This window comes from Medicago sativa, chromosome 1, assembly GCF_051527215.1.
Source record: "Medicago sativa cultivar Bolivia chromosome 1, Bolivia_mono, whole genome shotgun sequence".
NCBI lineage: Eukaryota > Viridiplantae > Streptophyta > Magnoliopsida > Fabales > Fabaceae > Medicago > Medicago sativa.
Genome location: NC_140749.1, coordinates 75,282,824 through 75,396,061, shown reverse-complemented (window position 1 = coordinate 75,396,061; position 113,238 = coordinate 75,282,824). Strand labels below are relative to the sequence as shown.

General features: G+C 32.2%; 8 protein-coding genes, 4 long non-coding RNA genes and 2 pseudogenes across 16 annotated transcripts; 6 read left to right on the top strand and 8 right to left on the bottom strand.

The window, feature by feature from the left end:
• Window positions 1-1,283: 1,283 nt before the first annotated feature.
• Window positions 1,284-6,051, top strand: LOC146957423 (mannan endo-1,4-beta-mannosidase 4-like). Its single transcript, XM_085736494.1, has 5 exons — window positions 1,284-1,616; window positions 1,831-2,025; window positions 2,119-2,241; window positions 2,536-2,741; window positions 5,609-6,051. The coding sequence occupies exons 1-5, from the start codon at window positions 1,284-1,286 to the stop codon at window positions 5,961-5,963; spliced, it is 1,212 nt and encodes a 403-aa protein (XP_085592620.1). The 3' UTR covers window positions 5,964-6,051.
• A 2,094-nt stretch (window positions 6,052-8,145) lies between these two features.
• Window positions 8,146-10,324, bottom strand: LOC146957422 (uncharacterized). The gene is made up of 3 exons (XR_015023137.1): window positions 10,173-10,324; window positions 9,097-9,757; window positions 8,146-8,534 (listed from the first exon to the last, which is right to left on the bottom strand). It is a non-coding gene; the product is annotated as an uncharacterized LOC146957422 (long non-coding RNA).
• A 1,212-nt stretch (window positions 10,325-11,536) lies between these two features.
• LOC146957421 (mannan endo-1,4-beta-mannosidase 4-like) lies at window positions 11,537-14,672 on the top strand. Its single transcript, XM_085736488.1, has 5 exons — window positions 11,537-11,902; window positions 12,177-12,371; window positions 12,466-12,588; window positions 13,572-13,777; window positions 14,208-14,672. Exons 1-5 carry the CDS (start codon window positions 11,570-11,572, stop codon window positions 14,560-14,562), a joined length of 1,212 nt encoding a protein of 403 aa, XP_085592614.1. The 5' UTR covers window positions 11,537-11,569; the 3' UTR covers window positions 14,563-14,672.
• Window positions 14,673-15,639: 967 nt separating this feature from the next.
• On the bottom strand, window positions 15,640-19,535 carry LOC146957420 (elongation factor 1-alpha-like; annotated as a pseudogene). The gene is made up of 5 exons (XR_015030192.1): window positions 19,437-19,535; window positions 18,690-19,012; window positions 17,748-18,596; window positions 15,894-15,954; window positions 15,640-15,793 (listed from the first exon to the last, which is right to left on the bottom strand). The product of XR_015030192.1 is annotated as an elongation factor 1-alpha-like (transcript).
• A 1,379-nt stretch (window positions 19,536-20,914) lies between these two features.
• Window positions 20,915-23,683, bottom strand: LOC146957419 (uncharacterized). The gene is made up of 4 exons (XR_015023151.1): window positions 23,481-23,683; window positions 22,719-22,819; window positions 21,934-22,024; window positions 20,915-21,339 (listed from the first exon to the last, which is right to left on the bottom strand). It is a non-coding gene; the product is annotated as an uncharacterized LOC146957419 (long non-coding RNA).
• Window positions 23,684-27,466: 3,783 nt separating this feature from the next.
• On the bottom strand, window positions 27,467-28,677 carry LOC146957418 (putative expansin-A17 pseudogene; annotated as a pseudogene). The gene is made up of 3 exons (XR_015030188.1): window positions 28,665-28,677; window positions 28,327-28,549; window positions 27,467-28,003 (listed from the first exon to the last, which is right to left on the bottom strand). The product of XR_015030188.1 is annotated as a putative expansin-A17 pseudogene (transcript).
• A 715-nt stretch (window positions 28,678-29,392) lies between these two features.
• LOC146957417 (uncharacterized) lies at window positions 29,393-31,680 on the bottom strand. Its single transcript, XM_085736507.1, has 5 exons — window positions 31,457-31,680; window positions 30,355-30,423; window positions 30,110-30,253; window positions 29,937-30,010; window positions 29,393-29,817 (listed from the first exon to the last, which is right to left on the bottom strand). Exons 2-5 carry the CDS (start codon window positions 30,412-30,414, stop codon window positions 29,685-29,687), a joined length of 411 nt encoding a protein of 136 aa, XP_085592633.1. The 5' UTR covers window positions 30,415-30,423; window positions 31,457-31,680; the 3' UTR covers window positions 29,393-29,684.
• An 886-nt stretch (window positions 31,681-32,566) lies between these two features.
• On the top strand, window positions 32,567-61,700 carry LOC146957415 (mannan endo-1,4-beta-mannosidase 4-like). The gene is made up of 5 exons (XM_085736478.1): window positions 32,567-33,342; window positions 57,461-57,655; window positions 58,059-58,178; window positions 58,957-59,159; window positions 61,153-61,700. The coding sequence occupies exons 1-5, from the start codon at window positions 33,001-33,003 to the stop codon at window positions 61,505-61,507; spliced, it is 1,215 nt and encodes a 404-aa protein (XP_085592604.1). The 5' UTR covers window positions 32,567-33,000; the 3' UTR covers window positions 61,508-61,700.
• Window positions 41,418-43,848, bottom strand: LOC146957416 (uncharacterized). 2 transcript variants are annotated; one of them, XR_015023146.1, is made up of 4 exons: window positions 43,596-43,848; window positions 43,379-43,444; window positions 42,812-42,958; window positions 41,418-41,587 (listed from the first exon to the last, which is right to left on the bottom strand). It is a non-coding gene; the product is annotated as an uncharacterized LOC146957416 (long non-coding RNA). The 2 variants fall into 2 exon arrangements; XR_015023145.1 differs by lacking the exon at window positions 41,418-41,587 and having other exon boundaries at window positions 42,909-42,958; window positions 43,379-43,497; window positions 43,596-43,759.
• A 3,796-nt stretch (window positions 61,701-65,496) lies between the features above and the next one.
• LOC146957414 (mannan endo-1,4-beta-mannosidase 4-like) lies at window positions 65,497-69,264 on the top strand. Its single transcript, XM_085736467.1, has 5 exons — window positions 65,497-66,154; window positions 67,323-67,517; window positions 67,774-67,893; window positions 68,228-68,433; window positions 68,777-69,264. The coding sequence occupies exons 1-5, from the start codon at window positions 65,810-65,812 to the stop codon at window positions 69,132-69,134; spliced, it is 1,224 nt and encodes a 407-aa protein (XP_085592593.1). The 5' UTR covers window positions 65,497-65,809; the 3' UTR covers window positions 69,135-69,264.
• A 952-nt stretch (window positions 69,265-70,216) lies between these two features.
• LOC146957413 (uncharacterized) lies at window positions 70,217-73,556 on the top strand. Its single transcript, XR_015023143.1, has 5 exons — window positions 70,217-70,481; window positions 70,591-70,705; window positions 70,798-70,866; window positions 71,085-71,255; window positions 73,176-73,556. It is a non-coding gene; the product is annotated as an uncharacterized LOC146957413 (long non-coding RNA).
• A 1,776-nt stretch (window positions 73,557-75,332) lies between these two features.
• On the bottom strand, window positions 75,333-87,262 carry LOC146957412 (uncharacterized). Of its 2 annotated transcripts, XM_085736456.1 has the most exons (19): window positions 86,952-87,262; window positions 86,722-86,856; window positions 85,994-86,065; window positions 85,687-85,757; window positions 85,506-85,605; window positions 85,317-85,415; window positions 84,840-84,966; window positions 83,831-83,964; window positions 83,695-83,754; window positions 83,211-83,449; window positions 81,325-81,754; window positions 80,276-80,599; window positions 79,544-80,140; window positions 79,279-79,452; window positions 78,236-78,466; window positions 77,874-78,157; window positions 77,222-77,506; window positions 76,689-76,811; window positions 75,333-76,028 (listed from the first exon to the last, which is right to left on the bottom strand). In XM_085736456.1, exons 1-19 carry the CDS (start codon window positions 87,099-87,101, stop codon window positions 75,896-75,898), a joined length of 3,768 nt encoding a protein of 1,255 aa, XP_085592582.1. In that variant the 5' UTR covers window positions 87,102-87,262; the 3' UTR covers window positions 75,333-75,895. The 2 variants fall into 2 exon arrangements, with proteins under 2 accessions (XP_085592582.1, XP_085592588.1); XM_085736462.1 differs by lacking the exons at window positions 85,687-85,757; window positions 85,994-86,065; window positions 86,722-86,856; window positions 86,952-87,262 and having other exon boundaries at window positions 84,840-84,932; window positions 85,506-85,568.
• A 2,627-nt stretch (window positions 87,263-89,889) lies between these two features.
• On the top strand, window positions 89,890-91,100 carry LOC146957411 (uncharacterized). The gene has a single exon (XM_085736452.1). It carries the CDS (start codon window positions 89,952-89,954, stop codon window positions 90,777-90,779), a length of 828 nt encoding a protein of 275 aa, XP_085592578.1. The 5' UTR covers window positions 89,890-89,951; the 3' UTR covers window positions 90,780-91,100.
• A 58-nt stretch (window positions 91,101-91,158) lies between these two features.
• On the bottom strand, window positions 91,159-95,531 carry LOC146957410 (DEAD-box ATP-dependent RNA helicase 3, chloroplastic-like). Its single transcript, XM_085736448.1, has 7 exons — window positions 95,125-95,531; window positions 94,906-95,036; window positions 94,376-94,790; window positions 93,699-93,797; window positions 93,068-93,292; window positions 91,801-92,369; window positions 91,159-91,693 (listed from the first exon to the last, which is right to left on the bottom strand). Exons 1-7 carry the CDS (start codon window positions 95,476-95,478, stop codon window positions 91,624-91,626), a joined length of 1,863 nt encoding a protein of 620 aa, XP_085592574.1. The 5' UTR covers window positions 95,479-95,531; the 3' UTR covers window positions 91,159-91,623.
• Window positions 95,532-113,238: the final 17,707 nt, after the last annotated feature.

Here is a 113,238-nt window from a genome sequence, read left to right as displayed (position 1 = left end):
TCCATCTTGGTTCATATTATTTAACTTTTCTTCTTCTTCATAGGTTTCTCTACTTGAGGTAGTTTTGTTTAAAATGCGTAGGATATGAGAATCTAACCTTTCTACTAGATCTAACCATTTTTTTTGTTTGTGAAATAAAAAGAGTGGGAGAGGTGAAACACAACACAAGGACTTTTTATGAGGTCATCTATCCTAGTACTTCTATCGTCCAAGCACACTTAACGCTAGATCTAACCATTGTTGTTTACTATATATATTTAACATTTCTGTTATAAGAAAACAAATACTCTAGTTATACATTTTTATAAACCCTTACATTTGATTCCCTCCTTAAAAAAATGCATTAATTCTTTTTTAAATAGACGAAATAACAATGAATATTGGAAACTCATATACACAAGTAGAATAGTCGGAGTTTAAAACCCGATCACAACATCCGATCTAACAATTTCAACATTTTAATCGGTTGAATAACTTGAGTCACGTCTCAAAAATGGCCTTGCACTCTAAAGAAAAAATATATTTATCAAAGACGAAAACATTTATTGATTTTGTTTAAGAAAAATACTAACAAATGTCATTTAGGCATTTTTTTTTTGACAAAGTCATTTAGGCATTTCTTTAAAAGGTTAAAATGAAAATTTTATCTTGATAATTGTGTATTCAACATATTAAAACATTAAAAAAACAACACTTTGTACATAAAATCTATCAATTATTTTCTTTTTAACTAATAAGTGTTTAATAACTAAATCTTTAATAACTAATAAGTGTTTTAAGGACATTTGTTAATCTGACTTTTTGTTTAAAAAATTAAATGCCCGTTTGACGTGTTTTAAAATCCTGATTTAAATAAATTGGCATATACTAAAAAGTAACTCATATCCCTTAAAAAAAAAGTAACTTCTATTAATCACATCCATTGAGTTAATAAAGTATGCCTCTTTATAGGAAAAACAAAAAAACAACTTACTTTTTTTTTTGTTTGCAAAAAGAATGTTTTAAAAAAATGTCAATGAGACTTTTTGTGAAGACCAATATACTTTTGTGTTTTAGTTAATTGGTAGTATTTTTGTTTTTCTTCCTAATTCTAATGTGAACTACGATTTAATAAAAATAATTACTACATAAATATTGCGTATGGTCAGAGAGTTTAATCAGTTGCTTAGTTTGTACGTATTGACACTTTCTACATTTTTCTTGAAAGATTTATAAATTGGACTACACTGAGTGTGAGCTACATACATTTTGATTACTGTGATATTGTGATTGAGAACCAAGTCATGGGGTTCCAAATTTTACTATTGACGTATTTCATAGTGTCGTTGGTTATTTTTCAACATGGCAACAGCCAAAGAGTTAACGTTGGTGCCGATTTCGTTCAAAGAAAAGGCACTCATTTTATTTTAAATGGGAGGCCATATTACTTGAATGGATTCAATTCCTATTGGTTGATGACAATGGCATCTGACCCATCTACAAGGGCCAAGGTCACGTCCACTTTTCAACAAGCTTCTCAACATGGTTTAAATGTAGGAAGAACATGGGCTTTCAACGATGGAGATTATAAACCTCTTCAGATATCTCCTGGTTCTTATGATGAAAATGTCTTCAAGGTAATGTTTCTTGATTAGTAACTAGCTTAATTATGTAAAAAGCTCTCTAAATATAATATATATTTGATGGGTATTTTTTTGACGTTGCATGAAAATGTGTCTCTCCCCTTATAAAAGTAGTATATAAAAAATGTGTTATTTCTCACTCCACTATATTTTTATATTATTTTCTATTTTACTTGCTGGATTGTTGAATATTTGCATGTGTATGTAGGGATTGGATTTTGTGATATCAGAAGCAAGCAAATATGGAGTGAAACTTATACTAAGCTTGGTGAATAATTGGAATGATTTTGGAGGTAAAAAGAAATATGTGCAGTGGGCAAGAGAACGTGGTCAAAATGTCAAAATTGAAGATGACTTCTTTATTAACCCTGTTGTTGAACAATACTACAAAAACAATGTTAAGGTATCATACATAATTTTATATGGATTGTTAATGATTTTATATATAACTCAAAAGTTTGGTAACATAGTATTTTGGATGGATTGATGATTGCAGGTTGTGCTGACAAGAAAGAACACCATAAATGGATTATTGTATAAGGATGACCCAACCATTTTTGCATGGGAGCTTATGAATGAACCTCGTTGTATAAATAATGACTCTGGAAAATCAATTCAGGTCCTTTTTTTTTAGTGCATATACACTTTTAATGTTATTTTTTTAAATTGTCAATCATTCACGGCCGTCATATATAAAATCATTAACAATCCAAATAAAAAAGAGACAAAAAAAAAAATAATATTTTTACTAAAATATCATTATAAGTTACTATTTGTATAATTCTTAATTTGTGCCTTAAACGCATGTTAGCATAACCCATATATTTATATCTACCATCATTCATTAATAATGTCATTGAAATCAAGTTACTACGATTTTTTGACACATAATTTATATTAATGATTATTGTAGAATTGGGTTGGTGAGATGGCAGCCTATGTCAAATCCATTGATAGCAATCATATGTTGGAAATAGGGCTTGAAGGGTTCTACGGCGAAACGATGCCACAAAAGAAGCTATTCAATCCCAATTCTCTTCCAGTTGGAACTGATTTTATCTCGAACAATCAAATTTCTCAAATCGATTTTGCAACCATTCATTTATACCCTGATACATGGTAATCCTATATAATATCATCTAATATTTTTTAGGCTTAAATATGGTATTGGTCCCTGCAAAATAGGCCAGTTTTGGTTTTAGTCCCTGCAAAAATTTTTTATAGTTTTTGGTCCCTGCAAAAATAGGCCAGTTTTAATTTTAGTCCCTGCAAAATTTTTGTTTTTGGAAATAGTCCCTGACCCCAGTTATGTAATAAAAAAAGGGGAATTAGTCACTTTAGTCCCTGAATGGGGAACGATTCGTCAATTTAGTCCCTAAATGCAGATAAATTGCAAAATAGTCCCTGAATGTAGACTTTGTTAGTCAATTTAGTCCCTGAATGCAGACTCTGTTAGTCAATTTAGTCCCTGAATGTAGACTTCGTTAGTCACTTTAGTCCCTTAAATTGACCATGCAGGGACTGTTTTGCATATTATCTGCATTCAGGGACTAAATTGACGAATCGTTCCCCATTCAAGGACTAAAGTGACTAATAGGGGAATTAGTCACTTTAGTCCCTGAATGGGGAACGATTCGTCAATTTAGTCCCTGAATGCAGATAATATGCAAAACAGTCCCTGCATTGTCAATTTCAGGGACTAAAGTGACTAACGAAGTCCACATTCAGGGACTAAATTGACTAACGGAGTCTGCATTCAGGGACTAAATTGACTAACAAAGTCTACATTCAGGGACTATTTTGCAATTTATCTGCATTCAGGGACTAAATTGACGAATCGTTCCCCTTTCAGGGACTAAAGTGACTAATTCCCCCAAAATTAAAAAAATATTAAAAAATTCTGGAAAAATGAAAAATTAATAAAAAAATTGAAAAAAATATTAAAAAATTCTGGAAAAATGAAAAATTAATAAAAAAATTAAAAAATTCTGGAAAAATGAAAAATTAATAAAAAATTAAAAAATTCTGGAAAAATTAAAAATTAATAAAAATTTGAAAAAAATATTAAAAAATTCTGGAAAATTGAAAAATTAATAAAAAATTAAAAAAATTCTGGAAAATAAAAAATTAATTAAAAAATATTAAAAATTCTGGAAAATTGAAAAAATGAAAAAACTTAAAAAAAATAAGGAAAAAATTTAAAAATTCTGGAAAAATTAATAAAAATAAAAAATGATTAAAAAAATAAAATAATCTAATAAAATGAAAAATAATGATAAATTCTGAAAAAAATAAAAAAGATTAAAAAATTCTGAAAAAATAAAATTTCGAAATTTTCTGAAAAAAATTAAAATTCTGGAAAAATGAAATTTTAATTAAAATTTTCGAAATTTTAATAAAAATTATGGAAAATTTCATTAGTATATATGTCGAGCTTAAGTTTTTTCAGTGTATTTATTTCCAAAAAAATTTCCGGGAATTTTGCGTATTTATAAACCAAGAATAAGGGAAAAAATATGTGTATTTATAAACCGAGCTTAGGTTTTTTGTGTATTTTTCGAAATTTCGAAATTTTCATTAGTATTTTTTCCAGGAATTTTTGTGTATTTATAAACCGGGAACTTTTGTGTATTTATAAATCGAGAATAAGGGAAATTTCTAATATATACTAATCAAAATTTCGAAAAATACTAATGAAAATTTCAAAAATTTCATTTTTTTAAAAATGATTAATCTTTTTAATTTTTTTCGAAAATTTCGAAATCTTTTAGATATTTTCCAGAATTTTTATTTTTCATTAAAATTTTATTTAGAATTTTTATTAAAATTTTGAAAATTTTAATTAAAATTTTTCATTAAAATTTCAAAAATTTAATTTTTCCAGAATTTTAATTTTTTTTAGAAAATTTCAAAATTTAATTTTTTCAGAATTTTTTAATCTTTTTCAGAATTTAGCATTATTTTTCATTTTATTAGATTATTTTATTTTTTTAATCGTTTTTTATTTTTATTAATTTTTCCAGAATTTTTAATTTTTTTCCTTATTTTTTTAATTTTTTTTCATTTTTATTAATTTTTCCAGAATTTTTTAATATTTTTTTCCAATTTTTTTATTAATTTTTCATTTTTCCAGAATTTTTTTATTAATTTTTCAATTTTCCAGAATTTTTTTATATTTTTTTCAATTTTTTTATTCATTTTTCATTTTTCCAGAATTTTTTAATTTTTTATTAATTTTTAATTTTTTTTCAATTTTTTTATTAATTTTTCATTTTTCCACAATTTTTTAATTCTTTTATTAATTTTTCATTTTTCTAGAATTTTTGCATGGACTAAAACCAAAACTGACCTATTTTTGCAGGGATCAAAAACTATAAAAAAAATTTGCAGGGACTAAAACCAAAACTGGCCTATTTTTGCAGGGACCAAAAACTATAAAAAAAATTTGCAGGGACTAAAACCAAAACTGGCCTATTTTGCAGGGACCAATACCATATTTAAGCCTATTTTTTATTAAACTTAATTTTTTAAATTTTTGGCCAAATTGTTTTTTTTCCAAGTAATTCAGTGACTATAAATTCATCTCATCATATAAATAAGTAGAAAAAAGTTTCAAACACTGACTCCAACATATAAAAATGTTTCTACCAACTTAGACATATTTACATAGATTTTTTAGTCAAATAGTTAACTCTTATAAATGTGAACAGAAAACGAACTTAAATTATTAATTTGGTTAGTATTGAGTTGAAGAAAGATAAGTTATGTTTAAATATTTTATCACTCTATAAATAGAATTTTGGAGATAAAATCATTTTTGAATGGAATATTTTTATAAAATTACACATTTGGAGTAAAGTATATGTAGTTATTAAATTTTCCAGTAAGTATCCAAACATAATATCAACTCGTCTTCGACTGATGCACCGTATTTTATCAACCTAATTTTTTCACATACCAATATGGATTATATATGAATGATGTAGGTTACAAGGCTCAAACGAGACAGCCAAAAGTGCATTTGTTGACAAATGGATAGAAGCTCATTTTCAAGACTCAAATACAATTTTAGGAAAGCCCATTATTGTACAGGAGTTTGGAAAGTCTTCAAAGTCACCTGGATTTAGCATAGCTATAAGGGATAATTACTTTAAGAAAGTATACAATGCCATATCTAAAAGTGCTATGAGTGGAGGCTCTTGTGCAGGTGGAATTTTTTGGCAACTTCTGTCTCAAGGAATGGATTCCTATGGAGATGGCAATGAAGTCATTTTTGAGAACAATCCTTCAACTGCCGAGGTCATCAAACAACAATCTATGACAATGTCAAAAATCAAATAGTAGAATTGAAGAAAGTATCCATTTTTCTTTTTACAGAACCAATCCATTTTCCTTGTCCATCAAAATAAGAGTATAATATAGCTTCAATATAAATCAATGTTTATCAACCAAAAAAATTCAATATAAATTAACTAATATAACTTTCATATGGTAATGGAGTAGCTTGAAGAATTATATATGAAGTCATTTGTTGAAGCTTTTATAGGATGACTTTGAAAAACATGTCTTGGAAAAACAAAAAATAAAAATAACAAATCATGGAAGCGATTGATATTGAAATATTATATAAACCTAAAAGTATATGTAAAAATATCTTTAAAAAAAAGTATATGTACAAATAAAAAATAAAAATTAGTAGTGATGTTTACCAAACATGGAGAATGATAAAGGTTAGATTTAGAGATGGGTCTCTCTATGTTCTTAAATTTGTGATCAGGCGATTAGTAAAAAAACCTATTATTTATAGTTTTTTTTTTTAAGCAAACCTTTTATTTATAGTTGAAGTTTGAATCGAATACATTCATAAAAGATAAAGTAATAACTAATTGAAGCCTTTATAAAAATTAGGATTTAAAGATAAGATTTTATACGAGTTGTATGTTGAGATATTTATGCTATGTAAAATATTAACAATTAGATTAAATTACACTCCCCTCACCTCAAAGATGCTTGAATCACACTCCCCTCCCCTCTTATGTTAAAATATACACTTCCCTCCCCCTCTTATTCAAAACATATTAGAAAATATTTCACTCCACTCCCTTAAGAGAGAGAAGCTTGAATTACATTCCCCTCCCCTCTTATGTTAAAATCTACGTTTTACTCCCTCAATAATTTTTTATTTTATTTCTAATAATCTAGCAAAAAAAAAAAAAAAAAATCTAACACACTATGAAGAAAAATAGTATTATAGGTTCATTTTAATATAATCAAAATTTGAATACATATTTTTCGCTATTTTTTACTCACAATTTCATTAACATGTAGTTTCAAACCCTATTATAAAATATGAAACAACCCAAAATAAAATTAAATATGTTAAAAATTACTAAAGTCAATTAAGTAATGCTTATTTAAATGTGAATTTTATACTCCAAATTATAAAATTAATACCAAAATATTTAAATTTAATTATAATTGACATTTAAATTATAAAAAATGAATTTATGTTTTTTTAAACCGGGATTCAAAATTAGTATATATTATAAAAATATTTATTTATGTTAAAATAGATTAAAGTGTAGTGTATATTTAATTATCAACGGAGCGGGTTGAAATTCAAGCATCTCATAAGGAATGGGAGTATCAATTTTACTTTTCAAGGGAGTGGAGTGTATATTTTAACATAAGAGAGGAGGGGAGGGAAGCATAATTCAAGCATCTTTGAGGGGAGGGGAGTGTAATTTACTCTAAAAACTAGACTTTTCACCCGTGCTATCGCACGGGTCTGATATAGATGAAGATTATTTTTGAACAAATGATTTTTAAATTGCTAGTTGCGACTAACATGTATGGCATGAAACAAAATAAATTTATCACAACTTTACACTAATATAAGATTTTATCTTACAAAAGTAGTCTAAGTTATAAGTTTTTGCTGGATGGGGTAATAGGAATGTGATCACTACTTGATATTTTTTAGACAACTTGATCACAACTTAATCATATTAATGTCCTCCACATGTTTGATTGTTTCCTCTGTGATCCAATTCAGTTCACTCTCTATACATCCAATAGCTTATTTTGCTGTTTCAAAAAAAAAAAAAAAACCAATAGCTTGTCGCAAAAGTGTGTCTAAGAAGCTTATTAATGCATTGTTCAATATCAGTGATTTATGATTTTTAAGATTGAATTAGTAATGTGACATAAACACACTTCAGTGGAATACAATTGTATTTTACTCTTTATTCTCTTTCAATTTTACTAAAAGTGTGCCAATTGATTAGGAACATACCTAATATGCAAAACCTGTAGTTTTTGAAAACTTGGAAATAAATTGATAATTCACTTGCTGTTAAAAAATAAATAATTTGATACATCAGACAACAATAGAACCCTTATAAGAGTGTGAAAGCCGCTGATCCAAGATGACATCACTTCACTATAAAAAATCACGTGGGAGTGCTCTTGGCTTAAAACAATATGACTTTTTTAGGAGAATTGATGGTTGTTCTTAATATAGTTAGTAAAATTAATGTATTAGAATATTTCAGCATAACTATAACTATAGTTTACATAAGTATTCAACACCAATAAGTTGGTCACGGACTTACACCATTACAATGTGGGAAAAAGAGTGTTATAACACCAAAGCCACTAAAAAATTCATCAAGACACATTATTTGCCTCAATTGAAAGAAACTTGATCACTTATACTCAGCAAACTATACAGAGGCAACTTCTGCCACAGAGAAGCATGAGTTGCACAGTTATAAGGCACCTCTCACAAAATACAATAGTCTAAATGAATTCGGCAAGCTGAAAAACAGTGATATGGATAATCTGCTAGCTACGTCTCTCTTGATTGATACATCAACTCCCCACTGAAGATACAATACAGCAACCAAAATCCTGAAACAGTATGCATATATCAACACTGCAAAAACTACAACACACTACTCAGACAGAGCAACTCCAACTCGAAGACAGGCTAAATCAAAGGCAAAATGACCAAACTATCATGACTTGACTTCCCCTTTTTTGTATAAGAAAACATGTCAAAAACAATAAGATTAAAGAAAACATGTAAAGCATCTCATCAAATATAGCTTTAGTTGACCACATTATGCCAGGTTTTGGTTGTGATATGTCAGGGTAAAAACAACATACTCTATTATCATATATTTTTTCTCTATCGAGACATGAAAAACTCAGGGCATGTGAAAAAGTAAAATACATCAAAACAACTTCCAAAATTCCTACAAGAACCAAAAAACATGATAAGTAATAAGCCTCCAAATTATTCATCAATGTATATCTAAAGACTAAAGAAAGCAAAATATAATCAAGCATCATTCTCATATTACGACAATGACTTCAACATAAAGAGATGCAAAACTGGAGTAGCAAAGCTAAAAAAAATACATAATTGTGCCATAACATCTGAAACCAACTTGAAGAAAACAAAACCGACCTTAACAATTCTGCGAACCTGCTAATGGGCAACCACAAAACTCCAAGCAGAAAAATCACTAAGGCCACAAAACCAGTTGCTTGTCCCACTTAATATCAAGAGTAGAGTTTTATATTCTTAGGTTACCTCTAGAAGACAGTAGTGAAGTTTACAATCTTTCATGTCACAATGAAGCCTGCTTAATCAAAGGTTTATCCCAACATACCGGGTGAAATGGAAATTGTGTAGGAGTTTATTCAATGGATAGAAACATAATAACATAAGACCAACTAAAGCTTCATTCCAATGAGATAGAAAAAATAAATAAAAAATTAACATAATTACATAAACAATAAAACTTATATACAACTGCATTATGTAGAATAACTTCCTTTTTTATAACTATGCACGAAATCTTATGATAAGATCCACCGCAGGTATTGACACAAAAACTAATCCAATTGAATTTAGTAATAGTTGATAGCAATCATACCAAATATCAAATCCGTTGAATCATCATAGTGTTTTAGGAGCTTGGAGCACTAAACATATGTACAATTAAATAAGAGTAATTTCAATGGAAAGAACTTCAGTACCTGGTTCCCTACAGTACTCACCTACCGGTTGTTGTAGCACTGCCACAATGTTCCCATCTCCCAAATACATATCCGTTGCCAAGAATCTAAAAAAATCACTACATAATTAGGGTCCAATTCTTTACAACTAATTCAATAACTAAGAAGCATCTTAAAAAAAAATCAAGAAATAAGAAGAAAATTAATGAAACTAAATATGACTTAGTCATGGACATAGCAAATTAACATCAAATTAATTTCATATCATAGTAAATTCACATTATATTTTTTATCAGTACAAAATATGTGAAGGAAGAGACTTCTAGTCTAAGTGGTGTAGTCGCATAAATAGAGAACAAAAGAGAGATAATTTAGAACAAAAGAAAAAATGAAAACAGCCAAACTTGTTGTGGGATAAAGAAAATCAAAGGATCCCCAATTTAAAGAGTTGGAATTGAAAAATTGAAGAAACATTATGCTAAAAGAAATCCATGTAAAATCAATAGCAGTGGCCAAACCTACCTTCTCTACTGAGACGGAAAGGAATTTCAGTTCCACCATTAATCTCAACAAAAACAACCAGCTGCGATACAATGAAAAATAACGTCAACCAAAAATTAAAAAAGATGTGATTTCAGATCTACCAAAAAAACATATACACCGCATTTCATTAAAGGGAAAAAAGTGGGAAATCATAAGCCAATTGGGTTGGCTATGGTGAGGGCAACATATCGTGTAGAGAGAGATATAGAAAAAGAACTGACCGTGGTGGTAGCAACTGATGTTATGAGTTTGCTGTGATGATCTGAAGCCATAGACAGTGGCGATGGAGTTGACGGCAAGGGTGGTGCCGGAACCGAGAGCATTGGCGAAGGGAAGTGATGAGAGGAGAAAGACAACAATGAAAGTGGAAAAGACACAGATGTGGTAAAGGAGCGATTTAACTTTGCATGAGAATAGGTAGGAAACGATTTTGATATCTGTTTATCTGTTTAGGAAAATCAGGAGCGATTGGTATGAGAGAAGGTAGGAAAATAGGAGATTTTGTTAAGCAAAGGAGCGATTTTGCTATGCATAAGAATAGGTAGGAAACAATTTTTATATCTGTTTATCTGTTTACGAAAATTAGGAGCGATTTGTTATTTCTTTATTTTATTTTATTTTATGTTTATCTGTTTAGTAGGAGATTAGGTGTGATCTGGCCGATTTGTTTCAACAAAAAAAATAGGGTTAATAGGGTTAAACAAATTGGAATTAAGCATTAGGGTTAAAACAGTAAATTTAAGCATTAGGATTTAGGTTAAAATTAGGGCTAAAATAAGCTTTCGGATTAACTTTTATAGATAAATAGATTAACGATTTAGTTAGGGTAAAACAGTAATTGTAGCCATTAGGGTTTTGGAAAAATTAGGGCTTCAAAATTGGCTTGGGACAACTTTTATATATAGATAGATTAATTAAAAGTGTAAATAAAATATATTTTTGGATAAGATCAAAGTAATATATGTAGTTTGTTGAGATAATTATGCGAAATAGATAGTTCTGTTTTTAAAAAAATAGAAAAAAATAAAAAGTATTAAGAATAAACGTGGAAGTGACACGTGGTACCAAAAACCTAACTTTATATTTTTTACAAGGTATTATTTTATATATATTAAACCTTAATTTATATATATATATGGTAGTATTTTGTTTTTCTTCCTAATTCTAATGTGAACCTATTTAATAAAAATAACTATTACATATATATTATGTATGGTCAGAGAGTTTAATTAGTTGCTTAGTTTGTGCGTATTGATTGGTGAAAATAAACTTTCTACATTTTTCTTCAAAGATTTATAAATTGGACTACGTACACTGAGTGTGTGCTTTACACATTTTGATTATTGACATATTTCATTGTGATTCAGAACCAAGTCATGGGGTTCCGAATTTCACTATTGACATATTTCATAGTGTTGTTGATTATTGTTCAACATGGGAATTGCCAGAGAAATAACGTTGGTGCCGGTTTCGTTCAAAGAAAAGGCACTCATTTTATTTTAAATGGGAAGCCATATTACTTGAATGGATTCAATTCCTATTGGTTGATGACAATGGCATCTGACCCATCTACAAGGTCTAAGGTCACATCCACTTTTCAACAAGCTTCTCAACATGGTTTAAATGTAGGAAGAACATTGGCTTTCAACGATGGAGATTATAAACCTCTTCAGATCTCTCCTGGTTCTTATGATGAAAATGTCTTCAAGGTAATATTTCTTGATTAGCAACTAGCTTAATTATATAAAAAGCTCTCTAAATATAATATATATTTAATGGGTAAATGCTTGATATGTACAAATTTAAAACCTATTGTGTGGTATTTTTTTGACGTTGCATGAAATGTCTCTCCCCTTATAAAAACAGTATATAAAAAAATGTGTTCCTACAAAAAAAAAAAGTGTTATTACTCCACTATACTTTTACATCATTTTCAATTTTACTTGATGGATTTTTTGGTTGAATATTTGCATGTGTACGTAGGGATTGGATTTTGTGATATCAGAGGCAAGCAAATATGGAGTGAAACTTATACTTAGCTTGGTGAATAATTGGAATGATTTTGGAGGCAAAAAGAAATATGTGCAGTGGGCAAGAGAACGTGGTCAAAATGTCAAAATTGAAGATGACTTCTTTATTAACCCTATTGTTAAACAATACTACAAAAATAATGTTAAGGTATCATCATACATAATTCTGTATGGATTGTTAATGATTTTATATATAACTCAAGTGTGGTAACATAGTATTTTGGATGGATTGATGATTGCAGGCTGTGCTGACAAGAAAGAACACCATAAATGGAGTATTGTATAAGGATGACCCAACCATTTTTGCATGGGAGCTTATGAATGAACCTCGTTGCGTAAATAATGACTCCGGAAAATCAATTCAGGTCCTTTTTTTATTTAGTTCATATACACTTTTAATGTTATTTTTTTAAATTGTCAATCATTCGCAACCGTCATATAATTAGAAACGTTTGATTTTTATTATACTCATATTTTCATTTTGTTGTGCCATATTAATGCTATAAAAAAAAAAAATCATGCCGAGAGTGCATGCAAATTTGAAATTCGATGGTGTATCATGTATGTGTGTAAATTTGACCAAAAAGTAGTTGACGTTTGAGTTGTATTTATATAATGGTGTATGTGTGTAAATTTGGATGGTTATTATTTTTGTTTCAAAAGTTTAATTAGTTGTTTTAGAAAATCAAGAAATAATTGAAGTATTTTTTTATTTAATTATACCCTTAAAAAGTAAGAGTATACATTAATTGTACTCTATTTTTATTTTGACTAGGTATTTGTAGTATACTTGCATTATAAATACTCAATCTAATATATGTAAGGTCCAAGGTTCAAACCCCGGCCACCAAAAAAAAATTACTTAATCTAATACGGTCTTTTGGAAAATTGTCTAAAGGTGGGATCTTACCATTTTTAGTAAGAAATGAAATAGGCCACCAAAAAAAAATTACTTAATCTAATACGGTCTTTTGGAAAATTGTCTAAAGGTGGGATCTTACCATTTTTAGTAAGAAATGAAATAATAATAATAAAATTAGGGAATAATTGATTTTTTTTAAATTTATTAAAAATAGTAATATGTCTGCCTTTGAACATGTAATGGTTGCATGATTAGTTAAAACTTAAAAGCACACCATGGCATTTGCAAAAATTAGTGATGGAAAAAGTAATAATCTCTGTTTCAAAATATATAAATTACTATTAGGAGAATTCTTAACTTGTGACTTAAACACATGTTAGGACAACCCATATATTTCTATTTATGGTCATTCATTAAAAATGTCATTGAAATCAAGTTACTATGAATTTTTGACACATAATTTCTATTATTAATTATTTATTGTAGAATTGGGTTGGTGAGATGGCGGCCTATGTCAAATCCATTGATAGCAATCATTTGTTGGAAATAGGACTTGAAGGGTTCTATGGTGAAACAATGCCACAAAAGAAGCTATTCAACCCCAATTCTCTTCCGGTTGGAACTGATTTTATCTCCAACAATCAAATTCCTCAAATCGATTTTGCAACTATTCATTTATACCCCGATACATGGTAATCCTATAGAAATTCATCTAATCTTTTTTTTATTAAACTTAACTTTTTTGCAACATATAACAATGTCTCTGTGAACCGAGTCATATTTACATAGATTTTTTAGTCAAATAGTTAACTCTTATAAATAGGAACAGATACGAGCTTAAATTATTAAATTACTAATTTGGTTATGGTTAGTATTGAGTTTGAAGAAAGATAAGTTATGTTTAAATATTTTATCACTCTATAAATAGAATTTTGGAGAGAAACCCAATTTTGTATGGATTATTTTTATAAAATCACACATTTAGAGTAATATGTCATTATTAAATTTTCCAATAAGTATCCAAACATAATATCAACTCATCTTGTACTGATGCATCATCTTATCAACCTAATTTTTCGCATAAAAAAGAATACCAATCTGAATTATCTATGAATGATGTAGGTTACAAGGCTCAAACGAGACAGCCAAAAGTGCATTTGTTGACAAATGGATAGAAGCTCATTTTCAAGACTCAAATACAATTTTAGGAAAGCCCATTATTGTACAGGAGTTTGGAAAGTCTTCAAAGACACCTGGATTTAGCATAGCTATAAGGGATAATTACTTTAAGAAAGTATACAATGCCATATCTAAAAGTGCTATGAGTGGAGGCTCATGTGCAGGTGGAATTTTCTGGCTACTTCTGTCTCAAGGAATGGATACCTATGGAGATGGTTATGAAGTCATTTTTGAGAACAATCCTTCAACTGCCGAGGTCATCAAACAACAATCTGTGACAATGTCAAAAATCAAATAGTAGAATTGCAGAAAGCATCCATTTTTCTTTTTACAGAACCAGTCTGTTTTCCTTAAGAAATAATGTTTCAAGGATGATTCATGATACTAATTAATGGAGTATTATATTCATGTTGTCTTTTTTAACAAAGAGTAGCACCATATATTTCTAATGATAAAAAAAATTGAAAAATAAGACGGTTAATACAAGTATAATGTACTTTCTGTAGAAGATTGGAACAATATCCCAGCCTTATTATAACATACATTCTATCAAGCTGCTGATTGTTTGACTTGACCTGCATCACAGAGAGTATAACTTTATATACTTTGCTGAGGCATCACTTCCACCATGGAAAGTTGCATGAGCCTTCTGCCAAGCTGCTGATGCTACTCTTACTTCTGAGGTGAACAACCCCACAAGCACTACTACTGCACCAATGAAAATTACCTTTTCCATTGTCAAACTTTCTTAATTTTGTGGTTAAGATGATACCACTCAAGTGGGTACGTATTTATAACTCTAGTTGAGGATGTTGAACAAAATTCCTTAACATTTAACTATATACATAATTAATTCAATGTTCATTTAATCAGTATATGTTGGAAAACCTGCTACTAAAATCTCATTTTCAATAGTAACCCTTAAAAAAATGTTTGGGGGATGATGAGAGTCTATTACATGTACGTAGACATCAGCCAAGTACCTTGACTAATCAATACGATTGAGCTGAAGGTAGAGTCGAGCATTTTGCAGAAGAGCATTGGATTCCTCATCTGAGGCATCTCAAGTGCACACAATTCTTTGATTTCTTCCTTCCATTTTTCGACTGCAGTTAAGAGAATCACACCACAAAAAGTCAAAATCCAACAATATTAAAAGTGAAAGATAGTTTCAGCTTTGAATGTTCAATGGCAACTTCATATCTCACATAATCAGTTTCTCTTCAAATTAATTGCATTGCTCCTTAAGCATTGTTTTCCCTAATTCTAGGAGCTCAGATACCTACAAGCAATCCACAATTAAACATTTCAAAAAGTTATCATTCATCTAGAGTATGATTTTCAGCTTCAAACAGTACTGTGTAAGTGTAACTATATAATGCTATTCTCTGAGTAAAATTCTCAATCTTCTCAAGAACAAGAGAAATATTGAGCTCCATTTCTTCAGACCCAACTTGGTTAGTCTCAAATGCTTCCTCCTGTACAAGTACAATCTGCGATTCTGCTTCATCTCCAGTCTTTTCTTGTACCTGTTTATTGTGAAAAGAAAAGCAAATTAAACATCAAAGAATGCTAGAAATGCTGTAAATTCATTACAGGAAAAAGGTTGAAAGGCGAAACAACAATTACCCCAGGTTTCATACGTTTCCTTGAAGCTCCACTGTCCCTTTTGAGCTGACATTGGTTAAGTCTACACATATAAAACAAGTTTGAATTATAATTTCTAGGTTACATAAATTTCTCCACTAAATTTGCAGCTTACAGCTCAAGTACTTATCATGATAATAACTTATGTATAAGCTATTTCTATAGCAAATAAAGTTAAATTGATTTCGTATAGGCTATAAACTGATTTCATAACCTATCTTAGAAAACTTGGGAAAATAAGCTAAAAATAGCTTATGAACAATGTTATAAGCTGTTTCCATAAGTTCTCTCAAACAGTCACACAAAACTTATCGAAAAGTTCTTACAGGTTTTTTTTTAATTTTTTTTTTTATGTTAAGATGCTAAAACTTATTTGAAACTTATACCGAAAGTTTATCTTCAAACAACATGTAATCTTCTACAAAATTCTTTTAATATTTCTTATTAAATGAATCATTGTTGAGAAACTCATCCAAACATACTCCAGTGAATCATTGTTGAGAAACTCATCCAAACATACTCCAAAGTCAAAATCTAAAAATAAATTTACATATGTAATAATAAAGCTCATAAAATTCATCAATGAAACAAAAACCAAAAAAAATAGCAATGTACAAGACTAAATCAGAGTTAAATTGTGCAGAACCCTAGCAATAGCAATAACAGGCAAAATATAAAGACTCAATAATAGAAAGATAACATAAAATCACTCATGAATCATGATACAATGGTAGCAAATAAATTACACAAAATTGAACAGAACGAGTACACAATCTCAACGCAAAAACGAAATCAAAAGGAAACAGTATATTCATATCATATAGATGTTTGATTGAGAAACAACTTCGATTAATCACCAAAACATTAATTAACGGAGAAAAAAATGAAGATCGAGAAATTGAGTATTCCGATGGATTCACGTTATGCATGCAAGAGCAAAGATGATGAGAAAACGGTTGAGATGATTTTATCAGTTCGATTTTCGGACCGCGTTAGGTTTGATTGTTGGAGTCTGAAACTTGTGAGAGAAGAGAATTAGAGAAGGAATGCAGCAGAGTCAAAGAGCAATCTCAAAATCAATCCAACATTTTAATATATATGTGTGCGTGCATACTCTTATTTAATATAAAAGACAAAACTAAGATTTCAAAAATTACTATGTCTAATCCGGACAACGTCGAGTGTATAAACTAGTAATTAAAAATAAAAATATACCAGTAACATGACACCCGTCAGACAGTTATAACTTCAACTGATACCTCCCCCGTGTTTCAAAGTCATGTCCAGTCTAATATAACAACATTGGCATTTGGCAAATATAACTTTTGTAAATGTGGGGTTCCTACAAGGCAAATGTAAATTTTTGACACAAATAACAAATGATAAGATTATGCAGCAAGTGACATTCAAAAACACGCCTGACATTCTCGGCCGACTATATTGCCTAGAAAAATCAGAGACATGACCCAGCAAAAACTTAAAACATCACAACAAGGAATAAACACACAAATAAATAGTTGATATTCAAAAGAAAATCAGCAGGTCCGGAAAGTTGCTGCTTACAAAATCAAGTATTCACACAAGACACAGTAATCATAGCATACAAATGAAATAGAAACGGCCCTGCCACCATCAATCTAGAAGCCAGTTCTGGGAACAAAAGCTGTGAGATGACGGTGCAGACTTGACACTTAACCTGAATCAAGTTTACTAGACTAGAAATAGACATACTACGGATCAAAGACCATTTATTGCAAATAAAATACAACAGACTTCCCTAGACAGATCATCCTGCAAGATTCACTTCTTCAATGCCGACTTAATTAGCGATCTTACCTTCTGCATGAGGATCCTTCTTCTTCACAGCCATGATGACTCCAACAGCAACAGTTTGACGCATGTCTCTGACAGCAAAACGGCCAAGTGGAGGATAAGTAGAAAAAGCCTCTACCACGATGGGCTTGGTGGGAATCATCTTAACAACACCAGCATCACCATTCTGCAAGAATTTGGGCTCCTTCTCGATTTCCAAACCAGAAAACCTGTCAAACTTGGTAACAAGCTTAGCAAACTTGACAGCAACGTGGGAGGTGTGGCAGTCCAGAATAGGTGTATAGCCATTTTGAATCCGGCCAGTTTGATTCGTGATGATAACACGAGATGTAAATTTAGCAGCCTCCGTGGCTGGGTCATGCTTGGAGTCCGAGCAACATAGCCTCGCCGGAGATCCTTAGCAGACCCATGCTGAACATTAAATCCCACAATGTCACCAGGAAGGGCCTCGTTGAGCTTTTCATGGTGCATCTCCATAGAATTCACAAGAGTTTTCAGCCCAGTTGGGGCAAAAGTCACCACCATTCCAGGTCTCAAGACACCAGTCTCGATCCGTCCCACAGGCACAGTTCCAGTTCCTCCAATCTTGTAGACATCCTGAAGTGGTAATCGGAGAGGCTTGTCTAATAGCCTCTTAGGCTCCTTGATTTGGTCAAGAGCTTCAAGAAGGGTGGGACCCTTGTACCAGTCAAGGTTAGTAGAGCGTTCAATGACGTTATCTCCCTCAAAACCAGAGATGGGAACAAATGGAATTTCATCTAGGTTATAGCCAACATCAATCAAAAAGGGTGAAAATTCCTTCACAATTTCTTCATACCTATCCTTGGAGTATTTGGGTGTAGTGGCATCCATCTGTCAATATAGATGACACAAAATTAGTACTTATACGGATGAAATATAAAAAACAATGAAATACAACTTCGAACAGGATGAAAATATAAATACCTTGTTGCAGCAGCAGATCATTTGGCGCACACCAAGAACGAATGCAAGAAGAGCATGTTCAGAGGTCTGACCTTCCTGAGAATAACCAGCTTCAAAACTACCAGTTGTAGAATCAATGATGAGAACAGCACAGTCGGCTTGGGACGTCCCGGTGATCATGTTCCAATGAGAGTGCAGTAGTACTTGGTTGTCTCAAACTTGGACAGAGAAATATCAATCGTGATACCTCTTTCACGCTCGGCCTTGAGCTTGTCGAGCACCCAAGCATACTTGAACGATGGCTTGTTTATCTCAGTAGCTTCTTTCTCAAGTCTCTCAATGACCTAAAATAGAAAGATGAGAGTTAAGAAGGTTAATATGATCCTTGAACTGACTATTCATATTACAAAAATTTGAGTTGATATAGTTTGAATTATATAATCCATACTATTTTTTTTCCCTAAATAAGGGTGTTTAGCGGTGTTCAAATTCTATAATCCGGAAAAAAAAAACAAGGAACACACCCTATTTTTTAGGGTGTTCGGATTAAAAAAATCCAAATGGTGAAAAATTTTTCCACCCCAAAACAAAAGAAAAAATTAATTAGGATTATAAAATCTGAAAATCACAAGGCAATTTCATTTTCATAATAAAAAAAATAATAATAAGGTGCATGGATAATAGGTAGGGTGAGAAAAGTAATAATCTTGCATTATTTAAGAAGTTAAAGGTACGCTCTTCATTTTCCCTCCATCTTTGAGTTCTCACAGTTACTGTTTGAAAAATCCTGATACTTCTTTGCTTCTTTCCTTCTTGATTTTTCCCAAGGTATTGTTCATCCGTATGATCTGTTTGTACAATGTTCATGTGTATGATCTTTTTTCAATCACGTTTCTTTAATATCATTAGATATCTTCTCTGATTCTTCTTTCTTTTAACTGAGTTTTCTTTTTTTGTTACTAGTTGCTGTTATTTGCAAGGATGATGAACAACAATGGTAGAGGTAGAGGGCTTTCAATCTGTGGAGGGCTGAACTTTGACCATCTTCACCGAATGCATATGTAAGTTCTTTAACAATTCCTCCTTGCAATAATGTTTTCATATCTTCTTTGAGAATTTCTTGGACATTAAGGTTTTTGCAATAGTGTTTTCATATCTTCTTTGAGAATTTCTTGGACATTAATGTTTTTGCAATAATGTTTTCATATCTTCTTTCAGAATTTCTTGGACATTCTTGGAGTTGTTTGCCTTGTTCTACGGCGTTGTGAGATATAGGGGCAATATCCGCAGTATCCAGCTTGATCCCCGTCTTGGGTACATCCTGGTTAGACAATCTCTTGAGTCCATGAGAAATAGATTTGAGGAAGAGCTTCGAATATCTCCTGTTTACCGAACCTCATGGGACTACACCAATATGTTCCATGTAATTCAAATACCTCTGGTTCCTGCAGCTCAAGTAGCTCCTCAAGTTCAATTTCCTCTAGGGCTTTCATTAAATTACAGGCATGAGCTACCCATGTACGTATTAGTGATTTTTTTACTGTATGCTTGTTTGATAATTATTATCTAAAACAAATCATAACCATTTTTTTTTTTTAATTATTTGTTCAGGGAAAACTGGACCTACGTGGAATTATATGCTCTATTTTATGGGTACAGAAGATATCATAGGGTTGAAGCTATAATCAATGATCAAGAGCTGGCGCCTTTTTTTAACCAACATCCACTCTGGGAGATGCAATTAAAGATTGATCGTGAAATAGCAAATGCTCACACACATAGCTTGACACTGCCATGGGATGTCATTAACATCATTCATCCCATTCCTCCTGCTCCTCCAGCAGTGGGACCTGATGTGCAGTTTAGCATCGGAGACAACTTCGACATCGTCGATTAGTGTCTAGCGTATGATTTCACAATAATTGACAATTATTCGTTATACATTGGAACCCTGCTATTTTTCCAATTTCTTTTTATGTTTGTGCTAGTTTCAACATCGTCGATTAGTGTCAATTGTATTATTTCACAATAATTGACAATTACATTATATATATTCCATATCCTATCTTGGAACCCTTTTTTTTTTCTTGTTCAATTCATTTTTATGTTTGCGATGTTTGTGATAATTTCGACATCTTTGATTACTGCCTAGTACTCTAGTGTATGAAGTATGATTTCTCAATAATTGACCAAGACATATTGTGTAAACAATGCATAGGGGAAAACAATCCTTTCAGCCCATGTAATCTGAACAAACATTCCTTTCAACACATTCATATCTAACATAGTAGTAACAGTAAACAATACAATAGGATGTTCTTAATATGACCTATCAGTTTTTTAAAAAAAATAACAATTTCCCTTCTAACAAATGAGATGTATCTTATCTTTCCCCTGCAAATAATGCATAATAAATCCAGGATTGGAGACTGGAGCTCGGCCTAATCATACAAAGGTACCTTTGTAAGTAGCATCACTTAAAAGAGGGGTTCGGGGATAATATTAGTACATGTAAAACTATAATGGCACCGGTGCCAAGGTTATGGTGAAATTAAGGGGGCTTACTTATAACTTATAAGCAAAGTTTGTATCTTGCAAGGAATCATCAGAAATCATGTCCAATTAGAAGCAGTTGTAACTTGCTTCAGTTGTAGCAGTTTTCCCTTGCCATCTGCAGTCAATGAGGATAAAATCAGTCCTACGTGATACACCATGCTATGTGTCTCCACTTACAACGATAGTTAACAATGTCCAAAAAAAGGGGAACTCGAATGGGAAAAAAATACATAAGGAATGACTAATGCCAGCTGGACCAGTAATATCAAATCCAAAGTTCAATAAACAGTACAAAGGAATCACATATGAAGAGGCAGCTAACAGAAAAGTTAGATTTGACTTCTCTAGAAGGGTGCCTCACTTTAAAAGGAATAGTAAAGAATGAATTATTTACTTAATTTTCTTAATTTTCAATGAAGGGACCTGGTTTTTCTTCTTAGAATGAATTATTTACTGCATAAATGCCAAATCTAGAAAACATGGCACACAAATTTGATGTCCATTTAGCAAAACAAGTGCAATCTAAATAACTGGTTTGGCATATTTCTGGCAACAGTGTGGTATAATACTACAATATATCAGCACACTAGTAATCCTAGAATCGAGCCACTGGTGATAACTAACCACTAACTCAGATAAAATCATAAAATAGGCATTGGAAACCCAGTGCTGATGTATATAGTTAGTACGTATAATAACAAATACTTGCCTCCTGTGTTGATGTGATTTTTTTTTTAGCATCATTGAGTTGGACTTCCACTGCTTCTTCAACTTGCGATATAAGGTCTTATATGATACTCCTATAATAGATGTGATATATTCAAAACATGGTCACAACCTAGATAATACTTACCAATAATGCAGATGGTAATTTTGTTACCCTTAATGAGAGATTAAATGTAAGAAATCTAACAAATACTAATCTCTTATTGAGTTAAAGCTGAAGTTGTTGCTGATCAAAATATTACGAAGAAAACTGCTTAAATTTTCTTTCCAAAACTTCATAGATGAACTTTAAATCAACCCAGATAAAATGACACTATCTTCAAACAATTAAATTTTTTAAACATGATAATTAACAGAAGTGATACAGAAGATGACATGATCCCTAGACTGTAGATAAATGCGTAGTTTAGTCCTCCTGACTTACTTTTCATCATAATTGAACAGAAAATGTCATATCTGTAAGTTTAATGACCAGAGCGCACATGAACCTAAACCGGAGAAGGTAAATTGGAATTTTCCCGTCAACAAAGTTCACACAAAAAATGGTCACTGTTATTTGAGCATGAAAATTTCTGTTTATGTTTGAAGGAAAGTTGACAGAAAGACTAAAGTGCAGATTTTTATTGTTTGACGACTAAAATGAAGATGGTCCTAATGCTAAGTTGGATGGAGTAAAAAAAAAATACAAGCAGACTACAGATTTAGTGCCAGTAGATAGCAATGCATCTTAGTAAATAGAGGTAAAAAAAAATCAGAAAGAGATAATACCCCTGCTGGAACGGTGTACTGTTCTAGGAGTTCGTGTATTGTTTGACTACCATGCTCCTGAAATGCCTTGATTGCAGGTTAATATTCAGAGACATTTGTATCTGCTTAAAGTTTGAGAAAATGAAACGGAAAAAGGGTACTTTGTTAAATAGTACCAAGCTATCAGATAAGGGCTAAGCTACTCTACCTAAAATGAAGATTTTATTAACAGGTTCATTACAAGTAACATCAGCTGTGTAGAACCAGAACCGAAATAGAGCATATAGATTAGATTAGCTATGCATGTAAGCTGAGCTCAAAGTACTTACATATAAGTACAAAAATAGTCAATTACTAGTTAGTTATTTCAAGCTTGAGCTTCATCATTATTAGCAAATAAAACCTAAGTTTCAGGTGTTTTCTCAATTCAACTCATTCATAAATCAAATCATACTCTTACGTGCACAGTGCACACTACTATTTTGAAAACAAAGCAATCACAAGTCAAAGCTCAGTCCATTCCATTCAATTGAATATCTTCCATCATTAGTTCATTACTTGATTAATTACTTATTGCCCTATACGGAAAACAGTATAAGCACCTACTAGTTATAAGCGCTTAATTAAGCTATTTATCTTATGTTTAAATCCCAAATTCGCAACCAATGAATCCAGCAAGCAAAATAAACAATCAATTGATGAATTAAATCACCATACCAACAATTTTTTCACTAAAAAATAGCAGTTATAAAGAAAAAGTGGGAGAATTGAAGAGAATCTCACTGAACGAATTGACAAGGTCGGGTTGGTGAATGTGAAGAAGGCAGAGAAATTCTGAATTGTCCAATGCAATAGTTGGTTGCTCTTCTCAGCGTTCTGAAGGAGAGGTGAGTAGTGTGGAATTTTGGAGTGAAGAAGAAGAAGAACAATAATTTAATTTTTTTTATCTATGCAATTCTGTGCAAATAAAACAACGTAATTTTTGTCTCTTCGGGAACATCCCATAAAACTACGTAATTTTCTTTTCTTTTTATCGGTGGGTCCCATAAGTTACTTCGTTGTGAGACAAAAAATAGATGAATGATTTCTTCAAAAAAAAATAGATGAATGATTCCTTAAAAAAAAAAAATAGATGAATGATTAAAATAAATTATTTTAATGAAAGAGAATTATTAATTAGGAGAAAGATAGAGAAAAAGTCATCAAACTTAAAATCACGCAATCGAACCTGAACTAAACAATTCAACTCAATGATTAATGAGTTTCATCGATACGAGTTATTAAGAAAATGTGAATTCAATTTTTAGTGGAACAATTTTATATTCCAACGACTCGACTCTGAATTACTAAATTCTTTCTTTTTTGGAATCGAATGGTTAAACCTATAACAAAAAAAAAAGCTTTGGATGCCTCAATCTTACTAAATTTTCAAAACGATATTAATCTCAATACATGAAAACAGAATACTACCATAATTACTTAACTACCCATACCTAATTTTCTTCCAAACTTTTTCCTTTACAACTTTAGGGTTATTTTTGTCATATCCAGTATCAAAACTCACTTTACTAAAACTCACTTTCTCACCTTTCTTTATTTAATAATAAATTTTTCTCCCTCATCTTTCTTTATTTATAATAATAATAATTTTTTCTCTCTCATCTTTATTTATTTAATAATAAATTTTTCTCTCACCTTTATTTTTTAATAATAAAATTTTCTTTCTCAATCTCAATCTCAATCTCCTCTCTTATCTTTTTCTTACCAACTTTTTCCATTTTTCATTTTCTCTCTTCATTTTCAACTCCATTTTATCTACTAATTTTCAATTCGGTTTTACTAACAAGTTTTTTTTAGAGGAAACTAACAGGTGTTGTTGTTATAGCAAAATATGATTTTGTATTTTACGATAACACTATTATATAATACGTTAATTATGTTTTTTCACGGGATGCATATTAATATTTTCACACTCAAACATATTAGTAAATAAAATCTATGATTATTTTTCTTTATTAGCTTTTTTCATATCGTCAATACTAAAACAAGAACAATATTATAATATACTATGATTAATCATACTTCAATTTTTTCTGTTTTTTTTTAAAATGTATCACTAAAAAACCCGTTGGAGTGTACAATTGTAACACGAGACCCATTTTAGTAACTACAATGAGTGATCAGTTTTAATTAGTATTTTTTAATATATCTAATTAAACACCGCGATTGCCTAAGTTTTATTAATATATTAATAAAATATATGTGGGTGTATGAACTATATATTAATAAAAATATATATGAGTATATGTTTGTTTTATGGAAATATATTAATATATTCTTATTTCTGAAATTTAATGGGAACTATATATTGATAAAATACAAATGAGTATATGAACTATATATTAACAAAAATATATCTCACTATATGTTTTTTTTACAGGAATATGTTATTATATATTTATTTATGAAATGTATTTTCATTTATTAGCTTTTTTAATATCGTCAATACTAAAACAAGAACAATATTATAATATACTATGATTAATCATACTTCAATTTTTTTCGTTGTTTTCTTTTTTGGAAAATGTATCACTAAAAAAATCATTGGAGTGTACAATTGTAACACGGGATCCATTTTAGTAACTACAACGAGTGATCAGTTTTAATTAGTATTTTTTTAATATATCTATTTAAACACCGCGACGGCCTAAGTTTTATTAATATATATTCAAAAAAATATATGTGGGTGTATGAACTATGTATTAATAAAAATATGTATGTGAGTATATGTTTGTTTTACGGGAATATATTAGTATATTTTTATTTTTGAAATCTAATGGGAACTATATATTGATAAACATTTATGAGTGTATGGACTATATATTAATAAAAATATATTTCACTATATGTTTTTATACAGGAATATGTTAGTATATGCTTATTTGTGAAATGTATTTTCATTTTTTTTAATATCGTCAATACTAAAACAAACAAAAAAAATTATAATATACTATGATTAATCATACTTCAGTTTTTTCCGTTGTTTTTTTTATAAAAAATGTATCAATAAAAAACCCGTTGGAGTGTACAATTGTAACACGGGACCCATTTTATTAACTATAACGAAAGATCAGTTTTTTTTTTTGAAAGAAACGAGTGATCAGTTTTAATTAGTATTTTTTAATCTTTAAAAAAATTAGTATTTTTTAATATCTCTATTTAAACACCGCGACTGTCTAAGTTTTATTAATATATTAATAAAGTATATGTGGGTGTATGAACTATATATTAATAAACATATATATGAGTATATGTTTGTTTTACGGGAATATATTAGTATATTCTTATTTCTGAAATCTAATGAGAACTATATATATTGATAAAATATATATGAGTGTACGGACTATATATTAACAAAAATATATCTAATTGTATTCTTTTTACGGGAATATGTTAGCATATGTTTATTTATGAAATATATTTTACGATAACAATATTATATAATACATTAATTATGATTTTTCACGAGATGCTTATTAGTATTTTTCACACTAAAACATATTAGTAAATAAAAACTATGATTATTTTTATTTATTAACTTTTTTAATATCGTCAATACTAAAATTTAATATATATTTGTTCATATTAAAATTTAATTATTTTATAATTTTTCATTACTACCGATCAATATATACATTATTATGCTTTAAATACTTTATATATTTTCACCATAGACATAAAAAAATCACTATGTCAAGCGCAGCCGAGACACGACACGCGACGGAGCCGCTGTAGCACGGGTATCTCGACTAGTTATTTTTAAAATTTATACTGCTACAATATTTTACAATAAAAAATGCACTATTAGGATAAAAGAAGACTTCTAAGACCCTCTCCAACGAGGGAACTCAAACTTTTAAGACTTTGTATCTATTAGATTTTCCATTTGAGAGAAAAGTTTTTGAGGTTTTATAAGACTCAACGCACTTGAGACCTGAATTTCCATTGTAAACCTCTTATCAAGTGCCCTTAAGGGCACTTGTTAACATTTCCCTTTTTAATATTAAGAAATTGAAATATAATGATATAAAATTATTGATAGTTGATTAGTTAGTCTTATTTAAAAAATTTGTGTGAGATAAGTGCTTATTAGTGAGTCTCTATTATCATTTTGGGATTTTTTTTTCCTTTCGGTTTTTCATCCTTGCCTGCGAGGGTTTGCCGGTTGTGCGGTAGGGGTATTCAGCTGGGTTTCTTGTCAGCCTGTTGAATACCTCGACATCATGATTTTCGGGTTTATTTTTGTGAGTAGGTATGTCCCCTTTTGTATTCCCTTGTTGGTTCCGCGAGTTGTTGGTGTTTCTTTCACCCTCTTGACGACGAATAATATTTGCTGTTTCAAAAAAAAAAGTGAGTTTCTATTAAAAAATTATAAATAAGTGAAGTTTGTACGACTATAAGGCTAGCTTCATTTAAGTACTCGTAAAACTCATTTAAGTACCAAAAATTATAAATAAGTGAATGTTCTATGGGGCTAGCTTCATTTGATGGCTTACATATTTGCCCAAGTTGGTGTGGTCTTCACAGTTGAATTTGGAAGGCATTGAAATGCCAATTTTTTTTTTTTACGAAGTCACACTTGGTTCTTTAAATTTAAGAATGTAAATCAATCAATTTATTTTTTTTATTACACTTTATTTTTTTTATTTTTCATTTTGAATTTAAAAGCCTAGTGATTGTGATGATGCAACAATAGTCGTAAAAAGATGTTTTAGCAGAGACAATTAATTGATGTTTTAAAATCAAAAGGCAAAAATACATTTTCGTAATTTTGAGGACTAAATTGTCCGATCCTTACACTTAGAAGATCAAATTAGAGATTCACCAATAATCTATCTTTTCCCTTCTAATCAGTAAATTGACATGAATATATATTTATAAAAGGATGTAGTAAAGACTAATCTATACTGAATAATATTTATTAGTATTCTTTCAATCAAAACTGAACCTTGCTGATGAAAGACAGACCAAATCTCCAACAAGAGGGTATCACATTAATAGCTCTGCGAGTCTCTCCATTACTGAGTTGGACTCTGAAGGACAGGCTCTGACCATTTAGATAGCTTAAGCTTTGCCAGTTAGCACCCCAATTCCTTGACATGGATTCCCAGTTTCTCATTTTAGACCCTTTGATCCAAACTATGGAGATATCCCCTGCTCCCCCTACATTTCTTATAAGCACTAGTTCAAAATAGTCTCTCCCATTGATTGTAAATCTTATGCCTCCACTTCTTTTGCACCCAACTCTGCATAGATGCAACACAACGTTTATCAAATATTAGTTAGCTAGCTTAATCACTTTGGCAAGTTTAATTTTTTAAAAGGTTTTCACTTTAAAGATTTCGCACAAAATTGTCCGGAGAAAATTTGATGTAATATTAGAGGTATGAAATTGTACTGCATGTCAAAAAACAAGATTTTTCTTAGAAATGAGATATTATTTTTTAGCTCGAGTGGTTAATGCAGCAAGGTGTGTGAATATTGTAGACTCCGGAGTAGTGAATTTGATTCATGATAAAAAAAATTAAATTGAAAAATAAGACAAAGTAAACACAAGTATATAACATACTTTCTGTAAAGGATTGGAACAATCCCAGCCTTATATTTGGCGATCATTTGAAAAGCAGGTTGGGACATGTCAAAATGTGGTCTAGGATGATTACACCAACCACCATTGTTACTTGGGAGAGCAAAGTTTGGGGGACAAAAATTAGTGGCTTTAATTGTTATGGAAGTTCCTCTAAGGCACCATTGGGGAGCTTGACTTGCATCACAAACAATCTGATTGCAAGCTATAAATGATTAGTAATGAATGCCATGTATTTGTGCCATATCTCATTGAGCTTCCACCCATATGGTACATGGCATCCGCAGCCATGTGCAACCAACCATTGCTTCACAGTTCACACAAGAGGGCCATATTGGTGATTGTTGAATGTGGAATTAATTACAAAGATCCCTTTAATAGAATTTCCAAATAACTTTTTCCCACTTTTAAAGATACTGAATCAGTGAAATAAGTGAACCTTGGTAGAAATTATAAATTACAATACAGTAATAAATTGTAATGAAATGGTACAACAAATTTTAAAGGGCTTAAAAATTCAAGTGGATCTGTTGATTGTGTATATTCATCTCCTTTAGTTATATAATTCTTGCTTTATCATCACTTCAAATTTTTTGAAAAAACTTTATCATCACTTAAATCTACAAACATTGTTGTATATTTTATTAACAGCCTACTCAGAAGTTGGAACATGATATTACCATACAAGAAATTTACTGAACTAATTCAATGGTCACTAACAAAGAACTTATTTTTAACAGTGCACAAATGGGTTCCAGGTAAAGGTTAAGAAGACATATTATAAACCTCATAAATTTTCACTTAATCAGTGGACGTTGGAAAACCTGCTACTAAACATCTCAATATCAACCCTCTAAAAAATGCTAGGCTTTAGCAAAGCTCAAATCATCATCAACAAATTAGTCAAGGCAACTTGAATTCAAACAAAGGCAAGTTAAAAAAAGAATAATATTTAGGGGGAAAAAGGTTGGTATACTACTGCATCTTTTTACCATGCAGCACTTACAGAATTCAAGAAACATTGGTCCTGTTTCTGAAATGCCATCCCTCAAACTAAAATGCTACAGATTTATATGTCATTATTATTACCATACCTCCAACAATTTTAACCAAATGTCATGACTCATGATTACATATTTTCAAGTAAAGTTTAATCTAATGATAAACAGTCAAACACAGCCTACTAGAAATGGATATTAATGATCCAAGACAGCCCAAGTATTCCCAGAGTTAGCACATTCACACCGCTTCTATCTAAGTATACTTTTTACCTGATTATTAATGTTTAGGGGTGAGAGATTATGCGTATACCTAGACATGACAATAGGCAACTACATTGACTAATCATTACGAGTGAGCTGAAGTACATATCGAGCATTTTGCAGAAGAGTATTGGCTTCCTCATTTGAGGCATCGAGTGCACGGAGTTCTTTGATTTCTTCCTGCCATTTTTCAACCTGCTCCTTGTGAATCCTGCTTATTTGAAAGTTAAAAGAATCACAACATAAAAAGTCAAAAACTACCAATATTAAAAGTGAAAGAAAGTTTCAGCTTTGAATGTTCAATGCTAAATTGCTAACTTCATAACTCACATAATCAGTTTCTCTTCAAATTCATTGCATAGCTCCTTAAACATTGTTTTCCCTGATTCCAAGAGCTCAGATACCTACAAGAAATCCACAATTAAACATTTCAAAGAGTTAAATTCATCTGGAGCATGATTTCAAGCTTCAAACAGTGGGTAAGTGTAACTTTATATAGCTACCCTCTGAGTAAAATTCTCGATCTTCTCAAGAACAAGAGAAATACTGAGCTCCATTTCTTCAGACCCAACTTGATTAGTCTCAAATGCTTCCTCCTGTACAAGTACAATCTGCGATTCTGCTTCATCTCCAATCTTTTCTTGTACCTGTTTATTGTGAAAAGAAAAGCAAATGAAACATCAAAGAATGCTAGAAATGCTGTAAATTCATGACAAGAAAAAGGCTGAAAGGCGAAAACGACAATTACCCCAGGTTTCATACGTTTCCTTGAAGCTCCACTGTCCATGCTTCCTTTTTGAGCTGACATTGGTTAAGCCTACAGGTATAAAACATGTTTGACTTATAATTTCTAGGTAACATAAATTTCTCCACTAAAATTTCGTACTTATCATGATAAGCGCTTGTGTATAAGCTTTTACAATAGCAAAAGATAAAATAGTTAAATTGTTTTCGTATAAGCTATAACTTGTTTTCATAAGTTCTCTCAAATAGTCTCACAAAACTTATACTAGTAGATAAGCTCAAATAAGCAATTCCATGTTTTCGTATAAGCTATAACTTGTTTTCATAAGTTCTCTCAAATAGTCTCACAAAACTTATGCTAGTAGATAAGCTCAAATAAGCAATTCCAAATAGGGACTAAGCTGTTTTTGTATAAACTCTAAAGTTGTTTTCATAAGTTATTATGAAAGTAAGCTGGAAACAGCTTATGAACAATGTCATACGCTATTTTCATATTTTCTCCCAAACCGTCTCACAAAAGTTATGTCAGTAGATAAGCTCAAATAAGTCAATCTAAACAGGGACTGAGTTTACTAAAATTCATTTCAAACTGATAATAGAAGTTTATCTTCAAACTAGATAACATTTATTTACAAAATTCTTTTTAGAGAAGTTCATCCAACAATACTCAAAATCTAAAATCAAATTTACACACGTAACCAAAGCATGTGGAAAATTCATCAATTAGTAAAAAATGGGAGGAAAAAAAAACAAATCAAAAGCAAAATCTGAAGATTCGAAACCGTAGCATAGCATCAGCAAGTGAAATCCGAAGATTTCGAAAATAGAAAGATAAGATAAAATTATTCATGAATCATGATGCAAACGTGACAAATAAATTACACAAAACTGAACAGAATGAGAAGAACTAAATCGAAAGGAAACAGTAAGGTCATATGATCATATTGGCGTTTGATTGATTGAGAAATAAGCTTCGATTAATAATCAAAACATTGATTAACGGAGTAAAAAATTGAAAATGGATGAAGTAATCAGATATTGAAATGGATTGGAATTATAAATGCAATAGCGAGGAAGAAGATGAAAAAAGGTTGAGATGAATTTACCGGTTAGGTTTTCTGATTGTTGGAGTTTCCAAGTTGTGAGAGAAGAAAAGGATTGTAGCAGAGTGAAAGAGCGATCTCAAAATTTTCCAAATCTGACTGAATTTTGAATATATTGGCTAAGGCTTTATTTTCCCAATCAAAATTTGAAATGCGCGCGTTTTCGTCTCACAGTGAAACTGCATATTGGCAAATATTCAAGTACATGTTTCATTTTCTCTTTTAAAAAAGGATACACTCACCTCTCTCTCCCGTAAGGTTTCTTTCAATGACAACCCCTCTATTTTGTTATATGACACAAACTTCCCCTCTTGTTTTTTTTTTACAAAACAAACCTCCCCTCCATTAAAAACGTTCAGTTGCCGTCAATTGAAAAATAGAAACGCACGTCTTTCTCATTCCTTTCACTCTAGTTATAATATTGTAGTCTCTCTTCTCATTATTGCTTAAAATTGTTTTAGTTCTTTTCATCATCGATGCTTTTCCTAGCATTGCACAACAATTAAATCATTGGGTATAGTTGTTTCATACTCATCTTTTAGGGACATTATCGAATGTCGATACATTTCAATTTTGTGCACGTGGAAACTCCCTTTTTATATACTTTTGAGGACTATATTTTGAGATAATCTTGTGTGGACCAAGACCAAGAATTTTGGTTTGGTCACACACAAAGAGAGAAGAGAGAGAACATGTAGAAGAGAGAAGAGAAGAGAGAGAAGGAGAAAAACTTGTGTGTGTGACCAAACCAAAATTCTTGGTCATGGTCCACACAAGTGTTTCTCCTATATTTTAGGGACCTAATTAACATTTAGCTCCCTTCTTTCTCAAACTCATTTGAATTCCTAAATTCAACCACTTGAAATATGCTTTGAGAATGACACTGCACTCTTACTAGAAAATAATATTTAAATAAAGACGAATTTTTTTATTGATTTTGTTGAAATACGTACCCATTTGAAGTGTTTTGAAATATTGGTATAAGTAAATTGATATACAAACACATGCACTAAAAGACAACTTCTGCAAAAGAAAAATTTAAGATGATTACGATATGCTAAAATTATTTATATTTTTACTTTTTTTAAATCCAATCAATCATCATAACCTAAAGCCAACAATAGACAGGTTGCGCATTAAATCCTAGCATATTTTGTGCGAGACGATTTTGCTCTTTTTACCCTTATTTCCTTTTCATGGTCTCTTTTATTTTGGCGAGTTGGATCTTCTAAAAGAAAATTTCCAGAAAATGTCAATGAGATACTTTTTGTGAAGACCATGCTTTCGTGTTTTTTCTTTTCTTTGGTAAAGTCCATGCTTTTGTGTTTTCATTGGTAGTATTTTGTTTTTCTTTCTAATGCTAATACCAACTACTTTTTAATAAAAGAAACAAATATAGATATTGCGTATGGTTAAAGAGTTTAATCAGTTACTTATTTTATGCAAATTAATTTTGTATATATTTAATTCTTCTAGGATTTATATATAACTCACGAGACTCTATAGTGAGCTACATATATTTTGCTATTGTAATTTAGAACTGAGGCATGGGGCTCAAAATTTTGGTATTGAGTCTATTGATGTATTTGATATCGGCTTCGGTTATTATTCAACATGGGAACAGCAAAAGAGTTAACGTTGGTGCTGGTTTCGTTCATAGAAAAGGCACTCATTTTATTCTAAATGGGAAGCCACATTATGTGAATGGATTCAATTCATATTGGTTAATGATCATGGCATCTGACCCATCTACAAGGTCTAAGGTCACTTCAAATTTCCAACAAGCTTCTCGACATGGTTTAAATGTAGGAAGAACATGGGCTTGCAACGATGGAGGTTATAAAGCCCTTCAGATCTCTCCTGGCAAGTACGATGAAAATGTCTTCAGGGTAATGTTATTTAATTTTAATTAATTTGATGTGTTCATGTTTGATATGATATTAACAAATTAAAAACCGTTTGTGGTGGTTTTCATAATAACGTTGCATGAATGCTTGTCTTTCGTAATCAAAACAACTAGTATGTATACCCGTGCCAAGCACGGGTTAGAATTCAATCATACTTAAGTCAAAAAATGTTATTGGAATCAAGTGTAAGTTACATTTCAACATTGAATAAAAGAGTGGAGGTTGGACAACATATAAGTTGGAAGACTCATATACTTAATACCTTAAATATTCGCTGAAAATGTAATATCATTCTCACTTGGATGATTGCTCTAGCTCCAATGGATCGATCTACACCACCGTGAGTTCCCCCATAAATTCCAACGGTCGTAACAAAATTCGGTTCGACTTTGTAGCAGGAGCGTGAGTGGGAGAGTTGTTATTGTGTCAAATGTGAGTAAAAGTTTAACATTGAATTCAAGAGTAGATATTGAGCTACATAATATTTCTAATGTCTTAAGATTTAGGGCGAAGATGTGGTGCCAATATCATTTATGTGGTGTTTTTTAGTCTAAAGTGATGATTAAACTAAATGTATGATCCCCCGGTAGTAAGAAAACTATGAACTATTTTTTTTTTAAAGTTTTTAGATGTCATGTATTTCTTTCAAATAATTCTTAATTCATTCTTTCAAACATTAATTTTAAATGAAACATGAATTCAATTTGTATGAATAAAAGCTCTCGCCAATTTGAGATTTTGAATGAGTCGCTTATACACATTACTCATTTATCTTTTAATAATAATACTTAATAAGAATGTAATTTCTTCAACAAATGAGTTCCACAAATAACTATATTGTTATATTCCAACAACACTTATTTATTTTAAAATAATTTATTTAATTAGATCTGTATAAAAGTGAAGAGAGTCGTTTCATAGACATTATTCTCTATTAGGCCCACCACTGTTTATTATGGTGTTAGCCCTATGGCTTTAAAGCTAAAGGGTTCCTAGTAATCTTAAGTTAAGTCGGGAGGTTAGTAAAGTTTGACCATTAACTGTTCCACCTAGAATCAAACTCATGTTCTCCATAATAATTCGTCGTTGATGGAGCTAATTGACCACATGAACAAAATTTCTTGTTTTATTTATTTAATTTTTTTAATTTAACATCGTGGTGATTTTGTTTGAATCTACAACAATTACTAATCAACATTTATTTATCCTCTAAAAAAATTAACATTTATTTATTCAATATTGGTATTAGCATTTTCTTTCTATTTTCATAAACTCCTAAAACATACAACACTCATGACATTCATATTTTAAAATGGTTTTTTATAATATATCGTTTCCATTTATTTATTTATTTTGGAGAGAATATCCTTTCCATTTATATAAATTAGAGCAATTAGAAAAATATACTCATGAGATATTTTGTATTTTTTCTCTCAAGTAATCCAGCGGTTAAATTCACACAATGAGGAGTATAAGTTTGAACATTGACACATGCATATCAATATCAAATGGAGCTTCCAACCGAGTTGCAATTATAGGACTGTAAAATTTATTTGAGCATTAATATGAATTATGAAATTAGAATTATTTGAAATATTTTTACTAAAAAAACATTGATTGTAATGTGATTGAACTCAAGTGGTTAGTGAGTTCCAAATTAATCAGGAAACCTGAGTTTGATTTTTCAGTAGAGTCCTTTAGATCAAACTCCGGTATACAAAGAGTCCTTTACAACAAAAATATTTTTTTTCACAAAGAAAAAAATTCCTATTTTGAGAGGTAAAAAGTTAATTACTTCACAAATGTTTATAATTTAAATTTAATTTCAATTGAATACCGATATTAATCATACTTATGTGGTTAAAGGTCACTGCATGAAATATATTAATAATATAAATATAAATTCCATATTAATAAAAAATGGGAATAAAATCATGGTTTAATTTCAAAGTAACGTTTTAAAAATTAGCAACAAATTTGCTTAATTTTTTTTTTTTGTAGCAATTCTTATGGTCCAAGACAAAAAATTGTAAATTATAATTAGTGATGATGGTGCTATGAATAAGAAACTTCTATAATAAGCTGAAAAAATTTAATGTATATAGTATAATATTTAAGGCTTTAGTAAAAAAATTAAGACATTTTTTTACAAAAGTTTAAGGCATTGTTTTATACTTAGAAATATTTTATCACAAATTAATTTTAGCATATGTGGTCATATCAATGAACAAAGTTCATTTGATTAAATGTCATAAAATTTTCAAATGAAATTCAAGATGATAAAAACAACATTTGGGACAAAGACTATCACTAAAATGAATAGAAAAGACCGTGTTGGCTCTTTTTTTGGATTTGATTTATGTCCCTAATTTTTTATCGGGTTAGATTTACGTCCCCTACTTTTTTTTCTCCATAAATTTTATTTTTATCTTAAAAAAACTTGTTAGTGTAGATCCTTAAAATGTCAATTATTTTCTAATTTTAATTTGCAAAATGTCTTTTTTTTAGGGAATTAGCAAAATGTCTTGAATACTATTTAAAATGAAAGACATAAGATTTTATTGATTATCATAGTTTAAAAGTTATATATTTAATTAAGAAAAAAGATATCCTATAAAACAAATGCTTTTTTAATGTCAAATGTTAGTAATTAGTTGTTAGATTTTTTTTTCCCGAAACAAAATTAATTGTTTTCTTCATCCAATCATCCAATTTTGTACCAAAAACCTAGAACATCATGGAAAAACACATTCAAACCAAACCAATAAATACATTGAATTAGACAATTGATATAACATTAAATTCTTGCATGGTTTTGCATCTTTTGTAGAAAAATAAAAGAAAAAATGTCATGTCAACATGCTATGTTATGGTTGAAAGTTGAGTGGAAAAACATACAATTTGCTTGTTATAAGAATTACATTTGTTGGAAAAAAATTATATTTAGCTTATTGTTAAAAAATATGTGTATGATTGAAACCTTTCATGATTTTGCTAAATCTAATTGGTCAAAAATTAAGACAAAGGGTGGATGAATCCATTTGATTGGTTGAGAAATCAAACAATGATAATAATTTGATGGTTGTCATTGAAACATGTTTTTTTTTAGGGGGCAAAGGGCCATTGAAAGGTATTAATAAGAAATCAAAAATTCATTTAGTTTTGTCATTATAAGACTTTTACAACTTTCCACTTATAAATAAGGTAATTAATAAAAATATTAATGCAGTTTTAAAGCATATGTGATTATTAAATTTAATAATAGAATGAATGATGGATACAAAAATATGACGTTGAATAAAACATAATATTTTTTCACTTAAAAAACGTAATAATTTAATAATCTTTAATTAGGATATTAATTTTAAAAATAGTATAAACTCATTTAAATATTTAATTAGGATGAAGGAAATAAAATATAAATGATTGTATGGTTTACTATTTTTTTGAAAATGCACTTAAAATTTTAGGGTAGCACCTTGCTCCCTTTTAGTTAAAGAAAAAGGAACTTTTTGACTCAAAAATCAAAAATTAAAGGTGCCATAAAATCGATTTTCTATTATGTATTTCTTATCTTTTTCACTCCAAAGTTATCGATTCAATCAATTTTTTGAAAATAGGATGCATTTCTTCTTGTCTATTTACTGGTTTCCATCTCAAGCATAAAGCAGCAAAAAAAAAAAAATCAAAAACCAAAATAACATATAAAAGAGCAAGATATTAAAAGTAAAATAACAACATAAGAAACATAAGAAAAATTAAACAAAAAAGAATAGATAGATAGGGGGATAAAAGTGATTATATTTGAACGTGGTAATAGAAATCCTTCGTATATATTCTAATTTATATGTGATGCATTTCTTCTTTTCTCTTGATTGGCTCCATGTCCAAAATAAAGATCCGAACAAAAACAAAGAACATATAAACACCAAAAGAAAATTGAAAAGAGAATATGAATAAGAAACATCAAGCTAAGAAATCACATAAAAAGGAACATAACAATAAGAAATGTTAAATAAACAATAAAAAATAAAACAAAAAGATAATGAGGTTGAAAGCAGTGATTTTTTATGGGAGGAAGAGGTAGATGAAAATAATAAAAAATCAAATTGTCTATATATAGAGAAAAAATCATATCATGATCAATTTTGATTGGTTGGTGAAAAATAAGTGAGTCATGATTCAATTTTAATTGGCTAATAGAAAATGAATGAGTCAAGATCCATTTTGATTGGTTGATGGAAAAATATTAAATGAAATGGGGAGTATGAAGATGCCACGTGTACTTTTACTCAAAGATGTAAGCTTTTGTATTATATAAAGATTTTTTTTTTGAAGAAGCATATAAATACAAATGTTAGCATGTAAGATGTTGTTTGATTTGTCTCAATGAATATTTTCAAATAGGATTATCAAAGTATGTGTTTATTTTTGAAAAAAGAAAATAGGATTTTTTTTATGCTTATTTAAAGATTATTGACCGTAAAAAAGGATAAATATTAGAATTAATGAATATATATCTTGCACATTAATACATATACAATTCTACAAATGTACTTGTTGGATCCAATTAACCACCCAAATTTGGGAGCTCCGTTGTTGACCGTCTTAGTCTATATTTTGACATCACAATGTTAGGTTTGTTTGAAGTCTAATTCGAAATGTTTTTGAGGCAAAATATCATATGATCCAAATATAAAATCAAACACGGTTAACTTTGACTTGGATGAATCTTTTGAAGAAAAAAAAATTCAATCAAATTTAATGCAATATAATTTGGATCACTATTTACATATCCAAAATAAAGTTTTGGAAAACTCTTTTAATGTTAATAATATAAAGGAACAATAGATTAATACATTTGATACAAAAATAGATTAAACTAATAAGTATTATTAAAAAAATTGGAAACCCTTTTCATTTCATTTTATCACAAGTTGATAAAATTTGACACACACACTCACTCATAAGATAAGAGTAGGATGAAGTATCATAAAAAAAAAATTAAAATTAGTAAATAATAGATTAATGTAATAAATTTGTAAAAGTTTAGTCTGGTGGTAAAAAGACTTATCACCAAATTAAATCAACTTGTGATAAAAAAAAATTGACCGATTTTCCAAAAAAGGTTAATAGAATTATTTTAAAAATGTCTTTAGGTTTAAATTTTTTTTAAAAAGATCAAAGTATTTTTATTCATAAATATTTCATTTTTTATGTAAAAAAAGTTAGTTAACAAATTAATCAATTTATTCATAAAAAATCAAATACATTATACATAACAATTATTATTAAAATTTGTCATTAAGGATAATCTTCTCATTAAAGCTAATTATTATTTGAAATCTTATAATAAAATGACTTATTTGAAGACATCATTATTCATTAAGGAAAATATCCTCATAAAAATATTACAATTCGATGACTTGTTTAGGAAGTTTGTATCGCATTAATATTTTTTTGGTTAAAGAGGGAAATATCACATTAATATATTTTATTAAATAATTTTATTTTTATTATTACTTTATTACTTGTATTTATTTGATTGGTTGTATATAACTTTTTTTAAAAGAAATATTGGTTGTATATAACTATTAATTATTATGTGAGAGTTCACCTTAGAATTTCTTACGTGAAAAGTGATACCGAGGGTGAGAAGTTGTTAAAATAGTTTAAGAAAAAAGGCATGTTAATGGTGTTGATAAAAACTCGTGAAACAAAAATCTAAATTCATACACATGTATTAATATATTTGTATTATTCATGTACATGTGATATACAATAAATTAATAATTATAAATCATGAAGAAAAAGGGGCATTCACGACACGCCGCACTAAAATTTCCAATATAATAAATACAATCTTCAGTTTCTTTGTCATTCTTGTATTTGAAAAAAAAACAATTAAAGAAATAGTGCGCTATTTCTTATACACTAAATTGAAACGCCTCATTATCAATGTCTTTTGCAATGCTCCATCATATGACTCTTCTTCCTCATAAACGACTTTTTGTGTGTCACAATTTCTAATCACTTTGTCTCCCTGTCTAAACTAAAAAACAATAAAAGATATAAAAATAAAAGCTTTATGTAATCTAAATTAAAAATGTAAACGACAATATATGTTAAGGAGAATGAGAGATTAACATTTTTCAATCACATATAAACCAAAGTCTACCAACAGAAACAATGAAAATTGAAATGATTATTCAAATAGGAGTCACAGAAAATAATATGAAAATAAGAAAACAAAGAACAATTCAACAAAAAATTTGAGTTTATAGAAGACTTTCAGAAAATTTATGTTGCATTTTCCAAGTGATGTAAAACTTGTGAGTATCATAAACAATATTTATAGGAAAAATCATCAAGTAATAACAATAATCACTCCCTTGATTTCTTCAAAAAAAAAAAATCACTCCCTTGATTTACAGATAAAATAAATGTGAAAAATATCCATTAATTTTCGAAAAGTCACACATTTGAAATTAGAAACAAAATCATATTAAGTTAAGTTGTATAAAAAAAATTAATGGTTCTGAATAAATATAATTAAATTATTTTAATTTGAATTACTTTAATCAAAACGTATTTTTATTACTTACATATATCAATAATTTGATCTCTTTGAAATTAAAATATTAAAATATAAATTATTCAATTAGTATTTTATTTGAATCTATGAATTTAATTTTAATAATATATTTAAATATAAATTTGTCTTATTTAATAATTAACTAATACTAATTGAAATAAAATACTAATTGTAATAATATTCCACAAATAAATTTATTATTAAATTAATATTAATTAATTTGGAATATCAATGCATCAATTCAGAATTGTTTTATAAAAAAAATAACACCATTAGTGCCCAATGCATTGGAATGTTGAATTAAGTCTATGATGCCACATGTCATAAGGATGCTTTAGGGAGGGTTTCGTTTTCATATATACGTTTGAGGAATAAGCCTAAAATGTACAATTTATAGATATAGATAGATAGATATGGATATAGATTCGAGGGTAATTTGGTAATATGATCATTACTGAAAATATAAAAAAAATGATAATTATCTCAATATCGTTTAAAAGAATCGTAAGTTTTTTCTTCAAAAAAAAAAAAAGAATCGTAAGTTTTAACACCTTTAAGAAACGGATGAATTTCATGCATTCTTAATGCACAAATTTCATGTTAACGCCTCAAAGAAATGGAGGAATCAAAATAAATGCATTTATTTAGCATTTTTAATGGTTTTTTATTATTTCTTTATTTGTTTCAAAGTCAATAAAGTTAATTATGGTATATTTTTGTGCTTCCAAAGATCTGAATATTTTTAATTTAATAATTTTTTGAGGTAATTTTTTTGGCTAATGAGGAATTACATGAATATATATTTTTCATAATATTAATAATAAATATATGCTATTACTATTTGTTTTTAAGGAATAATATATGCTAGTACTATTTGTAATCCAACAAATTAAAAAACAATTTATGAAATCCAATAAATTTATAGACGTCATTCATAATGAAAACAATAATATATTACTACTATTATCTCGATAGTTAATTATTATATTATTAAAAAAAATTATGCACAATATTAGGCCTATTCTTTTTTTTTAAGAGATATTAGGCCTATTCTAAAAAGTAGTATATAGAATCATGCATATTGGTGCACAAATTTAATTTGAAACTACAATGCCTATTCTGGTTACTATCATAATAATGTTTTTCTCTAGAAAATAATAATCATGATAATGCTATTTTAGGAATATTAATATTGCAATTTATTTATAATATCAAAATCAAAAATATAAATGGTTATAAAAATTAATTTGGGATAGCATTAAATATGAAATGCATGAGAGAAGAGTGCCACATGTTGAGACTTGGAGCAAATGCAAATGCTTGAGGAAGAGTGCCACATGTCAACACCAAAAGAAGAGAAAATGAAATAGGTCTCAAATTTATATAACTAGTGTAACACCCATACTAAATTTATCTAGAATATTTAGCATGTGCGTTAAACTTAGTATTGGATACATTAAAATTACAATAAATAAAAATTTCTCCAAATAAATTATAGAATTACTTGTCTTATACATCTGAAAGAGTATCAATGACGTTTACAAAATACATGCAATGACAAGTAAACATAATTTTTCCAGCTTCTTCTGCTACTTCATCACGAAATGTTCAGCTTGTGCACCACCTGAGAATCTGAAATAAAATAAAAGGGATTGGGGTGAGACAGGATGTCTCAGTGAGTTCCACCTATCCTAGGTTGTAGGCAATCACAGGGAACCTAGGATCGCCATCTGTCTCTAAACTTAACCCATTCCGGGTTTATACTGTTTTATCATGCATAACTGAGCGATCGGGGGATAACTAGGATCGCTATCTGAATTACTAATATAATTCTAATACTAATGATAAAATCATAAACATAATCATAATGTCTGTCATATTATGTTAGAAATGTTAGCGTTGAACAAACAATATTATCTGAGTTGATTTTACGGAATAAACCCAGGTGGAGTAACCCCGGAATTTATTCCACTCTGACCGGTATTAATTTCCAACTGGCGGGAACCCAACTGACGGGGATACCGGACTCCTCTTATTGTCATGGGGTCATCCTTACGGATAGTGCCCGTTCCAACTGGCGGGAACCTTTCGTATCCAACTGGCGGGAATAGCGAAAGCCATGACTTATAAATTATTTAATATTATAAATTGAACTGATTCTCTGATAACTGAGTTAATCCTCAACTCCACTACTGACGGGGATCTAGAGAGGAATAACTTATCTTAACTGATTTTCTTATGATGATAATTTTTCTAAATCTGATAACAAAGACGTAGTAATCCCGTCTTAACATGACTTTACTATTCTGGGTCAGTAGCATACCCATAATTACATATTCATATATTATTCTTAATATCTCTCTCGTCAATGTATGCGTATAAGCACTAATGTTGGAAAATGCATAGCATTCCATATACATAGTTTATAGGAACAAAAGTTCAAGCCTTGGCCACATAAAAATCAATTCCCACACGATAACAACTTCTTGCTATATGGCCTGCAATATTGAAACAAGTTTACTGGAAGAAATAAAAAAAGGTTCTAAACTTTGGCCATATAACAACCAAGTCTCATGATAACAAATCGATTAATATGTAGCTTGGCCTTATTTAAAACAAGTGATGAAGAGAAAGAAAAATAACACGGCTGCATAATTTTGGGTTTTTCAAAATTATCATAATGCAGTAACATGATTCGAATGCACATTGACATTTTTCCAACATTAATCCTAACATAGCACATACATTAACATCAAGGGTAACACTAGTGCTTATAAATCTATTCTAAAACAATTGTCATCTCACAATTTCACATTCTAAGACCCAAGGAAAGTGCTAATACTAAGAGGAACTCACCTAACCGCTTTTCTGACAACTTCAAAACAGCTTAACCTTCCCTGAGCTTCTGCCATCTTTGACTTCAGCTTCAATCTCTATTCTATTAAGTCAAACATGTCCAAACAGCTCCGCAATCACACTTTAGTTCCTTTTGAGTATATCGTCCTTAACAGTTCAACCCGAGCAATGTACCGAAAATTGTAGCATGTACATTTTAGCCACATTAGTGCAGATTTTTAATTCAAAACTGAAACTTGTAACTCAATTTTCTCAGTCATAACATAACTTATTTAAGCCATTTCAAAGCCTATTTCGTGTTAAATTTTGTCTTCTTTCTAATGGCTCAAGTCCCATTCCAAAACGAATCATGTAGCAGAAGTTATGACAGTTTTACCAACAGCAGGTCTATACGAATTTTTAACTAACATTTCACATAACTCAGCCATAATCATTCTAGTCATACCAATTAGTTTCGACAACAATACCAGCCCATAATACAACAACAACAGTCCATTTTCAGGTGCTTAAGCAACTAATTCATCCAATTATCACCAACATTAAATTCAAGCTTAAAAGTGAACTCACCTCCATGAGAAATTTTCTCTTAAAGCGAGATGTCCTAAAGCTTCATCTCCAATTCCCACTTAAAACCTGATCCGTAATAGCCCAACAATCCTCTTCAGTATTGAGACCACATGCAAAAGCTTATCTCAACCAAAATTGAGAAAAGAAATAATTATGGTAAATGGAATTGTGTCACATACAACCAACCCAAGTAATAATAGGGTAAAGAATAACTTACCAAGCTTAACTATTCTTCCAATTGACCGAACTTGGTGGCCATCACCTGAATTAGGAGACAAAAATGGAAGATTGAAAAAATTTGAAGGAAGGGGCGGTTTGGCTTGAATAAAAGGGAGGGAGAAATTTTGAGCTTATTTGATGCAAACAACACCTCTAGGAACCTTTAGGCATGGCTTTGGTGATGATTATTGGAGGTTTGAAGGATTTGAAGATGATGGTGGAGTGGTGAGGGAGAGGACCGATTGGGTCTTGAGAGAGGAAGGTAGTGGAATTGTGTAGAAAATTATAGTATTTTCCTATATAAAATATACTTGGCCACCAAAATGTCTATTTTACCCTTGATTCTAAATGGATTATGGATGAAAAATGTCTCATTGATAATTCGGGAAATAACTGACACAGAAATTGACAGTGATTTTAAGCAGGGTATTACAACTAGTGTAATGACCCGTGCCAAGCACGGGGAAATAAAAAACTGTTTTTTTATCAAATGTATAGATATTATATTATTTTATTTTATCTTAAAGTTATAAGTGGTTATAATTTAAATTTGACATGGACAAAAATACCATCTTAATTTTGTTTATTTTGTATACATTTTGAAATATCTAAACACTGCACATAACGATTAAAGTATTTGGAGTTATAGTTATACTAATTATTTGTAGTTTAAGATGCTGATCATTCTTAATCTTAGCCAACGTTTGATTTTTTTATATAACAGTCAGTGTCACATGCATACACGTAGTCTGTAAATGCAAATGTTAAATTTTTTACCGGTGTGTATAAACATAGCTTAGGCTACAGAAACGCTGATTGTTATTTGTTTTTAATTTTTACAAAACCAATGGTCTAATGTAAATATTGTATTTTAGGGTAACAACGATGTAAAAAAAAAAAAAGGTTCCGCGGATTGTTAAACCTGAAAAGTGCATCAATTAAAAGTCAATGACAGGAGGACCTGCTTATATAGAAATTGCATGTCCTGTAATGACCAGTACGCCTTACAAAGAAATTAAAAAAAACGACTTCCAAGAAATATGCAACTTTAATTTTCTAAATTATAGCAACAACAATTCTAAAACATAACCAATGATCATACTTTTTGAAAAACTTCACGATACACAACATTTGTGGTCTCCTTGCAAACATTATTATCTTCATCCAAGATGAGCAGCTTCAAACCTTTTCTAGAAGTAACTCGAGAGACAATGACATAGAGTTATCCATGCGTGAACACGGGCTTAGGAAGATAAACTCCCACTCGAGATAAAGATTGACCCTGACTTTTATTTAATGTCATTGCAAAACAAAGCGTCACTCGGAATAAGATTCATCCTGGGAATGAATACCCTGGTACCTGCCCTTTTTCCTGTAATTACGGTAGCAGCTATCGTGCTCTTCCCTAGATGTGTAACTGTCAGCCTCGTACCATTACACAATCCATTGGCCTGATCGATGTTTCTCATCAGCATAACTGGACATCCCGCCCTTAGTTTCAACCGGTGATTTGGAATTCCATATCTCTAAATACCATTAAGAAATTCCGTTGTGAACCACTCGCTTTGGAATCAGAGCTTAAATACTCTTTCTCTTCACCTGGAATCAGTGACATCATATAATCGTTAACATGCTCAACTGAATCAAGCGTTGGTTCGAATATTCCCCTTTCTTGGAAAAATAGTGGGTCGCCAAGGTTATCATTCAAATCGGGATACACAATGTCTATAAGTGACATCAACGAATTTGTTGTGTCCGATATGAGCAAATCTTCAGTAATTTCTACCTTCATTTTACCATTCTCATCCGAAGCGTCGTTGCCGTCTCCAATTGAGAGTATCTACTTGCCAAAATTAGCAATTTCTTCCTGCTCTTCAGGTACCGAAGATGCACCCAATCTCATATTAACAGTAAGTCTCAACACATTACAATAAGTCCATATCTTTGATGAATTGATTGAGGCATCAACAATATCCTGCCCCGTTCCTTTTCGGACAACAGACAATATCTTCCTGAAATCACCACCTAAAACTATTGTCATTCCACCAAAAGGTCTACACTTGTTTAGGGGATCATTCTTGGACATGATATCACGCATTGATCAATCAACTGCCTCAAAACACCATTAGTGCATCATTGGAGCCTCATCCCAAATTATCAACTTTTCAGCACGCACCAGGTCTTCCCTAGGACTATCCTTTTCCATCGTAAGCGAAGATGCCTCATTAATCCTAATAGGGATTGACAGCGTCGAGTGCGCGTTCTTCCACCTGGTAAGAGAAGAGCCAATGAACAATGTTTTCCCCTTCGATCTAACAGCAGCCGACAATGTTTTCCATATAAAGGTTTTTCGAGTACCACCGTAACCATATAAGAAAAAGAAACCACCGTCTTCAGAACCAACAGACTCCATGATCTTGTCATGCACACATCATTGTTCATTAGTCAGCATCAGTAACATATCAGTGTGTCTCTTTTCTAGTTCATCTTTGTTGTAATTTAGCTCATCAACGATGAGCTTGTTTGTGAAAGTTGGCATGTCTGCTGCGTTTAGCCTGGGCATAGATTTGAAGTCAGTAAACGACCGTCCGTTTTCCTGAAGCAGCATTTCAATTTCAATCAAACACAGGTTCTTCAAGTCATCGTCACTGATACGTATATCTGCATATTAAATGTAAAGTCACGAAATTAATATTAACACCTTTGCATGCATATGTGTGCACGTTGAAGAGAAAGAAAAAATATTAGCTTTATATGAGAATCCTTCATATTTAAACATATCAGCCTAAAAAATGTGAAAAATGCTGAATGATATCGTAGAGTTAGTAAGTCTTAGTTTGTTTTTTACTATATCCTAAAAAAAGTACCTCTTAACTACTTAAACTACTCTAATCAGCCTTTACTATATCCTAAAAAACACACCCCTCGAAAACAACCTTGTCATCAAGGTTGGAATGTGCTAAATTTATTAATGTGTAATAGTCTTCAAATGTATCACCCTTATCCCTATTTTTTATTAGTGAAGTACTATTTTGATTCTCACTTTAATTTGAACTCTTTGGTTCCACCAAGATTCTTTACTCCTATCTAGGTCCAAAACCTATTAATTATTCTAGTGTCTCTTTTGCTACTTTTCTAATCTCATATGTCATATTGTTCCACGTATCATTTTCGCTTCTATGTAGCTTCACACAACCTTCCTTCAAAATCTTTTGTAGGAAAACACTTTAGTTTTGATCCTTTAAATGTCACCACTTGATCCTTGTATTCCAATCATGACCTCTCATCTCCGCTCTTATCTTAACCCTTACATCCATAACCAATATTATATGTTGGATAGTCAAACTCTCTCCATGTAAAACTTTAAATTCAAACAAATATTGTTATCATAATTCCTAATAAGAAATAAATCTAGTTGAGAACATGAAATCCCACTCTTGTATGTAATAAATTTCCTTTTTATTTTCCTAAAGTAAGATTAAAAGACTACAAAAAATCTAGGACGGATTTACCCTATCCATTTATGTCCCCGAGGCTATACCCTCATTCACGCGTTTAAAACTTATCAAACATTCCTCACATGCCCATTTAGATCCCCTTCTAGAAAAACATTTTCTCCTTGTGGTATATCTTGAATTAAACCTTTCAAATCCTTCCAAAATTTAACTTTAGAATATTCTTCCAAACCTACCTAAGGTGAGTAAACACTCGTAACATTAAAAATGTCTTATTTCCTTTAAAAAAAATAAAAAATAAAGATGTCTTATTAAACTAAAAATTTGTGGGATTCAATCAAATCTCACATCCTCTTTACATCCACAGTATCCTTTTTCAATTCCTTATCCACAATAATGCCTACACCATTTCTCGATCTAACTTTTCCAGTTTATCAATGCTTAAATCTTGAACTATCTAATTCTTTCGCTTTTTCACCTACCCACATAGTTTCTTGTTGGCACATAAAATTAATCTTCATTTTAGTCATAGCGTCAACTATTACAATATATGTTCAAGTAAGGGTGCCTTTATTCCATGTTCTAAAACGGATCATACTCTCATTAACTAACTTCTTTACCCACACTCGTTCACAAAGATGTGGAGACCCTTGCTTATTTTTTACTGCATTCAAGCAGCAATGTATCCATCCTTGCTCATTTAACATTGTATTTGAGCTATACAACACGCTTCTTCTACGCATTGACCCAATGTCACACTACTATATACTCGGTCCATGTCATAGAGATTCAAAGTGTTTCAATTAAATTCAAGTGTTCAAATTTTAATTAGTAGAATCTAGTCCAAGTCTTGAAATTTTTATAATATAAAATGCAATTTAATTATATATATTTTAAGATTTTTTAAAAAAAGTTACGTGTAATTATTTATTGCTCCAACCTAATGATACTTGATTGCATCGAGTAATAGATTACAATGAAAACCGACCCATCCTGTGAACACCTGTAGGCGTGGATGTTGAAGCATGTTTGCTTAATTTTTTTAAATAGGTATCATCATCCATAATTAATTTTTTTTTATACCCATGACGATCATAAACTTATGTTTGCTTAAATTTAATTTTTTTTATTGAATGATTTTTCTTACAAACGATGAAGGAATTAAATGATTGTATTTCCTATGTTAGTGGTCATTTACTATTGATTGATTTTACTTTCCTCATCAATGGAACTCTCTTCAGTTCATTAAAAAACAATGACATGTTGAAAGTGCTCATCCCACCTTACTTAGAAAAAGGTTATTTTTTAAGACAAAAAATAGGTATATTTTTATTTTATTTTTCAGGAGAAGGAGATGGTTTGCATGGTATAATATGAGTTAGACTACCCGTTGTACTCTCTTTTGTTATGTATTATTTTCCTTATTAAAAGTCAAACATTTAAATATCCAATTGTCATTATTTATCTTTTGATAAAATATATTTTTTAATTCAGATTTAATGCACATTAGGATTATAGAAATCAATATATACTTTTTTAATGATTTCTATAATAAAAACAATAAAAATTGAAATTCCTGTAAATAAAAAACTATAATAATCATTTATAAGTATAGTAGAAATTTCCACAACTAATTAGTTGCCTTATTTTTAACTTTCATTTAAAATTTAAGGTTGACCATAATTTTTTTCCGTTAAATTTTAAATTAGCAACCACATAATATTAAATAAGTTATTTGTCCCAAATTTTTTATTTCATACTTTGATTGATTCTCTTGATTCCGAGAACTTGCTTGGTTTGATTTTTTTTTAATGATGGTTCAATGATTTATTGTTTACCAAGAATAGTAGAAACATGAATTGAAGAACGGGGAGGAGGGTTAAGATTAAATAGAAATAAAAAAATGATACATACATATTCATTATTGAGTGATTTAAAATATTCATTGAATTTGTTTTTTGTGATTGCCTTGATTGAAGCATTTCAAATTTTCTACAATTTGTTTACCTTTAAAGCAATTAATTCTTAATTCATGAGTTTTATTTTTTTAAATAAAAGAGGATTTTTTTTACGATGGTTTAAAAGTTATTCAATGGTGATCGACTATGGAAAACGGAAAATTTGCTATATATTCTTAAATGATTTAAAGAATACCGTGAATTTTTAAGATATCCTTGATTGCAGCAAGTCAAAGTTTCAACAATTCATTTATACTTCATCCGTTTCAAAATACATTTCACAATTTTACAATATGCATTATTAACATAACTTACTTTGACCACATTTTTTAACTAATATATAAATACAAATGTTAGCATGTAAGATGTTGTTTGATTTGTCTCAATGAATATTTTAAAATATGATTATCAAAGTATGTGTTTATTTTTTAAAAATGAAAATAGGATTTTTTTTATGCTTATTTAAAGATTATTGATCATAAAAAATGATAAATATTAGAATTACCGCATATATATTCTGCACATTAATATATATACAATTCTACAAATGTAAAATTTCTTTGTCAGAGTGAAAAAGATATAATACAAATATCATTCTTTTAACATTCACCTCGAAGCAAACCCTTACCTTCAAAGGACATTAATGTTAATAGAATTGGTCCATGAACCCATCCATGGACTGTGCATACTTGATTCACCTCGAAGCAAACCTTGAACCCTTTCTTTTTTTGTTGAACTTATAGATATAGTATATTTGATGTATGATAATTTAAAACTATAACGATGATCAACAAAAAACATATGAATTTGATTTATATAATTTTTATATAGAGATTTTAAATTGTCTTATTTTTGGGTGATGTTTATATTTTTAAAGTTATATTTCTACCAATAAGGTTCGTAAAATATATTTTAATTTATTTAATGTTTTTCTATATGATTAAAATTATGTTTTGTATAAAATTTATTTAATATGTACAAACTTCACAAATAAGTCGACTATTTGGAAAAGAATTTTTTTTTTACATATCATTAATGCATTAAAATCATGTGGTTCTCCTTCCTTTCTCCGATGTATAAGATCTTCCTTTCTCCAATAAATGTATAAGATAATCTATTAATGGGTTTAAATTAATTTAATCAAAAGATTGCGATTCACATTACCTTTTAAAATTAATAATGGTTTTGTGTGAATATTGAATAATTAAGTTTGTTAATATCTCATCAAACTACTATTTGTATAGACCAATTTTCGTTTTATATATTCGATTTATGCAAAGAAAAAAACAACATCGTTGTGTTAGAAAGAATGAAGACAATAGAAAGAAAAAGACAATACTAATGGATGTCCAACTCGAATTTTTCATTCGCACCCATAACCAAATTTCTATAATATTCAATAAGATCCTATCAATATTAGAATCTTAAGAAAAAAATCATGATAAACATATGACAGTTCTTACAACCTGTTTTTGTAGATGCACGTCAAAGCTGAAAGTACAACATAATCATTAGTCTATAGAAACACCACTATTTTGGAATGTGAAATATCATTTATGTAACATCCCAGACGACTTTAAGCATTGCCGACTGACCCTACAAACAAACACGAGTCTTTTCAGCGTGTTTTGTTCTCACTCGCACGCTTACCGGGAAACTTCTCGGTAGGTCACCCATCCAAAGACTACTCCAAGTCAAGCACGCTAAACTGTGGAGTTCTTATGGAATGGGCTACCAAAAAGAAGATGCATCTTGTTGATATAGGTAGTACCAAACAATTCTTATAAGCCTTCATTCAACCATGTAGTCCCATACCTACACGACCTCAGGATCCCTTTCATTCCGATGTGATTCGGTTCCTCTAGAAGCTGTTGGGAGCCGCTCACTTTCGTGCCTTGTGCACCGGCGATCACTCTCCTGCTCTCGTCAGGCGTGGGTGTTACATGCCCACCATCTTCAGCCTGGTTCGTCCCCGAACCACATCATACTGTGAGAAGTCTGCTCTGAAACCATTTGTAACATCCCAGACGACTTTAAGCATTGCCGACTGACCCTACAAGCCAACACGAGTCTTTTCAGCGTGTTTTGTCCTCACTCACACGCTTACCGGGAAACTTCCCTATAAGTCACCCATCCAAAGACTACTCAAAGTCAAGCACGCTTAACTGTGGAGTTCTTATGGAATGGGCTACCAAAAAGAAGTTGCATTTTATTGATATAGGTAGTACCAAACAATTCTTATAAGCCTTCCTTCAACCATGTAGTCCCATATCTACACGGCCTCAGGATCCTTCTCATTCTGATATGATTCGGTTCCTCTAGAAGCTGTTGGGAGCCGCTCATTGTCGTGCCTTGTGCACCGGCGATCACTCTCCTGTTCTCGTCAGCCGTGGGTTTTACATGAGAAGTTATCAGAAATCAATAAGGTGAGTTCTTAGATAATTTAACCTACCTTTGGGTTGTGTAATCTTAGCAAGAAAACATGAATTTAGTTAAGTCAGGTTTAATAACATCCTTAGTACCCAATGTCCAATCTTGTTGATTATGTGTTAATATTGCCATGCAAATGATTCTTGATGTTTAAATATGTTGCAAATTTTAATGTATCCAATACTAAAGATAACGCACATGCTAAACTTTCTAGATATGTTTAGTGTGGGTGTTACATTTGGTATCAGAGCCTGGTTTCGATCCAGGGAGCTATGGGTTATGGGCCCATCACGCTTCTGCTGCGCCACTCTGATTCCTCAGTCAAAACCCATCTCAGGAAACTCCCTTCAAGGCTGCTCCGTCCAAGATTCTTCCGACACAACACATGTCATTGGCGATCACTCTCCTGCTCTCGTCAGCCGTGGATGTTACATGCCCACCAGCAGGTGTTACATGCCCACCAGCTTCTGCCTGGTTCGTCCCCGAACCACACCGTACTGGGAGAGGTCTGCTTTGATACCATTTGTAACATCCCAGACGACTTTAAGCATTGCCGACTGACCCACAAACTAACACGAGTCTTTTCAGCATGTTTTGTCCTCACTCGCACGCTTACCGGGAAACTTCCTAGTAGGTCACCCATCCAAAGACTACTCCAAGTCAAGCACGCTTAACTGTGGAGTTCTTATGGAATGGGCTACCAAAAAGAAGATGCATCTTGTTGATATAGGTAGTACCAAACAATTCTTATAAGCCTTCCTTCAACCATGTAGTCCCATACCTACACAGTCTCAGGATCCCTCTCATTCCGATGTGATTCGGTTCCTCTAGAAGCTGTTAGGAGCCGCTCATTGTCGTGCCTTGGGCACCGGCAATCACTCTTCTGCTCTCGTCATCCGTGGGTGTTACAATTTACAACACAAATTGTATCTCTAAAACTAATTACATGAATAATTGTGCAAAAGAATAATCATCACTTGAAAACTAATAAAATTCATTCATTCTAATCAAAGTGTTTAATCCAATTTCTTTTGAGTTCACACCGTATGTTGATTCTTTCATCAGATTCGTCGTTTGAGATCCACTTCTGCAACAATTAAAGATCAGGTGAATAAAGATCAAGATGAATTGAACGTAGGAAAAATAGAGAGAAGTTCGTTTAATTGTTTTTCCAAAAAACACAAAAAAAATTATAAAATTATGATTGTAACAAAAAAAAAAAAGATCAAGTATAGTGGTAGAATTAACACACACAAAAAAAGGTAGAGTGGTAGAATATCAAATTATGATTGTAACAAAAAAAAAAAGAATATAAAATTATGACTAATAATTGCATTCCATCAATATTGTTAACATTCTGTAAAACATAAAAAAATAACATTTTTTCATAACACAATTCTTTTTTTTTTTTTTGAATAATTCATAACCAATTCTTATTTCCTTTATAATAACCTTATCAAGAAAATGCAATTGATATACAATGAAGTTGCAAAATCATTACATTATCCATCATGTGTATAATAGTGTATTCTTTTCACTTTTATATGATAGAAAAGATTGTTACAATTTTTTTTTGACAAATGTTACAATTTTTTTTTGGTCAATAAGAATGTTACAATTTAAAAGTGACATTAATGATTTTAAATTAATATATTCTTTTCACTTTTCATTTTTTTCTGTAAAAAAAGATAAATATTTTGTTGAACCTTTTTTATTTATTGGTTACGCATCCATTATTGACTTCACATATTTTGATGAATCTTTAAAATATAACTTTATGATTTTTTACAAAATCTTCATGAATATGAATGATTAAAATTCTTTAATAACATGACTCTTGTTACCTTTTTCAACAAATAGGTATTAAAATATAACATCAAAATTTGAAATTCGAATTAAAAAAAATGTAATTTTTAAGTAAAAAATATCCATTTTGAATTACGGTGTTTTCAAATTCAATATATTTTTTGGTGAGTTAATGCTAGTAATTAACATTAAGATGTTAATTAATAAAAAAGTAATGGTATTTGTACGTTGAGACCGAAGATTTTTTTTGTGGTCAACTTTGAGACTGAAATTTAAAAACGATTTTTTTTAACTTGGTTTAATGATTCAATATTATTTTTAATTTTGACACCAATATTAATTACATGATCTGAAGAAAAAAAAACCATCACCTCACTTTTCTCAATTTGATGACAATTTGGTTATTCCCTTAAAAATTTGCAGTCAGATTGTTACATCTTGCGATCATACTCTTTTGAAAATAATCCATTCTCGTGTCGTGGAAATGGTCCACTCTTTTGAAAATAATTCATTCTCATTGAAACTAATAATATACCCTTTTGTAATCATTTTTATGCTTTAGTCAAAAAAATTTTTTTTGAAAAATAAGATTTCATTCGATCATCAAATATTTTTATCCAGAATAAAATAAATGAATATACTTAGGCCCTTGATGTTATAACTAATTGTAAAATCTCATCAAAACAAAAAAGGAGAAAATAACATTGATATCGTTGCAAACGTCGATGTTTGATCTTTATAAGAGTATATAGATCACAGAATTATGAAAAAGAAAAATTAGAACATAAACCATGGAATGTCAATTAGAAAGAATGATTGTTCACAAATACAGATCATTTTTCCTTTGTACAAACATAAGAATAACTATAAAATTTCCATTACATGTTAAATTATTATTTTTTTGTACAAACATAAGACAGAGCTATAAAATTTCGATTACATGTAAAAGTCCTATGCATTAAGTATTTAGAAAAATACAAACTGAAATAAGATGAAAAATGGACTATCAAACACAGTAGAAATTCAATTACATGATTTTTACAAATGATTAACACTCCTATGTGAAAACCCCTCTGCTTTTGATTGCGATTCAGCAAATTTGTGGAAATGCGATGTGTTTGATCATGATTCTTGATTTGCTACTCTATCAAAACAAAAATGAAAAATAGGTTGATTCGGAGTGTAATAGAAAAAAAAATGTGATAGAAGTTTGTCTTGTGAAATTTTGTTGAAGAAAAACGATTTGAACCATGATATTCCAATTTTCTTTAAAATGGAATACATTAGAACATAATCACACTTGATGTCATTTGGTTTTACAAAGCAACAAACAACAGATAATGAAAAATAAAGAGGTGAAAAAAAAGTAGGATAGAAGCATGTGATTGTGCAATGTTGTTGATATGGATATCTAATTTATAGACATATTTTGTGGGGTAGTTTAGACATAATTATTTTTATTTTATGCATATTAGGTAATTCTGAACTAAAATAAAACTTTTGGACAAACATTAAAATGCGTTTAAAGTGCATTATTTTCTATTGAATGTATTGATGTGTTGACCTGCATTTTTTTGTAGACACAAAAAAAAACTCATTTAAAGTACATATTAATGTACGGATTCTCACAAACCAAAGACGAACGATTCGAACCCTGATATTCCAACTTTCTTTGGAAGGGGATGCATCAGAAACCAAGACGATCTTTGGGGTCATTTTGATTTGATAGAGAGATACGAAGTTGACACAAAGAAAAAGAAATAAAATAGAAAAACAACTGACGTTTTCTTGATAAACTAATTGTTGTATACTTTTTAGTCCAATAAAAATAGTCAATATTAATTTACGTATCCGACATTAACAAAATTATCTTATTTTTTTCGGTGCCAATAAAAATGGTTCTATTTCCTTAAAAAAAAAAAATAGTTCTATTTGAAAGTAACTAATGCACCAATTCAATTTAGAAAAAAAAACTTAGGTACAATTTCTTAGGTGCTTTTCGTATGATTCTTAACTAAATTCACTTTGATTTTCTTAAATTCATAATTTTCTCAGAGTTTATTATATCCAAAAAATTTGTAGTTTTAGTTAAGAACCATACCAAAAGAATTGTACCTAAGTTTTCCGCGGGCTTCTTCGATTTGTAGTAAAAGAAATCATTTTTTTTCTAAGAATGTCTAACAAATTTGTTGCCGTCACAAAAAAATTAAAATATTCAATCCATTTAATGTCATTATTAATAAAATCTTAAACAACCATTATAAGATGACTATTTATTCTCAATCTCCATTTATAATTGAATTAACATATTTTTTATAATATAAATTATAATATAAATGATATATATGGTTACAAATATAAATATAGAAAGTTATTGAAATCCAAATGCTTGAAAATGCTTGGTTTCTCAAGAGTGTTTTTCAAGAGTGTCATGTGTCAATACCATATTGAAACTTGAAAAAAGGGTCGTAAATTTATATAATATAGATATAGATTAAAACATTTTGGCCCAAAAAAAATAGTGCTTTAAACATTTGAAACGTTTTGAGAACAAGATTTTTTTTTTTTTTTTTAAGGAAGAGAGAACAAGAATTTCTAAAAATTAATTTACGAACATTTTAAATAAAACATTTTTTTAGAGGATCTTTAAATAAAATATGAATACAGATATTTTTTTTTCTTCTGAAAACTTAGTATCTGATCCAATGACCGATTAATCCGAGGGGACCGCCCACTTATGGGGGTCCCATTCTAGGTCAGAGAAAACTCTGTATGGACTTGCCCACCGAAATTGGCAGCAGTGGGAATCGAACATAAGACCTTGAGATAAGCAAACTCCAAGATCCGAAGCCAGCCCAAATGGGCAATGTGAATGCATAAATAATTATGATCATGTAAAGATTACTAGTATATTCCCTCAAAAAGTAAAGATTACTAGTATATGAGATGAGCTACGGTTTCTTTTATTTAATTTTAGTTTTTTTTTTATAAAAACTAATAATTTTCACTGTCATCCAAAAAAAAAATTAATTATTTTTATTAATCTATAATTGATAATTATCACTGTTATCAAGTATTTTCAAAGTTTAGATTGTCAAAAAAAGTATTTTCAAAGTTTAATTATATGAAGAAAAAATTCCTAACATATTCAATTTAATGGTTCTCTTTTTCCTACAAGACATCATTTCCAACATAGTCTTCATTTTTTTTGGGTTAAATATGTTTTTAGTCCCTATAAATACATCAACTTTTTCGTTTTAATCCCTCTAAAATTTTCCTTCAACTTTTAGTCCTTATAAAATTTTCAATCACTACTTTTGGTCCCTATTTTTAAGTTAATTTTAGTATTTTTTTTTTAATGAAATTGTACATAAATGTGTAGAATATTGTAAAAAAAATTCCCAAAAAAAATTAGAATTTTTTAACAAAACATAAATTAAATATGAATTTTTAACCGTCAAAAATATAAAAATTCATATTAAATTCATTTTTTTTGACAAATTCATATTAAATTCATGTTTTGTTAAAAAATTCTAATTTTTTTTGGGAGAGATTCTTCTAATATTATGAATTTTTCTGCAAAATTTTATTCAAAAATATGAATTTTACATATAAGTTTACTTTAAAAGAGGGATCAAAAGTGAAGATTGGAAATTTTTTAGGGACTAAAAGTTGAAGGAAAATTTTAGAGGGAATAAAACGAAAAGTTGGTATATTTATAGGGACCAAAAACATATTTAACCTTTTTTTTGTATGCATATTGTTTTTTTTTATTTATTTATGTAGCAAAATGGTCTTAATAACTATGCAAACGAAATTCTGAACAAGTCTCAGACTGCAATATTGCTACCAAGTAACCATCCATAAAATCTCATATTATAATCTTCAAAACTTTTGGAATTCCAGAACTATGAATGATGAACTCTAATAATAGAAACTAAGGCACGTTTTCATTTTCCTGATGCAGCAAACGTTACTAGCAATGGCCAAAGAGTGTTATTTTTATTTTTCCTTTTCAGAAAGGAAATTTTAGTGAATATATATACACCCAAAGACACACATATAATTATTTTAAATATATAATTATTAATTTTGAAAATGTGTTCCTGTTATTCCACGATATTTTTACATCATTTTCCAATTTACTTGTTTTTTTGAAGGAATTTTCCATTTTACTTGTTGGAATTTTCTTGAATATTTGCATGTGTGCGTAGGGATTGGATTTTGTGATATCAGAGTCAAGAAAATACGGAGTGCAACTTATACTTGGCTTGGTGAATAATTGGAATGCTTTAGGAGGCAAACATAAATATGTTCAATGGGCAAGAGAACGTGGTCAACATGTCAAAAGTGACGATGACTTCTTTACACATCCCGTTGTTAAACAATACTACAAAAATCATGTTAAGGTAAGGTATCATACTTTCTTTTTGGTGTTAGGTATCATACTTCTTTTTTTTTTGACCAAAGGTATCATACTTCTTTAATACCATATATCTTGAATTAGCTCTAAGTCCGGAAATACAACAAAACTGAACCAATGTAATTTTTTTACAATAAGCCAATGTATAAGTTCATGACTAATGACTCAATTCTTCATCTGTTTAAACCAATCTAAAATTTTAGTCTTAACCAAAGTTTGTATGATGTAAGTCAACATTAACACATCCTCTTTAACGACATATTCAAGGCTTGCATGCCTAAAAAATTTAGAGTAGTTGTTTCCTTCCCATTTTTCTAAGGCTTCAACCCTATGATAAAAATAAAATTAAAATAATCTGGTAAGAATATTCTTTGGATGATTGATTGCAGGCTGTGCTGACAAGAAATAACACTATAAATGGGGTGTTATATAAGGATGATCCAACCATTTTTGCTTGGGAGCTTATAAACGAACCACGTTATGTAAATGACTCTGGAAAATCAATTCAGGTCAGTTTCCTTTTTGTTTGTTCTAACTCTTCCATGTGTTTGTCTTTCTCAACCTTAACATGCGTAAGGAATTACCTATGTATTTAAATTTTGATGGTTTATATTTATATTTTTGTTCCAAAAGTTTAGTTTTATTTTTGAAAATAAAGATATAATTGAAGCAATTTTGCCATTATACCTTAAAAGAAGTAAGATTATGTTTTAATTCTACTTTTTTTTTCTTCAAGATATTTGTATTAAAATTGCATTAAAAATAATATATACACTTCATTAAGCCAAATAAACGTATAATATGCACGACTGGTTAAAAGGACACCTTATGGAATTTACAAAAATCATGATTGAGAAAAGTAAATAATTTAGTTTAAATTTTGTTAGTATTTTTTATTTAAGGATGAATTCATTTACAAGGCCACATTCAAATTAAATTTAAACGACCAATATAAACTAAATTTAATGTCATTTACAAGGCCACATTCAAATTTTCAAATGAATTCATTATTTCTAACATGCTTATATTTTTCTACAACTTGTAACAAATGTTGCAATGGAAATATAAATTAATGAATTCTCTCTTTCTATGTTGAGAGTAAACCCGTGACATGACATTGATTATCGACAAATTTAATATTACTTTGGTGGTAGTATACTTAAGTTTTATATTTAAGGATGAAAGTAGTATGAAATACGTATTTATATCTATCACTGTTCATTGTTCATTGTTGAAAAAAATTACTGTTCATTTTCATTGACACATAATTTGCCCTAATTATTGTAGAATTGGGTTAGTGAGATGGCAACATATGTCAAATCCATTGATAACAAACATTTGCTGGAAATAGGGCTCGAAGGGTTCTACGGTGAAACAACGTCACAAAAGAAGTTCAATCCCAATTCTGTTAAAGTTGGAACTGATTTTATCTTCAACAATCGAATTCCTCAAATCGATTTTGCAACGATTCATGTATATCCCGATGAATGGTAAATCCTACATAAATTCATCAATACTTTTCTATTAATCTTAACTCATATAATTTTTGTCATTTTTTTTAAATAGTCTAATGGTTAGACTCACACACCATAAACATAGAGAAGTGAGAGATCTCAAGTTTAAACCAAGACCCCTAAATATAAATCTCCCTACAGCTATTGACTAAGTTATACTTAGGGGACATTTTTGGTTAAATTGTTAACTCTTGTAAATGTTATTTAGAACGAACTTAATTTGGTTATTAGTTTGATGAAAAGTAATTTATGACTTAATTATTTATTAGTCTATCAATAGAAGTTTGTAGAAAACATCCATTATGAATGGAGTCTTTTTCATGAAATCATATTTGGAATAAAGTTTTTTGAACAGATATTTGGAATAAAGTTGTTTACACACACACACACACACATATATATAGGTCATATCAAGTGAGAGCATATTTTATTGTGAGAGATGAGAAGATAAAATGGTGACCGTTGGATCAATCTTTATTATGATCTCTAATTTTTATAATTGCAGCTTAATATTTTCTTCCCTTCATCCCTTCATCCCTTTTCTTCTGCTCTTCCCTTTTGTGAGAGATGTGGAATTTCAGCATCTAGTCTTTTCACGGGTCTTCTCTCTTCTGTCGACTTTTCCAATTCCTTTAACTCCAAACCCAGTAACTCATCATTCAATGCCTCAAATGCTTCCTGGTTCGTTTGATTGAAATCTTAACAACAACTTAGATTCACGCATCGCCACAACGATCCCGTATTTGCATAACCGGCTCAATTCGCATCGACTCACCCTGAGAAATTTCAACCCGTATTTTCAGAATCAATTTTCGACCACAAATAATCACTAAATTGGCTTTAGATGATCAAATCTAACGATTGAGTGAGCGATTCAAAAAATTAGGCAATGAATGACTTTGTTCTTCATCTCTATAAGTGGCCAGCCATTGATGACTGGTTTTAGTTTCTGGGTTTTTTTCATGAATCTGTTCGTAGAGTTTTTGGTTCTAATTTCATGAATTTTTCTTTTGATTAAAATATAATAATATAATTAGTTCACTTTAAATCCAAAATAAAATTCAGTAAAACACTAATATGATGTTGAGTTGAATCTGTAACTGGAATGGGGAAAAGAAAGAGAAAGAGTCAGTTCACATTGTTGAGATGAACTGGAATTCAATACAAAATAATAATATGTGTTGAATTGAATGTAGTAATCAAATTGTTGAGATGTGATGCAAGGAAAGAGTCGGAAGTGGAATGGGAGAAGAAAGAGAAAGAATAATCCCATGTATTGAGAAAGGAGAGACAACATAATAATTTGAACCATTAAGATTAATCTAAGGGTTGTGGTTTAACCCTCTCATCTCTCACAATAAAACTCCTCTCATTTGAAATGCCCTCTCTATATATATATATATATATATATATATATATATATATATATATATATATATATATATATATATATATATAAACATTTGAAATAAAGTGAACATCACTATGACGTGTAAATTAAGTGAACATCAGTTGGTTGGTAAGTTGATATGTAGCCGTAGAACCTGAGTTTGTACTCGAATTTTCCACTTCTCCACACTTGATGTGAATGAGCCTAGCACCTAGGTTAGGAAGAAAAAAAGGTGATTTCATTATCCAAAACCTATTTATTTTAGATTTTTTTTAAATAATTTTTATTTTTCTTGAAAAATGACTTTTCTGAAAATTTGATTAACTTTTGAAGAAAATCTTTTTTAATAGAAGGGGGAGAAAAACATAATTTATAATGTGAAAGCTTTTTCAACCATATTAATAAAAATCTAGTTTAACATGTATGGTTTTCAATTTGAATGTTTTTTCATCCACGATTTATAATATTTTTTAAAAATATTTAAAGAATAATCTCCAAATTATTTATATAAAAATGATTTTTAAAAAAAATCTAAAACAATCAGATCCATAATATTAATTGGAATTATGAATGATACAGGTTACTGGGCTCAAACGAGACAGCTAAAAGTGTATTTGTTGATAAATGGATTGAAGCTCATATTCAAGACTCAACTACAATTTTAAAAAAGCCCTTGGTTATAGCAGAGTTTGGAAAGTCTTCAAAATCTCCTGGATATAGCATAGCTATAAGGAATAGTTACTTCAAGAAAGTATACAATGCTATATCTAAAAGTGCTATCAATGGAGGCTCATGTGCAGGTGGAATTTTCTGGCAACTCCTGTCTCAAGGAATGGATACCTATGGAGATGGCTATGAAGTCATTTTTGAGAATAGTCCTTCAACTGGCGAGATCATCAAACAACAATCTATGAAGATGTCACATATCAAATAGTAGATTTTCAGAAAATTGTTCATGATATGATATATTCTTGCTCGTTGTGAGTCGTGTTTGCCTAAGAAATAATGTTTCAAGGATGGTACTAGTATATCTTTTTCTTTCTTTAATAGATATAGTTATAGTATACCTATTCAAATTTTTTTTTATATATAATCAAAGATGCTATACAATAATAAAGGAGCACATCCTGTACAGGCGTACACCAATCCATTATACGACAAAATGCAAATCAGGATTAGCAAGCATAACATTAGCAAGGAAAATTTGAAAGTCGAAACTAGAAAGATAAGGTAAAATTATCCATGGGTTTGATAGCTTAACTGATTTGAATTAAGGGATTATAAGAATTGAGAAGTTAAAGGTACATGGTTCAATTCCTGGCAAGCAAAAAGAGAAAGAGTGATCCCACTAAATTTTTGCAATCAAAACTTGATCATTGCTTTGTTTTCTGACCACATTATGGAATGCGTTTGCTCAACAACTACATCAATTTTAGTGAACGAGAGTCTAACCGAGGTATTCAATTTAGGAAGGGGGTTGCGCCAAGGTGACATTCTTTCGTTTTTTTTTATTGTAGTTGAAGGTCTGAATGTTATGTTAAAAGCCTCGATTGAAGCGGACATTTTTTCTGGCTATGGTGTTGGGTACTCAACTCCGAGTTTCACATTTGCAGTTTGTTGATAATACATTGCTTTTATGTGAAAAGAGTTTGGGAAGTATTAGAGTATTAACACTAAATCAACATAATTATAAATAAATTTCTTTTTACAAACAATGTACAATTTACAAACACCCTTCACTCAAATATATAACTTTTGAACTTTTTAGAAGCATAGCAAAATAATATAAGTACTTTTATAATCATCTAAATAATTTTATTATTTTGATTCATCCTCAATTTATAAGTAATTTAAACTAATAATATAAATAAAATAAATTGTTTAAGAATTTTATTGAGTAACAAACATTTGATTATTTGCCAATCAAAAAAACATTTGATATCTATTTTTTTTAATAATTTGATTATCTATATAAAATTATGGATAATGTTCTTTATTACGAAACCTGAAAAATGAAACACATGAAATGATATGGGCCGTTGAATTTCACAATCACATGGCCATGATTTCCATCAAGACTTTTTTTTTTAAAACACCACAAGTTATATTCTTACTATCTTTGTTCATTTGCTTCGTACAATTTTTAGCAAGACTCTTTTTTTTTTCCTGTGGTGGCTGCAGAACATGCATATATTATGCATTGTCCTTATCAACTGAGCTAAGCTCACGGAGACAATTTTTAGCAAGACTCTAATATTATTATGAAAAATATCTGATTGCAAAATATTTAACAAAATTACATTAATCGGCATATATATATATATATATATATATATAACCACTTAAAAAATAAAAATTAACATTCAACTATAAAATAACAATCAAACTCCTAGGATTAGATATATAAGTTACTATTAAACTATAAAAAAAAAAAAAAAACACCATTCAATAGCTTCAGCAGTGGTGGTGCGATGAGACTCTTCTCCGCATCACCTCCTCACTAGTCTCTCAACGCAAGATCCACCGTTATTTTGCTTTACTTTTTGGTTGTATTATATATATTAGGTCAAGTTTATGTCCCCTCAATGCTTTGTATTTCTCCTTTTATCTTTTATCTTAAATCTACTACTAGGGGTGTTGCAGATGATCTTTGCACCCCTTTTTGCCTAAAAAAAAGATTCATTTAAAAAATATGTAGAAATAGATATTCCAATATAAAATATTCAGTTTTCTTTTAGAAAAAGATACCCAAACAAAATCTATATAATTCGAGGCATGGCTAGGATTAGTTGTTTAGTTCTTGTTATATAAAATATTAGCAATAGCTCATTTGACTATTAGGGTTTGGTTTAGAAACAAAAGCTTTACAACCATTCAAATCCATCAATTTCTTTTACAGGTTTTTTCTTACTTCAAATTAATATTTTGCAGTTTTAAGTTTGATAATAATGATGTGTGCATGATTTTGGTATCATGGTCTTTTACATTGTTTTTGTTGTGTTGGGCTAGTTTTTTGTTTTGATGGGGTGTGGCTGTTTGGGGGACTTCTTTTGGGACCTAGCAGTGACGGATCCAGGATTTTTGAATAGTGGGGGCACCTTATATAAATTGTCCTCTACGATTTTTTATATTATGAAAATTTTGAATGATTTTATCATTTTCAATATCAATAAAAATATTTTTCTCTGTAAATAATTAAACAATCATTTAACTGATCATCTCCCACTCGATTTCGCATCCGATTCTTGATAATATTCATATTATCAAGAAAAGATTTGAGATATATGATGATAGGTGTGGACTAAGAGAGAAATAATTTATGATTAGTGTAGGCAATGTGGTTAAAATGTCAACTATTGATACATTATTATACTAAAAAAAATGTTTTTAAAAATTTTGTGTGGGCACAAGCCCACAGATGCAACAACATGCATCCGTCCTTGCGACCGAGTACCTTTCCGTAATGCTATTGGAAGTTCATGTGCAAGTGACGTAACGAAAGGAGCAGTTGGACATTAAAAATGCCTTTTTACACGGTGAATTGCAGGAGGAAGTTTATATGGATCAGCCTCCAGGTTTTACTGTTCCTGGTAATTCTAAACTCGTATGTCGGCTTCGCCGTTCTCTTTATGGACTGAAACAGTCCCCACGTGCGTGGTTTGGTCGCTTCAGCTCTGCCTTAATACAGTTTGGTATGACTAGATGTGAAGCGGATCACTCTGTTTTCTTCCTTCATTCCTCCACCGGTCGGTGCATATTTCTTGTTGTCTATGTTGATGACATTGTCATTACAGGAGATGACTCAGAAGGTATCCAGCAACTCAAAGCCCATCTTTTCAAAAACTTTCAGACAAAAGACTTAGGTCCTCTCAGATACTTCTTAGGCATTGAAGTCGCACAATCCTCATCAGGCATTGCAGTTAACCAACGCAAATATGCTCTAGATATTTTGACTGAAACTGGTATGCTTGATTGCCGTCCTATTGATACTCCTATGGATCCAAACGTCAAGCTTCTTCCGGGTCAGGGGGAGCCATTGAAAGACCCGGGAAGATATCGACGTCTTGTAGGCAGACTCAATTATCTTACAGTCACCAGACCTGATATTACCTTTGCTGTCAGCATTGCGAGTCAATTTTTGAACGCTCCTTGTGATAGTCATTGGGACGCAGTTATTCGCATTCTCAGATATATAAAGAATTCACCAGGAAGAGGACTATTATATGAAGACAATGGCGATGCTAAAATCACTTGTTATTCAGATGCTGACTGGGCCGGATCACCATCAGATAGGAGATCCACTTCTGGATATTGTGTTCTTATTGGAGGAAATATGATCTCATGGAGAAGCAAGAAACAGAACACAGTTGCATTATCTAGTGCAGAAGCTGAATATCGTGCTATGGCAGCAGCCTCAAAGGAGCTTGCATGGCTTAAGAATCTACTCTTAGAGCTTAGATTGGGAGACCTCCAAAACACAAAACTCATATGCGACAATCAGGCTGCACTCCATATTGCATCCAATCCAACTGATGAAGGGGCACAATTTTCTAGTATTTTTATTTTCCGGGGTTTGAACCATATACCTTGCATATATTATGTCCATACCAACTGAGCTAAGTTCTCGGACCTAGTATGTTTTGGTTTTGGGAGTGATTGGTTATATATTTCCTTTTACTATACGCCATACGTTGCCTATTTTTTGCTTTGATTGTAATATGTTGAAGTTTCATACTTTGTTGTTTCCTTGGGTACGGTTTGGATTTTTACTACTTTGTAATCTGTCTTATTTGCGTTAATTATTGTAGGATTGAGCAAAATATTTTTTATAAGATAAACAAAATTCTAAAACAACAAAAAACAAGTATATCGTAAAATTAAATAATATTTTTATATTTAAACAATCGTAACCGAAAACTTCACACCAAGAAAGATTATATAAAACCAAACACCACAAATTGAGAAGACTTTACCCGTTTTAAAAAAGGAAATTTAAAAAAAAAAATGTTAATGAGAGAGATCGTTTGGAAAACAAGGCTTTTGTTTTTAATTGATAGTATATATTGTTTTCCTTTATAGTTTTAACTACTAATTATTATGGTCAAAGAGTTAATTAGTGACTTAATTTGTGCAATTAAATTAAATTAAATTTGTATATTTTCCTTCCACGATATAATGGCTTTATAATTGAGAGTGAGCTACTTACATATTGGTTATTGCGATTCAGAACTTAGGCATGGGGTTTCAAATTTTGGTATTGACGTATTTACTAGTGGCTTTGGCTCTTATTCAACATGGGAACACCCAAAGAGTTAACGTTGGTGCTAACATTGGTGCTGGTTTCGTTCAAAGAAAAGGAACACATTTTATTCTCAATGGGAAGACGCACTATGTGAATGGATTCAATTCCTATTGGTTAACAACCATGGCATCTGATCCATCTACAAGTTCTAAGGTCACTTCCACTTTTCAACAAGCTTCTCAACATGGTTTAAATGTAGGAAGAACATGGGCTTTCAATGATGGAGGTTATAAAGCTCTTCAAATCTCTCCTGGTTCGTATGATGAAAATGTTTTCAAGGTAATTTTTCTCTATTATTTATTTTTTTATTTGACTGGTAAATACCTAATACGTGCAAATTCAGAATTGTTATTTTTTTTTTTTCGAGCCCGTTTCTTGTGGCAACCGATTTCCCCTTGTATCTTTTTTTTTCCACCCGAGCTTATTAGTGCGCCTCGCACAGGCTTGTGGTTAATAATATTTTGCCGATTCAAAAAAAAAAAAAGAATTGTTATTATTTTTTTCCCTTTTTGGTCAGTTTTATGGTGGTTTTACTTTTACCTAACATTTCATGAATGTATCTCGCCTAATGAAAAAGAACGTGTCCAAAAAAATTTAGCCACCAGAAATGGTGTTTCAAAAATTTAAAGCTTGAGGAAAAGAATGTTTAAAACATTAATCTATGTTTGGGAAAAAAAATAGTTTTCGAACATTTTAAAATAAAAAAAATGAATTCAAATATAATTATGTTCTTATAAATAACATATATTTTATTTATCTTATTGATTTTTAATTAATAATTGACATTGTCAAAAAATTAAAATAATCCTCTCAAAAATATTAAATTAATGTCACCTTTTTTTAGCTCTATGTGTCATTTATTTATTTATTTGTTAAGCATTTTTATATCGTAACAAAAAAAAAGCATTTACTTATTAATCTATGATTAATCATTATCATTCTTGTCAAGTATTTTAAAATTCAACTATATGAAGAAAAAATTGCTATTTACTAATATTAATACAACAATTATGACAGAAAATTTGTGTTATTTTTTTTAAAAAAATTGATCAATTAAATAAAAATCATAAAGTAATTAATCTTATTAATTATATTTCCTTTTTTAACATAATTTTTTCTGTAGATTTTTATTTTATTAAATGTTAAATCAAAAATTTTCATTTTTTTTTGAAGAAGCATTAAAAGTTTTCATTTAAAACATTTAATAAAAATAATTCAAATGAAGAAGTTTAATATTAATATTCCGTCTATTTTCATATTAATTTATGTGTAATTCATTCCACTATATGTTTTACTTCTAATTTCCATTAAATAATGTTTACTTATAATTTGATAACTTGCTCTATTTTTTTTTGACAAATTTTGAAAATGTGTAGTCATTATTTTCATCATTTTCTATTTTACTCACTGGATTTAATTTTCGTTGACTATTTACATTTGTACATAGGCATTGGATTTTGTGATATCAGAGGCAAGCAAATATGGAGTGAAACTTATACTGAGCTTAGTGAATAATTGGAATGATTTTGGAGGCAAAAACAAATATGTGCAATGGGCAAGAGAACGTGGTCAAAATATCAAAAACGATGATGACTTCTTTACACACCCCGTTGTCAAGCAATACTACAAAAATCATGTTAAGGTATCATAATTCTGTAATTCTATACATCTTGAATTAGTTCTATAAATTTGTATTGGCAAATTACTTTTCCTGGAAATACAACAAAATTAAACCAATGGGAATTATTTTGTACAATAAGTCAATGTATAAATTAATTATTCAAAAACACATTTAGTTTACTGGATTGTTAAAAATAATTTTATATACGGTCATATTTTCATGTATGTAATCCAAAAAGTTTGGTAGCATTATTCTTTTCATTCATGATTGATTACAGGCTGTGTTGACAAGAAAGAACACCATTAGTGGGGTGTTATACAAGGATGACCCAACTATTTTTGCTTGGGAGCTTATGAATGAGCCTCGTTACCTAAATGATTCAGGAAAATCAATTCAGGTCCTTTTAACTTCCTTCCTTTTTGCTTGCTCCACTTAGTTTTGCTTGTGTGCGTGTGCAGTTCTCAAGTATACTTGAAGCATTTTTTTGCATCATATACCCTTAAAACAAATAAGACACCGTAGTATGTAGAGGAAAGAGTTCAAACTCCAAATTTCTCACTTATTTACTTTAATGAGTGAATTTTTAGTCTTTAAACTACTTGAACTTGATGATGTCTAATCATCATTCTTGTGTATTCTTGATGAGTATTTTTATCTCTCACCACCATTCATTACATTGAAATGAAGTTATTATGCGTTTATGACACATAGTTTTGATTAATTTATTGTAGAATTGGGTTAGTGAGATGGCTGCCTACGTCAAATCTATTGATAGCAATCATTTGCTGGAAATAGGACTTGAAGGATTCTATGGTGAAACAATGCCACAAAAGAAGCAATTCAATCCCAATACTGCTCAAGTCGGAACTGATTTTATCTCCAACAATCAAATTCCTCAAATCGATTTTGCCACCATTCATATATACCCTGATCAATGGTAAACTCTATATTTCATCAATAATTTTGATCTTAACCTCGACTCTTTTAATATTTTTTTTTTATCAATTTTCTAACTCGTGTATTTTTTGTGAACATTGGTTAAAAGTGATTGCTAACTCTTGATTTTTCTGTAAACATTGGTTAAACGTGATTTCGAAATTTAGAATGAACTTTATTTTGTAAATTAATTTGATTAGTATTTTTTTTTCGCAACAATTTAATAATTATCGAGCACTCGTGTATGTCTATGTTGTGTAATTCGGACAAATCAAGTGTTTTGTGAAACATTGATGGCAGGACAAGAAATTACATTAAATTAATTGGGATTGTGGCTGATGCAGGATACAAGGCTCAGACGAGACTACCCAAAATGCATTTGTTGATAAATGGATAGGAGCACATATTCAGGATTCAAATACTGTTTTAGGAAAGCCAATAATTATAGCAGAGTTTGGAAAGTCTTCAAAGTCAGCTGGATATAGCATAGATAAAAGGGACAGTTACTTTAACAAAGTATACAGTGCCATATCTACAAGTGCTATCAATGGAGGCTCATGTGCAGGTGGGATTTTCTGGCAACTCATGTCTCAAGGGATGGATAACATGGGAGATGGCTATGAAGTCATTTTTGAGAATAGTCCTTCAACTTCCCAAGTCATCAAACAACAATCTATAAAGATGTCAAGTATCAAAAAGTAAAATTGAAGAAAATAATTTTCAACCTATCCATTTTCCTTTTTAGTTATGGAACCAAGCCATTTTCCTAAGCATAAAAATTGAGTATGATATAATATAGGCAAAATTATGCATGCGATTGATCATTTTCTCATATTGGTTTTTAAGTTTTTTTTTTTTCTTTCAGGAATTGGTCCTTTATATTAAACTTTTGTTTTCACATTTAAAACCTTTTACACAAGTTTCATTAAAAAATAGCATGTGTGGCATTTTAATATCCTTATTATCTAGGGTTAAATATGTTTTTGGTCCCCATAAATATGTCAACTTTTCGTTTTAGTCCCTCTAAAATTTTCCTTCAACTTTTGGTCCCTATAAAATTTTCAATCACTATTTTTGGTCCCTATTTTCAACTTAATTTATGTATTTTTTAATGAAATTGTGCAGAAATGTGTAAGATATTCTAAAACAATTTCCTGAAAAAAATTAGAATTTTTTAACAAAACACAAATTAAATATGAATTTTTAACCGTAAAAAATATAAAAATTCATATTAAATTCATGTTTTGTTAAAAAATTCTAAATTTTTTTTGGAGTGATTCTTATAATATTTGGAATTTTTCTGGAAAATTTTATTAAAAAATATGAATTCTACATATGAGTTTACTTTAAAAGAGGGACCAAAAGTGAAGATTGAAAATTTTATAGGGACTAAAAGTTGAAGGAAAATTTTAGAGGGACTAAAATGAAAAGTTGACATATTTATAGGGACCAAAAACATATTTAACCCTATTATCTAACCCTAATGTACAATGTAAACAACTTATGCAAAACCCTAATCCTAGATTATGGGCGGGAAAATGCTCACTTATTGTACATTTTGAAATTCAAATCATCACATAAATGCAACCTAAATAATCTGGCCCACCAACTAATTTTCCTCAGTGTTGAGCCACTCAATACGCGCTACTCAATGCATTGAAGGAAACAATTTGGAGACTTTCTAGGATTCTGCTTGCCACACTCATATCATCTAAAAACATCTCTTTTTTCCTCTGATCGCTACATCTCTTTTTTTCTTAATGATGTCAGTGTTCTACTTCTTCATCATCCACCATCTCCTTTTCTCTTTAGTATGTAATTCTTTTTTGTGCCAAAGCTGCTACAAAACTCCTCCATTCCAAACAAAAAACAACACACACAGAACTCCTCTGTTCTTCTTCTTATTTTCTGAAAGGATATATCCTTCCAACAAACACTGCTCTGATTCCTCTTCATAACTCCAACCCCGTACTCGCATCAGTTGAAGACGAAGAAGATCTTTACGGTGGTGGTTTTTCATAATCAACTCAAATAAAAATAAAATTGGAGGTATTAAATTAGTTCTTTGTCAATTTCATACTAGATTTTTTCTTTCTCATTTTGATTTCGGTTAATGATTTCATTGATGATTTTCAATTTTTTTTGTTTTGTTTTGCAGTTACTTATTCATAGCTTTTCGGAGAACTCATTTATCCTACATGCCACTTTCTCAGAAGATTGCCGGTGTTTTAGATGCGTTTTCTTTTAATTAATAAAAATTGATGATTTTTCTGGTGATTCCATTGTTGGTTATACTATCTCATCAATTCGGTTTTGGTTGATGATTCCTTTGACGATTTTGATTTTTGATTCGTTTATACTTTAGGGTTTAGAATAGATCGCATCTCACATGGTGTTGAAATGGATGGGAAGATCAACGCTGGAAGTTACAATTGTGAGTTTTTTCTTCATTTTTGTAGAATTATATTATTATTATTATTATTCCATTCTTCCTTTAACTGTGAATTATTATTATTGTTTATTTTTTGTTCATTCATGTCTGCTACACTACAATATAGAGATACAGGCCACTTACCATACTCTTTTGCATACATTTTTTTGTCTCTTTCATGTTTGATATTTTGCCTTAAATATGCCGTCGGACAAACTAAGACCTGAATTTCGAAGAGATATTCAAGCTTTGATAAAGTTTGTTTTGAAAGAACAAGGCCAAAGCAAGTTGGAGCAACTATGATGACAGGTCATGTATTGATTAGTATCACCGAATCTCATCTAGATGCACTCAACCATGGTGTCGTGCTTACTATTTCTTCCTCTTGGCAGGTTAGTTTTAAATCAACTTTTAATTTTTATTTATGCAAGATTGAAACATGTTGAGATTTCAGAATTCCTTAAAAGTGAGTCAGTGACGAATGGATGTTATATTTTGACCATATTCGACTTGCTCATTTCATTAAGATTATCCTATCAAGGAAATAAAATGATCGATAAAGCTTTGACTATTGATATCTGATATAGTTGATGTATGAATGACAATATTCATTTACTACCACAATTTCCTTCAATGTTGTTAAATAGAAGCTATAGCATAGCGTAATTTGAGCAAATCACTACCGTGATACATTATTTTATATGAAGCATTGTCAAATTGTGGCTAAGTGGCCTATAGCACTGTACTGTAGTGTAGCAGACATGAACACCTCCAAAGACTTTCTTCCTTTTGCTTTGGTAATCCACATATCTCTCCCTCTCTAACATTCTCTCCATCATAGATTTTTATACTCATTCATTTTGAACTGCAATCCTAATTTATCCTTTAAACAAAATCCCCAACTTTTTATGCCCTCAAACTTGTAATTTTGTTACTATGATTAAATGAGAATAGAAACTCAATTTTAAAGTAGAGTAAGAGTTCTAAATCCGTGTGATTTTTTAATATGTTATGTGAGGTGCATAAAATGTACTATTTTAAAAAATCATGATTTCACGGTTAAATTATCTTCTTTCTTGCTACCTTTCTCTTCTAGATATTATTTTTAACATCATGTATAGATTACCATAGAATTTTGAAATCTTGCTATTAGTCATAACAAAATTATTTTACTAAGGGACCATATTCTTTATGTATGAATACTTGAACCTCCCCGTAATTTGTTAGTACTAAAACTTTTGTGAGCTTCTTCTCATTTTGTTGTGAGTATGTTTTGTGTTAGTGATTTTATTTTTGAAGAAAAAGAGAAATGTGAAAAGATAATTTTGTTTATATTGTTTGAGCTTGATATTCATGGAGAGATGCATCTTCACTCTTCAAGTCTACACATCACAACAATGATGAAGTTTATTTGCAGGGTTCCTTAGCATACTAGGTTCCTTATCGGAAGGTTTTATTTGTCCATTTAATTATGGTCAGGTTGGGTAAGTTGGTTCATTTTCCTGTTTTTGTTTTTGGATGCATTGATGCATTTAGCATTGAGCATCGCTGCATATAGGGTGGTTGAGCATGATATATTGTTTTTTGATTCTTAGCTTTACATGTGATATAATGCTACTTCTATTCCCATTGATAATGACCAAAGGCAAATACAGTTTGATAACTTATGAAATTATAATGACATGATAACTATGCATACTATTATGGCTGAAAGTTAGTGACATGTGAGTTCGAACTTATTTCTTTTAAGAAAATTTAGTTTTGTAATGGGAATGTGTTGTGGGAAGTTAAGGCACATGGCTGCTGATATATTGACAGCTTATACAAAAAATGTTGAGGTAATTTGAGGTTTGGATAAGATAATTGGTGGCTGAACTAATGGGTAATCATATGGTATTCAAACTATTGTGTTTTAATTTTTATCTGAATGAATGACACTGGTGTGATTAGTTTTGCTTTTGTATGCTACGAATGAAATCTCTACACTTGACAAAATTCTATATTTTGGTGGCTGAACTATTGGGTAATTAAATGGTATTGTATATTTTGTAGTCTTTTGAATGGGGATAGAGCAATTAGTTCTATGGTTTAATATTGAAAGAATTAGTATCGTCTTATTAGTTATTTTAGGTAGGATTTTATATTTTTTTGGCTGATTTCTTGATCTGCAGAACATGCTTCGGTTTCTGTTGGATGCATCACATATGATTGGGTGTGGTCCTTTTGTTTTTGATTTAGACTGTCACCAAGTTGGAATTGCATGAGTAGTGTGTTCCGGTTTTAACGGAGTTGATATATCCATACTGTTTTAGGATGTTGGCAGCTAAATCTTGAGTGGGGAGCTGCTGTCTCACTATCAGCAGAGATGCGGCTTGCATACCGTCCATTTCAGGATGTTTTTCTGCTCACCACATTCATTTGGACTTGCTGTATTTTGTGAGAGGTGCCTCATAAATGTCAATGCTTCTCCCAACTCCAGGCCTATTGTAATTGAGTTGTATAATAGCATTGTACTTTTCTCTTTTATTAAAACTATAGAATGCTGCTCTATGTAACTAAAAAAAAATTAAATCAATTATACAATTTCCTTTCAACATAATTTTCGTATCTTTATTTAAGTGATCTACAATATATGAATTTTCAATGTAATTGACTCACCAGAAAAAGATATATGTGTAGTGTTTTTGGCAAAATCTCTTTTGTTATTAATTATAGATTGCTGCTCAATGTCACTAAAAATATCTTGAATCAATTATACAATTTCCTTTTATAGTTGTATTTAAAATTATGACATCAAAATTATAAGTTGGGACTGTACTATAATTTTGTTGTTGTTACTACATTTCCTTATTATATGACCTGTGCGTGGAAGGACGGGTGGACGATCTAGGTATATATACCCAGGCTATCACTTACACCTGCATACACAAGGATTCCGTTTAAATTCCAACGGAGGCAGTTTCCTTTGTATGTATGTTTTGCAATGACAATCAACAAGAGTCGAGGACAGTCGCTCAAGCAAGTTGGTGTGTATCTTCCACAACCCGTATTTTCACATGGTCAACTTTATGTTGCAATATCTAGAGTTACATCAAGAGTTGGTCTGAAGATTCTAATGACCGATGATAATGGTGTTAGCATGGATAACACTTCAAATGTTGTTTACAAGGAAGTTTTCCGCAATGTACCAACATGAACCACTTTTTTATTGTAATTTCATTATTTACATTGTATTTTGCATCATAAGCACATTATTTTCTATATATTTGAATGTTTTGTTTCCAATCAATATGACCCGTGCGGCAGCACGGGTGCAAGGTCTAGTTGACATAACACATATCATTTTCTTCTCTCCCTTCACTTCTTTAAATCTAAATTCTCATATCCAAAAACTTTTCTTCACAACAATGACTTCATTCCGAGCAATATTTTGATTTTATGAACCTAAAACAATGAGTAATTCATCTCTAATGTGTGAGACATGATGAATAAACTTCTAAATATCGCTCATAAATCATATCTTATTTTGAAACAAAAGTTGTTGTGTGCATAATCATCAGATATAACATAAAGGACGACAATGCATGTTGAGCATAACATAAGACTAACAATGTAAACCAAATTTAATATAAAGTACTAATTTGAAGAGAGAGAAAATACTTAAGGACCAATCTGAAATAAAGGTCAAACTATAAGACCTTTAACATAATTTTTCCTTTGTATCATCGAATCAAAGAAAATAAGTTTTTTCTAAAAATATTTAAATCAATAAATATTCCTTGTGGTTAACACATTATCTATGCATTCTTGAATCATCTCTACTCCTCGTGAGTCGTGTTTGCCTAAGAAATAAAGTATGATGAATTATAAGCATATTTATCAAACCATGATATTTAGACGCACAAATCCAATATCATATAAATCTAGATTAAGTGAAATATTTAGTATAAAAACGAAGACTAAACCATAGACTCGTTGATAAATTGTTAAGCGTTGGATGGAAAATGTGTCGTATCCATTTATGTTGATAAAAAAGAAGTTAAAAGTAAGAATTTAATTACTATTATAAGGAAAAAAAAGAAGGGCAAAGCACGTTTATCATCACATATTCTTGAAGGACGAGGGACTATCTCTCACCCTAAAAACCACCATAAAAACAGGCAAGAAAAAAGTACTCCGTTCGTCCCTTAAAGAGAATTCTAGCAAAAATCTTAGGTATTAAAAAAAATTGAGCAACAAATTTGTTTGAAATATATATATATATATATATATATATATATATATATATATATATATATATATATATATATATATCATGAGAGAGAGAGAGAGAGAGAGTATTTATATTTTTGAATAATAAATTAAATAAAAGCACCTTTGTAAGAAATCATTAATGTGCGTGTCGTCTACTTTCTCAGAAGTTCGATATCCATTTGTTCATCATCTCTAATCTAGAATCATTTATATCATTTTAGCAGGGGGAAATAGGGGAAAGGGTTTCATACTATTAAAATTGATCATAATTTCCTTTTGTACTATCCAAGTTCTTGGGTAGAATCATCACATGACATGAAATAGATCCATCGTTCTACAGATTGATGGATTGAAGCTAGTAATCAAAGACAGAACCATGTTATTACTCATATAATGGCCTACACCTAAAGATCCTATCATAAAATCTAAATGGAATAGGAGAACGATAAGGGATATTAAACGTCCCTTAATAGTGTTATGTTACCTAATGCCAAATGAATCCTGCGACCACTATGCTGGAAGCAAGCAAATGTTGCTCCTCCAACTGTTATGTACTGTATGTGCCGATGTCAGAGCGAGCTTCTCTAAACATACAGGGTAGAATGCAAGGTGACTGAAGTATATCATGGCTTTTGCCTATGAGTGAGCAGTCCGCTAACTATCAAGATGCTGCCGCATTTTACAATATTTAGCAAGCATGGGGAAGGAGGGGATGTATGTTACAAATTGCAACAGCAACTGTCAACTATACATTGACATAACTATCAACATTGCTACATTACTTATCAATTCTAAGATTGTTACATAGATGACCAAGTTCGGGCCTTGCATCCATCCATGTAGCAAATTCCATATTGGATGGGGAGGTGCAGTAAAGGTAAGACCTGAATGTGATGAGAAAGAAATATCGCCTGCAAACAAGGTGATACATAAATGGATGCAATTACAACAAACATTAACATGAAATAAATATAAAAGCTACCATTCACTGTAGATATAACTATCTACATAGGGTTGAAAGTGTTAAGAGATTAACATCTTAAAAAATCTATCATTGGATTGGATGGAAACTATATCAAGCTTATCATGGTCAAAAATTTCAGATTATGCTAACAAGTATCATAAGGCACCAAATAAGGAATCAACAATAAAACGTTTTATTGAAACCAAAAGATTAAAGGTTGTACTTCTCAATAAAAAAATCATTTTTATTAGCTAGACCCTTCCTATTTAATCATGCACATGATGTTCAAAGAAATTCATGAATTCAACATTGTTTAAATGTGGTAAAATTAGCATATATTATAATTCTTCAAGAAGCTATTATATTAGCCATTTCATTATATATTCTTGTGGAATTTTTCTAGAATTCTGTTCAAAAAAAAATTAATAGTTGTGCAAATTCAAACAGCACTATCGATGACAGACTTAAAAAAACACTACCTTTGATTAATCCCCACCCTATTTATAAATAGCTAACACCCATTCTCCACATAACAATTAAGGACTGAATAAGAAAAGGAAAAATGCAACTGGAAAATGAGAGTGATTCAGTTGAATGCGAAAAATACCTCAAAGCCTTGACACCCATGTCCATAAGATACGCGCGTTCCTCATCATCACCATCAGTAAACTTCTCAAATTCTTTACAATAATAAAGAATATCATCTCGTAAATGCCCTGCGCCTGCACATCTGTTGAAGAAAGAAACATCAGTACCTCCAATAAAAATAAAATTATGCTATGTTCCCTCAGTAAACTGATGCACGATTTACTAATTTCATAACCACCAAAAAAATAATTACAAAAGGTAAAAAAAAAAAAAAATGTAGGTCGCTGACATCCACTTTGATAATGATCATGTTTCTTAAAGTTAGATGTTATTTAGTTAGCAAAGCTTTAAGATAGAACTTTGTTTGATAACCTGTCAATAACAATGGCAACAACTGCATTGTTTTGGGCATGAAGAATACCATTAATTCCAACAATATGTATTTCTACATCTGAAAGAATATAATACTGCATAACTTTGATTATAAACATGTTTATTTAAGTTAATATCACATAGTTAGAAAAGTTTTATGATCAAAATTTGGTTTATAACCTGTCAATAACAATGTCAACATCTGCTTTGCTTTGGGGACCATGTATGAGGACTCTTGTAAGGCTCAATATATCACGATAGTCACCCATCTTGAGTGCTGCTTCATCAGAAGCTCGAGCGGGAAAGTTCTCTTCGGTCGCTGCATATTGCTGAGGAGTAAGCAACGGCTGTTGAACTGTGGATGCAAAGTTTGCTTCTGCACCGAGTCTAATACAGATAATGGCCATTGCATATGCAACTCCACCAAAACCAGTGTGTGATACAAAAAGATAACTCTCTGCAGAGCTACAAACAGCAAGAGTTTAGAAGTATATTATTATATTTAAAGAATTGTTTCGAAAGATTAAATAATGAATATACTGTTTATAAACAGAACGTAAACAGATGCCCATGGAATGTGTCAAGAACAATGTCACTATTGCATCTAATGCCACTAACCCACCAGATAGAAAAATTAATTTATGTTTATGGATAATCCACACCATTACAGGAATGGCAACGAGTTCACCTTGGAGAGAAAGATTTGCAACCATACATTGATTAATGTATCTATTGATACACAGTAAGCATAGAAATAAAAACAAATATACCAGTGAACTTTACGATGCACGTGTTGATAGATAGCTTCCTTGTAAGAAATAGGAATACTTACTCATCTTTACAGCACTGTATTGCATCAACATCAGAGGCCAAAGCATCTCTCTCCCTCGTTAACGGTATCCTCCGATAGACAATATCGTATCCCTCATCCTTTAGAGCAGAATAAACTTCTACAGTTGTTTTCACATCGTCTGCCAAAATGTTTTCCCAGTATCCGACAACATTAGACTGGTTTGTTGAAGGGTTATATTCTTCACGGTGAAACAGCATCAGCCCACCAGACTGTCTAATCTCAGCTATTATATCTTCTTTCAACCGTGCTTCCATGTGTTCCACCTGCATTGCAGTTACCATGACTCATATAACAATGCATTTTGTGACATGTTCGGATAGATACAGTACAAGATGACTTACCACAGGACCGGTGATTCCCACATGCTTGAGCGTATCATAGGGTTTGTTTAACTCCCTCAGGACAAAGGGAGTACCCTTGATATAGACAACTGCTTCCTCCCTCAGATCAGTCAAAATTACTTTTTGAGCAGCCGAGGCTTTTGCCTTAGGATTAGCACCCAGATATTTTAGCATCTCCTTGGCCCCAGAGATGGTTGGGGTTGCCATGGAATACACAGAGTATTCATCAACCTTGGAAAAAAACATTCATGGTATAAATTCCCAAAATCATCATACCAGAATATATATATTTCACTAATTATATTCTTCACGTATTGCGAATAAGTAAATATAAAGCACGCACATCCAAGCACACACATAAAGAACAAATCATAGAAAAATTGGAATCACAATTTTATATTATGTTTTTCTGAAAAGCCCTTCCACATCAAAACCTCAACGCTACCTGTTGTTAGCATATCCTTATTAGCCATAGTACAATATTGAAAAACTAAAATAAAAATGTATGGAAATTTCCAATCGTAAGGGTGTGTATAAGAGAGAAATTATAGGGAATCACAGACCAGGTGGGCAAGAGAATCAGCATGACTGAGGTTTATGCATAATAGAAAGAAAGTGAATGTACATATAAACAATATAACAGTACTACAACTTTATGATTGAAAGAGGAAATAAATAGTTATGAGAAACAAATTTATGAATATGAATTTACATTTACAATGATAAAAATAAATCTATAGTTGCTTCAATCCAGTTTTGACCAATTCTTTGCTGTTCCCAATCCACTACCATAAAAGACTGATAAACAGGCTAGATTCAACTCGTTAATAAGGCAAAATTCAGAGTTTTAAAAAATGAAACCAACTTTTGGACAGATATCCCTTATATATTGCACATGCTAAACCAAATTTTTCGCTACAGCACAGTAAAGTTACCACAAATGGATGATTAAGTAGGTCTCCATTGGATGTGTAGTAGCCTTACCCTTGGATCAAAATTTTAACTATAGTTATTTAATGCAGCAGTTACATGTGCAAGTGTACCTTGAAAACGTGTGGTGCGCCATGTATTTGTATGTGGCTGGAAGTTCTCTGACCAGGAAAGAAATACATTTTTAGTATGGAACCTTTTCCAAGAACTGAACCACTCCGGGACTTAACGAATGCCTCCATCACTGCATCTCCATGTTGAGACTCTTGTGGTGCTCTCAACTTTTCCTAAAATTGAAGTTGGCAATTGGTGTAAGCTTAATATTATTTCGAACCTTGGGGAGGGGGAAAAATAACTTTAAGTAGAAAAAAGATTTACAGGGACAGTGAAAAATCTCCCCGGTCTCAATCTTATGCTCCATTTCATAGCTTGCACCTCTGGTCTCTGATGCAACCAATTCTTAAATGACACTTTGGATTCTCCTTCTCCACAAAACCCATCAAATGCTTCACTTCCAAGATATGCTGCAAAAGCAATAAGACGGAAATACCGTTCCAAGTACTCAGCACCACGATTTAATGCTACCCTTCTTACCCTTGGCTCAACATGTTGTTGATTGAATACTTTTCTATATTCTAGAACGGCTTGGCGAATGTTTTGAAGTGCAGAACATCTATCAATAATACCATCTAAGGCTTCCCGGCACTCCACCCCATTATCAAAAAATGCGGTTATCTTCCATAACAAGAGGATGTCATTTATACCAAAAACATGCTTTTGTTTCTCATCCGTCTTTATTTGCAAATTATTGGGGGCAGTGACATAGCCCCCAACTTCATCTCCACTTAAGAAACCGCCGTCCACTTCTTCCTGGGTTACATTATCGTCCAGTATTTTAATAGGCCTCCCAGAATCAATTCGAAGTTTCACAAGGCAAGCTATGACAGTGCCTGTGGTTGTTCTGCCCCTACCCATCTGAAATATGAACGAGGCGTTAGCAGTATGAGATGAAAAGGAAAATAAGAGATGGGAGAAGAGAAAATCCAATACACAAATATAGAAATATATCCATAAAGAATATAACGGAAGAGATGAGGATTAAGAAACTACCTGACAATTAAAAACAAAAGCAGTGTTCTTTGTAGCAGAAGCAATATTAAAAGCCATTATGTCAAAATCAGAACTTTTAGGAGCTTTTCCATCAGTGATAGGCACACGTGCATACTTTATGGGAAATCCATCAGCCTCTAGACTTTTAAAAACTTCAAGTGGGGTTTGAATTACATCAGAGGTTACTTGCTCCCAAGCATCATATATCTGCCCATCGTCTGTTTCATGAATAACCATTATGGCATTGTCATACTGCTCAGCTTCTCTTAGGATATCTTCTTTTAACCGGGCTTCCATTTTCTCCACCCTTTCACGGCCAATTCCCTACAAGCCAAATTCACACAATTGTCATAAAAATTCCGAGCTGACATAAAATTCAGAAAGGCGTCAAATGGGTACAAAAATTAAGTGAAAACCATACATCCAAAACCATGGATTATAGGTTTTGAAGTTTTATCTAACAAAATATTATCAGAGTGAAATGATCCTGTACTCTCTACAAGGCAAAGAGGCTTAGAAGATAGTATTGTAATGACATAATCACGTCTTTGGTGGAAACACCATCTTAGAATCTGATGTGCGTAACTCCTACTTACAAAATCGGCTTGTAAGCTGAGTACTACCCACCACTTATAAACACATATTCAGACCATATCGCACTCAATGTGAGACTCTTAACTCACCAAAAGCTAAACAACAGCACAGTAAAGACTAAACACACGATCTCCATACTAATTCCATTCGTTTCAAGACCAACAATATCCATTAAAATACGCTACTTATCTATATACACTATTTCCCAATTAAACTATTACCTTCTTTTAGAGGATGGTGCCTCCTATTCTAACAGTACAACTAGAACAGCTGTGACACCCTACTGACATACTACAAGAAACCCTGTGAAGGCTGATTGGTGATATATGAAGTATGAACCAGTGGATTGCAAACCAGATGAAACAAACTGTTCTCAATTCAATACCTACTTAGCAATACCCCTTTCTTAACTTAAAAATTTATTCAAGAGATACGAAAGACTCAGTAATTTTTACCGTGTATTCCCGCATGTTTTTGTACGGTCTTTCAACTTCACGGAGAACAAATGGTTTCCCATTGATGTAAATAACAGGTTCTTCTCTCATGTTATGCCAAAGTACCGGGCGTCCACCTTTGGAGCTACCAATCCTACGAAGGACGGATCGAATACCATCAATGGTTGGATTTGCGACTCCATAAACTGGAAAGCCAGGAACTTCTCTGAAATTAGGTGCCCCCTCCACTCTTTCAGGCAATCTTGGATTTTGACATCCCGGGCAATGATCACTTTTTAGAACAGTTTGACTGCCAAGTACCTCACCATTTCTCAAGGCAGCAACCACGCCCATCTCAGAAGGGCGGCCATCAGTAGATTCAGCTATCTTCTTTAGAGATGGTTTCAAACTGGAATATCCAAGTGCACCCATAGGGTCTCTCCTCAGCAACCTGCAGTGTAAATAAGCGGCAAAGGAAATAAATTATGCATGTATATTTTTAACGATCATAAGATCAACAATTCAACCAAATCAGATTGCAATAAAAAATCCAATTGGTGAATAGTTATAGAGTTATATGAAGGGAAAAATTATTTATTTAAGTAAATGGGTTCAGTCGAATACTAGCTTATCAGCATAAGAACATAATGCAAACACTATATATCTGGGAATTTTCAGTGAATGTTGACCAAGAAAATCTCTAAACCATAAGCAAAAATCCATCGGGCCTCTTTCCAGATAATTGATATCAAGCCACAACGTGAACAGCAAAAGGTAGCCCAGCTTTTTCTTGATCAAAAAAATGTAATGGAATCATAGCATAAAGTCCCAATTTATAAAAATTGACAAAATTGTATGAGGTTCTGTATCATAACATTGTGCGTCAATGTAGTCCTTTATCTTTTTCGTGTCAAGTTTGTTCTTAAGCTTAAAAATGTTAACACTGGGTAAAAATGTTAACTTCTGTTACAGATTTGCGTACCAGACCATTAATGATCTACAACAAAGAATGTCTCATCACTAAACATCAATATTAGACACGAGTTAACAACAAGAAAACCACTATCTTAGATACAAAACTGAAAGAAATAAAAAATGTTGATTTGTCGGATTAGGGAATGTAACTGTTATTTTGAATTCGAAGTAATTTAGATGGATTGAGGATGTAATTTACTATTTTGAATGGTCAAGTAAGACTTTTGATAACAGACACTGATGAAAAATGAGATTTTACCCAGCGTTGTTGACATTTTTAAATATAAAAGACTAACTTGACACGAAAAAATGACTAACTTGACACGAGAAAAAAGAAGATAAAAGACTACGCTGATATGATAAATTAAGTTAAAGAACTCCTGGTGCAATATTTCCCATAAAATTTCTAGCCCGAGGCCTTCTTTGGAGCCAACTTAGCATTGGAATCCTTAAAAGGTAACTTTGAGCCAAGTCAATAAGCTTTTCAACTCACCAAACACCACACATTATCATGAATCAACATATCTTCACACACAAGTTAATGGTGGTCTGAGAACCACACTAGCACAAACATAATCCTTGGTGGTATGACTCAGTTGATTAATAAAACTTTTGAGCCTAAGAAATATTGACATCAAGGATTTCTTTAACGACACTGGCGATAGGAAAGTACGAGGAAAACTGTGACCTCCTACTGAACAAAACATCATGCCTCCAGGTAGAGGCAACGTCAGTTACATTAATGCAGTTCACCTTTTTAATGCTAGGTTACATCACAGGAAACTATTCACTAGTCATCGTCAGTTTGGCCCAATAGATAAGATCCACAGGCCTAATGAAAGGAAATTTTTATTAAAAAAATAATAATTTCAAAAAACAAAACAAAAAACATAGACTGTACTCCAATTATTGGAAGGGAAAAAAGAAGCAACCTGCGAATAATGCTGTAGAGCTCTGGCCTAGCTCTCATCCAGTCAGCAAAACTGGTATGACTAGCAGCAGATGTAGCTTGGAGTGCAGCCATTTCTGAATGTATGTATACAGTAAAACATATCAAAAAGTAGTATCTCTCCAAGTACTCCACAAAAAAAGAAAGTGATGCCTCCCTTTTCATCTCATCTGGTTGCCGCAGAATACTATTACGATAAGTGGCAATTGCTTCACGTAAGTTCTGGAACAAAAACAAACAAGGATTAAATGGTGCATCTTCAGTTAGTATATAAAAATCAAACTTCCACATACAAGGAAAAGAAATTTGCAACATCTAAAAGGAAGTCTAAACAACCAAGGAGTTTTCTTCTTTTTTTGTTCTTGCAAGGTATCCCAACACCCTTAAGGTGTGAGACTAATCCTCACTCAGGGTACCAAAGCTGTCCCTCTTTAAAAGTGCTTCCTTGAAGGGATTGAAACATATACCTGCATTGATGCACACTTGTCTATGACTTTGTCAACTTGTCTTTTCCCGTCAACACCACCCTGGAAAAAAGTGAACTGGTTAGGACAAATAAAACATGTTTTGTACCATCTAAAAGAAATATCAAAGTATTAATACCTCTAACACACGAATCAAGCTTCTTATGACTGTATATTCTCCCCTTCGAATTGCCTCCTCAGAGTTAGGCATATGGTCTGGGACATTAGTCAGACATTGAGAAACTGTACCAACTGAGTTGCTTCTTGGAATCCCTATTTTTTTTTTTTTTACAGATCATTAAGTCAGCAATATATTGAAGGAAACAAAAAGAAAAAACTGAAACATGGGGTGACAAAGACCAAACCCATGTCGAAGGACAACAGAGAAATAAATATATTGAACTGGTAACTAGTCTAAACTGAATGATGGAGTAAAAATAAATATATTGAAATTATTAAAAAAGTTCAGTATCATCAGCATAAGCTCAAGGATCATACTAATTAAACGGTGGTTATTCAGTAAATACCCTAGTAATCCCACTTTTTTGGAACTTATGTATTGCGTATGCATGGGTAACCAAATAGTCCTAATTATTATTCCAATGGGTGTGTTGGGTTTTTTCTCACTTTCATAATAGGTAAGTGCTCTCTGGTTATATGTTAGACTTGTTCATTTGCTAGACACAGACCCTGTAACCTAGAGGTAATATGAAAAAGAATTACACCCTTTAGAGAAGACCTAAAAGGCTGTATTTCCATAATTGTACATTTCTAAAAGAAGCTAGAGAAATAATCATCTGACCTTTCTACTAAAAGACTAAAAAAATCACAACCTGACATACCAAATACACAAAGGACAGACAAACTGGCTAATGTCTCCTTCACAATTAAAATTTAAATTGCTACACTGCCTACACAAACTGAAAATGCTATTGACATTTATTTTTACCAAATACTGAAATGCTAGGTCATATCTATCGCATTGGTGTAGTAAAGTGCATCTTAATTATTTTGATTTTTTGAATCATTAAAAAGGGACTGATAAACTTAACATCAAATGCTGAAGAACGACAATGACATGTATAATATAGAATGAACAAATGAAGTAAAGGAAGTCTATATAGAAAAAATTCAAATTAAATACGCACCAGAAGCTCCAATTCGATTCAGATAAATCAAAGTCGAAATGACCATTCCGGTTGTAGTTCGTCCACGCCCCATTTGACAATTAAAAATTATCTCTGTATTTACATCAGCTTGTGAAATTTTATGAACCTATAATGAACATGAAGGGTATCTAAGATGTAAAGTCAATAGTTTCAGGAAACTTAATGAGTTTTCTATGAATGATAACTTCTGTGATGTACCAAATAAAATCTAAAATACATTTTAATATTTATGCAATATTCATCAGAAGATCACTGACAAGAAAATAAAGAGTGACAATGGCATAATGAATCATTCGACCACTTGATAGAACCCAGAGAATATATATTAAGATAGTAACACTAAAAAAGGTAAAGAATAACAAATAGAATGAAATCAGGATCAAGCACATTTATCTAGCAAAGATATCTCATTCAATAGCTTTTAATAAAAGAAATATTTAAAACTAACAAACTTACCAAAATATCAAAATCCTGTTCCTTGGGGGATTTTTCATCGGTTACTGGAACACGTTCATAGTCAACAAGATATCCTTCCACTTGCAATTCCTGGTACACCTACAGCCAAGAAAACAACTTTGCTGCATTTTGTTCAGAAAACTGGCTGAATAGCCTCACACACCCACTACAGACAAGTTTCACCCATACCTCTAGTGGTGTCTTCACAGAATTACATGACACTGATTCCCATTGGTCCACCATCTGACCATCTGGCAGCTCATCAGTCACAAGAATCTTATTTCCATATCTGCTATGCCATATTGAAATTAAGATTGTTTTTCATGCAATACAGATTAGGGATAAATACTGAAGGGAACCACAAATATACCTTGCAGCTTCATTCAGAATATCTTCTTTCAAACGAGCTTCCATTTGTTCAACTCTTTCCCTATTAATTCCCTGATTATTAAGTACAAAATGCAAAATAATTAAAACTCAAACAAATTTCAGTTGAAATATTAACAAGCTCAATTCAACCCAAATGCATTAATCCGACAGTATCAAGGATTCAAGGGTCATATTAGGTTGACCGTTGACAGCCACCCTGGAACCAAAACTTACCTCCTCAAAATCACAGGGCTTAAACAGGAAAGAATGTACCAAATTAAAGCGACAAGAAATCAACAATAACATACCGTATACTCAAGGTTAGAGAATGGTCTCTCCACATCACGCAAAACAAAGGGGCGCCCATTAATGTACACGACCTGATTTCGAGAGAGTGAAAATTTAGACGAGATGCTGTGAGGAATTTTACTGGAGCGTCAATCATCATATTCAGAGCTACAATGAAAACACACATGCATTTTTGGAAGAGCGTTTTACCAAAGTGATTTTGAATGAGCTCGATTTTGTAGAATTGATTTGGTTGAAATTAAGTTTGCATTCAAGTTATTAAGTTTGTAGTATAATAATTAATACGGAAGTTATAACAAGTTTTTCAACCTAATGCAAAAGCACGTTATCACTTTGAATCAAACCAAAGTTCGGAGTCAAAGTCAATTTTTATTTGCAAGCAACAGAGCATGTCAATACAACAAATTCTGCGTTTATCATGAGTTAAAATCAATTTTGATATTCTCTCGTGGCAAATCCAACGACATGATTTCAATAAGACACTTGGCCACAAATACATTACTAATTACACAGAAAATTTCAATTCGTTTACAAATCATACATATTTAATTGCTAACTACAGTGAGAATTTGAATTCATTTACATAACATATAGCATTTAAAACCTAAGAATTAAAGCTGAAAACAACAAAATTACATGAAAATGAATATGATACCAAAAAAATAAAAATAAAAATGTCATGACAGTTAAGCACATAGAATTTAAAATTCAAATTGAATTAATTTACCGGTTCTTCACGAAGATTAATCCAAAGAACATGAACTTTCTTCTCGCCTTCAATTTCAGCACCAATGTGCTTAAGAACATTTCTGATTCCATCAATTGTAGGAATCGCAACACCGTGAACATGCAACTTCTCAGCCTAACAATCAACAAACGCGAAAATCATTAAAACAAAAGCAATTAACAAAAAAAAAAAAAAGCAAAAGTGATAAAATCTGTGTGATGAAGATGAACCTGACGATAATTGGGAGCTCCTTCAATATTGGGACGCAATCGTTTGTTCTGGCAACCAGGGAAATGGTCGCTCTTAAGAATTGTTTTCTTTCCGAGAACGGATCCTCCTCGTAGCTTCATTACTTCTTCTGGTTCTTTCGGAATCGACATCTTCGATTCCGTTTCCGATTCCGATTATGATTCCGATGAGTTTCACGGTTGAAGAACTCGAAACAGTTTGTTAATGTTGTTCAGTTCTGTTATCTTCTTACAAGTTTGCTTATTCGTTCTTCTTCTTCTTTTACACTTCTTCGAACGATTCTGTTCAGATTACCTTCCAACTTTTTTGTCCTCTTATGAAATGTGGTTTTTATTTTTTACTATTTTTTATTGATTCCTATTCGTTGTCGAAAATTTCCATTCTTATTGGACCCTTCGGAATAATATAATTTACATTATTTTTTGAAGTCTTTTCTTATTATTAATTTTACTATTGGACCTTTCAAACACAAAGCTAAATTACGATAATATACTCCGCATAATTCTATATTCCTTCTATTATTATTCCCATTTCTGATCCAGAGCACAATGCCAAATTTGAATACCCTTCGTTTTTTTTTTTTTTTAAGTAAAAGCCATTTTTGAATGCGATTTGGATAATGAATTTTTGTTGGGTGGAAAATGTCGAATGGATAATGAATGTTTAGATTTTTTTTTTGAAGGAAATGTTTAGATTTTTACTTCCTACTTTTTTCCATATTTTTAAAATCCAATGTAAAATATTACTCCCTCCGTTCCTTTTTAAGTGTCTTTTTAGAAAATTAACACCAAAATAGCGATTCGTATTTTTGCACATTTTCTTCCTATTATACCCTCATTTTAATCCACCAATAAATTCCTATTTCACACACTTTATCTTTCCAATAAATTTAATATCTTATGTTTCTTCCGTAACAAACAATTATTATCTTGAAGATAACAAGAAACAAACTTTGTTTAAAAAACAAACTTTAATTTTTCAAATAGATAACATTAATTAGTTTTACTGAAAAAGATAAAAGTAATTGACAAAAGGTATAATTGACAAATCATACCCTTAGAATACAAAAAAGACAGTTAAATAGGAACGAAAAATTCACTCTAAAGAAACACTTAAAAAGGAATTGAGGGAGTAGTATCTATCAACACCGTTGATTTTTTTTTTCAAAAATAAATTAACAGTATAGTATGGTTGATTGCGATTGACAAATTATTATCCAACTTCATATTTAAAGATATATAATCTCCATCAGGATAGCTACGTTAACCAAACAAAATATATTTCAGGTTTTTTTTATGTAATCTCCATCAAAGAAAATGAATCCCGATAAAAATATATGAGTTTTTAAGATGAAAGTATAATTCACCAAATAAAAAATGAACAATTCACTTCAAATTAGTAAATTAGAGTAAGATAATTTAAGTAATTTCCCTCAAAATAACAAACTTTAAATAGAGTTTTGTATTTTATTGTGATTGTGATTGTGATCTTATCTAATTCAAGTTATTAGTCTTTTCAGTTGCGTGAAGATGATATTGGACTCGCAATAAAAAAACATGCTTTTAAAAAAGAACATTTGAGTATGCTTTCAAGTCGTTTGGTTGGCATGTCTTTAGGCTATTTGAAAAGAATGCAACTCGAGAATTTTTAACAACACAATGTTGATTCATGAGCAACATTTTTATGATAGAGTAGTGTTATTTGAACATCAATTTATATGACAACTAAATGGACAACCACATTTTTACAAAGAAAAGTGTGTATTGGCACAAAAACCAAAGTAATAGAAAGAGAGTAAAATTATAATATGAGTATGAGAGAGAAAGTTGTCACAAAAGTTGTTAAAAAATGGTTGTACAAATATTATTTCTTTTTATGATATTAAGCTCCATTCATAGTGGTTGTTGAAGGCGAATAAACCGAATTTTTCTTTTGATTTTCATTTTGGTGATCTTCGTCGTCTCTTTGTATGGGGTATTCCTCTTTGTAGTTGAAGCTCTTCTTTCTTTTTTTCTTTTTTTACATAAACCAGGTATCATCCACACGTAATTGCGGACGCTAATCCCCTGAGTCTTTTGAGACACAAATGGGCGACAAACTTTTCCTAAGAGTTTTAATGTTGATGCATGGCCAAAGTTGAATTTAAACCCAAACTCTTGGTTAAGTTTGACGAGACTTGCGTCATCTCATTTAAGCGTTATTGGATTCTTTTTATTTCTTTTATGTTTGGTGGTTTGACTCTTTGTTTTGTTCCTCTTTAAACACATCTTATGCTTAATTTAAACGATCTATTAATATATATTGCATTTGCATTTGACTTCTTCGTAAGAAAACTCACGCTAAAAAACTTATAACATATCATGTGATACCGTGTAGTCATCTCAATGTAGTGACAAAAAAGAAAGTAGTCCTCCCAATGTTAAAAAAAGTAGTCAGAAACACATAGTTGGGAAAAACGTATGATGTAATGCAACTTACAATGTTTGTTTTTGAAATAAAAAAATGATTTTAAATAATTGTATTTTATCGAAGGTGTAAAATAAATTTTAGTTAAAAGTTAGTTAAATGTAAAATATTTATGTCTGAATACAAACCTATCAAAGTGAATTGGCCAATAGAGCGTAAAAAATCAAATTTTACATCAAAAGCTACAAAATATTTCTTATCTTAGAACAAATTCTAGATACACGATAAAATCAATCATATACATGTTTAATCCATTTTAGCTTCTTTAAAAAAAAAAGATCAATTTGGACTCCTTCAAAAATGAACAAATTATTTGTAAACATAAATCAAGTCAAATTTTAGATAGGACCAATTTTTTAGAGCCGAGTTTAGTCAAATTTAACTCTAGTCATTTTTTGTAAAAAATAAAAATAAGAAATAACTCTAGTCATTTCCAACCCTATAAAATATAATTTGTTCATGCGTTCTTGCTAGTTGCTACTACTCTGCATTGCTTGACAAAGAGAACAGCATCAATGGCTTTGTATGCAGCAAGACGCATAATTACATCACCAATATCTCGCGCTTTATTTTCCAACTTTAAATCCAACATTTTCACTTCACCCATTCCACGCCATTTCACATCCACCAACAAAACCATCGACACCAAAATCAACTTCTCTCTCTCCGACTCCGATTCCGATGACGAAAACACCCCCACAACAACAAAACCCACCGAAACCAACAAAAACCTACCACCCCCTTATGACCCATTCAGCAAAAAGCCAGCAATAGAAGAACCCGAAGACCCAAAAGACTTGCAACAAATCTTCCACAAAATGCGAACTGGTGACGGGCTATTCAACCACGCAGTCAAGATGTTCGACGCTTTGTCTCAACAAGGTTTAACCCACGAAGCACTGGAGCTTTTCAGTCAGATCAAAGATAAAAACCAAATGCCCGACGTAGTGGCCAACACCGCCATCATCGAAGCGTATGCCAATGCTGGTCAACCAAAGGAAGCTCTTAAAGCTTACATGCGTATGCTTGCTTCTGGGGTTTGGCCGAATGCTTATACCTACACTGTTCTTATCAAGGGACTTGCTTTTGATTCTAAGTTTTTGAAGGATGCGAAGAAGTATTTGTTGGAGATGATGGAGAAAGGGATGAGACCTAATGCTGAGACTTATACTGCAGTGTTTGAGGGATTGGTCAAGGAGGAGAAGATCGATGAGGCCAAGAAGTTGCTCGAGGAAATGAAGGGTAAGGGATTTGTTCCTGCTGAGAAAGCTGTTAAGGAGGTTCTTAGCAACAAAAGAGGGCCTGTTTTTAGAACTGTCATAAACATTCTCTTTGGCAAATAATACCAAGTGATTCTCTGTAGTGTGACTGGTTTCATGAAATATGCGTATCTTGTTTATGTTCTTGTTTCATGAAAAGTTGTATCATTCTCATTGAGTGATCTTTCAACTTTTGCATTTTTTTTTTTTTTTTTTTGCTTTAGCTTTTGAAATGTGTGAGAAACTGCAATTTGTAGCTTTGGTTCAAATACACAATAGGAACTCTCACTGTGATACCTACAACTATGAACAAGTGCCGTGAAAATAAGGTAATAGAGAGATGTATAGTTTGTTAGATTTAGAGACTTTCGTTCTTTCGGGAACTCAGTGTGCATGAAGAAAGAATAAATATATTTGCATACTTTGAAACAAACACATGGTCCATGTGCATAGTGAGCAGGTATTACGACCAAAAGTCACAATTTAGAGTTCATTTTCGTACCACGGGAAAGCTTGTTTGAAAGAAAATTATACAGGACATACAATTCCTACAAAAGCTAATATTTCTGTGGAGTGAATGGAAACATGTTCTTTCTACAAAAGCTATTCCTGTCTTTTTCTGAAAGACAGCTGAGCAGGCAAATCAGCAACATACAATTAATGTTCTCTTGCCGAGTAACATTGCCCCAACAAACACTAAATCAATTTTACATCACGGAGAGAGAAAGAGAAAAAAGTCTGATATCAAATGCGGGAACCTCTATGGAGATTACTAAATAGGAAAGATGTTGTATAGTAGCTTTGATGTGTAGTTCTTTCGGGAAGCACCTTTCAATTTCTTGAACCACTTAGGCCATCACTGGATGCAGCTGAATTCTTGAACAAGGTGACGCCAAAATTGAATGTGTTCCAACTAAGAGAAGTACCGTTAATTGGGACAATCTGACGCCCGATGCCCTGGTTGTCCACAACTAAAACAGGCCCCTCCATAACTACCTCTGCAATGAACATTCAGATGCCATGAGTTATACGCACACCCAAATATAAAGCAAACGAATCTTACAAGATATCAAACAAGAGTAAAACATAGCTTATTTCTTGTTACCTCCTGTTTGGTGATGAAGATCTGTTTGATGATGAATACCCGCTTGATCGTCTACCTCCAATTAACCAGTCATCACCACTGGTTTTAAAACCTCTCTCCCTAGAACCTGATGACGACGAAGATCTGTTTGATGATGAATACCCACTTGATCGTCCACCTCCAGTTCCAGTTAGCCAGTCATCCCCACCGGTTTTAAAACCTCTCTGATCCCTAGAGCCTGAAGACGAAGATCTGTTTGATGAGGAATACCCACTTGATCGTCCACCTCCAGTTCGCCAGTCATCCCCACCGGTTCTAAAACCACTTTGATCCCTAGATCCTCTATAATTACTTCTATCTCTATCAAGTGTAGGAACAACTTGCCTGGTAGATGATTCGGGTAAATCTTGCATAGGTGGTGGACTAATAAATTCAAACGTGCAGCCTACTTCGCGCTCAAAGGATATAACAGTTCTTTTCTGGGAAGTGGTGTACATTACAACAGCTGTACCTTCTTTTCCTGCACGTCCAGTACGGCCAGAGCGATGTACAAAAGTCTCAGGACCATCGGGAAGTTCATAATGTATAATCTGAAATAAAATAAAAAATAAAATAAAAACATTGGAATGGCAACAAGGTTTTCAATATATTGAGAACAGAAAGCAATTAATTATTATACCAAAGCATAAAAACATCTTTTTAAAAAAAGAAATAATAAATAGAAACCTTTAAACTCATCCGATGGTAAACAAAATTGAAATTGCTACAAAAGAATTAACCAATGCATTGTTTAAACAAACACATTTTATAGCATAAAATTATAATTGCCAAATCAGATTAAATAACGTACAGTGACAGAGATTGAGTAATAAGGTCAGATGTAGTAGAAACATTGAATATCCTTACATCAAACAGGCGATCCAAAATTTACATATAACAGGCAAACCAAATTAAAAATTGAGAAATCCTTATCCAGAATAAACATGCTTTGTTAATCTAACCTAGAGAAGATAATATATCACGACCCAAATTTGTAGACACCAAATTTTAAAACCAAAATCTTAAACTTAAATGCCTAAATACCAAATAACAGTAATCAAACTTAAAAGCCTAAATACCAAATAACAGTAATCAACATGAAGGGTTTTATCAAAGCCTCAGTTGGCATTGCATATTAAAATGCATAATAAAAATTTAAAAGCTGATAAAATTTGAGATGATTTTTATAGAACCGAGACTGAAGATAAGATGTTTGGACATGGACCAAAAAACATCACTTTGAACTTACCAAATCAACATTGGGAATATCTAGTCCACGAGAAGCAACGTCGGTAGCAACAAGGACTGTGAATCTTCCTTGCCGAAAACCATTCAATGTTTTCTCTCTCTGATACTGAGAGATATCACCATGTAGTGGTTTAGAAGCTATGCTATTTGTTAGTGACAATGATATTTCATCCGCATCCCTTTTTGTCCGTGTAAAAACAATGGTCTTCCCACCATTTGCATAGGCCTAAAAGACATGATAATATACAGCAAAATTATTGAACTGCCTTTCTTGTATTCAAGAGTAACTTGAAGGCATTTGGAAACATGCAACTAATAGATATGAAACTTGCAACAACAGAAAATAAGTCTTAAAGAATAGACAGCCTTAAGTTTGTGTCAGGGTATTCAACATGAACTACATCTCTACATCAGAATGATTATACAAACTTGATCAATATGCATGAATGCCAAACCATGGAGTTCGTTTAAACAGTTGGTAACCTGCTTCTGAACAAGAAGTTTTTATTGTATTATCATTTTAAACAGTGAGCAGGCTTTACTCACCATAACTACTAAACAAAACCTCAGAGAAGCAAAATGTAGATATACCAAACAACAAGCTAAGACTGTGAAAATAACAACAAACTTACACTTATAAGACCATAAAGAATTCTCCGCTTTGATGTTGAAGTGGCTGATACAGCATAAAGTTTGATCCCTTCAGCAAGCTTTTCTTCTCTGTCACCGACCTTGTTAAAAAGAAAAGTGAAAGCACATCAACACCGTTTTGTGGCGATTAAAACAAATCATAATTACAATGACGTAAAGATCGGTAATCATAAATCCAGCAGTTTGACATAAAAAATTATAATAAAATGCAACATAGATTCAGTTATAGTCCAAATCTATGAATGGTTTCCCTTCATTTCTCTCCAATTGATTATACATGCATATCATGTGATGGCATGATGATGCTTCCAAAAAGATGAAAATGTGATTATGCACCGCTGCTGTAAACTAGATTATTCATGAAATGGGGTCACAAAGACCATAAAATGATTAGGTATTTTACCCACACAAACATTGCTTAGTAATAAGTCAATAGAAAAGTCATAGATTATGGTATGACATGCATTCGACACAAAAAATCTTAAGCAAATTCCTGCCATTTAGGTGAGTTTTACGTCAACAAGACTCAAATAATTGGGGGGGTAGGCTACACCTCTTTGACTCTATAGTCAACACACATTGGGAAATCAAATTGTAAAAATCAAATAAATGAGACATGTAATTTGGCAGAGAAGTTAAAAAGTAACAACAATTTTACCAAATCAATAGTCAATGGATTGTTTAAATGTTTTCTTGACAACTTCTTGACCCAACCCGGCATGGTTGCAGAGAAAAGCATAATCTGGCGCTGAGATGGGATGGTTTCTAAAATTTCTTCGACATTCTCCTCAAACCCAACAGCAAGCATCTGGTCAGCTTCATCAAGTACCAAATACTGAATTTCACTAAGTTTAAGGGTTCTCCCATTTATGAGGTCAATTAGTCTCCCAGGTGTTCCAACCACAACATCAACACCACGTGAAAGTGCATTTCTCTGAATATCATAAGAAACACCACCATAAACACAAACTGTGTTTAAATAAGGTGCAGATTCTTTTATCTCCTTCTCTACTTGCTTTGCTAACTCCCTAGTTGGTGCAAGGACCAGTACTTTAGGAAGCCGACCAGACCGCCTGAGATAAAAGAACACCGAAATGCATCATTATAAAAATTAATTAACGCTTTATAATTAAATTAAATTAAATTAACAAACAGGCTTTATGATAGACGAAAAAACATATCACCTACCTCATATTGCTTTGGTCATTCTCAGTGAGACCCTTGATAATTGGAATTCCAAATGCTAATGTCTTCCCAGTGCCGGTCTTTGCACGGGCAATGATATCTCTACCTTCTAATGCAGGCAGCAACACAGCTCTCTAATCAACAAGATAAGGTTTAGTTTAATGAAACTAAATTTTACAAGATAAGGTTTAATTAAATAAAGTAAATGTTGAAGTTGGATACCTGAATGGGGAAAAGACTAGTAATTCCACGTCTCTGAAGAGAGTCAACAAGCTGAGAAGGAAAACCAAGCTTGGAAATATCAAGTTCGTTTTTGCTGACGGCAACGGGAACATGACTAAGTTGGTCATTAGTGTCATCGAAAGCAAAACCCTTGAAGGCTTCTTGAGGGGTGAGGATAGGAGCGTTGGGGGTGGCAATAGCAGAAATAACGAAAGAAACTGTGGGGGTTTTGTGGTTAGGACGGAGTCGGAGAAGGGTGTTTAGACGGGAAGTGGTGTTGTAGAGTGAAAATGAAGTTGGTGTATTGAGAAGTTGGGTTTTGTTTATGGAAGAAGTTCCGATGGAAGAAGCCATTTCGGGTTTGGTTTCGAGAGGAGAAGGAGCGGCAAGGAAGGATAAGGCCGCACACTCTCTAATGAAGCAAATGATGTTCTTTTAAACATCCACGTTGTGAGAGCTTGTGTGGTTGTTAGTCACTGCTATGTTTTAGTGAGGTAGAATAATTTCAATTACTGCCGATATTTTTGATAGATTTTTTAATTTAAAATGTTTATTATGACTGTGGTTTATAGTCACTGTAAAATATCTTATATTCTGTCCAAAAAAAAAGTATAAATATCTATATCTTTTTTTTTTAGTTCCTGAGATTAAAGGACATCCATATTTTCATAAAATTAAAATAAAAATAAAAAGAAGGGCATACATATATTTAGTCGATGTAATCTTTTTGTTAGGGAAGATGACTTATCTCATTTCATCAATAATAATGTTGACAATACAATGAAGAGGAGAGTAGAAAAAGCTCGGGATAAACTAAACTACAGATTCTCTACAATCGACAGTTGGGCCGATAAAGGGGAACCACATGGAGCAAGTTTGGACAAGGTTCTCACAACTATCACGAAAGCACATATCAACTCTAAAACGGCCTTCATTAGTGAAAAGAGCACAATCAACACAACAAAGTAGGCGTGTCTATGGTAGCTCGTGATTCAACTTGGGTTGAAGAGAGAGCTTTGTTGCACTACTTATAGTCCCTAAAAACCTTTTAAGACAAGGTTACAAGTTATAGAGATCGAAATTGATTTTTGCTCCCGAAGTAAAGCGTTTCGGTTATGCCATATACTCCAAAGGGTAGCAACAAAATTGAATTTAGAATCGTCATTTAGACTTGTCATAAGAGGGGAGGGGGAACGCAACAGAAAACTGGTGGTCAAAAGCAAAAATGGGTAATCAATTGCCACAAGTGAAGCTTATTCCAACACTTAATGGTGAGCAGACGACCAAAAAAACATGTGCATCTAATCTTGCACTCCAGTGTTGCACATACAATCGGTTTGACAAGAGACACCACATGGATGATGATTAAGTCTGGAAGATAAGCAAGATTGAAGCAAACGACAACAAAAATGATTGATCTTTGGAGGGAGATTCAATGACCAGACTTGACCCCTATCACCACAAATTCGAGGGATTGCATCATGAACTTAAAGATTAAAGCAAAGTCGGTACGTTGTTTTACGGTACAAACATCAGTTGGAGAATTTTTTTTCAACACAGTATAATCAACTTCAACTCGAGAATGAAGAGTGACTTTGTAGATATATGTTGTACCCTGAGGATTCATAATTGATGAGATGAAATCATGATTCCAAGAATTAAGCGTCGGATCAAAGAGATGGGAGATCGTTAAATGTGAGAGATGAATATGAGATGGTGTTGAAGGCCTCATATTTTTTCTAGTTGGAATCGACAAATCACACCACACATAAGAGCCTCCTATACTAAGATGTTTATGTTAGTTCATGTTCTCGTCAAAGTTTAAATGCTCAAATAGAATATGTGAAAGTCATGATTCATTATTGTAAGAAGATTAGATATATTTTAAAACATCATTTTGAAAATCCAACAAAAACATCTTATTTTTTTTACATTGGGGCTTGATGATGAGATCATTTCTCCCATGTTTGATAAAGAAACTTAAACCTTTCATATGAATATCATAGCCTATTGGTAAAAGTTGTCCGAGACTTAAAATATTTTTCTTGATATTTGAAATGTAATACACATTGGAAATTTGATATGTAATACAAATTTGAAATAAATTGATATCTTCCATCTTTCAAGCAAATCAGTATTGAAATATTCAAATTACAACCAAATGAGACATTGTTACTTGCCCATTCATCAAGATCTACGAACATGTTCTCCTTTAAGTACATATGATTGTTTGCACAAGTGTCAAGGTACCATGAATTTTGGTGGGATTTTAATCATCGCTTCCATGTGCTAGAAGTACTATTTCAAATTTTTCATCATTTTTTTCCACATAAGTTGGTCTTCTCTTTTACGCTATTACTGAAAAAATCTAAATTATGAAGTGTAGTGACCTAACTTCGTTTAAGTGTAGCATTGAATTTAAGATTTACCATACCTATAGTTCATGAATATCCTTTTTCAAATCCTCTTGTTAGAATTTCTCACTTCTCATAACTACTGCTAGCTAAATTTGAACTTAGTATGTTGGAACAAAATGTGTTTAACAATGAACCTCAAAGAGTTTTGATGATAACAAGGTATTAAAAAATTGTAAATTGGACTAGCTAATAATTGTTCAAGTGTACAGGACCATAGTTAAAGTTACATCATTAATAGGTTCTGAATGAGCAAATAAAGAGCAAATGGAAATGAAGCTTAGACGATTCTGAAGGCAATACGCTCCTGAAAGTGGAAAGCGCTCCTGAAGTCAAGCTGCTCCTGAAGAGAGAGTAAAACGCGCTCCTGAAGAAATAGTGCTCCTGAAGACAAGAGGTCCAGAAGCCACATTATCAGAAGCTGCATCATCAGAAGCTGCCTCATCAGAAGTCATTTCACCAGAAGCTGAAGATCAACTGGATTGAAGAATCTACACTGCAAAAGCTGTCTATTGGACTCGAAAACACAGCAGAAAATTAGTGGAACTTTGCAACGGTCATTTCAAAGGTGTTTGAAGGCATGTGCTTGCAATTTGGACGAAAGCGTTGACATTGTACTATTGTACGAACTGTACAACCACCTTCTCCACTACTCTGTTTTGTGTCCACGCTACAAGACAAGAAAACAGCTTCAGAATACGGCTTCGCCTGCATAGATGTTCCTTTGGATAAGGAATGGATTTCAAATTTGTTCTTCATAGGACAACAACCAAATCAGGCAAAATATCATTGGTGAAAGATCAAGCTTCAACAACGACTCTTTGGTGTGCTGGCAATTTCACAACGTCTCTTTCACACCTCTATATAAAGGAGTGAAGACTTAGAGTTTTGGCAATGCAAGAACGCTGAACGAAAGACTCACAACATTTTTACAAGTGCCAAACCTCTGCTGAAATTGTTCTGCATTCACTTAGAATTTCTGTGTCTCAAAGTCATATCTTAGAAATTCTTAAGTCCTTTGAGTCTGTATCTGATTTATATTGTGAGCACCTCTGATTGTATATCAAGTGTTCAACCTTAAACAATTTTCTATGTAATTTTGTTTAGTTAGGAAGTCTCTTGCAGTTGTGCTTGAGCAGGAAGTCTCTTGATTGTGTTCTTGAGCAAAGGAAGTCTCTAGCTTGTGTGCTTGAGCAAAGGAAATCTCTTGCTTGTGTGCTTGAGCAATTGTAATCAGATATTACTCTTAGTGAAATCTCCTTGGAAGTGCAAGGGGGACTGGACTACTTCCGGATTGTGGAAGGAACCAATATAATTGCTTTGTGTCGTTCTTCTTCTCTCTCTCTGTTTTATTCCGCTGCATTTAGATTCTGACCATCACTTCAGAAGCTGTCTCACTTAGCTTCTGATCAGTGTGTTCAGTTTTTAGGAGAAACGAAGAATTTTTAAAAACACAATTCAACCCCCCTTCTTGTGTTTTTCTCACCTTCAATTGGTATCTAGAGCCTTGGTCTGTTGTGTAACACTTAACCGTGCAACAGTCAAAGATCTGAGAAAAACATGTCTACTCCTCCTCCCACTGGTTCTAGTGATACCATCTATAAAAATGTCTCACATGATTATAGTGATAGTAAGAAATCCAGTGTTGGGAAGATTCCAAAATTCAATGGAGATGCTGAAGAATTCTCTTGGTGGAAGACCAACTTTTATAGTTACATCATGAGCCTAGATGAAGAATTATGGGATATTCTGGAAGATGGTGTTGGTGATTTAGTCCTTGATGAAGAAGGAGCTGCTGTGGATAGAAAGAAACATACTCCAGAACTGAGGAAACTCTACAAGAAGCATCATATTATCAGAGGAGCCCTTGTCACTGCCATACCCAAAGCAGAATACATGAAGATGAGTGACAAATCCACTGCGAAAGCTATGTTTGCTTCTCTCTATTCAAATTATGAAGGGAGCAAGAAGGTCAAAGAAGCAAAGGCTCTCTTGCTTGCACATCAGTATGAGTTATTCAAGATGAAGGATGATGAAACTATTGAGGAGATGTACTCAAGGTTTCAAACCTTAGTTTCTGGGCTACAGATTCTAAAGAAGAGCTATGTTGCTTCTGATCATGTAAGCAAGATACTCAGAAGCTTACCTGCCAGATGGAGACCAAAGGTGACTGCCATTGAGGAAGCTAAAGATTTAAACACTTTAAGTGTCGAAGATCTTGTTAGTTCTCTCAAAGTTCATGAGTTAAGTCTTAATGAACATGAGTCTACTAAGAAGAGTAAATCAATAGCTCTTTCATCCAAAGGCAAGTCATCAAAAGCTCTCAAAGTGGTTGAATCTGAAGAGGAAGAACAGTCAAGTTCAGATTCTGAACCAGATGCTGCTGAAATGGCCATGCTCTCATACAGACTTCAATATCTGGCCAAGAAGAACAGAAAGTTTCTCTCCAGAAGGGGTAACTCCAGAAGCTCAAGGAAAGAAGATCAGAAGGGATGCTTCAACTGTAAGAAGTCGGGACACTTCATTGCTGAATGCCCTGATCTTCAAAGAGAAAAGTCAAAGGACAAGTCAAAGAGGTCTACATTCAAACCAAGCAAATTCAAGAAGCAGATTAAGCAGAGTTTAATGGCAACCTGGGATGATTTGGGTAGTGAATCTGGATCTGATAAAGAGGAAGCTGATGAAGATGCAAAGGTAGCTGTTGGGTTAGTAGCAACAGCAACTTCAGAAGCTGGATCAGATTCAGACTCAGAAGATGAAAACGAGGTATATTCCAAAATTCCCAGAGATGAACTTGTTGAGTCACTTAAAGAACTTCTTACACATTTTGAAGTAAGAACCAATGAGTTGAAGGATTTAAAAGAAAAATATGCTGATTTGGTACAACAGCAAAAATCAACTCTATTGGATCTGAAAGCTTCTGAACAAGGACTTAGGGGCTTTGACTTCATGTGTAAAACATATGAAGATCAGCTCAGGTTCTTATGTCAGAAGCTACAAGAAAAGTGTAATGAAAAACCTTTAAGTAACCATGAAATTGCTCTTGAAGAATTTATTATATCTGGCATTGACAGAAGCAGAGTAGCTTCTATGATTTATAGCATTTACAAGAACAATGGCAGAGGAATTGGTTTTTCAGAAGTGAAACTTGAGAAAACCAATCTAAAATCTTGTTGTGAATGCATCAAGGAAGGTCTGAAAACCTTCTTTGTACCAGAAGGGGCTGAGTTGGAAACTGTTGTTCAATCAGAACCTGAAGCTTCTAGTTCTAAGGCTAAGATTACTTCAAAGCCAAAGAACTCTAAGTCAAAGGCTATGATCAAATCTGATTCCAAGACTTCAAAGGTTAGGATCCTGAAAAGATCATAACCTATTCCTCAGAGTCTGGTGAAACCAAAATCTGGGGTTCTGAAGTCTAAGTTTCAGAAGAAGACAGCTACTGCTTCTGAAGTACCAAAACCTAAGGTGATGGTTAATCAGAAGCAACCCAACTCACAGCACAAGGTACAAGAAGTGAAGAGTAAAGCCTTAAGTACTAACCTTCCAGGACCCATAGGACAATGGGTACCTAAATCTAAAAATGTCAATGATGCAGGTATGTCTAAGAGCAGTGCCAAAGCAAAGATCATGGTACCTAGACAGCGGTTGCTCAAGACACATGACAGGAGACAAGTCCATGTTCCTCAGCCTAACAATGAAAGAGGGAGGAAATGTGAAGTTTGGAGGAAACCAGACAGGCAAGATCATAGGTACAGGAACTATTGGTAATTCCTCTACCTCAATTAATAATGTATGGTTGGTAGATGGTCTTGAACATAACCTTTTGAGCATTAGTCAATTTTGTGATAATGGTTATGCTGTGCTTTTTGAAAAACCCAACTGTACAGTAATCAACAAGGAAGACAAATCCATTGTGTTCAAAGGAAAGAGAGTTGACAATGTCTATAAAATCAATTTTTCTGAACTGGCTGATCAGAAGGTGATTTGCCTACTATCAGTGAATGATAAGAAATGGATGTGGCACAGAAGGTTGGGACATGCTAACTGGAGGTTAATCTCTAAGCTTAGTAAGTTACAACTTGTGAAAGGGCTACCAGACATTGACTATCATTCAGATGCACTCTGTGGTGCATGTCAGAGAGGGAAAATTGTGAAATCATCTTTTAAAACCAAAGACATTGTTTCAACCTCAAGACCTTTAGAATTACTCCATATTGATTTATTTGGACCAGTGAGTACTGCATCCTTATATGGAAGTAAATATGGATTAGTCATTGTTGATGATTACAACAGATGGACTTGGGTGAAATTCCTGAAAAGTAAGGATTATGCATATGAGGTATTCAGTAACTTCTGCACACAAATTCAAACTGAAAAAGAGTCAAAAATTTTGAAAATCAGAAGTGATCATGGTGGAGAATTTGAAAATGAGCCATTTGAAGCTTTTTGTGAAAAACATGGAATCATCCATGAATTCTCTTCTCCTAGAACTCCACAACAAAATGGGGTTGTAGAGAGAAAGAATAGAACGTTACAAGAAATGGCCAGAACCATGATCCATGAAAACAATTTGGCTAAACATTTTTGGGCAGAAGCAGTGAATACAACATGTTATGTTCAAAACAGGATCTATATTAGACCTATTTTGGAGAAAACTGCATATGAACTCTTTAAAGGAAGAAAACTAAATATCTCTTACTTTCATCAATTTGGATGTACATGTTACATTCTGAACAACAAGCTCTACCTAAAGAAATTTGATGCCAAGGCCCAAAGAGGAATCTTTTTAGGTTACTCTGAAAGGTCAAAGGCATACAGAGTGTATAATTCAGAGACACTCTGTGTTGAAGAATCTATGCACGTCAAATTTGATGACAAAGAGCTTGAAGATAAAACTTTAAAGCAAGATGAAAGTTTTGCAGAGATACAGGTTCCTGAAGTTACTCCAGAACCTGATCAGATAGCTGAATCTGAAGATAGTCCAGAAGCTGAACCCACATCAGAAGCACAAGATGAAACTGCTTCTGATGAAGCACAAGATGGCTCACATCAAGCAGATCCTCCCAGAAACACATTCAAACACAAGTCTTCACATCCTGAGGAGCTAATCATTGGAAATAAAGATAGTCCAAGAAGAACAAGATCAGATTTCAGACAAGTAGAGTCAATGATTGGACTAATCTCAATGACTGAACCTACAACAGTTGATGAAGCACTCTCAGATGATGGATGGATCCTAGCTATGCAAGAAGAGTTGAATCAATTTCAAAGAAATGATGTGTGGGATTTGGTACCCAAACCTCAGCACAAGAACATTATTGGAACAAAATGGGTATTCAGAAACAAGCTGAATGAGCAAGGTGAAGTAACAAGAAACAAAGCCAGGCTTGTTGCACAAGGTATAGTCAACAAGAAGGCATTGATTACACTGAAACATTTGCTCCAGTTGCAAGATTGGAAGCAATCAGGTTACTTCTTTCCTATGCAGTTAATCATGGCATAATATTATATCAGATGGATGTCAAGAGTGCATTTCTAAATGGTGTCATGGAAGAAGAAGTGTATGTCAAGTAACCTCCTGGATTTGAGGATATTAAATATCCTGACCATGTTTTTAAACTGAAGAAATCACTATATGGCTTGAAACAAGCTCCCAGAGCTTGGTATGATAGATTAAGTAATTTCTTAATCAAGAATGATTTTAAAAGAGGACAGGTTGATACAACACTCTTCAGAAGGACCCTTGGGAAAGATATTCTTGTTGTGCAAATATATGTTGATGATATAATATTTGGTTCTACTAATGCATCTCTTTGCAAGGAATTCTCTAAGTTGATGCAGGATGAATTTGAAATGAGCATGATGGGAAAGCTGAAGTTCTTCCTTGGCATTCAAATCAATCAATGCAAAGATGGAGTCTATGTTCATCAATCAAAGTACACAAAAGAGCTTCTGAAGAAGTTCAAACTTGAAGATTGTAAAGTGATGAACACTCCAATGCACCCTACGTGCACCTTAAGCAAAGAAGATGAAGGAGCTAAAGCAGATCAGAAGCTGTATAGAGGTATGATTGGTTCTTTGTTATACCTTACTGCATCTAGGCCAGATATTTTATTCAGTGTATGCTTGTGTGCAAGATTCCAATCAGATCCTAGAGAATCTCATATGACTGCTGTCAAGAGAATCTTCAGGTATTTGAAAGGAACAACTAATCTTGGACTCCTTTATAGGAAATCCTTAGATTATAAGCTAATTGGATTCTGTGATGCTGATTATGCTGGTGATAGGATTGAAAGAAAGTCAACCAGTGGCAATTGTCAATTTCTGGGTGATAATCTTATATCCTGGGCTAGCAAAAGACAAACAACTATTGCTATGTCTACAGCAGAAGCAGAATACATTTCAGCTGCAAGTTGTTGTACACAACTACTTTGGATGAAACATCAGTTGGAAGACTATCAGATAATTGCTAACAGTATTCCCATTTATTGTGATAATACTGCTGCTATTTGTTTGTCTAAAAATCCAATTTTGCATTCAAGAGCTAAGCACATTGAAATCAAACACCATTTTATCAGAGATTATGTTCAAAAAGGAATTTTAGATATACAATTCATTGATACTGAAAATTAATGGGCTGATATATTTACTAAGCCTTTAACTGTTGAAAGATTTGATTTTATAAAGAAAAATTTGAACATGCACTACGTGTCTGATTAAAGTTTGCTTGCTCCTGAATAGGATTTTAGGTTCTGAAGTTAGTTCAGAAGCAGTAGTCCATCAGAAGCTCTTTATTGAGGTTCTGAGGAAAACTCGCTTCTGATAATGATGACGTCAGCATCTGAAGTCCAGAAGCTGGATTTATTGCTTTCGAATAGTTGAATTAGTGGAAACGTTGGGAGTTACTTTTTAAAAGTAACTTTTGGCCCAGTAACTTGGTAGTTACTCTGTGAACTTCTTACGTGGCCTGTATGTGTTGGTGTATAACAAAAAGGGCAATGATGATTTAATAGCTTTGAAAGTACTTTTCACGCGCCCCCAATTTGTCATTAATGTTATGTTTGTTTGTCTCTTTTGAATTGCAAACGTTTTTACTCTTAAACACTTTTTCAATTCACACACTACTCACTCACAACAAACACATTTTGCTCTCAAACCTCTTGCGAAGTAAGCGCTAAAACATTAGAACCCTATATTCTCTAAATCTTCTTCAATCATCATCAAAATGGCGTCATCAAGCTCAAAAGTTTCTGAATCTACCTCAAACATGCAAAGCGCACTAGAATCTGGGTCCGTCTACAAACAGAAGACTATGGATATTCCATGGAAATCCTTAACAGTTCAAGTAGAGTCACCGGTGGACTTCGCTTCACTTAAGAAGTATAAAGTGAACATGGAAGGATTGATAGAAACTCAGAAGCTGTCTGAGTATTTCAAGATGCTAAATGGGCCAACATATGTGAACTTGGTCAAGGACTTTTGGTTAAAAGCTGAAGTGTACAATGAAAAGCCTGCAAAAGTTGTAAGCAAACAAGCTGGGTCAAAGAAAGGGAAAATGACCATGAATATGAATCCTACATCATTTGATAGCTTAGAAATAAGGTCTGAAGTGATGGGCATTCCTATAACCATCACTGAGGGTGTTATAGCTAAAGCTTGTAGAATGAATGCAGAAGGAAGGTTTCAAGAAATAGTCAAGAAGGAAGATGTCCTGCTGCAAAGCTACTACAACACTCTTCTGGGTGGAAACAAAGATGCTAAGTCATCTGAAATGGAGATTCACAACAGAATGTTGGTGAAATTCAGTAACGACTGCTTCTTTCAAAGAGCAGATGGGTCTGATCAACCCAACAACCAACAGAAGCTAGCAATTTACTTCATGACCAATCTGGAAAAGATAAACTTCCCAAGATATGTAATGGATCATCTCTGCTGGGCTATAAATGAAGGCACTACTAAAGGAAGAAAACAAGTACCTTATGGAAGATTATTGTCTGAGATCTTTCATCAAGGAAGAGTGCTGAACTTCTTGAGAAATACAAGGAGTGCTTCTGATAAATGCTTTGAAGTATCTACTGCTGAAAGGACTATCAGTAGCAGGAGCCTATTCTCTATGAAGTTTATCAAGAAAGCTCCTGAAGATGAAAAGTGGTTGGAGATGACCACAGAAGAAACTGAGATTATCAGGAACTTTCCTTCAATCTTTGAGGAAAGTAATCCTGAAATCTTGGCTAAATCAGTAGCTGAGTATGTCTTGGAAGAAGATGCAAGCACTCAGGAGGAAGCTGTTCCTGCTAAAGTGTAGAAGGGTAAGAGTGCTACTGCATCAGAAGCAGCTACTGATAAGAGCAAGCAAAAGAAGGACGTTAAAAGAAAGAGGGGAAAAGCTGAAACAGTTTATCACAAGGAAAAACTGGATGAAGCCTTGGATGAAATAGAAAAGGAAGAAGCTGAGCCTAAGCTGAAAAGAAAGAAGGCTCCACTTGATATGAAAAGTTCTATGGTTCAAGTGACTCCAGTCATGAAGAGAATGGCGAAGGAGCATTCTGATGACTTTTTAGCTAATAGGCGAGAAGTGAAAGCCTTGAAAGAACTTGGAAGAGAAGAGGAAGGAGAAAGGATGCTAATCGTGGATGAAGCTGATGCTGAAAATGTAGAGCAAGTTCAGAATCTTGGAACTTCAGAAGCAGTAGAAAACTCTGCAATGTTATCTAAGGTACCTCAAGTTTCTCACACATCTTGTACCACATCCTCTATTCCTTCTGAAGACACTTCTCTTTTAGATCACCTAGAAAGTCATTATCTAGGTGAACTACCCCAATCTGGCTTTAACACAACCTCAGAGAAAGCCTCTGAGACAACTCCAGAAGCAGCTGCTTCTGATAAAGTTGTTTCAGAAGACCCCCCCTCAACAAAAACCTTCACCAGAAAAAGCCTTTTCACCCCCTACAACTTCTTCACCCCCAACTGTTCCTGAACCATCTGTTCCTGAACAAGTCACTCCTCAAAAGACCGTTCCTGAACATATCGTTCCTGAACAACCAGTTGCTAAACCCATTCCTGAACCTGAACCTGAAACTGCCGCTCCTGAACACATTGTTCCTGAGCTAACCTCTGCTTCCATAACTCCTTCACCAGTACAAGTTATCAAGATCACTCATCATACTGGTGTATGGGATATGGACACAGACTCTGAGGATGATCAAAATGATCATGCCTCTGATATGGTAGTTGACCCCACTCCTGACCAACCATCAACTAGCCAATCCTTAACCACAAATGACCAATCATCATCAAACCTACCCATTATACACTTAGCCCCTCCAAAACCCTCTAAACAACCTTCACCTCCCACCATTTACCTGGATTCTCAAGTACTAAAAGATGTGTGGGAAGATATTGCTTCTGAAGTTCTCAGACTGATAGCGGGAAGAAATGACTTAGGTCATCAGGTTAGCTATCAGAAGCAATGGAGAAGGATAAAAGAAAGGGTCGTCAACCTGATTTCAGCTTTGCATGATTCCTGCATTGAGGCTCAAGAGCAAGCCAAGCAGAAGCTGGAAGATTGGTTGAATGGAATAGAAGAGAATACTGGAGATGTTGAAGTTCTTGGTACTTGGGTGAAGAATCCACTCAGTATCAGAGGCAAAGAACCTGATGAATTCCTGCCTAAGGAGCTGCATCTGATTATTCCTTCTGAGATCCTGGAAAAGATTGATGCACCTAACCTGGCTCTAGCTCAGGAGAACAAGGTGCTCAAAGAAGAAAATGACAGGCTTGAAACAGAGCTACTAGAGCAGAAGCTGAAGATATCAAAATTGGAAGCTGATATGCAAGAAGCCAAGATCAGAGAAGACAACTACAGAAAAGAGATGGACAAGAAGTATGCTGATGTTCAAGAGCTTCTGAAGAAGATTTTAGAGAAATAAGCCAAACCCATAGTTGCACACTTTTAGCTTTTTTTTTGTCTCTTTAGGCTTTTAATATTCTTTGATCATCTCTGCTTCTGATTTAGTTCTTTTCGCTTCTGATATTATAAGCTTCTGAATTCTTCTTGCTTCTGAAAATCTTTAACTGTTCATACCTTGTGTGTTATTATTTGCTTTGATAATAATGCTTGTTATGCTTGTTTATTTAATCTTTGAAGATGGTTAATATGCTTTAAAATTATTTGAATTATGCTCTGAACCTTTAATCGTATGTTTTTCTCATCTCTTCTTTTTGTTTATGTCTTTTTGCTTGTCGCGTCATTTTTCGGAGATCAAGGCTATTTGATTAGCGTTTGACTCACTTGATTATTTCACGACCGAACATTTTATTTTTTAAGAAAAGGGGGAAAAAGTTCAAACCACCCCATTTGAAAAGATTTAGGGTTCGGGGGTTAGTTACATAAAGGGAAGGTGTTAGCACCCTTTATGTCCGTAGTACTCTACGGGAACCTCTTGGTTTTTATTTAATTTATGTGCTATAACTTGCTTATTTTTTGAAAAAAAGAATTTGAAATAAAAAAAAAAGGGAAGACCTAATTATCTACATTTTATTGATTTGGAAGGACGAGTGTCCTCTGCCTACGTACCCGTGAGGGATCAAAACCTCGTAGTTCGGGGTTAAAAAACTGACGTTTGATTGGTTGTGTGTTTTTTATTAGTTTTGAAAAAGGTTTTAAAATAAAAGAAAGCCAAAGTGGCAAATGAGTATTTGTTTGTGTTTTTTAATATTAGAGAAAATGGAATCAAAATAAAGTTAAATTGATTGATATTTGATTAAGAAAATAAAATAAAAAAAGACTATCGCTTGACGTAAGATCAAGGTTTGTTTAAGAAAATGTTTTTGTGATTTTGGTTATTTGCATGTTTTTTGTTGTTTTGGAAATAATTGAACTAAAACTAACGGAGCATAAAAGAGTAAAAGCGTAGGGACCTTATGGCGGCGTTGGACCACCACAAGGACCTTTTACCTAAACTACCAAGCAGGATAAAGGCATACACACATGCACGCACACATGCACCTAAACTATTACATAAAACCTATTATACATGCTATGGCCTGCGAGAAAGTAAATAAATAAATTACATTTGAACCTAATTTACATTCTAAAGTCTGCGGAAAAATAAATGACAAGAAAAGAAAAACATAAATTATTTACATTAAAGCCTATGATACATGCTATGGTCTGCGAAAAAATAAATATGCGTGATTATAAACCTAGACTAAAGATGTATTTACATTAAACCTAATATACATTCTAAAGTCTGACAAAAATAAATATGCATATTTACATTAAGCCTAATATTTACATTCTAAGTTATATACAATAAATTAAAAAACTAAATTAAAATGTGTTATGCTAAGACTAACTAAGAAATGCATGAATTATTTGCATCTAAACCTAATATGCAATCTAAATTCTATATGATAAACATAAATGACATATCAAATAAACAAACATGCAATGGATAAATGAATGATGGATGTGCTACCTAATCTAATAAGTATGATAAAAAAAAAATACGAGAGAATTTAAATGCATGCATGAATAGAAATTAAAAAAATATAAAAGGGAGGTGCGGTCAGTGTCCTGGGGGTGCAGGAATTAAAAAAAAACTGAATTGGACCCTGGCTAGTAAACGAACCGGGTCGGTTCTGGACAAATGGGTCGGGTTAGGGTCATGTATAAATGGGTTGTGGTTAGCATGACTCATTCATTCCCAATTTCCCTTTCCTCTCTAACTCACAGACCTTCTTCTTTCTCTGTTTCCTCTCTTCCCATGCTCTTTTCTCTCTCACCTTTTCTTTTTTTCTCCGACGGGAGAATGGTGGTGGCCGGCCGTTGTGAACGACGGCGCCGCCGTGACAAGCACCCACAAGCTCCTTTTTTTTGTTCTCACTCGATTCCCTCCCCTCTATTCAGTTTTTTTAATCCTAAAACTCCAAAACACAAACCTATGTTTCTATATCTGCAAATTGAAAAGAAAGAACATAGATACTACCTTTCGTTGGGTTTCTGCTTTGATTTAGGTTTGATGGTGATGCTGGGTCGGTGGTCCAAGCACGGCCTCGTGATCTTTACGATGGTCTTTGATGCCTCCGCAGTAGTCTGTTCTGGTGTGGATGGATGACAATCCGATGATGTTATGCCATCGTTGTCTGGTTGTTGAGTCTCTGTGGCTGTATCGGTTTAGATGTCGGGTTGAGGACCTCGGCTATGTTGTGTTTGCGCGAACCGTTCGTGCGTGTGTGTGTCGGATTCGTGACCGGCTTCGACGAACTCGAGAGCGCGTGACTGTTAGTGGCTTTGATTCTGTTCACCGGATGGTGTTGATGTTTGTGCCTGTCCGTGTTGATGAGGATGTGTGACTTCGTTGATGTTTGGTTAATGCCAGGTGTAAATGTTGTGGTTTCAGTTATGGGTTCGTGACTAGTTATGGGGATTGTGAATGCTGCCGATTGAAATTGTGTTGGTTTGAGGACTGGATTGTTTCAGATTGTGTGAATGTTCCTTGTTGCAGGTTACGTGAATGAGACTGTTCGATGAATTTTTTGGCCCCGTGTTTGTGCATTGGAAATTGGCCGTGAATTGTGTTACGATGAATGGTTTTTTTATGAGATTTTTGGCTCTCTGCTGATGAATTGCAGTTGGTTATTTATAGTGTTGGACTAAGCTTAGGGTTTGTTAAATGGGAGCAGCAAAATCAGCAGCTTGGGCAGGAGGACATCAGTGTTTGTTACGTATTTGGCTGCAGATAAGCACTTGACAGCTTGCACTTGGATTGGGGCATTTTTGGATTTGAACAAAATAAACAAAAAGAACTTGGACCTATTTTGACACTAAATACTTAAAAGAATAAAAATTGGATTTATCTAAATTTGACACTAAATACTTAAAAATAAGAAAAAAAGAAATAGAAACTAAATTAATAAATATATGAAAAAAGAATAAAAATTGGATTTATCTAAAAGGAAACAAAAGAGTTAAAAGAGATAATGACTAAAAAAGGTTGAAATTAATTAATAAAAAAATTACATAAAAGATGGAATTTTAAAAATAAAATGACGAGAGAAGAGGGTCCAACTCGGAATTAAAAAATGAGGTATTTTAAAATACCTTTCTGTCGAATTTTTCACTGAAAAATCAGAGACTTAGTCAGGGTTAAATGACATGTGTCGGTGTATGAATGTAGGATCCTTAGGTCAAAAATTGGGGTATGACAGATGCCCCTATTTAAGTTTCTTCGTCCGGAGATTTGAAGATGGAATCTTTAATTCGATCGGAGCGAAGAGACTTAAATACAAAGTACACCAATTTTGGACCTAAGATGCTATGAATGCTCGTGATGCAAGTATGAATGCAGGACGACAAATATGACTTGACTGAGACGAGAAATAACGACGGGATGCCCAAATTCGTTGAAGAATGGGATCCAACACCGCTGGGGAATGTAGTTTCACTGGGGAAAAGATTGTCTACTACCGTATTGGTTTGGGATGATAGCTTAATGAAGACAACACCGTTAGCGACATCTCTTGAACAGCTAACGCTGGGGATGACACTTTTGAAAATAAGATGTGATTCCAAACTGAAACATGACGAAAGGTAAACTCAAGCGGTCCGTTGTTTAGGACTGGCAGCTTGAAACAAGATAAAAACGACTCAAGCTGTCCGTTGTTTAGGACTTGCAACTTGAAACAAGATAAAGGTGGACTCAAGCTGTCCGTTGTTTTAGGACTTGCCACTTGAAACAAGATAAAGGTAGACTCAAGCTGTCCGTTGTTTAGGACCTGCCACTTGAAACAAGATAAAGATAGACTCAAGCTGTCCGTTGTTTAGGACTTGCCACTTGAAACAAGATAAAGGTAGACTCAAGCTGTCCGTTGTTTAGGACTCGCCACCTGAAACAAGATAAAGATAGACTCAAGCTGTCCGTTGTTTAGGACTCGCCACTTTGAAATAAGATAAAGGTAAACTCAAGATGTCCGTTGTTTAGGACTTGCCACTTGAAACCAGATAAAGGTAGACTCAAGCTGTCCGTTGTTTAGGACTCGCCACTGGATAAAAATAGACTCAAGTTGTCCGTTGTTTAGGACTTGCCACTTGAAACATGATAAAAATAGACTCAAGTTGTCCGTTGTTTAGGACTTGCCACTTGACACTGGATAAAAATAGACTCAAGCTGTCCGTTGTTTAGGACTTGCCACTTGACACTGGATAAAAATAGACTCAAGCTGTCCGTTGTTTAGGACTTGCCACTTGAAACATGATAAAAATTGACTCAAGCTGTCCGTTGTTTAGGACTTGCCACTTGACACTGGATAAAAATAGACTCAAGTTGTCCGTTGTTTAGGACTTGCCACTTGAAACATGATAAAAATAGACTCAAGCTGTCCGTTGTTTAGGACTTGCCACTTGACACTGGATAAAAATAGACTCAAGCTGTCCGTTGTTTAGGACTTGCCACTTGAAACATGATAAAAATAGACTCAAGCTGTCCGTTGTTTAGGACTTGCCACTTGACAATGGATAAAAATAGACTCAAGCTGTCCGTTGTTTAGGACTTGCCACTTGAAACTGACGAGTGACATCTCTTGACCAGACACACTGGGGATGACACTTTTGATGATGAGAAGGTAAATGTCAGATGTTTATGTGTAGAAACTTGCTGATTGACGCAATGATAAGTGAAGATCGAACTGAAGAGACACAACCGAAACAAGATTTTGGTGACTAATGCAATCATGTATGAATTGATGTTGTGTATATGTTGTGTAGGCATGAGTGTATGAATGTGTGAAAGTATTACTGTATGAATGTACGATTGTATAAATGGATGTATGAATGTATGGATGTAACTTGTACGACTGTATATGACAGATGACTTGATGAAACAAGACAAGACAGGTAAGATGGGAGTTGGATTGACATCGCAGTACAAACACTCGGCAAACTTCCTTGGAGATGATGTTATTGTGAACAAATCAAGCCGTTGACTGTGTAAAACCCGGCACAAGGTTGCAATTGATGAATAGCCACCGATGAATCTTGGGGAGAAAGCCTATTGTTTAACCAACAGCCTGGAAGAAGTCGCCATTTGTAAATCGGCGCGGAATGCTTTTCCCTTGTAATGCTTCGACAGTCATTTTTGTATTTTTCTTTGAAAATCCCTAACTTTTGCCTGGACCGCCCTTTCAGGTTTTCAGTCCACCGGGAGTATATTCCTTTTTTGTGCCCCTAATTTTTGTCTGGACCGCCCTTTCGGGTTTTCAGTCCACCGGGACGCTCTCTATTGCCTAAGCCGCCTTTTCAGGTTTTCAACTTAGCGAGCAATGATTTTTTTGTTTTTTTTTTTTGGACTGTGAAAGCATCTTGCTCGAAGCAGAGGTCCCCTCCATTATGTTTAGCCATGTTTCTCTTCCGGAATGTAGCCGTTTTTGAGGCGGATGCTGATGTATGCTTCGACCACTCACAAGTTCAAAGAGAGTGTGTTTGTTGTTCATACCTTTCAAAAGATGTAAAAAAAAAAAAGTTTTGTATTTTGAAATTTTTTTGCTTCAAGCATTGTCATCAAAAATAGAAGAAATTTTGCAAAATAGAATAAATGGGAGTTCCAAATGAATGGGCACAGGCTCAAATTTGATGAATTGAGTGGCGACCAGCCAATGGCATGGCTCCACAGATCTTTGAAAATTTTGCAAAATGGTAAAT

Bases quoted from the DNA above. Each gene is read 5' to 3' on its own strand.
- LOC146957423 (XM_085736494.1), top strand. From the start codon at position 1,284: ATGGGGTTCCAAATTTTACTATTGACGTATTTCATAGTGTCGTTGGTT. The intron at 1,617-1,830 runs GTAATGTTTCTT...ATGTGTATGTAG, and splicing joins ATGATGAAAATGTCTTCAAG to GGATTGGATTTTGTGATATC. The intron at 2,242-2,535 runs GTCCTTTTTTTT...TGATTATTGTAG, and splicing joins ACTCTGGAAAATCAATTCAG to AATTGGGTTGGTGAGATGGC.
- LOC146957412 (XM_085736456.1), bottom strand. From the start codon at position 87,101: ATGTCGATTCCGAAAGAACCAGAAGAAGTAATGAAGCTACGAGGAGGA. The intron at 85,416-85,505 runs GTATGGGTGAAA...TCTTGGCTGTAG, and splicing joins CTGTGAAGACACCACTAGAG to GTGTACCAGGAATTGCAAGT. The intron at 78,158-78,235 runs GTAAGTCATCTT...ACTGCAATGCAG, and splicing joins TGGGAATCACCGGTCCTGTG to GTGGAACACATGGAAGCACG.
- LOC146957415 (XM_085736478.1), top strand. From the start codon at position 33,001: ATGGGGCTCAAAATTTTGGTATTGAGTCTATTGATGTATTTGATATCG. The intron at 33,343-57,460 runs GTAATGTTATTT...ATGTGTGCGTAG, and splicing joins ACGATGAAAATGTCTTCAGG to GGATTGGATTTTGTGATATC. The intron at 58,179-58,956 runs GTCAGTTTCCTT...TAATTATTGTAG, and splicing joins ACTCTGGAAAATCAATTCAG to AATTGGGTTAGTGAGATGGC.
- LOC146957410 (XM_085736448.1), bottom strand. From the start codon at position 95,478: ATGGCTTCTTCCATCGGAACTTCTTCCATAAACAAAACCCAACTTCTC. The intron at 95,037-95,124 runs GTATCCAACTTC...CTTGTTGATTAG, and splicing joins CTAGTCTTTTCCCCATTCAG to AGAGCTGTGTTGCTGCCTGC. The intron at 93,293-93,698 runs GTAAGTTTGTTG...CATGTCTTTTAG, and splicing joins TTCTTTATGGTCTTATAAGT to GCCTATGCAAATGGTGGGAA.
- LOC146957417 (XM_085736507.1), bottom strand. From the start codon at position 30,414: ATGTCAGCTCAAAAAGGAAGCATGGACAGTGGAGCTTCAAGGAAACGT. The intron at 30,254-30,354 runs GTAATTGTCGTT...CACAATAAACAG, and splicing joins GGAAACGTATGAAACCTGGG to GTACAAGAAAAGATTGGAGA. The intron at 29,818-29,936 runs GTGAGTTATGAA...TCAAATAAGCAG, and splicing joins TTTGAAGAGAAACTGATTAT to GATTCACAAGGAGCAGGTTG.
- LOC146957421 (XM_085736488.1), top strand. From the start codon at position 11,570: ATGGGGTTCCGAATTTCACTATTGACATATTTCATAGTGTTGTTGATT. The intron at 12,372-12,465 runs GTATCATCATAC...TGATGATTGCAG, and splicing joins ACTACAAAAATAATGTTAAG to GCTGTGCTGACAAGAAAGAA. The intron at 13,778-14,207 runs GTAATCCTATAG...TGAATGATGTAG, and splicing joins CATTTATACCCCGATACATG to GTTACAAGGCTCAAACGAGA.
- LOC146957411 (XM_085736452.1), top strand. From the start codon at position 89,952: ATGGCTTTGTATGCAGCAAGACGCATAATTACATCACCAATATCTCGC.
- LOC146957414 (XM_085736467.1), top strand. From the start codon at position 65,810: ATGGGGTTTCAAATTTTGGTATTGACGTATTTACTAGTGGCTTTGGCT. The intron at 66,155-67,322 runs GTAATTTTTCTC...ATTTGTACATAG, and splicing joins ATGATGAAAATGTTTTCAAG to GCATTGGATTTTGTGATATC. The intron at 68,434-68,776 runs GTAAACTCTATA...TGGCTGATGCAG, and splicing joins CATATATACCCTGATCAATG to GATACAAGGCTCAGACGAGA.